Here is a 144,179-nt window from a genome sequence, read left to right as displayed (position 1 = left end):
AGGATCTATTCAAAGACAAAGTAAATGATCCCTGAAGTGTATTGTATAGGCCAAGCTAGCCTTGAACTTGAAGTTGCCTTCTGCCTTCACCATGAGACTTGGCATTTATAAAAGATTGTTTTTTTAATTTATATACTGATGTATTTATATTTTATCTATATGAGTATTTGTCTCTATGTATGCATACATCATGTATGTATCTGGTGTCCTCAGCGGCAAGGGTATCAGATGCCTTAGAACTGGAATTACAGATGGTTGTGAACCTCCATATGGAGCTAGGAACTGAACCTGGGTCCTCTGCAAGAACACCAAGTGCTCTTAACAGCATCTCTCTGCCCCCACAGGAATATGTGCCTCCTGCACACATGGTACTGAAGATCACTGGAAACCCATAGTTTAACACTGAAATTTTTACTAAAGGGAACATCAACGATTCATGACACAATGCTATACAATAAAGCCTAGGACAAAATTTCTTACCCGGGCATTTCTAGAAACTTCTGTGTACATTGGAAATGTTTGAAGAGTTTGCTGAAGCACATACTGTCACCCTAGTAAGTTTGCACTGGTGACTGAAGATTCGTGTTTCTTACAAGTTTCTCTGGTGATGCTGATGTTGTAGGGACCATACTTTGATGTTGTAGGGCCCATCCCAGTAGGTACCAAAGGGATTCGTGAAGGCTAATTAAATAAAATCAAATAATATAAGTAAAGTAACTTCCAGTAACTTGAGGCTTAGTTCCAGCAAGAGTGGTAAGTTTACTGCATGAAGGAGTCTATTGAATGTCGACATTGTAGTCAGTGTTCTAAGTTACCCTAAAGTCTATCGATGTATCCTTACTAATGATCAAGGGTTTGTTGTTCAAAGGAACTTGACGAATGGCCCACCAGGAGATCAATCCAGTGTCACATGCATGTTCTCTAACATTGGCTCATCTTGACCTGGCCTCGCGGCTTCACCATCTTATACAAAACAATGCAAGCCATGGCCAAGTCAAGTGCACTATGAGAAAGAAGCCATCAAAGCAGGCCGAAAAGACAGAGAATTTCAACTATGTTTTCATCTCCAAAACAACATGTTCTTTTGCTTTGGTTCATTCAGTGTTTCAAACGGAAGTGAAATTCTTCTCTGGCGTCCAAGAAAGATTTATGACTGAAACAGAACAAATTTTTGCCTGGCAGTGGGTGCACACAGTGCCTGCTCTCTCTTACTAGGCCCAATTGCTCTTTATTTTGCAGATACTAATATTAGACCCAGTTAATCATCGTACATTCCTTTTATTAGGTGAGGAGCTACATTCTTGAAACCACTCTCAGGAAAACAATCCTTCCCTTCCAGACCACCCTGAGCTGTAGACTTGGGGTTTCGGCAACGGTAACATTACTAAGCCATGTGGCAGACATTTGGGCAGCCTGAAGACATCTGCTCTTCAGCCTCAACTCCTTGGAAGTGGTTGGGGAACTTCCTATTTTCTTGTTCACTTGGCCCAAGGTCTTCTACAAACACCATGAAGGTGTTAGTACCACCAGAGTACTAGACTTTATTGCATCTCTCCCTATGGGCAGAGCCAGCCACCTGGGAGGAGGGCAGAGCAGCAAGAATAGGATGTATTCAATAGATTTTATTTGAAAGCACTAATTCAGATAAGTTAGAGCCATCTGACTTTTGTACAAAGTACTTAACTGTTAGAATACCACTCAATTTCATTCTTAATGTATCTCAGGTTCATTCGTAATGTATCTCGTGCTAATTGCTCTTTTATAGGGTAGTCGCTAGCAAATTAATAACCAATTTGCCATGGAAATATTGTGGTCATATTGTAAGCCAATCTCCAGAAGCTTCTCGACTCCTGTTGTGCATGAAGGATGATACTAGTACCACAAGAATACCATGAAACCTCTCAGTGTCACCTTTGCTTTTGGATTAAAGCCATACAAGTTGCAGATGAGAGCTTCAGAGTATGGTGACTTGGGCCCCTCTTTATTCCTAACTGGACCATGGCAGTCAGCAGGGTTCCCAACAAGGAGAAGGGGAAATGACAAGGAATGGAACAGCAGAAAGCCAGGTCGTCCATGAACGTGGGAAGCAGTGTCCGGTATCGACATATTACACAGTCTTTCCCATCCCTGACGGGTGAGTGAGGGGACAGGAGCAAATAAAGATGGTGTGTCTCTCAGAAATAGCGATGCTGGTGGCAGTGAGAAAAGACTCTCTGACTTGCCACTGTTCTACCAAACTATAAAAATAAAATAAAATGCTCGAGAGCCTTGAAATCACAAGTGGGCACAGGGCAGTTAGGGTTCTAACCTTCTTCCAAGCTCAGGGCCATGTATTCCCTTGGAAGTGAATTCTTTGTTAATAAATTCTCTCTGCTTCTGTTATGGAGTTGGGAAGGAAAGAGACAGAGCAGGGGATGAAGGGAGAGAGAGAAAAGAAAGGAAAGAAAGGAGAAGGGGAGAGGGACAGGCAGGAAGAGAAGACAGGAGAGGAGAGAAGAGGAAAAGAAGGGGAGGATGGGGAAGGAAGGAGAGGGAGAGGAGGGGGAGGGATAGGAGAAGAGAGATAGTTTCCCATATTATGATCACAGTGAAACAAAAAGACAAAGGAATATGTTGCCAGCAAAGCATTATGGGTTGAGCTTCACCAAACTAAAAGTTATAATTTGTACATTAATCTGAAACCTAAAGGATGCCAACGCACCTGAAAACCACCTGAGTCCCTAACACTCTGCCAACTAGACTCTTTAACTAGACCACAATCAACAGCTGTTTGTTGAGCTACTACTTTACACCGTGAGCAAACTTAGGTTTGGAATATTACCCCTGCCTACAGATCACATGCGGTGCTGTTCCCACACGGTGACTCTGGGAACCTGTTTTCTTCTCATTCCTCGAACCTTGATAGCTAAGATGTGCTTCGACTGCTCAGTCCTTCAGAAGAACCCCTGGGCACTGATACCTAGAATCCCACTCTTCACCCTCACCCCGGAGACCAGGCAGAGATCTAGAACAAGAAGGCTGATGCCAGTCCCAGCCCCAGACTGATAATGGGACGATCGACGGCCTTCCCTGTCTAGTTTCTAGACCCTCATTTGAATTGTTTCCCTCCTCCCATCAGACTGACCCCCCTCCCATCTTCCCTTCCTTCCTTTTCTTTCTTCCCCCTTCCTCCTTCTCACTCTTACCTTTACATCCTTTGATTTTTCTTTCTCCTTGGTTTTCCTTCCTTTGAAGTTGTAACTTAAAATTGTGTGCATTCTCTAGAGCAGGTGAGAGACATTATACATAAACAACCCCAGCACACAGGAAGAGATGCACACTTTAGGCTCTGCAGATTCTGAACACTATACTCTGATTGGCATTCCCAGCATACTCTTGGGGAAGAAATCCTTACAGACATTTGTGGAAGGCTCCAGACTCTTAAGCTTCGTGTACATTTCATAGCTTGGACTAAACTTTCCTCAACTGTGTCTTCAAACACACTTCTCTGGTCCATAAACTGTTTCAGTGAAAACTTGGATCACCTCGGATTTGATTCCTGTAACTGCGAGAATCTGAGACAACCATTCATTTCGAAGCAAAGCTCTCTATTTGAAAAACTTCCTGTGCCAAGTCTCTGTCAGGGTCCTCAATCACAGCACCCTCGGTGCCCTCTGATAATCATGGTGGCCTGCGTCCTCCAAGAATAGCAGCTACTGAGACCCGGCTTGTGGCTTCTTCATAAACCCTTATTTGTTTACTGAACTATAGACAAGCCAATATGAGGTTCCCTCAGCCGAATCTGAGATGAATGCTAGTAACATTTGAGATTTCCAGCCTTTCCTGACTATTCTTTTTCTTTAATAAATGTTATTCATTTGTTAATATTATTTCTATTTGTGGGGATTATAATTATACCATTTCTACCGTCCCTTTTCTCTTTCTAACCCCCCCCATGTACCTCCCCCCCCACACGCCTTGATCTTTCAAATTCGTGGTCTTTTTGTTATATTTGAATGTGTATGTGTATGTGTGTTTATATGCTTGTGTGTGTGTGTGTTTATGTGCATGTGTGTGTGTGTGTGTGTGTGTGTGTGTGTGTATACACACATATACAGGGTCATAAGCAGTACATGTGAAGATCAAAGTACAGTGTCAAATGTTGGTCCTTGTTTCTGCTGGTGTCTCCTTCTGCCTTCCCATTGCTAGGATTATATGTGCAGGCCACTGCATCCAGCCTTCTGTGGGGAGGTAAGGATCCAAATTTAGATCCTTATGTAAGGTGACCTGCAGCCTAGACTTCAACTTGGTGCCAAATGATTGTTGAATTCCATGACAGGAGCATCAAGGATGTGTTTCAATGTTCGTGCATCATAGTCTTGAGACATCCACAAGTGGTTGTGACCCTGGCCACTCTCAGAATCCTCTGGATTGCTCACTGACCCCACTGCTTCATGGAGTTTCACTTTTGAAATGAGCAGGGTGTGACTGTAACTATGAGGCAGCCGGGCCTGTAAGAACACCTAAAGCAGGGAGCTTCGCTGGTAGGAGAGGAAATGGCTAGCTCTCATCTCTTTTGAAATGAGGAAATACACAAAGGCTCTGGAAGCGACCTATGAGAAGCAGTCTTTCTCTTAGGCCTTGAGCCAATGCAAAGAACACTCAGTTGAGCATTACTCAAATGTGAGTTTTGCCGAAGAACAGTATTGAGCTGGAGGATGTTTTCTGTTTTGTTTGGTTTGCATCTGGGTGGGCACAGGCTCCAGGCAAGTTTCATGACAGCAGCAGCCAGTTCACAATCCTGGGTGGTTTCTCTGGGGCAGAAACTCTCCAACCTGTCCTTAAAAACTTCCATGAGAGTCTGTTTCACTCCAGACTTAATCAGTTTGGCCTCAATTAGTCAGCACCTTGATTGGTTGAATTGAATGAAAAACATCTCTTCATGAGATGGTTGTGGCAAACCGTTTATTCGTATGCACCTTGTGCCTGACTGTAATTGCTGGTGAGCACATTCGTGTGTGTGTGTGTGTGTGTGTGTGTGTGTGTGTGTGTGTGTGCGCGCGCGCGCAGTTCTCTGAGACATCACCTCCTGCCCTGGACCCAGGCCTCCCACTTCTCTTCCGGGAGATAAGATCTTCAAACAGAAACCTTGTTTAACTTAAACAAGCCTTCTGCCCTCCGCAAAGGGAAAAGTCCAGTAGGAAATCCGCATTTGCTGTTGGTGATGGCAGATAGGCCCCGCTAATGACTGTAATTCTCAAAGCTGCTTACAGAGCCAAAGCCAAGTTTTTGTCTCCGGGTAAACTCACAATGGGGAGGGGAAAGGGGCGTTTCTAGCAAAAGTCATTCACTTGGGTCAGTAACAAGTGTTAGTGTTTCATTTCCTGAGATGACTTGGAAAATATGAGCAGCTTTTGATCCTCCCATACAAATATGGAACATCTCAAAGTGTTCTTCTGAGATCCCACCGTCCACCAGCCTGGACTAGTGAAGACTATCATGATTCCAAACAAAAAAAAAAAATTATTCCATTCTATCATTCTTTCCTAGAATTTGAATTTAAGATAACACTTTTCAGATACTTGACTAACCCATGTTAAAAAAGGTGCTCATATATCAAGTAAGATAAGTGTATATAGTATAAACTATATACGTCTGATATACATTACCTAAATACATCCAAGTATTACTCAAAGTCTATTCCATGAAATATAATTCATCCATACTACATGCCACTGACTTTGATGTTTTATTTATCACTCCATTCTATTAAGTTGAGGTGTGTAGCTCAGTGCTGGAGAGCCTGTCTGGCATAAGGAGATTCAAACCCCAGTACCACCACCACCAACACCCCTAGCTGTGACTCATAAAATGAACTTCTTAATCCACGACCCAAGTATGAAGAACATTCTGGAAGGAGAAAGGGGTATGTATATATATCACTAATCCTACAAACCTACCGCTTCTGGAAAACCAAAAGCTTGCCCCGAAATATTCTCTCATTAAAATGTAAGTAAACTTTATGAAATAAGAGTATCCTGCATCATGTATTGTGTCACATCTAATATGTCATATATGCCATCCCAGTGGAGAAGGGACATGAACGCCGATGGGGGTGGGTGAGGATGCTGATCCCGGGGAAGCTCTAAAGAAGGGGTCTAGAAAGACATTGGGTGCTTTGAGTGCCTCAGTGTCTTGGGCTCTGGTGCCCTTCCCATATGTCAGGGTAGCTAGCTCATCCAGACTGAAGTCTTCCTCGGGCCACCCAGGGATCCCTAGTTGTCCCCTTCCATTCCTCATGTCCAGGGCAAGAATGAAAACTGCTCCAGGTAAGTGAAAAGGCTAAGCCCCATACAGATGCAGCTCCTTCCTCAGTGACCCCACCCCACAGTCAGGCGACCCCACCCCATGGTCAGGCACACTGTTCACATTTTTCTTAGCTTTAGCCATGGTTTCCAATAGGAAAACCCCATTGCTGCCAGGGTTTTCCTGTCCCCAAGCTCTGGCAGCACTGTCAGACAGCCCCTCTCTGGGTCCCTTTAGAGCACAGGCATAGATGTCCACCAGACAGCTGTGAGAGGGCAGAAGCATCTGATCATGCTGTACCCCATACTCCTCACATCCTCCCCTGCAGCCACCTACCACCTCTAAAACGCAGTCACTGACTCAACCATAACCCTGAGCATGTGCTGATGGACGGCTGTGCTTGCTGGGTTATTTCTTCAGAAACCCCAGTGATGTCCTTAAATTTTGAAGTATTCCTTCTGCTTCCCCTCTGCTTAGACATTTACATTTAAAATGATGTTAAGAACTCCCGTTGTTTTTGTTTGCTTTGACAGCTCACTAGCTGCTCTCTCTCTCTCTGTGTGTGTGTGTGTGTGTGTGTGTGTGTGTGTGGCCTTGACTACAGGAGATTCCTATAGAACTTTGACTATATTTATCTGAAATAGCCCATCTCTCTCCAGCCAGAAGCAAGTATTAGAAGGGGTAAGGCTCAAGCAGTTGAAGAACAGAGTCTTACCCTGTGCAGACAGTCCACAGGGACAGAGATTAAAACCCTGGAGAGAGAAGGACCACCCAAAGAGAGGCCAGAGAGACTGGAAATGGAGCAGAGAAACCCCAGGGCTGGTGTGTCCTTTGTCCCATTTATCTCTACACTTCAGTGGCTTCCCTTCCCTTCCCTCAGTCCAGTTGTTCTTGCATCCTGAAAGCCGATAAATTCTCCCTTTGCCCTTTTGCCTAATCCCAGCTGGGTTTCTGTAACTCTCAACCACAAAGACTCCTGACTAATACAACCCTTAATTGTTTCTTGCTGGGTGCTGACTGTGTTGTTACTAAACAAAATATTCATGTCTTGTATTTACATGTTTTTATTTCTTAACTCAAAGGCAGGCTCTTACATTTACTTCTGTGGAACAGGCCTTGTTCAACCTGACTCCTAGTTCTGATGTGCCTGGTCACAAATTTGCACACACTGTTCTCAGTTATAGTGAGAAAACATGGTGTTTGTCCATTTTCAAAAACAGCTAGTTTCTCCATAGCAAGGAAAAGAATTGCAATGACAGGATCTCATTCAGAAAAAATAAAATAAAAAAAATTAAACTATAAAAGACTGACTCATGTTCTTTTGAATACATTGTCAATCAATTCTCCAGAATATTAACAGGCTACAAGAGAGGCTGATGGAGACCTCAGGAACACGATGGGGGGACTCCAAATCCAAGTGACATTGTCTGATTAATACTGGCCCATTCTATGGGGCTACATCTCTAAATGTCACCCTTGAATGTAGATACCTCTTCCTAACATGCAGGCTTCACACTGTCAGCCACAGCTGGAGTCAGGAACCCAGGCATTTGCTTCAGTCAGAAACTTACTATATGCTGTCATGAAACAAAAACAAATGCAGGCTTAGTAAAATATTCTAAATATCCTTGTAAAAGAAGGAAAGACATATGTCAATGACTAGAGTGCTGGCAACAGACCTCCTCCAATGTTCAAGACTGAAGCCAATGGTTTTCTTTTGTAGAAAGAAATAAACACAGCCTAAAAGATGTGTGGCTATGTAAAAGTGGGATGGAAGAGTTGGGTGTTAGACCGGGTGATCAAAGCATGCTTATCCTGAAACCAGATGATTGTTTTGCATGATGGGGGTGAGCTTTTAATGCTACCTCTGACTCAAAGAGGTCAAGGTTCTAGGATTAGAAAAGAATCCTAAGAACAATATGATTAGTAAGTGTCTTGTTCTGATTTATCAGTGAACACACAACTGTTTGGCTAATTGTGGCCAAAGAAAAGGATATTGGAAGGTACATTTTTGGCCTTTCCTAGTGAACAGGCAGCCTCCATGACTCTTAGCCATTAAGGTCTGGATGATTCTTACCCAAGAATGTCTTCACAACACATAGGAGGAGCAGACTTCTAAAACAACCTTGTTTTCCCAAACCACAGGGCTTAGGTGAGGCTCTCCAAAGCACACTTGTGACTCCAAGAGCTGTCTCCATCTGTGTGCCCTTCCCTGGGTCATATAAGAATTCCTAGGTCTGGGGATAAGTGAGATCACAGAATGGTAGGAGTATTATCTTAAAGTGGTCTCTTGATCTGCCTCCCTATGAGTGAGGCACCACACTGAAAATTATGTTGGTGCAAGCAACTTGGGGACTCATCCATGAAGTTTGCTAGTTACTACACCCAAGGAAACAAGTCCATCAGTCCAAGTGTATCCTCTCCCACTGAAGCCAGACAAGGTGGCCCAGTTAGGAGAATGGGATCCCCATGCAGACAGGAAACAGTTTCAGGGATAGCCTGTGCTCCAGTTGTTGGGGGAACATGAAGACCAGGCTGCACATCTGTTACATATATGCAGAGAGCTTAGATCAAGCCCGCGCTCACTCTTTGGTTGTTAGTCTGTCTCTGCCGGCCCCCAAGGGTCCAGGTTATTTGACTCTGTTGGTCTTCCTGCGGAGTCCCTATAAACATGTCTTTATATCATCACCTATAAGGTTTGGGGAACATTATGGAAAAGGGAACAGGAAGAATGAAAAGCTGGATGACAGGGAGGAAGACTATAAAACACAATCTTCTGCATGACACAGCCTCCTCATTTATAAACCCAAAGTTGCCTACATTAGGCCTGCAGAAGACTTTTCTGTCAATATAAGGAGCCATGAATGGGGGAGGGGCTCACAGGGCCTTACCCTTCCCTAGGGAACTATTGGCCGAGGATGCTATCTGGGGAAAGGAAACCATCTTTCATGGATGAGCCTACCAGGCTCCAGTGGGTAATTCCATGGTCATATAGACTGTGATGCTTAAACTCAATGAAACATACACACAAAGGTGTGAGCATGAGAAAGGGACTTGCAGGAAGGAAGGGAGGTTACCAGGGGAGATACATGGAGTGGTGGTTGAGATTAATTGGAATGCATTATATAACTATATGGAACCTTTGAAAAAATTAGCTTACATTTTAATGTTTTATTTTTTGAAACCATGATAGAATTACATCATTTCCTCATTTACTCTCTCCCCTCCAAATCCTCCCATGTACCCCTCACCCTTGCTGTCTTTGAAATTTATGGCCTCTTTTTATTTAATTGTTTCATATATGGTTATGTGTTCATATACTCCCAAATACACAAATATACAAATGGCTCAGTCCATATAATGTTACTTGTGTATATATGTTTTCAGCGCTGACCATCTGGTTTTGAATAACAAATTGGTTGGTTCTTTCCTGGGGAAGACTATTTCTCCAGCATTCCTTCTTGCCTGTAATTTTTTGTCTAGGGTTTAATGCATTAGAATTAACTTGATGAATTCAGCTATCGCATGATGGTTTATATACACAATCATGAAGGGGGGCCCAGCTAGTAGGGGGGGGTGGAGGGAGCCTCCCAGAAGTAACAAAGTGAGATGCAAAGGTAGAGACAAATAAACAAAAAACAAAACAAAGAAAGGAATTGTGGGGTGGGGAGGATGCTTGGTCAGTAGAGCAATTGTTGAGCACGCAGGCAACCAAGGATTCTCACCTAAGTACCACACAGGTCAGGTACAGAGGCTCATGCCTGTAATCCCAATGAACCAGGTGTGATCTCTCGTGCCTGTAATCCCAGCACATGGGAAGTAGAGGCAGAAATACTAGGCATTTGAGATTATCCTGTGCTGCAAAAAAGTCAAAGGTCATCTTGAACTCAAGAAGGGAGACAGGTGAAGGTCAAGAGCAAGACAGACAGACAGACAGTCAGACAGACAGACAAAGAGACAGAGAGGAGAGAATTGAGAGCTGAAGAAATTTAGAAAATCAATTCCTTCACCAAACTCTACCTTTTGTAAGTCTATGAAAGCAACAAAAAATGACATTTGAAATATAAAAGTCACTTACTACTTTTATATTTGCATACTCCAGCAATCCTAATTTCCTCTAAAATAAATGTATTCTTCCTTCTGGCACAACCAAAAATACTTACATACAGAGAAGTTCAAATGCAAAGTCTAAGACATCAAAAATTCTATCCCCTCCACATTACTAGCAAAATAAAACTGGATCCTAATGGTGCCACCCAAATGACTTGCCTACTATGATTGCATTTACTCAAAAATTGGAGAATCTGTTCATAGAATGGTCATGGAATTGCTGGTATAGTCTCATCAAGTATAGGAGACAAGGCTCTGAGAGGCAACACTAAAAATAAACTTTCAATTAACAGTGATCCATGGTACAAACGTTACCTGCCTAGAACTTACTCCTGTTAGAGAATCAGTCTTTTGACTTGGGCCTTACAGATAGATCCTAAAGAACTGCCAATGAGCCTTGCCAAGCAACACCTGGGTATTTACATCACCTTTCCTTGAGTTTGGGTGTCACCTACATCTCCCTTCTATAGAGTGTTGCCATGTCTCTCCCATAATTATGTTAAGTCAGGAAAAACTCCATCTCACCAAAGACTTGCTGCCTCTCTGTATTTACAGGAGGAAGTAGGCATGTTGTGAAATGCAGCCGGCAAAGAGGGAAGGTGAGCTCCAGTCAACAGCCAGAAAGAAGCCAAAGGCGCTCCGAGCTACAGCCACAGGGAAACTCACTCTGCCAACAGCATGAGTAAGCCTGGAAGAGAATCCTCTTCCATGAAGCCACTGAAGAAAATATAACCCAGCTGCTACTTTGATTGTTGCATCCTGAATCCAGAGTCTCTAGACAAGTTTTGGTCAGACTTCTAATCCTCAGAAATTATTAGATGCAAACATATGTTGTTTTAAGATACCGTACTTGTGACAGTTTTGGCATAGCAATGAGTGAAAACTCAGGGGCATATAGTAAAAGAACAAACTGTGCAGACATATGTGTTTATTCTGACCCCTGTGAAATATTATATTGGCTCACTTCTCAGCTGAGTCAGATCTCAGCAGAGTGAGATGCAGGCAAATCCCAGAGAGCAGTTTGATGTCCAGTGATGCCCTTCCCTTCTCTGCACCTAAGTTCCCTCACCTGTAAAATGAGAGTTGTATAATTGGGAAACGCCAATGAACTTGTCAGGTCAAGAACACTTTTGCTCTTGTTTCAAAAAGCAAATAATGCCCTTTGAATCCTATTTGATCCAGGAATTAGCATGGAAAGAATGGAAAAGAAATAAGCAGGTGTTGACAATTCACACAAATTTCTGTACTGAGGAGACATTCAGAGGACCCACTCAGTGACAGCCCCTTAGAAATCAGTGAAATGTCTTGACCCAGATCAACCATAGACTGGACATTTCCTATGTGGACTATCTTAGTCAGGGTTTGGATTCCTCCATAAAACATCATGACCAAGAAGCAAGTTGGGGAGGAAAGGGTTTATTCAGCTTACACTTCCACATTGTTGTTCATCACCAAAGGAAGTCAGGACTGGAACTCAAGCAGGTCAGGAAGTAGGAACTGATGCAGAGGCCATGGAAGGATGTTACTTACTGGCTTGCTTCCCCTGGCTTGCTCAGCTTGTTTTCTTATAGAACCCAGGACTACCAGCCCAGGGATGGCACCACCCACACTGGTCTCCCCCACCCCCACCTTGATCACTAATTGAGAAAATACCTTACAGCTGGATCTCATGGAGACATTTCCTCAACGGAGGCTTCTTTGTATGTGATAACTCCAGCTGTGTTGACACACAAAACCGGTCAGTACAACTGACCCCTTGTCAACTTGACTCATAAACACATCTCTATTAAGCCTCAACTCTTACTTTTTTATTCATCCCCAAGATCTAAATAACTTTAAAAGTCCCACAGTCTTTACAAATTCTTACATATTAAAATTTCAATCCCTTTAAAATATCCAATATCTTTTGAAATTCAAAGTCTTTTTACAATTTGATGTCTCTTAATTGTGGGCTCCACTAAAATATTTTCTTACTTCAAGAGGGAAAAATACCAGGGCACAGTCACAATCAAAAGCAAAATCAAACTCTTACCGTTCAAGGTCTGGGATCGACTCACAATCTTCTGGGCTCCTTCGAAGTCTTGGGTCATTTCTCCAGTTCTGCCTCTTATAGCATACGGCTTGTCTTCTAGGTTCCAGTTGCCTGTACTTCACTGCTGCGGCTGTTCTGCGTGGTAATATCATGGTACTGGCATCTCCAAAACACTACTGTCTTCTGCTGAATTGGACTACACTTTCACAATTAGCCTCTCATGTGTTCTTTTCATGGTGCTAAGCCTCAACTCTGCATGACTCCTTCAGTCCTGGCTGGGCCTTCAACTGCCACTGAGGCTGCACCTTTACCAATGGCCTCTCCTGGCCTATCACAGTGGCAAACATCAGCTGCTACCACTTCCTGTTTCAAAACCAGTATCACCTGGGTTACTCTTATGCATTACTAAGTCTGGCTGCCAACACGAGGTACTACTGTGGCTGCTTCTGGAGCACAGCTTCTCTGTTCTCTGTTCTCTCAGGAAACACTTCCCAGATTTCACCTTAGTGATGCTGGTCTCTTCTTAATCATTGATAATATCTTAGTTCCAGCTAACCAGCATCAATAGTCCCAGTAATGCAAAGGTTTTACTTTAGTAGTTCTGGTATCTTATTAATCACAGCTGATTTTTTGGCCCCAGCTAACCAAAACCACAGAATCTTCACAATCAAAACAGCAACAATCTTGATAAGAGTCTTTAATCTTCCCTCTGAAATTTCACAGCCAGGGCTCCATTGTCTGCACTGTTCTCAACATTATCTTCCAAGCTCCTACAGAACATCCCACGGAGCTCCTAACATCCCAATGCCTCTTCTAGCGCAAAGTTCCAAAGTCCTTCCACAGTCTCCCCAAAACATGGTCAGGTTGTCACAAGAATACCTGACTCCCTGCACCAGTTTGTCTTAGTCAGGGTTTGTATTCCTGCATAAAACATCATGACCAAGAAGCGAGTGGGGAGGAAAAAGGTTTATTCAGCTTATACTTCTACATTGCTGTTCGTCACCAAAAGATGTCAGAACAGGAACTTACACAGGACAGGAACTGGTAGGCAGGAACTAATGCAGAGGCCATGGAGGGGTGCTGCTTATTGGATTGCTTTCCCTGGCTTTCTCAGCTTGCTTTCTTATAGAACCCGGGACTACCAGCCCAGGGATGGCATCACCCACAGTATGCCCTCCTCCCTTGATTACTAATTGAGAAAATGCCTTACAGCTGGATCTCATGGAGGTATTTCCTCAAGGGATGCTCCCTTCTCTGTGATAACTCCAGCTGTGTCAAGTTGACACACAAAACCAGCCAGTACATGGGCAAATGGGCTACTGGTACTTCCAAGCTTCTTTTATGGATAATATTCTGCAGAGACTTTTTGTTGGAGCAGCAATAAAAACTCAAGTTCTTGGTTTTGTTTTGCTTTGCTTTCCTAATGAAAAATTATATTTAAAAAATACGCCCTCAGCCCAATTCTGAGAAAATGAGCAGGGAATGCCACCTCTCACGCACACCCCATCCCTAATAGCAGACATGGCTTCGTTATGAGACCGCTGTCTTGACTTCTGGTTAGGTTGGATGAGCAGAGCCAATGTTCTTAGAAGTAAGCCAGAGCAGCACACTCATGTGAAATAGTTTTGTGGGTCTCCTTTTTCTGATGCTACATAAAGAAAGGCTTTCAATGGAGCCATGGTAAGTAACTTTTAAGATTTCAAAGTCAATGGGGGATATAACTGAAAGCATAAATTCAAAAACCATAGTGTGCTGAATGTTGGAAATAGAGAAGTGTTCTTTACAGTGTGAAAAAAAATAAACCCTGCTCATTAGGGCCTTAGAATGAATCCACTCTTACAAGCCTAATCCATGAATAAACTAAGAAATAGAACTTTGCTAAAAAATTCCTCATGGATTTACAAGTTGCTATAAGTCCCTGAGGAGCAGGGCTTGACCTATAAAGCTGCCCAGGGTACACAGGTCTGTGCAGTGCAGAGAGAATTTGGGAACTGACATCTCTCCACAACAAAGACACTACTGATACTAAAAACCCAGACCTATCTGGCTCTCTGTCCCCCGTGTTAAATAGCACTTAGTGTGGGTTTAAGAGTGACTTGATGGCTGCTGGCTTAAGAAAAGGGAATTTTAAGAGACTTTTGGAAATGCAAAAACAGAAAAGTCAATCTTGGTTTGTAAAAGCCTAGGACTTAAAAAAAATCATTGAATTGAATTTCTCTTAATCTTAAATTTATAACTGTAACTATTTTAATAATATTCAAATTTTCAATTACTTAGAAATATAAATATAAAACAAAATGCATGTGTATAAGCCCTTTTTCCTCTTGCCAAATGAAAGAACAATGTCAAAGAGCCCAGTCAAGAGAAAGCTTTAATAGATGTACACTAAATTTCATCTACCATTCTCTTCTTTAGTCAAGTGACTCATAAGGAGTCTAGGTCAACTCTTGGCCAACTCTTGGATTTTGTAATTAACTCAGTTAAATGGTAAATATGTTGTTTGTGCTGAAAATACTTAAAACCCAATAGCAAAATTGAACTACAATAACCAAGCTGATAATTAGCTACCTTGTATGATAAATCTGTTGTTGAACTTTGCTTTAGGCAATGCACAATTCCTTCCTTATTAGGATAAGAATCTAATCTGGGAGCACTATTTGAGAAAGAAAAGTGGTAAGCTTTGGAAGGGGAGGGCGTAAGAATGCCTGGTCAAGATACAAACTGTTCGACGTTATGTAGAACATGCACAGTATAGAACATGCACAGTATAGAACATGCACAGTATAGAACATGCACTGTGATCATTTGATCCATTGAAAGCTGAGGAGCCTGAGGTTGGTATTGATCTTACAATATTAGCAAGATATCAACTCTTACTTGGTAGAGACCTTCAGAGGCCTGTGAATCATACATACCCCCAGAGTGGTTTTTTTCATTTATCCTTGGGTCATCATACTTTCTAGGTCATATTTAAGAATTCAACAAGACAGTCTTCTGGATGTGACAGCACTCAAATCAACTGTGACTGCCTGCACAGGACTTGCATAAGATCAAGCCAGTCAGGGAAATCAGGTCCGATTCTCCATCCTGTGGGTTCTAAGATGGAAGTCCATGGGTTGGCCCCACGGTGTTGAGGTCTCTACATTACCTTTCACTCTCAGTCTTGTGGACTCAGCCTCTAATCTCTGCCATAAAATGCTGACACTCTACAGCCTTGATTCTGGGTCCATGCAGGCACATCCACTCATGTCTTTCATTATGTAATGAAGTCATGACATTTGGTGGTAAACATTAACAGAGTGACAACTCTGGTGAAAACCAAGAATGAATACTCTGGAGGGTTTTTGTCATTGATCAAAAGGCTTCCTTTGTCAAAACCTTACTGCAACGTGAGAACTATTTAAATTCTCATCTTGCCTTTAAGGTTGAACTCAGCTACACAAAGGTGACTGCCATACTTTCAAAATACCTGTATTGATGGTCAGTTTAACTGTTGAGGTCAGGTGTGTGTGTGTGAGTGTGTGTGTGTCTGTGTGAGTGTGTGTGTGTGTCTGTGTGTGTCTGTGTGTGTGGGTGTGTGTGTGTGTGTGTGTGTGTGTGTGTGAGAGAGAGAGAGAGAGAGAGAGAGAGAGAGAGAGAGAGAGATTTTCTTCACTGTAAAACCTGAGAAAACAACTCAAAAGGAAGATACTTTTTCATGTATTCCGGGCTGGCCTCAAACTGCACCGTCAGAAGTGACCTTGAACTCTGAATTGTCCTGCCTGTCTACTGCTTCTGTGCCAAGATTACAAGTATGTGCTACCACACTTGGTTTATGCAGCGGAACTGACCCCAGGACCTTAGGCATACCAGAGCATTTGGGCACAGGGTTTCGGAAGTATGTTCCATAGTCATCTGGTTCTGTTATTTCTGTGCATGGTGAGGTAAGGCATAGGAGAAGAGTGTAGTGGTCAGGGAGCAAAGAAATATGATGTGATGTGAGACAACTTTTTACTTCCCCTGTTTGTTCCTTCCAATATTCCCATCTCTGGGTGGTTCCACCCACCCAGGAGCCTTTACCTCTGGACATGTTCTCTCAAGACATAGCCAGAGGTGTGCTTTCTAAATTCTAGACACTTGAGTCCAAGGAAGTTGACATTCAAGATTGAATTTCACATTGACAAGTAACATAGGGTTAATGACACATACTGTTGTCTTTCCAACCTAATCCTCATTCTGACTCCAGACCCAGGTACTTCCCTGACAATTTGGCATCGCCACTAGAAAATCCGAAAGTGACTTACAACAATCATGTCTTAGATGTACCTCATACTTTCTCCCATCGAACTTGTTCCACATTCGGTCTTCCTCCTGAATCTGTCCTTAAACTCGGATGATTCTTTCTTCCCACACTTAAGCATCTTTAAATTCACATCTTTCCAGGTCTCATTTTTTACTAAAAATCTCTTGGTGACTTCCCATTGTTCATAGGTAAAAGTCTAAATCCTACACGTGACTGCACAATTATAGATGCTTTGGGCTGAAAACCACAGGATGTCCACAGCCTTCTAGTAGGTTCAATAATTATGATACCACTTAACAAGAAACGCTTGAAAATGGCGGAGGGAGTAGATCATCAACATTCAAGAGTCTACCTTCTTCTCTATAGTTATATGTGAAGAAATATGGATTAGCTTCATTGTTTTGGTCATAATGAAAAATATTTTTCCTCATTGAACTGTTATTTTGGCAAGGAATTTTCAAATGTGAATACATCATGGTCATGGATTCAACTTCCTCAGTAGGATACACAACTTTGAGAATATCTCCCCTCCTCACATGACCAAAATATATCACAGCCCCATACTAATTTTTTTTTCAGAAGACCACAAGCTTCAAGATCATAAGCATTTAGTTGTATTTGACTGAAATGTTTACTTGTTTTGGTCAAGCATACATGGCACATTGTGATTTATTGGCTATGGCCAAATAAAGTACAATATGAACCAACCTTGAGTCGTGTGTTCTACACTCATCTGTATGTTCTGTGTTGATTAGCAATTAATGGGGAAATAAAGGGGGATATTAAATGTCCAATTTTCTTGTTATAAAGCCACACAGAGAAGAGTCACACTGAGCAGAATGGAAACATGAAACAACCAAAGGTATGTTCCTCTCTCCTTCCTTAGGAATTTCGTGATGCTGACAGGAACTTAGAGTTGCCAAACTAAACATACCAATTCTGATTTGATGCCAATTGCAAATAAAATCAGATAAATATGAAAATTATTAGAGATGAAAATGTCTGTGGCCATTTCTTAAAGATGCTCAGAACGGCTTTTGTGAGCTCCAGTGAAGCTAGACACTTCGGCTTGGGAAGAGATGAAGATGTAGGATTGGGAGAGAGAAGATGACTGTAGTTATAGTCTAGCCTGAGATGGAAAAAGTGACATAATACTCTACAACAGACTTGAAGATGAAGTGGGGACACTAATAAAAGGCATGTAAGGACATCTCAGCAGTTTACATAATGAAACCAGGTGGAATTTAGTGATGAATGCTAGCTGAGTGACAATTTTGGAAGGAAACCAAGCGTGAATATTCTGCATGCTTTTTGCTCTTGATCAGAAATTTCTTAATTTGTCAAAATGCCTTTGGAACCTGAGTATTATTTGAACCTCCTACCACCTTTAAAAGTAGAACAGTAGTAATTGGATTACCTGTGCACAACCTTAATTCCAGGGATTAGATGAAGACATGTAAGAAAGATATTACTAACTCAGACTTATTAAGATGCCCACATTCAAAATAACAACCAATGGTAGTAAGAACCTGGGGAAACTGAAGCTCTTGTGTGCTGTTTGAGAGCCCGGGGGAAGGTGCAGCCTCAGTAGAACACAGAGTGGAGTTTCCTAAAACTGTCTAAAGTAGAACTACTACATGACCCAACAACCCTTTTTTAAAAAATATATTCCAAAAACTTGAAGTGATAGAGTCTGGGAGCTATAAGCACATTGGTATTCACTTCAGCAAAATCCACAACAATCTAGAGATAGAACAACTCAAATACCAAGCAACAGATAAAGAATAAACAAAATTTAACATTTATATGTATGTGTGTATGTATGTATATATATGGATATTAATCAGCTTTACAAAGAAGACAATTTATCAATTACTGTAACATGGATGAATTTTAAGGATAGCACAGCAAATTAAGTCATGCATTAAAGACTTAAAAATCACAATGCTATGTGATTCCACCTACAGGAATACTTAAAATGGAAAAAGTAGGCTAGAATGAGGGATCTCTTGTGGGCAACCCAAGGTGACACCTTGCTTCCTGGTAGGAACTAGCCACAGATTTATTGTTAGGTTCTTCCTATTGTTAGGTTCTAATGAAAATGAATGACACATGGAATGAACTTGGTGTTTCTCCTAGTTACCCTTTTCTCTTTGGGAAGGCATGGGTCCTTTAAGCAACAGTGACACATACTAGAGAACACTGGTGCCCTTCAGCCTTGGCAGCCTCTGGTGGCCTAAGAATCCTCAGATTTCCTCAACTGATTCCAACTCACGAAACTTAAGAGTGCATCTTCTGCTATCCTTGCCTGCTCAAAATGATCTTAGATTCTAGAAACAGTAGCCTAGAATCTACTTTGCAATAAAAGAAACTTCCTATCAAACCTTAGCTGTTCCTTCTGAAATATCATTCATGTCTTCTTTTTAGAAGGAAGAAGTTGGTCTTTGTCTTTTGTTGATGCAAAACTATGATATCTTTCCTTCAAGAAAATCTCGACAGTGGTAGATTGGGTCATGCTTATGTCAAGGCTGGGGTCTATAAACTGGAAAAATTAGAAGTCTCAGAAAATGACACCAAACCCTGAAGACAGGGAATTACTACACATGTGCAGGGGGAAAGAGCCCATGCTACAGTGCAAGAAGAGAGTTCCTTCTCGGTGCCATTCATTCTCCTCAAACAAGGAATTCCATGTTTCCCTGAGAGGGTAAATCTGAGAAGGTCAGTTAGCTCTAGATGACTCACCAAAATGTACCCAGAGTAGCTGCATGCTCACCGGGAGACCCCTGTTGGCATTAGTGGCTGTAAATTATGGTCATTCCTAAGAGGTAACAAGAGAGGTTCTGTCAGCTGTGCAATTACTTTGTTTTGGCAGGACACTTTGGAGTCAAGAAAACATTGGCTGGAGTTCAAGGCCAAGATTTTGGATCAGCTGCCACCATAATTTTTCAGAAATATGATGACCGTTCCTCAAGAAATAGTTTCCAAAGTAGGCTGCAAGAAGGCCCCCTGTACATGCTCGCAAGGGATTTAAAGAATGAAGCCCTTAGGGACCTCTGAGCAGAAGGTGAGAGAAGTCCAGGTCATACAAGGAATCCTCCTCACCAAATATAGTGATGATTTAGAGAGGGATTTCAGTAAGGCAGAATGGGCATATGCTCTCTATCTTCTAAATGACAAAAGACACTGCAATATAACAACCTACACAGGTTATCTGTAGAGGTCTTCTCTTAAAAGCAAGTTCTGTGCTAACTGTAACAAGGGAATCTTCCTACACTACCCAGTATAGGTTTGTGTATGAGGCTAGAAGAATTGTGGGTACACATGAAAAACATGCCAGTGTGCATGTGAGTCAGTGAGATCTGGGGTGGGGTCTCTTCACTTTCTTATTAGTCCTGTTATTACATCATATACAACAGAACATTTTTCATACTTCATAATTCGAGGGAATTATTGAAATTTGAATGTGTAAGTCTACGGCTTATCACAAAGAGCATTCTCAGTTTTTTTTGTTTTGTTTTGGTTTGGTTTGGTTTAGTTTTTTAGTGTAACATGGCATCTATACAAACACTCAAGCCATATTATGGTTGTTGAAAGAAAGATTTACAATGCGCCCAAGTTCCTTAAGCAGGATAAGTGAGTGATAAGAAGTTGGGTTTTAAATATGGTGTCCTGAGTCAGAAAAACCCGCTATGGAAATGTATATGATGCCTATAGAGGCAGCGTATGTGACTATGAGGAGGTGGGAATGACCATCTAAAGAAGACAATGAAGCAATTATGAGTTAAATACAATACTTCATGTGTTTGAAAGTGTCATGAGAGTACTATTTTGTTCACTGAAAAAGTATGGAAGGCCCATTAGCCGACATCTCTGTAACAATACTAATAAAAGCACCAATGTTTTTGAAGACAGTAGCTAGATTATAACATCCCTAAAATACAAGGTAAGTCACTAATTTGTTATCAAGTATATTCACTTTGTGTTAATCTTATAGAAATAAAAGTAAGCATATTAAAAACTTTCTGCCCTTTAAGAAACGCTGATCGTGGCCACTTAATACTTAAAGTTCCCAAATGGAGGCTAAGGCTAAAGTGCTTTGTTGTTTTAAGGAAATCATCACCCTGATCTCATGGAAGCCTATAAAAAAATGTCTCTTCTGAACAGTGAGCTTATATCAGTAATACATACGAAACATTATATTTAATATATCCAACAGCAATGTCCAAGTTGTATGGACTGAGTCTTTACTTGGAAAGCCTACTGTGTCACACTGATTTTGAATTTTCATTTTCTATATGTTTATCACACTTACAACCATACTATATATGTATGAGGCATTGGCTATGGAGATCATAGGATTAGATCTTCCTTAGATTTAGGAAGAGGTAGGAGACCTGGAAGATTAAACAGTAAAGCTCCACTCGTCATATTCTGGGTAAGTTTGGTCCTTTTGTGTTGTCCTTCACGTCCCAATCCTCAAGGGATTCTGCAAAGACAAAAGTTTGGGATGCTTAACTGACGCCATGAAAGCATTTTGATGTTTAAGGATGTCTGTTTAGAGGATGCAAATAGTTGATGTCTGGGCAAATCTCTACAGCAGGACTTTCTTTAAGCATGTTGTAGAACTGAGACATTCTTTCCAGTTGAAGGTTCTTTTCTGGGTGGGAAGAATCTCTCATTCCCCAGCTCAGTGTGCACTAGGTGGGCTTTGGAGCTCTGGTCAAGGAAAGCTCATGAATAGATCACTCAACATCAAAGAACCAAGGCTTCCTCTTCTTTAAAAGAATGGTGTCTCTGGCAGATGGGTCATCCAGTAAGAAGAGGAGGATGGACAGCAGTTATGCTAATCACCTGCAATGACCAGGTATGAGGGGAAGTGGCCCGATCCTCAATATGGATTCCTGTGGTGCAAATACTGACATCATGACCACTTTAAAGATAATGAAATGCTATTGCTGGCATGAAGGTGGGCAATCACTTAGCATGCATACCATAGTTATGGGTGATGGGAATCATTCCAACAACGAATGCAGTAGAAAAACAGATAATTAGCAAGCAATGTGTTGGGAGTTTTTTTTTATTATTTTTGATTTCTATAAAATGTATTTAATTATAATTTTGATTTTAAAGAATGCTGGATTAACAGCCAGTTCACAAAATTCCTGAAATTATAATCATTTGTACTCATAAGGTAATATGATCCAAACCAAGTGATTCTCAAATAAACTCTGAAGGTAGCTGGAAATCACAGCTTCCTTGGATGTGATGGGACTGGATGTTGCATGGGTAGAAATGAGGGGGGAAAAAAGCAAAAAAGCATCCACCCTGATATACAAGTAATTAGAATCAGGGACTTTTCTTTTTGGCTCTTAAGCCAACAGAGCGTATAGTTTATAACCCATCCACTCTTGTAGAAGTTTAGGAAGTCTAAGCAGAGATCTGTCTTAATGCCATCATTCAAATAATCTCTGTTGTGATCTGTTCTAGGATCTGCTTGAAAGTTGTAATTAAAAGGTCAATGTTAGGGTCTGGTGACATGGTTCAGTTAATAATGTACTTGCTTTGAAAGCTTGGGGGACCTGAGTACACATCTCTAGGACTCACACCAAAAGCAGAGCAAGGTGACACAGACTTGTAGTCCTAGCCCAGGGAAGACAAAGACAGAAGGATTCCCTAGGGCTCACTGACCAACTATTATTGCCAAACTGCTGAGCTCTGGGTTCAATAAGAGACTCTGTCTCAAAAGATAAGGTGAAGACTCCTGTTGCCAAGCCTGGTGACCTGAGTTCAATACCCAGGACCCAGATGATGAGAGCAGAGAACAAATGTCTTCAAGTTTCCTCTGCCCTCTACACATGGGCCACCGCTCATGCGTCCTGGTGCAATGACACACCCCCAAAATAAATCAGTGTTTTTAACAGGTGGGGAGAGGTTGAGGAAGATACATCACATTGATCTTTGGCCTCCACACTCAAGTAATACACATGCATACACACCTCTGTAAGTGTACACGTGAGGAAACACACCGCATGCACAAACACAGGAGTTCAAGATACTGAAAACCAACTAAGAAACTTTCCATGGAAGATACAGTTGTCTGAGATAGTTTTATCTATCCATGGTTTGGGTCTAAGGGTGACTCATTGATCACTTGACTTTAGAATGTGAGAGATTTCTCAAAAGAGGAAAACGACAAAGCATGGAGAAGGATGTTTGGTCCTTGAAAGAGCCAGCTCTGAGGTAAGCTCTGACACACAGGCTTCACTGCTGGGTCCTGGATCTCATTTCCCAGTTGTGTGGCCCATGAGTTGCCCAGTCACTCTGTGTCTCAGAGGTAACCACACTTCCTACCTCCTTAAGACAGAAGTGAGCACTGTGTGGTATTCAGAGCTTAGAGCAGCACAGGGCAGAAAAGCTAAACCCAGTCTGTGTGTGCCTAGTGTTCCCAGCTGAAGAACAAAATTACACATTGGAAAGGAGACCTCCTGCTCCAAGGATGTACACTAACAAGGCTCCAGTTCCCCGCTTATGAGCCAGTCTTGACCCTAGGAGCCTAAGAACGTGAGGAACAGTTGGTAAAATTTACCTTGTGAAAATATGAGCTTGGGGCACAGTGCTTCAAAACCAATGTCTTCATTGCCTTCTTGTTTGTACAAAAAGGGAAACTGAGGCTCTGAACGATGCTATGGTTTGGGAGAGCACAATATATCAAACAGAAGCATGGGAGTTAGAATTACAAGCCCTTCTTGAGGGACTGGCTTTAGAAATAAGGAAAAGGAATATTACTGTGTGTGTGTGTGTGTGTGTGTGTGTTTTGCAGGCATGTGTGTATGCATGCATGTGTATATGCATACATGTGCTGGCACCCATGTACACAGAGGTAAAGACCAGAGAAAGAATACAGAATGTCTTTCTTGGTTTTTTTAGTCATTCCCTATCTTGGTGTCATGGGTCTCTTATTGAATTCGAAGTTGTAGTTTCAGCTAAGCTGGCTTTCTAGAGAGCTCCCAAGAGCTACCTGTCTCTGTGCCCCAACATTACAGTTAATGGCATCCACACCATTTTTTCTGTTTGTTTTGGTTTTACAAAAGGGCTGAGGATTCTAATTCACCCCTGTCCTCATGCTTGAATAGGAAGCACTATTACCACCTGAGCGATCCTCCCGGCTCCGCGGGGTGAATATTAGCATTTCAAAAATCATATTGGGCTTTGGTCATAATTCCCCCAGATATAAGAAATGTTTTGTTTTGGAGCCAGTGCTTGACAGAGACACTGAAGGAAAAGAAGCAGCGTCGGGAAATTCTATAACAACCAGAAGCCTGACTGCGCGCATGCATGGCACTGAGAGGAAATTTAGACCAAAGAGAAGCCACACGGCCTGCACACTTGCCTAAATATCTGTGCACTCAGAGTTTACAAGACCCAAAGCCCTAATAGAAATAAGTGAGGAAAAGTATCAGAGCATTTGGGGTGTGGGGTGTGGGGTGGGTCAGCAAATTGGAGATCTGGCTTCACCCATAGACATCCCTTTCTTTTCTAAGCAAACAAACAAATCAAATGACCATTGATTCATAGCCCCTCACTAGAGATTATGATGGACAGGAAAGCTTACGGAAGAAACTGGTTTTCACTTCAGATAAAGGTTTGACTAGTATAAAGTAAAGAGTTGCTAGGCAGGAAGAACAATGGGAAATAAAATCTAAATAAGCAGTCAGGCATGGTGGTACAGGTCTGGATAGCAGTACTGGGGAGAGTAGGTATGAGGGATCTGGAATTCAAGGCCATCCTTGGCTCTGTAGCAAGGGTAAAGCTAGCCAAACTGCGTGAGACCATTTCAAAAATAAAAAGTCTGACAAGAAAGGAAAAAGGGTGCTTTCTGGGCCAGAAAGGAATCAGTTGACGTAATCAAGTTCAGCACCATTTGTCTGAACCAGACAAATAGTGACTAAGCCAGTGCCACAAGACTCAAAGAATCAGAGTGACAGATCGTGGAATCTGACCTGTGGGGAGTGTGAGTCAAGAGGCTCACGGTATCAAATGTACCAAGTATTTCAGGAATGCCAATACAGCAGTCCGTGTGAGGAATGAGAAGGGGTAAAGAATGCTCAGGAAGAGAGTGAACAAATAGGTCTCTTTCCTGCTTATTTGGAATCAGGAGACAAAAGTCTCATGTGGTGATGGTGAAACGAAGGGCTGGAATCTGACTGGACATGGAGGGTAACGAAAAGAGAGGTCCCTCACAGAGAACAGAAAATGACGATGGCTTATTACTAAACAGACGGGTGACGTCATCCTCGAGAGCCTGGTTCCTGACTTGAGTCTGCAGCTCTGGACTCTTGATCACTTGAGACCTGAAGCAGGTGACTTCAAAGCCTCAGTTTATGTATCTCTGAGGCCAGAAGGAAAACCAAAGTGCAACCTTGTCACAGAGCTGAAGAAATTGAACACAGATGTTGAGCCCAACCCTGGCCTGCGGGCGGCCCGCAGCAGCAGACACTTAGCATCCTCCAACAGAGAAGGCAAGCACTCCGAGAGCTCTTCACTTTCCTTCTGAGTGAAATGTTGAGAACGGTCTACACTGTGCAGCTTTTAGACGTGAGGCGGCACGCTCTGTTTCGATATGCTCTCTCTTGCTAGACATTTGCCTGGAAACACGAGATGCTTCCTTTCAAACGACCCAGGACACCTCTGCTTTGAGGGATGTCTTTCCTGAGCATCTGCTTTCTCTCAAGCCTCCCCCAGGCCTACCTCTGCCCCACCAGAGAGGGCCTGGCACTGACCACTCTGCTTCATGGCAGAAGAGTTGCTATGGCCTGGAAGGCAGCCCTGTTCTAGGTATCTTCTAGAAGACTGTCATCACCACCCTGGCCTTGAGGCTGCTGGATCTGGGAAGAGGAAGGCTCTCTGGAGACCTGGAATCCCGCGGCCTCTGAGGTAGAGTGCTCACTCACAGCCTGCATGGGCTTCATACCTCTGGGTCCCTTGGAATGTAATATGTTAAAAAAATGTTAAATATATTAAAAAAAAACAACTTTGGTCTATGGTCTATACTGACATATCTACCACTTGGTAACACTCTCCTTTTTTTCTTCATTAAATTTTTTAATGCTTTAATTGAAACAGAAATATATCATTTCCCCCTCCCCTTCCTCCCTCTAGCCACCCCAGCAACTCCCCATCAGACCCCTTCCATGCCCCCCAATTCAAGCTGATAGCTTATTTTATTTGATTATTTATTATTTATTTATTATTGTCACATGTATATATGTGTATATGTACATATGTGTGTATATGTGTGTATGTATGTATGTATGTACATATGCATGTGTGTATATATATATATATATATATATATATATATATATATATATATATATATATATGGATTGTTGGGTGCACTTTCACTGTTTGTGTGCGTGCAGTTTCCAGACTGACCACTCTGCAGAGGACAGCCAGCTAGAGTTCTCATCCTCTTAGTGAGGCATGGTGGGAGAGCTCAACAGCATTCCCATTGCCATTGTCTGAATGAGAAGTGTCACCAACAGGATCAGGTCTGGGAGCTTGATTGCCAGATGGTGGGCTTTTGGAGATAGATTGGTCCCTGGGTGGAATCCCGAATCTGGTGATGCTATTGGGAGTTGGTTAAACGTAGATGGGTTCTAGGCAGATTAAGTAAATGACTGAGTGTGTGTTTGGGAGACTGTGGCTCACCCCAGTCCCTTTCTGCATCCCTTCCCTCTGGTTCCTGAGAATAGCCATTCTATTTGTCTACATGTGCCCTCTGACATGATGTTCTGCCTTGGCCAAGTCCAGAAATCCAGGTCTACGCAACCATGGGCGAGCCCTCTGAATCCAAGAGCCAAAATAAATCTTTCTCTCTCCTGTTTCTGTCAGATAATTTGGTCACAACTGCACAAAAGCATTACACCCACAGAATTCATGGGGCTGAGGGCAACTAACAATCGGAAAGCTATTCCTTATGACAACTTCGAGCCTTCTCCAGCAAACCACAGCTTCCTGGGAGTGAATCCTGAGGAGCAGTCAAAGGACTGCCTCAGCAACAGAGGAGGCAGAAGTCAGGCATGACATGGCCGGGGGTTCGACACCGGCTCCTCCACTCTGGTGAGAGAACCCGTACTTGGATGTAAGTGGTCAGTGCTCTGAAATCATTCAGCTATCACAGCCTCCCTTTGAGTTCTTTTCCATGCCTTCATCAGAGGTTCACTTTCCATCAAACCAGACTGAGAAGAAAGAAAACAGACTGTGGTTTCTCTCAGGACTCTCCTACCTTGAGAGCCCTCCAAATTACAGTAGGTTTGTCTTATTTTGCAGAAACAAATGAATATAACAAATGTGTTTAACGTTTTACGGCATGCAGGTAGGAGTGTAAGTCTGAAGTCATGGCAATCTGGTGAGGTTGTAACTGGTATTGTTTTCATTTTTCACACAAGATCGCATAGCTCAAGGGTCAGAACCAAGCTATGAAACAGAAAGGATGCAAGGGACCCAGAAGCAAACCATGTATCTACTCCCACAAAGCATGTAGTCCACAGGTCTCTGCTCACACCCACTTCTGGTCTTCCTCTTCTCTGCTCCTTGGGAACTTCTGCCTCTGGTGATTGTGAGGGTTACACTAAACCTGCGAAAGGCACTTTTTCCTTGACTCTATTTTGATGCTAGTACATGGTTTGGGAAGAAGCTCCTTCTTAAAGGTGTGAACCCATTGGTACCTTTGACATTAATAGTTGTACCTTAAGGCAATACTAGATATTCCTGGCTTATGGTTGGGTCACACCCCTAAATTGGTGGTATTTAGGCCTCCCCGGGGATCCTTGATAAGATGTAGATTCATTATCCCAATAAGGCATCAAAAGTTGCTGTCTGAATATCAGGTTTTGAGGAGGCTGAGCTATAGGGATAGAGGGAAAGAATCAAAGAATCCATAGTCCCAGAAATGGATGGGAAAGTAGCAAAAATGAATACCTTTTCCTAGAGATCATCTCCAGGCTTGCCCCTCACCCCTATCACACCTTCCCATGATGTCTCACTCCAATCAACAACCTGCTACATCATCACCTCAAACATGTCCCCAGTGCATGTGGCACTTCTGACCTCATCCAGGGACCTCCAAGGGGACACTGTTCCAGCCATGCCAACCACTGTGTGTTTCTCAGGCATGAGTATGAGTGACTTTCCAGAGACTAAGATGGCCTCTTTCAGCCCAGATGAAGCTAGAAATGCTGAAGGCTAACCACTCTGCCTGGTACCCAGCAGCCTGAGAGCTCGTTGGAAAATAGTTCTCAAGCTCTCTTTACGGTGGGAGATGAATACAATAACAAGAACCAATGACGTCAGCTGGAGCGTGTAATGTCTCAAAATGCCCAGGTTCGTTCTCCTAATGTGGCTGCCTTGTCTGGCCTGAGTGGGAGAGAATGTGTTTAGTCCCCTGCAGGGACTTGATGTGCCAGGGTAGGGTTATACCCAGGGGGTGCTCTACCCTCTCAGAGGAGAAAGGGAGGGAGAGGTAATGGGAGGAACTGTGTGAGGGGGAGACGGGTGGGGGGACAGTGATGGGGATATAAAGTGAATAAATAAATAGATTAATGGGGGAAAAGATTTCCCAGGTTCGAAAAAGGGGGATTACTCTCCATGCCCCCTTTACCTGCTAAGTCACTATTTTCAGGGTTTGGCACTCATTCTGATGACATGTTTAAATCTCTGTAAATTTCCTTTTGTGGGGCAGAAATTCTTGAATCCTTTCATGGACTCAACATTTCATTCAAACGTTGTAATAAATCATCCCCAATAATTGACCTTTTTACTTTGGCTTATCCAAGAGAATAAAAAAACAAAATCCTCAGAAAACTTAGATATATGCAGTGTATGTTAGTTGAATTATAGACAGGAAACTGTTTCTGTAGAGTATACGTTTAATGAGAACATATTGTTATAGTTGGGCTATGTGGTATTCTTGCTGAATAGAAACCTTTACAAGAACACGTACACATTTTGTATCCAAACACCAAATGAAGTCGATTGCTTCAATGACCAATTTTGCACCAGAAATAAAATATAGTATACAAAACAGGGCTATATCCACAGTCATTAGTCCTCACTTTCTACACCGAACAACAATAAATTAAATCACATTATATGCAGATAGTTCTACTTACATTAGAATAGTGAGCTATATGGAGCTGGTGCAAATTTGACTTTTCTACCAGGTTCTGGGTAAGTTTTTATTGTTTGGTGGTCCTATATGTAAATTATCCATGAACAAAATGGCTCAAAAGACCCAGGCTGAGGGACTGACCTTCTGCAATGCACAGCTCGTGACCCTCTGGTTTCAGCTCTGCACAGGGAACAAAGCTCTGATTCTGGTCAGTTGAGGGCACTTCATTGCTGACTTATAGGCTACACCACATTGAACACGTTCAAGACACAGGCACTGAGTAATGAATAAGATAGTCCACGTCAAAACCCATGTTTTCCTCTTTCTTTGCAGAAATAACTCTTTCTCTAGCCAAAAATAAGTATATACTATGACAGCTTTGTTCTAGAAAACAAAAACAAACTGAATGGATCTCTTGTTCCTGTGCATATAAATTTATGTCTTTAAATATGAATCAAAGAAATGGAACGTGTTTTATTAACTCTCAGGTCTACTTGTTCAAATCTCTCCTAGGAATCGGATGATACCTGATATACCAAAGAGTTTTGTAACATATTTATTTTTACCTCCAAGAGTCAGCTCTCACTGAAATCCTTTTGATTATGTTTGAAGTGACTTAAACCAGAAACACCAGCATCAGCTGGCTCAGAATGTTCTGAGTTTGGGATAAATTAACATTAGTGGTTAATGAGAAATTTGAACAACCTCCAACTCAGTGCCTTTTGAGGATTATTTTCATCCCATAGGCCTGCAGGAGACATCTGAAAAATCCGTATACTTCGAACAAAGCCAGGCTCCTTAGTGTACATGAAAATCACAGATGTGAACTGTCCAATGGCATGCATGGTCAAGTTAGTGTCAGGCTTCTGAGTAGAAGCCAACCACCTCCTCACAGCAGTGCTATTTTGTCTTTGTCTCTGAATAAATGTGGAGGCCTCCACAAGTTCCCACCTGAATGAGAAAGGTGCTAACACATCCAAAGAGATGTGACTAATGGCAGATGGAGCTCTGGGAAGAACAGTAGAGTTCCTGTCAGCTACAAACATCTTCTGTCACCTTGGGAGACAAGCTCCTGGTTCTTCTCTCTGGGCATGTCCAGCACTTCTTGAGGAGACTGGCTATTGAAGAAGGTCTAAACTGGTCATTATTTCGTTCTAAAGACCAACTGAAAGAGAGATGGGTCCCTCCAATGCTGCTGACTCATTCTTTCTACTTCTATGCTGCCCCTAAAGCATCCTGTGTTTCTAGACAATTTCCATTTTTTCCCACTGAATGAGAAATTCAACTCATTACCAGCTTTCTTCTGAAGTCCTGAATCACAGGGTGTACACAAATAGGTAGAGGGCCAAATTTCAATTGGCCTTTGTAGTTGTACCCATTAGGGATCTGAGCTCTTTGTGTCCTAACAAACATAGGCCCTAGTATTTTCCAATTTATAGATACTGGTGTGTTTGTGTGTGTGTGTGTGTGTGTGTGTGTGTGTGTGTGTGTGTGTGCATGTGTGTGTGTGTGTGTGTGTCTCACATCTAAAAAACCTGCACAAGGTAGCTCTGTTTCAAGAAAGCAATGGCACCACTAGAAACAACTTCTGAAACCACTCTCTGAGATATAAGAGGCCCTCCCTGTTCACTTTGCACTGCCTGTCTTAGACCCCTACAATCAGTCCCAACCAGAAGAAAAGAGGTAAGTTAGGGACACAGAAGGTGGAAGTGCCTTCAGCAAAGGCACAGGATGCTGGTGAGCAGCTGGGGAGGGGGGAGGGATTTGGCATTCTAAAGCTTTCCATTCAAGAGGAAGCGGGGGTGGGACATGTGCTCTCATTCCATAGGATTCTCCCTCTCCTGCATGAATTCTGAAATGTAAACAACTATTTCAAGACATGTGGAATTCTGTCTGTGGTTCAGGAAAAGATACGCTGATGCTTCTTCAAAACCATTCATGTTGATGGATTTCATGTGAAACCTCTATTTGTGTTGGGAATAGATACTACTCTCTACCCAGAAAGTTTTGTTTCTGAGTTCAGCTTCTCTCCCAAATCTAAGACAATAATATCGGCTATAAAACTTGTGTTTATTTCCATCACTATAAGTATACACTTAATTTAGCTTGCATATGAGCATATATTTGACCAGATATGAAAAATACTAATAAAATACCCCACCCTTGGGCACCTTGATCTTTATATTTAAGAGTAAAAACTTATAGAATGGCTTAAGAACTAAAGTTCCTTTTTGTTTATTACATAATAGTTGACTACTGGCAGATTATGAATGGCTAATTGTCAGACTTGTTGTTTAGCAGTTAGGAATTTAAGTTCTACGATACAATATCAAGAGTTCTCAAGCCAGGGCCGCCATGGAATAGAAGACATCTGTACTCTCAGTGAAGGTTTCCCAACTTAGTGGTGTTTTCAAAACTTAATGATGTTTTGGCAATTCACATGGAGACTTATTCTTTCTGAGACAAGAACTAAGTGTATAACTACAGCTGACCTAAAACTCCCTATGGAGACCATCCTGGCCCTAAACTCACAGATATCCCCCTGCTTCTGCCTCCCAAGTGCTGGGATTGAAGACATGGGTCACCTTGCCTGGCTGTGTAAAGATATTCAAGAAAAACAAACTATACAGCAGACATGTAAATGAGAAATCAACCTTAATATTAGAATGGCTTTAAAATTGTAAGAAGTAACTCCAGGGACCTCATGACTCGCCCTGCCTATGTTTTAAAGGCCAGCTCCCTTCTCATCGTTACCATCTAATCTCGGAATATGCTATTACCCTTGGAACAATTCCTCTAGATGGAGCAGAAATAAAAACAATACTGTTGCAACTATGCTGCCATTTATGGGCAACTATATAAATTCAAGAAAGGATTAGACATAATATTTATGCCCAAAGGATATAGCCAGGTAGAGAACTTTCCCCACCACCACCCTCCTGTAATTAACACACAGGTTCAAAAAATAAACATTAGAACATGAGTATCTCTGAAACACGGGGGAAAAAACATCATTGAAAATATAAGAGAGAACCAAACAGCCCTCTGGCTCTGAGAACTGGGGTGGTTGCCATCCGCCCAGCTGTCTTCATTATGTGAGTCCTTGACCATCAGCCGCTGCAGTCCTGAGTTGTGCTCTACACGTTCACCTCCTGGAGTAGCATTTTGAAGTTTACCTTTCTGGCCTACTTTTTCTGCTCTTTTTTGAAGTCAGCACTTTCCCCTCAACATCCCCCCCCCCAACACAGGCAGAAGAACCACAATGTACCTCCTTCCGTTGTTCAACAGTTAATTCATTTTATCATGTGCATTCTGTTTCCTGAGCAGTAAAGAAGTTTGCCCCACAGAGAAGTTTGCCCATTCACTTTGGCGCAGCTGAGAGAATGAGACGACACTCCTTCCTGGGAAAGCCTCAATGGAACAGTTTCCAGAGCTTGCAGCACCTGCCCGGTTTCCTCTACAGTTAGCCTGAATGGAAATGACCTTCAAGGAATTATTTAATTTCTCCCCTTTAGACTGGGTTTCGGATGCTCAAAATGTCACCAAGAAAGGCATAATTACAAGGTGGCTTGTCCTCTCCTCCAATGATAAAACAGGAACCCGAATTTAAACCTCGGCGTGCAGAACTGAGTTCAAAACAGATACCCAGCAAAGGCTGGCTCAGTCTTGGCCACGCTGCCCTTTTTTGTCCTAGCCCAATGTCCAAGAGAAGCATCATTTGTGGTGGCTGCAAAACTCTATGAGGTTAAAGGGACACAGTAGATATCAACATTCCCTTTTTTAAAGTCACCACCTCAAATTTTGATAAACTGCGTGCAGTTTTTTAAAATGTATCATCACTGTGTCTTGCTGTTAAATTCGCACTGTCTGCTTGTTCTTGAGGGAAAGGGGTTGCATTTCTTTATAGACTCTACTTAAGTCTACCGGTTTTGAAGGGCATAATTTGACCATAGTTAGAAAGGATGGAGTCCTCCAATAACATACATTTAAAACAGTCGATAATGGACGACGGCTTAACATCAACATATTCCTTCAGAGCTCGTAGGCTGAACAGACTTGAGCAATCGTCAGTCAGAGCAGCAGTTAGTATTAGCCACAGCCAAGGAACAGAGGACAGCAGAGAAAAAGAGAACCATGCCTCCCTCACCACAGATTTGTCACACACCTCCTCCATGCTCTTAAAATATAAGTGAAATTTAATCTTCAAAATGAAAAAATAGACACATTTCTAATACCAAAATATAAGATTAAAATACTTAAAAATAAAATGTTAGTGTGAAGTAGGGCTTTTTTTTTTACATCATAAAAGAAACATCTTAGACTCATCTTTCTTATATAAATCCTCCTTGTTCCCTAATATTTACAGTTTTCCAGAGTAGCTCTGATGAGACGCTGAAAGAGACGGCGAGGATCCTTTCTTGAGATGTGAAGTCGGACCTAAATGTGTGTGTTGGATCCAGCCCTCGTCAACCACAAACCTGTCCCCCAGTTCCAGAGAGAGGGACACTGCATCCCCAGCCTGGAGATTTCTTTCATTCCATTGTCCTCTTATTGGGTGTTAAATTCTTTCCAAGAATATTCTAGTTGTAAAAATTGTTTTATTCTAGCTACAAAACATTTCATTTCAGAAAAACCACATTTTTTTTATAACCTCGTGTGATGTGCCCCCAAAGCAATCAAGAAATGGAGGCAGCAGCCTTTCAAGACATAAATCTACTCCAATGCTCCTCCAGCAGCCAGGACACTTAACAGGATTATGTTACATCATTATATCTGTTTGCCATGAGATGAGAGGCCAGAAGGCAGATAGTGATTAATAATCATTCCTGAGCTTCTAAAGAAAATTTTAAATGAAATGACTACTGTTTAAAAGAATGAATTTTCCAAGAACGCCCTTTCTGTTCCATTGATGTCTGTCCTTCCATCCATCTCTTTAAGGGATCTCAAGCAGACAAAGCAAGAGGGGCATTTCCTTTAAGCCACCGAAAAATGCGATCTGATGGAATCTTCCCGTAACTCTCGATGTTTCCCGATGTTGCTTTCCTCTTGCTGATTTCGCCTCTCAATAGTTATTCTGTATTTCTTCCTGGGTAAAAGCAAAACAAATGTAATAATAAAACCTCATTTGACTATAAAATACTATGGTTCCTCTTACAAAGAGTGCCCTCCAGGGACATCTGGGTTAGGGTTGATAAATGACAAGTGACACAATATGAAACCCTGGTCAGAGATTAAAGTCATGTGCCCTAAGGCATCATGTCCTTATTCAGGGAGGAAAATTGGCAAGCTTTCTGAAATGCCACAGAACAAGCCTTCCCCTTCTTCCCTGGGAGCCTTATCTATTCTGCCCTCGAAGCTCTGCTCGACTCCCAGGATATGCCCCCTGATAAAGATCAGACTAAACGTCCTGTGACCAAAGGAACAGGAACGCGATTGTTCCCACAAAGAGCCACATACACCCAGACTTACATCTCCATGCAAAAATGAAGAAACATTACAAATAAACCATGATGATTTACAATGACCCATGAATTCAGCCACTGAAGATTACAAAAAGATGGGCCACCGTCACTGCGGCAAATGACTGAAATCTTGAACCCATGTGCAGATTATAAGTTTATGAGTCTTGATGTTGAGCCACAATAACGGCTAAACACAAGACTTCTCCAAACACAGAACACACTGCAGCCTGGGACCACGGAGCACTGGAAGCTCCTTCTAGCCTTTCAAGTGAACACGGGCACTTGTTTCTAGATCAAAGAAAGACTGAGGATCTGAGGTTCATTCTTTGTCCAGATTTCCTCTTCATGTTTGTGCTTGATAGGTAGAAGGAATGCTCATAAATGGATCAATGATCCAGAGATCCCAGTTGCTTTCTAGCAAGGACCATAGGAATCAAGGACTCACTACCTGGCAAACCCAAGATGGAGCCAAAGAACGGCTTTGATAATTTAACCACCAACCTTCTAGTTTAAAAGAAGGGTGTGGGCAAATCACAGGGAGCATTATGCAAAGACAGGAGACAAAGGCAAAAGAGGCAGAGTGAATATTCACTCCATCGATGGTCCCTACCTGAAAAAGTAGAAGGCCATTAGCAAACCGGCACCTAGAAGGGCCCCCACAACGATTCCTGTCACCGCCGATTCTTCTAGGCCACCTGCTTGAAAGGAAACATCAATAATAAGAGTTCATTTTGAGAAATAAGTAAAAATTCTTTGATTTTTGTCCATCTCCAAGTTGAAACTAATTTTCCTTTCTTTGTAATATATGTATATATAATATATTATAACATATTATATATTATTTACATATTGTATATAATATGATATATAACATGTAATATAAAATATATATGTATAATGTTCTGAAAACCTTTTCTCAGATAAATGCACTGTGACATGAAAGTGAACAGAACAAGGTCAAAACAAGTTTAAAGATGGACCTGAGACAAACACTGGTCATCCTAGCACTTGGGAAGATGAGGCAGAAGGCTCTCAATTTTGAGGCCGGCCTGAACCGCATAGCATGATCTGTGACAGGGAAGAAGGATGGAGAGAACAAAGGGGAGGGAAGAAAAAGAGAGTTAGAGAAAATAATAGATGGAGAAAGATAGATTCAAGATGGATTTGATGAAAGCTGCAAACTGAAGATCTCGCACACACCATCCTGGTTTTGAGTTTAAAGTTGAGGATGTGTGCATGGACAAAGGAACTTGCCCAGCACTTCTGTGTTTCACAGGTGGGTGGTGACACTTCAAAGTGCTAGAAAGTTCGGGGGAGATTGCATTGGGTCAGAATTCTGTTTTTAGATGTTCTCTCACCAAAGCCATAGTTCCATCCCAAAATGTCCTATATAGCTTTGTGAAAATGTAAACCATTTGAATTAAATCTTTCTCAGTAGGATCTCAAGTTCTCAAAAAAAAAAAAAAAAAATCAACAGCTACTTTCCTTGCAGGGTTTAGAATCAGCCTGTAGTACATGGACTTCTTGGTTCCTCAGATCAAAGCTGGGTACAATTCCTTTACATTTGGAAAATATGAGACTTGGTGGGTTGAAGGGAGACTCCTAGAGTCCCCAAACTGACAAGAAGGAAAGTGAGATTTGGAATCGCCTGGCGACTATGCAGTCAACACACTCACTTTCTCCTTAATTCTTTCCTATAATTATTTTCACACGGATATAAATTCCTCATCATTCAAAGATGGTCCTGAGTCATAATTACCATTCATATATTCACTTAAAATCACTAACTGGCCTGAAAGATGGACATCACTTGTTCTTACTCATAATTACAAAGACCCCCAAGACAATCCATCTCCCAAATAGTCTCTATTGCTGTGCTATTCATAAGAAGACACACTCGCTTCTCTATGCGCACCCAGAAACTGACCGTAAATAATACATTCAGGACTTATTTACCGCTTTGGAAGTTGTCAAGCATTTAAGAGCATTATCTGCCCCATCCTGAGGATGTGGAGGTCAACTCTGAACTTTGAAACCAATAATAAAATTTCTTACGAAAAATGAACAAAGAACAGCTAATGACATTTTTAGTTTTCCTAAAAGTGGAAACCTCTAACAACTAAGAGACTGGAGTGAGAGATATAAATCCAGGCAGGGTACCCTACCATTTGGAAGAAAAGAATAAAGGAAAGAAATATGGAAGCTTCTCGTCAAGGAGGAGGATCAGCCATTTGTGAGTTGTTTCCATGGCTTTGAAGACATCAGAAAAATGCATGGCAGCTTTTGGAACACGAGTTCTTGACAGAAGCATGTTCCAGACTCACATGACCCTGGGACTGAAGAGGAAGGACAGTAAATTAAGTCTCTGAACTTACATGATTTGCAAGGAGAACTGTTGGCGTGCTCCACAAGTCTGGTTTCATCTATTCTCAGTTTCAAAGGGCCCCAAGGGTATTTGACATTCGATCGCATTTTGAACCGGCCTTCCTTTCCAAAGTAATCACCAATGACCTACAGAAAGACAAAAGTCAGACGGGCGAAAGGCGAGGCCAAAGGCACCTGTTCCCAAAGGAGGCACAAAGCTCAGAGCCTTGCGGGCACTCTCCAAAACACATGGCCTGATTTACACAGGCTGCCTCTGCACATCACCACCTTCAGGAATTGACAGCAAGAACTTCAGAAAAGCATGAGAAATGGGAAGAGTGCTCCCCTGCACTGGCTGGCTTTGCGTGCACTTGATCTGCACTGGCTGGCTTTGCGTGCACTTGATCTGCACTGGCTGGCTATGTATATGTATATGTATATGTATATGTATATGTATATGTATATATATATATATATATATATATATATATATATATAGAGAGAGAGAGAGAGAGAGAGAGAGAGAGAGAGAGAGAGAGAGTGACAGCAAGATAACTTAGAAGATAAAGGCCTTTGCCTTAAGACCTAAGTTTGATCCCCAGGACCCACACGTTGGAAAGAGATAACTGACTCCTACAAATTGGTGCCTAACCTACACCTGCACACACACAAATAGATGCATACATATAGATACATAAATAAATGCAATTTTTAAAAAATTAGAATACCACTGAGGAACTCTCTGACCCTCCTTGGTTAGTGCCGTTCGTTTCTTTAGAGGACACATTCATCTCTGATAAATTTACTTCTTGTGCTCTGCCATTTTCCCGCTGAACTCTGTTTCACCTGTCACCTTAGACCCCTGGGAAATCATCACTCAGTCATGATGGAATTGCAGGGTCCCGCTCCAGTTACATACTAGTAGATGAGTCACATGAGCTGATCTGGCAGTACTTTCTCCCCCACAGGTTTTAAGGATTCTCCTCTTTTGTCTGGGCATGAGCTTGGGGCTCCTGGGTGACCTGTGACATTTCTCCTCCCTTCCAACTGAGCCAAAGCAGGCCCTCACACTCTTTATCTTGTCGTGGTCAAAACAATCCTAGGTCCTCCTGAAATCCGCTGTGTGCTGAGCAAATCCCAAGTGCACTGTGACCTCACAATGAGATGAGATGGATTGTCACTTCCCATCTTCTCCAGAGAAGGAAGATGGACTACAGACGAGACCCAGGACTCGGGGGAGGGGGAAGATATGAAATCATTCAGTGAACATGGCAAGAGAACCCCTATTCTGTCACCCAAGGCTAGGGGTACACCTACAGAGAGGAAAACAGCAAGTCCGTCCCAGGAAACAGGGCAATCATTGTTATCTGTCGAATAATACATTTTTCAGTAAAAAACACTGAATATGTATTTAATTCGTATTTCTTTCTCTCTGTTTGTCAATTAGAGGTCATGTATTACTTTTCTCGATGTCTTTGTGTATGGTTCTAATGATGTCATGAGACCAGTGAGGAAAATATTGCAATTCCCAGGTCATAGCTGAAGAAATTGAAGCAGGGGCTGGAGCGATGGCTCAGTGGGTAAGAGCACTGACTGCTCTTCCAGAGGTCCTGAGTTCAATTCCCAGCAACCACATGGTGGCCCACAACCATCTGTAATGGGGATCTGATGCCTTCTTCTGGTGTGTCTGAAGACAGCTATAATTGTACTCATATACATCAAATAAATAAATGAATAAATAAATCTTTTAAAAAAGAAAGAAAAGATAAGAAATTGAAGCAGAAAGCCCATGCCCCCAGTGACTGTTACAGGCTCATCTTCCATACATGACAGACTTCTCTGTCCTGAGACTCCACCATATTTTGAAATAGTAACACACCTGAAAATCTGTAACAACTAGAAAAAGAAATTCAGAAATGCAAGAGGCAAGTAAGTTGCACTTCCTCTGTCCATGGATGCCCTTATTAAACAGGACTGAGGAGAGACTCCTGACCACCTGAAAGGTAGGATTTCTCTACCAAAAACACACATGGTTCTATGACCCTTCAACCAACCGTGAGCTTTCACTACAAGGAAAGGCTCGTTTTTTATTTGAAACATGCTTTGGGCACCACGACAAATATACCCTCAGAGTCCCCACTTGCAAGAGTCACCAAAGCAAAGCCTTCTCTCACCTCTTGGGTGCCTGCCTCTATGTCAGTCATGGCGACCACAGAGAAGTCCCCATACCGATCCCCATTGGCATCTATGGACACCTGCCCGGCGATACCTACAGGAGAGGTAAAGAATTCTGAGTTAGAGACTTACAGGGCCTCTGCCTGCCAAGAAAACGAATTAATGGGATTTTTTAAAAAAGCAAATTCATGCCACAGGGAATCACATCAGACTGGGAGCATTTTTGTTGGCATTTGGAAAGACATTGTAATTTCATCTGTTTCTGCATTCCTAAATTCTTAACATTTCTCCATTTAAAAAAGAAAAGAAAAAGAAATAAATGATCTTTGGGGAATACTTTTTTTAAAAAAAAAAAATACAAATTAAGGCCAATGCCGAAGCAATGTGTTCATTCTAGAGTTTTGATTTTCCCCCCTAAGAAGTAGCAGAGAAGTAAAGATGTCTTATCACACGTAGGTTAATGTGATCATTGGACAGCTCTCATAAAGAAAATCAGTCTGTCTTTTTGGGTCTGAGTTACCTCACTCAGGATGATATTTTCTAGTTCCATCCATTTGCCTGCAAAACTCAGGTTGTCCTCATTCTTAATAGCTTAGTATTCCATTTTTGAAAATGAATCACATTTTCTGTATCCACTCTTCTGTCGTGGGACATCTGGGTTGTTTCCAACTTCTGGCTATCACAAACAAGGCTGCTATGAACATAATAGAACGTGTGCCCCTGTGGCATGGTGGGGCATCTTTGGGGTATATTCCCAAGGCTGGATCTTCAGGTAGATCTATTTCCAATTGTCTGAAGAACCTCCAGATTGATTTCCAGAGTGGTTGTACCAGTTTGCAATCCCACCAGCAATGGTATGTATTCACTAATAAGTAGATATTAGCCAAAAAAAGTGCCAAATACCCAGGATACATCCCATAGAACTCAAAAAGTTCAACAAGCTGAAGATCCCAAGTGAGGATGCCTCAGTCCCGCTTGGGAGGGAGAAGAAAGCAACTGCAAGGGGGGAGGGACCTTGGAGGGAAAGGGGATGAAGGAGGGTGGAGAGGGGAACATGACTGGCTTTTGGGTAGGGGAAAGGGACCCCTGAGGGTCAGCAGAAAGAATGGAAACATGCAACCTCAGGAGGTAGGAGGTTGGGGGAACCCTCCAGAATGTACCAGAGACCTGGGAGGTGAGAGACTCTCAGGGCTCAAAGAGAGGGACCTTAGATGAAATGCCCTACACTGGGGAAAGGGAACTTATAGAGCCAACCTCCAGCAGAAAGACAGGGCACCAATTGAGGGATGGAGTTGTCATGCCACAGTCAAAACTCTGACCCATAATTGTTCCTGTCTGAAAGAACTGAAGGAATGGAAATGGAGAGGATCCTGAGAAAGTCCAGCGACAGGCCCAAAGTGGGATCCAGCTCAAGGGGAGATCCCAAGGCCTGACACTGTTACTGAGCCTATGGAGCGCCCACACAAAGGGACCTATTGTGACTGCCCTCCGAAAGACCCAACAAGCAGCTGAAAGAGTCAGAGGCAGATATTTGCACCCAATCAATGGACAGAAGCTGCTGACCCCTGTGGCTGAATTAGGTGAAAGCTAGAAGAAGCTGAGGAGGAGGGCGACCCTGTAGGAGGACCAGCAATCTCAATTAACCTGGACCCCCGAGATCTCTCAAACACTGGACCACCAACCAGGCAGGATACAGCAGCTGTTACGAGGCCCCCAACACATATACAGCAGAGGAGTGCCAGGACTGGGTTTAGTCAGAGAAGATGAACCTAACCCTCAAAAGACTGGAGGCCCCAGAGAGTTTAGAAGTCTGGTGGGGTGGGAGTTGGGGATGGGAACAGCCTCATGGAGACAGGGGGTAGGAGGAGGAGGTATGGGATGTGGTATGGGAGTATACTGGGAGGGGAATAAAATCTGGAGTTATAAATAAATAAATAAATAAATAAATAAATAAATAAATAAATAAATAAATAAAAATAAGGAAATCAGTCTGGCCCAGGAGTCAGTGAGTGATCATCACACAGACTGCATCAGCACACGGGGAAGCTGGAGGCCTGGTTGTTGAGTGTCTGGAGCATTGCCTAATGTGTATTCAATCATTGGTTTTCCAAACATTATCCAAAAGATTCCTGAGAGCTGAGTTAGCATTGCAGCAGAGGTTAAGGTAGAGCAAGTAGATTCTTTGCTCAATGAGAGGTCTAGACTGAGCATTCAGTCCCGTGAAGGAGAGGCCAGTGAAGTGAGTTAAGGTGCTTGCCACCAAACTGGGCAGAGGTTTGATCTCTGGGACCCACATGGTAGGAGGAACAAACTGAGTCCCATGAGTTGCTCTCTGGCAACCACAGTGTGGCACACACACAAACACACACACACACACACATTAAGGTATTAGTCCCCTGAGCCTCTCTACAACAGGCATAAACAGGATCATGTTCCTTCCAAGAGGATGCAGAGATACTTGCATGAGATATAACACTCGAGGCATCTGCACCTGATACTTAAGCAAAGCCAGCTGTTTTCTTCGCCCAGTGCCCCTCTGCTATTATTGTTCCTACAGGTTGGGTATCCTTTAGCCGAAGTACTTGGGGCCAGAAGTGTTTCAGATTTCAGATGTTTTCAATTGTTTGAATGTTTGCACACACATAACGAGACATCTTGGGGGTAGGATCCAAGTCTACACACTACAAAGTTTTGTTTTGTATAACACTTGCACACATAGCCAGAAGGTAATCTTAATACAATATTTTAAAGAATTGTTTTGCTTGAAACAAACACTCATTATGAGAAAGTTTCCATGGGACACTTAAGGGATTTTGAACTTGGGGTTTGGGAGAATGGAATTTTAAAGTTACCATTATCATTACTGTGCTTTCACTGTCCCAGAAGGCACTTGCTCATGCCCACCCACTCCAGACCGCTCAGCACATCAAGGTGGAGTTCAGTAAAAGAGCAAGAACTATAAAATCCCTATGAAAGTACACAGGAGGAAACCTATGATTCAAACCACTATCAAAAAGTGTTAGTAACTGACCTGGTTTACTTTACAAAGACCCTGAGGCAAGAAAAGTACCCGAGAACTGGGAAGTTTCTTTTTTTTTTTTTAATTCGATATATTTTTTATTTACATTTCAAATGATTTCCCCTTTTCTAGCCTCCCACTCCCCGAAAGTCCCGCAAGCCCCCTTCTCTCTCCCTGTCCTCCCACCCACCCCTTCCCACTTCCCCGTTCTGGTTTTGCCGAATACTGCTTCACTGAGTCTTTCCAGAACAAGGGGCCACTCCTCCTTTCTTCTTGTACCTCATTTGATGTGTGGATTATGTTTTGGGAAGTTTCTAACGAAGGGTGTCTGCGTTTATAACCTGAGCCAGTGAGACATGAAACTGGAGCAAATCAGCACAGAGGAGCACAGAAGACCCACCCACCTTGTCCAGCAATGATGGACGCTCACAGCAGCCAATCGCCAAAAGGCCACCAGAGAGCAATGGTTGATAATAAATAGTCTGTTGTTTCGTCTTTGTTCACTAAGCAGCAGGATGCGTGCACCAGCCCCATTCTCATTAACAACGGCCGTTTATTTTCTTTGTGGGAGAATTCTGTGTTGTTCTTCATTGGTGCTTCCATTGATTTGGTTCTCTCCAGAAGTAATGACTGCCCCAGTAAAAAATGTCCACTGAGCAGCATCCCAGGGGAAAGTTCCATCTTCTTGTGTGGTTTGGAGAGGCAGTCTTCTGGGTTTACTGTCCTTTGGGCTGTGGTTTGAAGGTCCACTGATTTTTCCAGACTTTGGGTTGCTTTTCTGGAAACAGAATGGAGGATACCACTCGTCTACATTTTTTGTCTTCTTAATACAGGCAGGTTGCAAAGGATGCACCTATTACCATATTGTATAAAACTTCAAATTATATACATATAGTTTGTACATACATATGTGAATATACACGTATAGATATAGATACAGATATAGATATAGAATTTCTTCTCCAAATATCGTGGCTATCCAAGATCCCTTGTCATTCTCTTCAGAGGTTTTGGGAAGGTGTGTCCTGATGAGTGTGTTGTGGAGTATTTTATAAGGATGAAGTGACCCTAGTATTCCAAGACCTCATTACACCTCTAAGTTACTGCAATCCTGCCAGGAAATAGGGTGAGAACTCTTGGGGTGACTGCTTTGCAAAGTGAGACTTCACCTGAGAGGATCAGGCAGAAAGTGTGGTTGTCAAGCTGAGAGCAGAATTTTCCTGTATATCAGCAATGATTCTTTCTACCCCAGTTTGTTTGCCTAGAGTGGAGCTTGTGTCCTGTGCCACAGTCCTGTTTACTTTATTCCCCTGACCTCTCACACAGAGGAAACATGGCTTCTTCTTGGACCATTTATTGAAGGTCTTCGGAGTTGATCATAGGTTTCATGGCAATAAAATCCAATTTCGTCAAATAACATCCAGGGTATTTTTTTTCTCCTGACAACTTAATGGTCACTTACAGCAACCACTAAAATTAAAATTGTATTTAATGTTAGGAAGGTTTGAGTTTTTCTTCACACATCTACCTTAGAATTTGTTGAGGGGCTACCTTCAAATGCATTATTGTTTAGCAAATCAAACAGACTCCAAACCATTCAAATCCAAACTTACCTTGGCATCAATCTTTACATTTTGGACACATAAGGTAATAGTTTTAAACTCAACTATAAAATTATTTATACCCTTGGTGCATACTGACTATGTAGACCTGGCCCAAAAATGGAAATATCAAGATGGCGTAAGAGAAAATTTAGTGCAAGTCTTGGCTCTAAACGAAACTGTATCCCAGCCATTGTGGGCACCTGCCCTTCTCTCAACAAGCTCCTTCACTGGTGCCTTTCAGCATCCCCAACTCTGGCTCCTGTCCCGCTGTCAGAAGACCAAGAACAAATGACCACACCATGCAGTGAGTAATAGCTAAGAATGGGATGTGCCTGACCAAGGTTGTGTCCCCACACACCAGTTTCTCGGTGTATTGTGCACAACTTCTGGGAAACTTGACTTTGTCCTAATATGCCCCCTGAATTACCCTATTTGCTTCCTGCCCCTCAGCTGAAGCAGGAAGAGGCAAAACAAGTTCATCCAGGACGTTTACTCGCCCTCCCCCCCCCCAAGCAACTACTTGTCTAAAATGAAAGCTGTCACTCTTGTCCAGAGTAAAACATGGTGTTCACTGAGAATACCATAGAACGTTAGCAGTGGCTACCATAGCTACTGCCCTTCCCTTGAATCTCTGTGGAAGAGCTGAGGCCATAGATCATAGAGGGGACCATCCTGCACGCCTCTCTCAAATGCACACCTGGCTTTGTTCTTGTCATTGAATTTTTCACTTCTCAACAGAAAGTTTCACAAATAAGTTTAAGCATACCCCAGCCCTCTAAAGGGCTCACAGGATGAGTTGACACAGCGCAGAACTGAAAAGATGCTTTTCAGTTAACTTCCTTTTCAGTCTCTTACAGAGCAACCAGGGTACTAAAGGATGCACGTCCCTGCCTCCTGTTTCCCCAGTCTGCACTCTGTGTTAAGGGTTCCCAGAAGATGCTTGCCAGCAAACTACAGGTTATGTGCCACAGAGCAGCCATAAGGCATACCATCTCTGGAGACTAAAGAGGCTTTCTATTTCAGCAGGATTTCCAAGTCCATGAGTCTGGTCCCATTGCATCTCGAACCCTGGATCCTATGACACTGTCCCATAGACACATAGTCACATAAACCTCCCAGCTCCACAGTTGACAACCTCCTGCCACATGCACTCAGACTACAATGAAATTGCTGCCCCCTCTGCAGCATGGTGTCCTAAACAAAATGGCATCTGTCACCTTCGGGTCTCACTCTGCTGCCATGTTTAGAGACCTTTCCTTGACCACTCTAAGCCAGCAACCCTGTCCCATCCCCTTCTATATATCTCTACTCCACTTTTATTTTGTCATCCCTGGAACGGGCTGTGTGTTTATTGCCTTTTCCCCACACACACATGTGCATGAGAGAAATTGATTGTGGGCAACATCTTTACCTCCGTGCTTCATCCCCTGTTCCTTGAACAGTGCCTGCTACATCATAGACGCATGTTGAATGGATTGGGTGAATGAACATAAAGTTGATGCCTGCTCTAGGAACCAGCTCAGGCCAGTTTGGAGTGTTGGTGAGGTAAATCTTATATACATTATTAACAAAAATATAGATTAGCAGAGTTTTCTGTAAGGTGTTCAGCAAATAGTCAACCCTGAAAACATACTTACAAGTAACATTTGATTGACTGCAGGCTATATTTAGGAATATATAAATATATGTACATATATGTATATAGATTCATACATATATGCATGCAATAACTAGTGAAAAGGAGGCATGAATATAAAGAAGAACAGGAAGGGTATATATGAGGGTTTGGAGGGAGGAATAAAAAAGAAGAGATGTAATTATAACCTCAAATATTTCTAAATTTAAAAAAGAAGCCATCTTGGTGATAAATGAGTCAACAAAGTCAATCAAAAAAATAAGAAGTTTGGCAATATTCACTGTACTTTATAAAGCACCAACATATATTGAGACCCAAAATCTTTCACATTAGGAATGTTCTCTGTGAGAAATATTCACAAAACTTTGACAAGGCGTGCACTGGCCCATGTCACCATATTGCAGAATGACTGTAACCAAATGAAGTATCTTCCAGCCAATGATAGATTAGAAGCTGGAGCTGGGGGGACCTGTAATCCACGTGCTCTGGAGGCAGAGGCAGGAGGAATAGTTCATGCTTAAGGCCAGCCCGGTCTATATAAGCAAGTTCCAGGTCAGCTAGGGCTATATAGTAAGACCCTGTCTCAAAACAAATAAACACAAAGAATCACGGAAATTATTACATAACCATATTAGATCTATGAGTATCTGTATGAATGTTTTTGACAAACAAAAAAAAAAGTGCAGAATAATTAAACGTCAATGGAGAGAGATGTTGACCATGAGACCCACTTTATAAAATTTTATGGGATGTATAAGGGTGCTGCCTCTGGAGTCATCTAGGAAGAGGTTGTTATTAGAGATTGCACTGGGGAAAGGAGACAGGGGAGGGAAGCAAAGCTTTCACTTTTGATTTTGGACATTTGTATTCTGGTTAAATTTCCTAGCCAAGTGTAGTCTCATTTCTAAACGTCAACCTAGGTTGTTGGAATGATGACATGGTGTGCTTTTTGTTTCTGTTATACTTACAGTTTTCTATTTTTTTTTTTAAGCAGCAAGTAATAGTCACTGTCTTGAAAGTAAAATAAAAGCTGAGGATAGGGACCTGCTAGGCAGCTCTCAGCTAAGTAAGCTCTTCTGCATCCCACTAAAGCCAACATGGGCTGATCATGGCAATGTACACCTAGGTTAACACGCCTCTAAGCCCCGATCATGGCAATGTACACCTAGGTTAACACGCCTCTAAGTCCAACTGCAGATCTTTCACACTGATGGTTCTGAAGTGAATGACACTTAAATTAAATGTGATTTTTATGTACACAGGGTTAGGTAGATGGCTCTATGGGTAAAGTGCTTACTGTGTAGGCATGAGGACCTGAGTTTGGACTCTCAGCCCCATGTAAAAAGTTGGGCACAGCAGTTCAAAGCTGTAATCCTTGTGTTGGCAGAGGCAGAACCAAGTGAGTCTCGGGGGCTTGCTGTCCTGTCAGTCTAGCCAAGGAGTGAGCTCTTGATTCCTTGAGAATCTCTGCCCCAAAAACTAAGTTGTAGAACAATAAAACCTGATATGAATCTCCAGCTTACATACACACCACACCACACACACACACACACACACACACACACACACACACACTAGTAGACTTGTTTAAGCAGGAACAGGACAATTTTTATTACAATAGAATTTGCTCAAACCATGTCCACATGTATTGCATTATTTGGCCTTATTTCCATAAGACTGTGACTTGAATTGACTTATTGTCTCCCCTTTTAAAATGGAGAAAACTACACAACCGTAGCAGACAGAGAGGGCCTAGGGCAAACTCACACAGGGTCCCTAAGTGTTAGTTCAGTCTCTTTCGGTCCCTGTGAACCCAGGTTATTTGATTCTGTGGGTTTTCTTGTGGTGTCATTGACCTCTCTGGCTCCTTCGATCCTTCCTCCTCCTGTTCCACAGGATTTGCTGAGCTCCTCCTAGTGTTTGACTGTGGTTCTCTGCATCAGTTGCTGGATGAAGCCTCTCTGCTGTAGCGTGGTCTTCTTTAGGACTTCCAGCAGTGGGAGTGTGGGCTGTTGATGACTCCTTTTGCCTGATTTTGGTGTCCTTTTCATTCTACCAGGTGGCCTTGTACAGCCTTAAATATGACGGCAGGTGCCTAGTCTTATTGTAACTTAATATGCCATGTTGAGAGGCATCCCTGAGGGGCCTGCCCTTTTTGGAAGGGAAATGGAGGAGTAGTGGATTGGAGGGAGAAGGGAAGTTGGGAGAAGAACTGAGAAGAAAGGAAGAGGGAACTGTGGTTGGGGTATAATACATATGACACAAATATTTAGATGGAGAAAGAAAAGACTCTAGAAAGGGTCTTAGTTCCAGCGGATAGCAATCACAGAAGCAACCACTTATTTGGCCACTGTGCTGCTACCATGGAAACCGAATCCCTACCTTCAAATGTCCTGTTCCAAGTCTGCTGGATGATTTTGCCCCCATCCTTCTTGCTGTAGCCAGCTCTGAGCACTTCGTGTAAGGCCAGAACGTAGAGGAGGATGGCATCATGGAATCCTTCCACGAACATGTTCACCTGCAAAGGAAACCCGTGGGGTGAGTCTGAGACCCTGACGATTCCTGTACAGACTGAGTCCGGAAGTCTGCAAGATCCACTCGGAAGTGGGCAGAGCTATCAAAAGTCATTACCAAGAGTCTTATGTTTTCCTGGCACTGACTGAGTAGGAAAAGCCCTGACTTGGGGAATTTACAGAGTAAACAAAGCATTGCAGAAGGCAAAGAAACAGTTCTGATGTCCAGGTTAATCATTCCAGGGACTTCAGCCCTTACAGATAGTTTTTTCCATGCAATTAGCCTTCTACCCACATTTTCTGTCAGCCTCAACATGACTCTGACTCCCCCGTGAAGTCTGTTCCAACTTCCACAGCCCATAGGATGATCTCCACATGCTTGAATGTAGAACACACCAACAGAACAGTAGTAACGGGGCAAGCTAAGCAAGAGAAGTCAGGCGTTTGAGGCCAGCCCGTACCATGTGGCAAGATCTTGACTCACAAACATTAAAACAACAAAAAATTTAGGCATCCATTTGTTCATATTTGTCAAAATTGTTGTCAATTGCCTATACATACCAACAATACAAAAAAAATGAACAAGGTGCTTTCTGCCTGCCTAGGGAGTGGGGCCATGCTGTCTTCTGAATTGGTAATAAAACCTCAGACTCTCTTTCCACCCTCTGCCAGACTCCAAGGACAAAAATGGATGCAGTCTTGACTGCTGGTACGTTCTGTCTGAACTCTGGTTCCAGAAAGGTATCTCTGATTTCTATAAACTTGGTTTAATAAATGGAATCTATGCACGTATCTATGCACATGGTGTAGGACCATCTTCAAGGGTGATTGCAAGAATCAAGGCATAACAGCATAAAGCGTTTGGCGCATATCAAGTATTAAACCACTAGTTTTGTGAGCTGCATGATGTTCTCGGTAGTGTACTGAGTCTTATTCAGGATATGGTAGAAAGACATAAAATAGAGCAGTTAGTATTATAGATCAGGGAGCTGATGGTGAGAAACTCAAGGGTGGTAGCCGATGCTAAACTGCGTTTTGAAAATAAAAGGTGTGTGGAAGGGAGGAAGGTTTGTAAAAACACTATGAATAGAATAATGTGGCGAAAGCATATCCAGACCATCGATCCATTAAAGCAACAACTGCTCTGCTCAGCTGAGGCCAGAGGGAGGAGACCATGTGGAGACATCCAATGGAAACTCAGACAGACAGCCAGGATCAAGAGTCCTCCCCTAGGCCTGCCCTTGGTAGGCACTTGATAACTTGACTTGCATTGTTTCCTCCTTAGAAAGACTGTAAGTCCCCTTTAGTCGGTCCTGCTTCCACATTTATACCATCACAGCATAAATTGGAGCAAAGTTATCAAATACCATTTTGAAACGCTGAATAATTTGCAAAGTGTACAAAAGGCACAAAAATATTCATATCTTGTTTCAAGAGTCGGAGTTAATGACAGAAAGCCAAGGTTACAGGAAGAATCAGACATTCCTCAGAGGACCTGGGAGATGCTTGTGTGAGAAATGGCCTGCCCAGCTCTTCTAAAGAGAAACCCACAGGAAGAATGTCTCCACTGACCTTCTGTATGGTCCAACTCAAGGGCATAGTCACCGATGGTGTCTCCCGGTTTGAAGACACACTCACGAGTGACATCACCTCTTTCGTGGGCACACCCACAGAGGGCAGCTCAACGCCCAGTTCCATTTGTCCTCACCCCACCCCTCCTTGAGTCCTGCTTTGCATTATACGAACAAATATTTCAGATTTGCTGAAGCCTAGAACCTGCCCTGCCTTTTGTAGCTGTGTGCCTGCATTGTTCCGCATCTTAAAAGTTAAAGAAATAACAGTGCCTTCCTCCTGGGGTTGCTATACAGGGTAATAAATGTAAAAGTCTTCAAACAGCTTCCGCCACCATCACCCTGTTTGCTCCTATTGCTGCGATTGTCTAGAGATGAGAAGCTGTAAAGCCAAGAATTCTGCTTAGCGTCTAATTCTGAGTAGCAATATCCAATAAGCAGCTGCTTTTATTGGCCCATTTTATTCTTGATGGAGAGTAGGGCTCCTCATTCACAGCCTGGTGCCCCCAGACAGATCTCTTATAGTGCCATGATCCTAACACCACCTAGCAGAAAGCATAGCACTGTCCAAGTTTGTCTATCCCGCTGTCCCTCAGGGCATACTGGACAGGTTCAAGGTCACGGAGACCTTGTAGTTGTCAACTAGCTGGATCTATAGTCCACTCCTAACTGGGACTCCTCACTCAACCCCTCAATTCCTCATCTGTGAAGTACAAGGCTTAATTTAGCACTGGATCACCTCACGGAGATTTTCTGGGGATTAAAATGAAACACCCACGGAAGTTCCTGAGACCATGAATGCCTTGGGTTCTTACTCTTAGCTGCCAAACTGAAGTCTCAGAGACACTGTTTTCTTAGGCAGGGAATGCTATAGAAATAACATCTACCAGTCGAAGATAATGTTCGGCTGCCTTGAATATGCTAATTTAATTTTTCCAAAGGAATAGAAGTTTTTCCCTTAGACTGTGAAGTCATCATGATTTGAGAAAGCATGCGTGTTGATGAATTTTAATAAGTAGAGCCTGGCTGTTAAATTTAATTCTCAGGACATGGTCATGCTTCCCCTATAGGTCCATATTCTCTTTTATAACTTTAAAGGAACCACCTTGCTACAGGGGAAAGGCATGAAATCCTAGTCGGAACATGTGAGAGAGGTAGGGACTCTAAGTGAGCACTGGACTTCCCGCATCTTCCCGAAGAGCTATCAGCTGCTAACTATTGGCTTCCGGAGGAGTCGTGTTCTTCACTGTCATAGCCACTACCAAGTTTCCCATGCCCCAGGAAATAACGCCCCACTCATGTTCATGCAAGCAACACTCGTATGAGGCGTACCAATATTTTGCTCAGTCTTCCCGAGTTTTGTACTTGCGTGTAATGCTCTGTAAATTCCTCCTCGTGGGCCACCTATAGCCTCCCTGCTTAAAATATGACATGAGTTTCAGGGCCTCACCCTGTTTACTGTGTCTGCCTCCTCCTTTTCTTCCTCTTCCTCATCTTCTTCTTCTCCCTCCTCCTTTTCTTCTCTTCTTCCTCCTCTTTTTCTTCCTCCTCCTCTTTCTATCCTCCTCTCTAAATCCTCATCCAAAGATGCTATACTGATGTTGGCCATTGATGGGCCTGGTCATACGCCCTAGCACCATACTCTAACTGCCCCTTTCCAACCCTTCCTTCTTGAGTCATTCTGTCCCCTCCACTATAGGAAGAACACTCATCAGCTAAGAAAGATGAACTTGAATTGGTTTTGTCCTAACAAGTTTGATGTCAAACAGGACAGATAGGCTCTGGACATAAACTCTGGTCTGAAATCTCCTGCTGTCTTGATTTCCAAGTGGATTACAACAGTTACCTCCTTAAAGTGGCGGAGTGTCTCCCTCTCTTGCCACAATTAGCAGAAGAGATGCTGACCCCCTCCTGAAGCTGGCACCCTGGCCTTCTGCAGAGGAAGTTTCATCACACCTACCTCATAAGCCCTCAAGTCAGAAGCAAACCCCCAGATGCTGTCTTTTCTCGAGGAGAACATTCTCACTCTCACACGTGGTTTTTAGTGGGAGGGAAGCCCGTTAGCACATTACAGCCACTGAAAATTGCAAGTGCAAATTAAGGAGAAAAACAAAGAGGGGGGTTGGTGAAGACAGTATCAAGTTGTATTAGGAACACTTTCCTTTGGACTTCCCAGGTAGAAGGAGTCAGATTACTCGGTGTGCCTCCCTGTCTCTGGACAAAAGAATACTTGAACCTCAAGGTCCTGGCTATGACAGATCACACCATTGCTACCATTCACAGGAAATGAGATGCCCTTGACTAGGCAACTTGTTTGAGTGTCCATGATCAGTTTTAGTTACCTAAGTACCCCGACAAGAGGAGCAAAGGGACAGAAAGGCTTGTTTTGCCTCACAGGTCAAGGGAACAGTAGTCATGGAGGCTGACTCCTGGCAGCAGCAGCTTGCCCGGCTACTCCCACTGCATTTGCAGTCGTCAGGAAGCAGAGAGCAGTGAATGCTTGTGCACGCTAGCTTCTTCCTTTTGAGGCAACCCAGGATCCTAGATCAGGGAAGCCGCCTTTCATGTGGCCTCTCCTGCTTCAATTGGACACTCCCTCACAGGCATATCCAGAGACTTATGTAATCTAAATCATCTCTTGGGTGTGCCCAGAAGCGTGTCTCCTCTGAGATTCCAGATCCTTGAAAGCTGACAATCAAAACCCATCATCATAACATCCCTTTAGCCGGAAAAATCCTCCCTTAGCATCATTTGCTGAGCTCTTAAATTCCTAAGTACAGCCGCTCCCTGGACCAGCTAATGAAGAAGTTGGATTAAGAAAACATGGCCATTTGCAGTCTCCACCAGACAGCATCACGCACCCATGAAGTACATGACTGTACATGAAGTCATGATATGGCCTCTTGTCTGCAGGCGCTGCTAGTCACATTCTCCCTCATGGAGAAAGCTGAATGAAAGTCGTCATGTTTTTCCTTTTTCAAATGAGCACAGATAACAGTTGGCATTCTTACACGGCCCCCTTGGCTACACAGTATCCTCCCCCATTTCTCCGCAGGGAGGCAAATTCATGTTTAGATAAATTGCTCAATGCTTATGAGTAAGTAAACCGTGCTACCTACTTCAAATACCACGTATCATGAGAGACCTATGAAAAAGGGGGTGCCTGGGTACCAGAAAGGTCTGCAAAGCTCCCAGGTGGGGGCTGGAAGAATGCTTCCGAAGGGGAGGGCCATGCTGAACTGTCCTGGGGTTTTGCTTGTGGCTTTCACATGAAACCAAGCATGTCACAGAGTGGTTCTATCTTCCTGACCACAAACCATTGGTTCCCGATGCAAATGAGGAAAGCTGTGGGTGTTAATTTCTCAAGATCCTCCAAAAAAAGACATGCCTTCTAAACCTCCCATTCAGTTGATGATCACATAAGAAAAAAGTGGAGGTTTGGAGGAGGGCAAGTAAGATGGGCTGTAGATTGTTCTCTCCCTTTCGTAGCTAATCCGCCTTGTCAAGTGGACATAATAAGGCCTTGGAATCGAATCTTGTCTGATTCTCATGTACTGCTGAAGAAGACAGCAGGCATCAGGAGTGGCTGGAATGCTATGGGAGTAGTTCAAAGGCCCAAGATAATTCTACATTTGGTAAACACTTAATGCATCACTTCTGTTAATACATATTTAAATGTATTAACACTTTCTGTTTTAAATATGTATTGGCTGGGGTTGAAAGAACAATTCAGTGGATACAGTGCTTGCTATGAAGCATGAGGACCAGAGTTTGGATCTGTAGAAGCCACAGGAATGCCAAGCGAGCATGGTGGCTCACCTGTAGTCCTGGAGCTCAGAGGATGCAAACAGCTGTGCTCAGTGCTTTGGAAAGTTCCGGGTTTAACTGAGAAACTCTACCTCAATGGATAAGATGCAGAGCTACTAAGAAGACTACTGTCATCAACCTCAGGCCTCTACACACATGTATATACACATATGCAAACACACATGTCTACCTCCATGCATACACACACCACACAACCAGTGTGTACTCTATTATCAGTTTTCATTCCATTTCCCTATAAGTCATAACATTAAAAGTCTATAGCCAGGCAACAGTAGAAAGCACCATGTTCCTATGGCTACCACACTCTTTCCAATGTCTCATAAAGAGAGATCTCACTTTTATACAACAAGGCTCTTGATCACTTGCTAACATATTTTAGCCTTGGGGGAAGTTAATCTAAACACACTGAACATTCCCTGAACTTTGGGAAAACGAAGTGGGTAGCTTTTGGAAAGTCAGACACCTTATCAACAATGGAGCTAAAGTAGCTAAAATATTGCTGTTGCTTCGAGCATGGGAGATCTCTTCCCTCCTAAACTGACTTCAGGGTAGGATTTTCCCCTAAGTTGTCCAGACAACTGTCTCCATCCTGAGCTTAGCTACACCCTTGTATCAATGCTTTGGGCTTGTAGCCCAGAGAATAGCCATTGGCTGACAGAGGGAGGATTTCTTCTCTTTCATCACCTAGAGCAGAAGGATTTAGAAAAAAATTCATCCTTGCAAGATCATGGAGTTATGTCCACATTCATCATGACAATATAGAATGGGGACCTCAGAACTGACACGTGGAACTCACTGACATGAGGAAACACCAGCAAGGAAGTCAACCCAGGAAATCTCCTGAAGAAGAACAATCAATGAATGGGACTCTAGGCCTGACATGGAGCACAAGTGTCAATGACCTTTTTACGAACTTGGGGAATTGCATCTTTTGATATATTTACCCTTTGAATGTATCTCTCACACACAGACAGACACACACACACACACACACACACACACACACACACATTTGATGTGTGTATCATCAACCATAGCACTGGAAAGCTTATTTGAAAAGGAATATCCATAGTGGTGTAATTGTTGCTAGCTTTCAGATGAACACGTGAGTGACATCTGTCCTCAGCCTTGATAGCTCACTTATACACATCTAGATGTCTCTGGAAAGCCTGTGATCCAACCCCATACAGCTGTGCAAAGGCCAATGTGATCTGTGTCCTTTTTGAGGGAGAACGTTCACATGGCAAAGACAAGAATCGAAACTCAACAGAAGGGCAGGTTCAGGCAACAGGTGACAAAGACACAAGAAAAGAAAGAGAGGAGACACCAGGGCAGAGAGAGACAGGAAAGTCAGAGAGAAATGAAGGTTGAGTGTCAGAACCTGCCGTCTTCCACAAATACCACAGAGGGGTCTTTCCAATTGCTATAGGCCTTACAGTTTGGTATCTCCCCTTCCCTCTCTCCTTCAGCCTAGGTCTATAATAGCTTGGCCTCTTATACTGTCTTTCCACAACTCCTGTCTTCCTCCTCCATCAAATCTGCCCCTTTGCAAATAGTACCTTTATTAGGTTCTGTTATTTCCCTTGGGCAGGTCTTCTCTTTCCTCCCAGAACAGTCAAAGATACACCCACTTTCACAGATCCACTCACACTTGTCCTTACTGAAACCTCCTCTGGTCACCCAAACCCTCCTTTCCACTTAGCACAAATTTGAATCATTTCACTCATTAATCTTTGTATATTTGTATGTCTTTGTACCTAGGCATTGTACTGCTCCTGAGTATTCAGGCCATATTACAGATACATCTCTTTTGGTAGAGCCAAGACCCAGCATCTAATACAGAAATGTCATTCGATTGAGTTGACCTGTCACCTGCTACTTCCCACTACTCTCACTTGTGCCTGCCTCTAGCATGCTGCAATCTTGGCTATTTGCTAATACTGGTCTTCCATAAATGAGGGGAAGAAATCCCAATGTTTGTTACAGTCATATATAAAATGAGGGTAAAAAAAGGGTATTGTGTAACTATAGTCCCAGTGACTCAGGAGGCTGAGATCCAGATCACTAAAGCCTACATGCCTAAGGCCAGTCTGGGCAACACTGTGAGATTCCCATCTAAAAAATCAGAACAGAAACAGAATAAATGGATTCAAAGAAAGGATTTGAGGGCCTCTCCCATGATAAAACCAGTAAATCACACTGTGTTTTAATTGTTCAAAGGCCTTCTTTTTTGGTATTGTTGACTGAGATTGCTGTAACGTGGGTTCCGCACCTACTGCTCAAAGACAAGACTTCCAGACCAGCCCCGGGAGGGAGGCTCGTATTCAGCTGGTGATCTCAATCAGTGAATTAGAACTAAATAGTTGTTTATGAGATCTTTTCAGTCAAAGTTGCCACCAAACTAATAAAACTGAATTAACTATCATCCTTCATAAGAAGCTCAGTGTTCTACATTTTGGAAATTATGTATAGATAAAGTTAAAGAATTGTTGGCGACTTCAGAGCATAGCATATTATAATTATGTGCCACAGAGTAAGATTTGTGAAAAGATAATCAGAAAAATAGAACAAAATAAATAATCTAAAATACACACAAACACACACATGCGCGCGCACACACACACACAGTCTTCTGAGTTTGACTGAAACACATCAACAGGGGAACACAATCTTTTCAGTGAGAAAAGATTAAAGTTTGACTCTCAAACCACAGCACATAAAAAACCCACTTGAGATGACTCATAGACATAAGCATCCTGTCTAAAACTTTTATAAACTCTGAAAGAAAATGGAATATCATTGTGATTTTGGCACTGACAAATTTTTGTTAATGAGAAAATACAAAAAGCACTGAACATTACAAAAATAGGCTAATGTATTCCACTCCTATGAAAAAATTCACTTCCTTTCATTTGACTTTGTAAGCACATAGCAGACAGCCCTACCGCTTTCTGCACATCAGGAAAGCAGGGGCAGTAAGGATGGCTTCTCTGATAAATGCTACGTTTTAGCTGCCAATGAAATAGAAAATGTAATAATAGATAATAAATAGTTACAAAAACTTGTAAATTGCCACGAATCTAGAAAAACAAGGCTTAATCACATTAAAGTATCTGCTCCTTAAGTCAGCTCTTGTTATTTAAGAAGCTGTCATGAGGCATTGAGTCAAGACCCAGAATTTAAAGAGCATCTTATCCAGACACCATCCTCAAGAAACAAAGACATTAGGAATCTGTGTCAAATACCACAATCATGGGACACAAAGGTCACCACACACAAACAGAGCATCATAACATCATAACATTGGGGAGGTTGGCACTGACTTACATTCTTCCTCTGAACCCTGTCTCTGCACTCACAGTGGCCATGTCAGTGTCCCCACGTGTGATCCACTCACTCAGCACCATACCCCACTGTTCTCAGCTGTCATCATTGTAGTGGGTCCCCTCAACTCACACACAGCTACCTACTCCAGAGTGATGTTTCTCTGATGTTTGAATGCAAATAGTTTACCTGGGAACCTTGTTCAAAAACACATTTTGATTGATCAAGTCTGTGGAACTGAGAACCTAACTGTCTTTATTCCCACAGTCTCTGAAATGATGCTACTGACACCAATGCTTGCAAGGCTGTCCAATTTATCATCGTCTGGAACTCTCAAGTCCTAGAGCTTAAACAATCCCCTGTCCTCCCATACGCTTTGGAGTACAGAACAAGCTCTTTAGACTTGGACTTCCCTCCTCCTCTGCATTTGGCTTCAGAGCTCTGGATGGAGCCATCTCTAGGGAACAACCAAGTAGGTAGATGAATGTCATTCAGGTCCAGGTGCCAATGGGAAACTACAAGTAGAAGCCTTCCTGCCACTCCAGGGACATGTTGCAGTTGGACACACAAATTACATATCATCTACAGAGAAACAGTCATCCCTGCCTATAGATGAAGGCACATGCTATGCCCATATGTGCACGTGTGCGCACACGCACAAACATACACATACAATGTATTTAGAGATAAAGGGGCCAGAGGAAGAAACTTGTGAAGCAGCAATATTTGTGGAACAAGTGGCAAAGAGAAATCATGAAAGAACACGTAATCTGGTTAGAGAAACTCACGCACGGTGGGATTTGGGCAGCCAGAGCAGGAGCAAGTTTCCAAATGAGAAAGACATCTTTCCAAATAACTCTTCTAGGGAGGCCCTCCACTTGAGCTATTGTTTCATTGCCCCCCACCCAGCCGTGCCTAATGCATCCCTGCTCCTAAGTTTGTGGTCCTTTTATTTGAAGCTTCATTGTTTCTTACCCATCAAAAGCCACCTGAGCAGGAACTAGGCTCTCAGAGGACCAAGGACAAGACTTCACCCCAAAAAGGAGAAGCTTAGTAAGTGCTTGATAGTCTTCACCAAGGCTCGGTCAACAAGCATCTTCCAGCTCAACTATATATTCCAGATGTCACATAGGTCAATTGAGTGGTCACTCCTAGGGAACCACGGACTTAGAGGACACCGAATAAGACAGCCCTCAATCTGGTCAATCCATGATGTGGGCAGATGGTTGCCATAAATGTGCATCACCACTGAGGGCAGAAAAGAAGTGTCTGAAGATTAAGGTGATCAGAGTCTATACTACCGCAGACGTTCAGTTACTGTGTTAATATGATCCACAGGACTTCTCAGTGAAAAACTGCAATCTCGTTAAGATCTTTAGGATAGGATGGAAGTACATATAACTGACTTTGGTAATTTAGTAATCACTCCATGGAGCCAGCATGTTTAGATTGCTATCAAATGACACAAACTAGCTCTAGTGGAGGACTAGAACAGACAGACTCATTCATAATATTATCCTAAAGCTCAACCCACTTTCAAATTTCAAGCTGGATACAATGGTTGAATCCTCAGAAACATATTATTCTGTTCTTCTTATTTACAACGTGCTGAACCCCAGAAAAGATGTCACTTAAAACTACTCCTACATGGTGCCTGCAGGCCCTGAGGGTGTTCTACTTACAGCTGCTGAGCTGTTTCCTTTGATCACCCTAACCCAGTGCACTTAAAGTTATGAAATCCGTTTTTTCAATCATTTTTTCATAACTTCCAAGAGTAATCTAATGTGATTTTTTAACCATTTAACAGATTGGAATCTCTGGCACCCCAGTACCCTTGTGTCACTGGTTGTATTGATGGCCATTGTCTTAGTTTCACTTCTGTTCCTGTGATAAAATACCCTGACAAAAGCCAAGTAAGGGAGAAAGGATCACTTAACTCCCGAGTCTAGATTGCGCTCCATCAGTATTGGGGACGACATGGTGAGCAGAGCTTGAGGAAACTGACCACATCGTGTTCACGGTCAAAAGAGAGCAATAGACCCCTGCAGATCAGTGCTCAGTGCAGCTTCTCCTCCTAGTCATAGTCATACAGCCCGGGGACAGGGACAGGTGATCCCCACTTTCCTTGCTGGCTCCTCCCACATCAATTAACATGATGGAGAAAATTCCATCATGCCCATAAGCCAACCCAATCTAGATAATTCTGCCCCTGAATCTCCCTTCTCAAGGAGTTCTACATTGTGTCAAAATAACAATTAAAAATGACCACCCCACCCATCAACTGACTTTTAAAAATAATTTCTTGCTGGGCGGTGGTGGCGCACGCCTGTAATCCCAGCACTCTGGGAGGCAGAGGCAGGCAGATTTCTGAGTTCGAGGCCAGCCTGGTCTACAGAGTGAGTTCCAGGACAGCCAGGGCTATACAGAGAAACCCTGTCTCGAAAAAACCAAATAATAATAATAATAATAATAATAATAATTTCTTTTGCTTTTTGAGATTGTCATTTTCCTGTTCCCTTTCCTCCCTCCAAACCTTTCCCTATATTCTTTGCTCTTTTTCAAATTCATGGCTTCTATTGTCATTAATTGTTGTTACATACTTGTACATATGTGTATATGTATTCCTAAATTCATAAGTAGCACCTAGTTGGTCTATATAGTGTCATTTGTATGTGTGTTTTCAGGGATGACCATTTGGTGTGCTTTACCCTAGGGAAGACTAACTCTCCCACACTCCACATTTCTTAGTTGTCTATAGTTCTTTGTCTCGGGCTGAGATCTCTGGACTTCTCCCAACCTCTTTCACATTAACATGGCTCAGCGATCATTGTGGAAGAAGACACAGAAAGATTCTAAGAGCCAGAGAAACAAGGAGTTTGCTGAAAGATTATATCTCCTAGAAGATACACCCACAAAAATCTCCGGAACACAGCTGCCTAAACAAGAACTGAACAAGGTCAACCAACATTATCGCACCACTGCCTTGGGCTCTCCTCCCTCAGGGACCCAAGAAGACAGCGGCATCAATGAACAATGGCCTCCTGAACCAGATCTCTGGCCTATCGTTACAAACCCCTGGGGATACACTCAGCATCCAACATGAGAATCCCTTGTTAGCAAAGTGGCTGGGGAAGCTGAAATTGGCCCGTCAGCCTCCTTGCTTCCAAGCTGGAAGTCTGAACATAAGTCATTTCCTTCTAGCTCCCTCCAAGAGACTTGAGGTCCAGAGTTATTCTGTTGTGACACTCAGTTAAAATCAAACTCTCGTGTAAGGAATGTTTAAATTATGAAAGGACCATATTTATTGGCTTCATGAATGGGTCCACCACCACTCCCCTGCAGCAGAGGAGGAACGCCTGACATCCAAAGAACATTCTCTGGCAACACAATCCCAATACCACCATCCATTCACCTCAGGCCTTCCTTTTCCAGGTTCTCCCTTGAAACTCAGTCTCCTGGGGAAGCTAATCTACAGCCCCAACATCGCTGTGTAAAGCGTCCTCAGTGAGTGAAGAAGGGATAGCAAGACCCCAGGTAGACAAAAAGCCTTTAGAAAGGATGAGAAATGCAGGGGGAGGGGGAAGCAAGCTGAGTTTCGTCCTCAGATATTTCTCTCCAAAGCCTTAACACACAAGTGCAATTCTTCAGCCTTAGGCATGTTCTTCCTACAGGTCACACTAGTTGTTTCTACAGTATGGATCTGAGGTGACCAGACTTCTCTGAAAATAATTACATTGTATTTCAGATGTGAGGACGTTGCCCAAATGAGCTGGCATGCCCTTCTCCTCCAAACAGTGAAAGAAAACTCCTTAGTCTTTCACTTGTGGACGGCTTTGCATGCACGATGCGATTTCGCTCATGCATACTTGAAAGTGTTATCACCATTACTGCAAAGGTCTTTGGATCTCAAGTTAGTTGTAATGTCACAAACACTAACAACAGCCTCAAACACAGGTTGCCCCTGAAAGGACTGAGACAGGAAGCTTGGCTTGGAAGCCCTTTTGCATAAGCCCTGGGCCTCTTTGCATTTTTCTGGTATGCTAGGTCAAAGCTTTTTACAGTTAGAAAGCCACACCTATCTATGTGTAGCAATCACAAGTGAATGAGCGCTTATTTATGATCAAAAAACACATTAACCCAGAATATTCCAACTTCTTCAAATAGTCTATCAGTGTTACTGAATGCTATTTAAAAGTTAACAGAACAATTTAAAACAATTTCCCCCTTTAAGAAAATGAAAGTGATTTTTTAAGTCCAATATCTTCATTTAGAAGGCCAACCCATATTTGTTAGCTAGCGAAATCCCATTGTGATGCCTCCACTCCCCCTTCTTTTCTCCTAATAAAATCCCGATCCATTTTCCTAATAAGACTAATCTTATTAATATGTTTGCATGCAGACTCATCATTCTTATATTGTTAAAACCAGCCTGTGGTTTGATTTTATTCTCACAAATAAAATTAGCAAGGACCTCCTGCGTCTGAAAAGGCCTTTTTATTTGGACAAACCATCCCTGGCTGGCTTCTAGGAGACAGGGTGCGGGCTGAGGAAACCGAGCTGCAGAGGAGGAGGCAGCCCCCCTCTACTCTGATGCACCCCTCACAGAAAGGCTTGACTTCACAGTGTTGCCAGAGGAGGACAAATACATTTTGCATCAACTGCATTCTTTCCTCTTTCACTGGCTTGCCTGAAGACCTAGCTTTTCCATTTTTTCAACTAAGAAATTTTGGATCTAGTTAAATGACATAGACAAGAGGGGAGTGAGATGCCTCACTGAGATTTTATTGATGATCGATAATTTTTTCAACTAATATCACTTCCTACACAGCCTCTGTGCAAAATTTGTATCAAGACACAGATTGAATACCATGGTGGCTAGGCCTTCCCCCTCCGAGAAATTACAGCAGTATTTTTCAATATTTTTAAATGTCTCAATATGTCACACCTAGCCTCTTTAAATCTTGTCTCTCTCAAATACTGTGCCGAGACAAGCCGCCCATCCCCCCACCCCACATTCTTTTGTAAGCATCAGAGGGAGGCCTAGAACAGGAGACATCCTCCCGAGACACCCCACCCCATCTCCTCTGCAACACCGCATCAGAATCTCCCCCAGTATTTGTTTAAATAATCAAATTTTCAACTTTTAAAGAAAAAGAAAAAGCAAGCCATGGGTGGCCCGCTAACCACAAATGAGCAAATACCCTCAAGTCATAAAACCCCCAGAATACCTGGTTAGAAATACGAAACGGTATTTACCAAATTCTACCCCAAGTTAAAAACAGATCGCATTAAAACTGTAAAACTGAACTTGAAAACACACAGTACCAAGATGCAGAATTGTCTTTTTTTTTTTTAATGGACACTACGTATTGTTTCAGGGTTTTCTTTTTGTTTGTTTTTGTTTTGCTTTGTTTTTTCTTTTAGTGTTCAGTGGTTTATTTGTGAGAGACCCATGCAAGCTATGCTGCCCATATGGGGATCGGGGCAATTTGCAAGAGGCAAGAGTCAAGTGTCTCTTTCCCCTATGTGGTTCTGGGGATCAGACTCTAGTCCTCAGGAAGATGCCATGGGTGTAATTCATCAGAGGAATGTTGGTCCATTCTTTAGAATTAGGCTGCAATTCTACATCTGCAAGTCTTGCAGCTGTGTCTTTGTAAAACAAGCTAGGCACAGAATGTTGCAATTCCTTAACTCTTGAGTCCAACAATGGGACTTGCCTTTGCAGTTAAAGAATATAGGCTGGTGGCCAGCTTAAAGCTAGAGAAAAACTGGTTCTGGCTATTTTAAATCTAGAATAATATTTCCAAGAAGCATTTCTGATTTTACAAACAACAGAATACTCTTATGTAAGAAAATTCTCCTACAGTGTGTGTCCTTGTGTGTACAAACCTACGGTGGGTGGTAACACATGTGGTAACTAGAAAGTAATGTTACAATAAAGAATGAACACACTCCATACCCAGATAATAACAGTGACACTTAGCTTTTAAACTAAGACTTGTTAGAAATAACTTTGAGCTTTAAATATCAGAAACCTAAAACTGAGAAGACCTGGTTAGAATCTACAGTTGTTAGACAGAATAATCAAGGAACCTGATTGAGAGTTTTCTCAACCTGAACCCACTGCACTACTCCGAGACTGGGATTCTTCCTCTCAGTCTTTGGCACTAGGATAACGCCCTCTGCAACTCAAGATTAGTCAGGAGGTGGCCTCTGCTAGCTCAGGTGCTGTTAGAAGGACAGAGCTCCAGATGTGTTTATGTTCCCATATGTCTCAGTTTTTGTTCCCGAGGGTTTTTTTTTTTTTTTGGTTTTTTGGTTTTTGTTTTTGTTTTGTTTTGTTTTGTTTTGTTTTGTTTACTTCACAATACAGCATCTAGAAAGGAATTGCAACCTCTGCATCACAGCATAATGAAGATTATATCCTCCCAGGACACAAACACCCCTAATTACTTTTATATAGGAATGCCATAATTATCATTGGTTAACTAATTAATCTTAAAATTGAGTCATCTTAGCTTTTAAAAAAATGTATTTGAAACCCTGATTGAGGTTTTTCTCAGCCAGAACCCACTGCACTAGTCCAAAACTGGGATTCTAGTCCAACTAGTCCAAAACAGGATTCCTACTATGTGGTGTTCCTACACATGTACCATATATATATATATATATATATATATATATACTTTTTGCATGAGCTGTGGTTATGTCTGTTAATTATTGCTTGTGTACACTTGCTTCTGAAGCATCTTAGAAGTGGGCCTGGGGAGATAGTACAATGGGTAAAGGCACTTTGCCATACAAGCCTGAAAGCCTAAGTTCACATCTCTTGAACTCATGTAGAAAGCTGGATGCAGACTTTAACGCCAGTATTCCTACCACAAAAGGGAGGCAGAGACCCATCAGCTAACCACCTCAAGTTAATGAGGAATCTAGCCTAGAGTTCACAACCAAGAGCTAAACCAAGAGAGACCCAGTCTGAAAACAAGATGAAACTCAAGAACCAGCTCCCCAAACGTATTCTTTGACTTCCACCTCTATTATATGGCATGGACAAATACACATTCATATACACACAAACACATACAATGTGGCTCATTTGTTGCTTTAAAGAGGACAGTCATGGAAGGAATGGCTTGATGGCACAAGGCTACAATGTGCACTGCTCAGGAGACTGAGGTGAGAGGATTAGAAGTCCAAAGCCTGCCTGGGCTAACAGGGTTAGTTTAATGCTAGTTCCAGTAGCTTAGAAGGATCTTGCTGCAAAATAAAAGTCAAAAGGATGAGGATGGAGGTATGTGGTAGCACACTTGCCTAACACACACAGAGTTCTGGGTTTAAAACAGCATCATATACAAACACACACACATACACATGTACATATACACACACAAACACACATGCACACATACACACATGCACAAATAGACACATACACACACACACACACACACACACACAAATAATCACAGAAGGCAGAGTTATGCCTTTGAGGACAAGAAAAAGATGTTAATCTAGTAAATCAAGAAAAAGTAGTCACTAAAAGGTCAATAACCAAATGAGTCAAAAATATTTCTAGGCCAAAAGAAAAGAATTATGCTCACATGCTCACTTCCTCTCTTAGACTTTCTCCCTCCCCATCCCCCCCACCCCCCTCCCCCTCTCCCTCTCTCTATCTCTGCCATAAGATGCCAACACTGTTGTATACTTGTATTGAGAGTCAACAATCAAGGCAACACTTCTTGTAAACCACACACTCCCTTTGGAATTTCCATAAAAAAATAAGTGGATTTGTAAGTTATAAGCTTGCAAGTCCAGCAAGCACAGGAAGAAAATTGTAGATGGAAACAAAGTTATGGATGTGGGAAAAGGGAAAGTGGTCAATAGACCTAAGAAACCAAAACTGAGGAGTGTAGGAGAGTACAGGACTGAAGTTAAAGTCTGTACACCTAAAGACATGGGTAGCTTCTAAAGGTGGGGCACAATGGGGGGTAAAAACAGTAGATACTGAAAAATAGATCTGGGCTTAGAAGATGTCTCAGTCAGCACAGTGTTTGCCTTGAAAGCATATGCACCTGAGTTTAATCCCCAGAATCCAGTTTTGTTTTTTTTTCTTTCTTTTTTTTTAAAGCCATGACCAAGAAGGCAGAGAAATCTCTAGGGTTTTCTGTCTGGCCAGTCCAGTCTACTAGGCCAGTTCCAGGCCAGTGAGAAACTCAATCTCCAAAACACAAGATGATATCACAGGTTTTCCTCTAGCTTTACATGCATGTGTGTATATATGTGTACATATATATACACGTGCATACACACATACCCATACATATAGGCACTCTTACCACACATACACATACACATACACATGCAAAAAAAGTCAGAATCCCTCCACCAAGCTTACACAGAGAGGAAAGAAATTGTTCCTCCCCATCCTGGCAGAAGACAAGTATGTCACTGAGTACTGAGTAAAGATGTAGGAGCAGAAGAGTGTGCCTGGAACACATGAAGATAGGCAAAATATGAAATTGAGAATGTTGTAAAAAAGTTGTAAGTCGTGGGGGGGGGGGGAGGGGAGTGTCTTAGAAGAGCCTCCTTTCCTGGTTCCCAAAAGTTAATACAGCCTAATGACATCCAGAGGGTTCAGAAGAGAATTTTCTAATGAGATTGACCATCCTATGAGAAAATGTTCTCAAAATAATATTATTTGGGATAATTCTTCAAAAGAGCTGAGTTGATACTCATAGAACTCCAATATAGTCCACCATTAGACAGATTCATTATATTCACAAAGCCCCGGAGAGTGCTTAAGAATACACTCAGAAATAGAAAGAGAAAAGCACTTATGAAATGCTTCTGATATGAAAGACAAAAAGATAAATGTTAACAAAACAGCAACAAATAAGAACCTGAAAGAAATTGGCAATGTAGGATGAGTAAGACAGTAAAAAGGATGACAAGAATCCTATCTCAACAAATGTAAACAGCATCAATTATGAGAAAGAACTCATTTGATGTGCCTTTTGACAGAGTAATATTTACCTGAATTGTTTATTAAATTATGACAAAGCATCTAATTTTGGATAAATTAAATAACATATACTCTAGAACTGGTAAAAGGGATACCAGGGAGATGAGCCTCTGTGTCCAAAACCAAAGTCAAGGTGCTATTTTGAAATGTGGATTCACTCAGACAAGAGAAAAGTGTGGAGGTTTTTCTTTGTCTTTCCTATTTCTAATGTCTTTTTCATTTTTTCTTGAAGACAGCACCTTCTACAGTCTTAGCTGATCTATAACTTATTATGTTACCTGGGCTGACCTGGAACTTGTAGTGATCCTGCTGCCCTGGTTTCTCAATTGCCAGGATCATATACATGTACCACCAAACCCAGCTTTTGAAAATTAAAACTATAAGAGACATTTTCAAATTCAGTAGTTTGGAAGATAAAGTTAAAACAATCTCTCAGAAAGGAAAATAAAAAGGCAGAATTAGAAATAACACTTGTTTTATCAGCATATGTACTAGAAGATAAGACAGGAAATATCAGAACCAGCTAAAGATGACTACCACTCAGCTCTAAAAATTTATGGAAGGAGGAAACTAAAAGCATGACATCAGGATTTTGAAATACACACACCAAGCTCAGCACGGTGACTCACATCTATAATCTCACTTAGCACTTGGAAGGCTAAAACAATAAGCTTGCCACAGTTCCAAGGTCTGTGCTACATAAAGAGTTCCAGTCCAGCCAGAGCTACAGTGCAAGGCCCTGTCCCCAAAATATAAAATAATAAATGGATAAGCAAACACACTCACACCAGTACTCATCACTGTGAATTCTCAGATCACCAATCAGTCCAGTTTTCTGTTTTTGTTTGTTTTCTAATTCATTCCCCTTCCTTCTGTTTCACTTTGCTTTACATCACTTAAAGATAACTTGTTTTGATTGTATTTCACTGTCATATGACCCCTGATTAGCTCAGTCTGCAGGGAGCACAGGAAGGAGATCAGAACCAGGAGGAAGAGGAAAACCAGGACACACCCTCTCCCAACTCTCTTTTTACCTTGAGTAATCTCTCTAGTAAAAATTATATTTTTCCATCCTTCTAGCTTTTGTAGGAAGCCCTAAATTTGGGGACCTATTAAAGTCTCTCTTCCTTGGTCCTTCTAGATCTAGGAATGTTGGTGACATTTTGAAATTTCTCATTTCTGGCTTGCTTTACAATTCCATTTGGAATCTCAGCTCTTCTAATGCCTTGAACTCTGTTCATTCTCTTAAACTCCTGCTGAACTGGCTCTATTTTCCTCACTAGATCCTTACTGATGCAATCAAACAATTTTTAAAGGAAACACTAAACATCTTGAAAGATAGACAGGAAAAGAAAATAGAATTTTAAACAAAGAATTAAAATGATAACAATAAGAGCTACAAAACAAGAGTAATGACATCAAAGTCTTATGGAAAATAATCTTTAAACTACAATTTTATACCCAGCTAAACTGTCAACTTAATATTGAAATTATTATTAATATAATATAAAATGTTGTATAATATACAAAGTATGGAAAACTTTTTCTCATTGATACCCTCTTTCTTTAAAAAAAAAAAATTTTAAGAATAAAAAAACAGATGTGATATCCAAGAAAAGGATCATGCAATACAAAAGAGAACTAAATGACAGTTTCCTGATGTTAAAATAAGAAATTACTCCAAACTTGAGCAGAAAGATAAGGTTCAAAACATTAATGTCATTACATAAAAGCCTTTACTGAGGCACTAAAATGAAATGGTAAGAACTGTATGAAAGCAAATAAGAAAACAGTCATTAAACCCCAGAGAAGGTACAGGAGGAACAACATGTGCTCATAAAACAATGTATGATTATGCTGTAAATCTTCTACACAAAAGCATAATAATAAAAAATGTCCTAATATTATCTTTTAGCTTTTCTTCAAGCTTTATTTTGTGAAAACATTTTTAACAAGAAAAGAAAATATCAGCAGAGAAAGGAATATGTCAAATAATTTTTTCTATTTCAGGAATCAAGATATAGTATCAAAATGTTACTATCGAGAATAACAACATTAAGTAATCAATTTTAAAACCATATAGACAGTATCGGGAAAAACATTAACAATAATCAACTCTATGTAGTCAGAAGCACAGAAGGAGGAGACAGGGAGGAATTTATGTATGTCTGTAATCCTTATAGTACTATAAAATATCTTTAATTGAAAATACTACCTTTTTTTCATTCATCATATCATGCCATTTCAATCTGGAAATCTATGATATTTTTATTTAAACAACATCAGGAAAAGAAGGTGAAGTTCGCCCAAGGGAAAAGCCGACTGTTAAAGTTCCAGTTGGTGAATATGTCTCAAAAGTGCCAAATACAATAGGAAGAATGGATCAAGGCCAGGAGTGGGATTTACAGGAAGGAGAACCCAGGGATGCTGCCAGGGCCAAAAAAAGTGTCTTCAACTTTGGCTCACCCGGTCCTAAGAAATAGTAGTGAGGACAGCAGGTCTTGGAAAGTCAGCTGATTCACTAATGCAGAATGAATGAATGTGTGAGAAGAGAGCAGGTCTGCGAGTATCTCTCTCATCTCAGAAATAAAACTAATGGTTTCTCTAAGACTAGATAGTACTTTAGCATTTTCTTCATCTTTCTTCTGGGAGAATATTTTTTTCAGTGTAATCTTACATAAATATTGTTCTTATTCATATAAATTAACATGGCTCAGGACAATAACCAAATGGTCTACTGCCCAGCTGTAGCCATGATCTGGCCCAGCGGTACTCATCTCCTTTCTACATGGATCACATAGGTGAAACACTGACTCCTGTCTCCAAATATAAATACTGTGCACCTACAAAGTCTGGTATGTAATTATAAGAAGTTAGTGCATAGTGAGTGAGGAAACCTCCATCCCCTTAAACCTCCCATGGAAACCTGAGACCTGTGACAGAGCCCTCCGTCTCCGTCATTCCACTGGAGATGAGTACCATCCACACATCATGGTGCTAAGGCACATGACATTTTCTGTGAACTGACACAGGAACACATCTCTTATGGGACCTCAGCGCTCAAGGTTGTGGGCATTTTCTTCTTAGTCACATGAGTTTTTAAGAGGATCAGGATTCCATCTGAGAGCACACATTTTCCAGGATCAGATTCACAGTTACACTCCCCAGAGAACTCAATAAACAGTATCTGATGATCAAGAAAATGATGGTTTACACACGGGCAAAGGGTGACTGCAGCTGAAGAAGACAGTGACTCTGCACATTCTGTCAAGTATGTGAGAGAGTAAGGGGAAACTGATATGTTAAAACTGTATACTTTGGACTGGTAAGTGCAGAGAAAAAAGAAAGAAATAACTTCAGCCTGTCAGGCTCACGCAGAGGGCCTAATACACTTAATCTTTGGGTCATAAGTCTGCCTCCTTATTGGGCACATTGTTGTTAAGAGGATCAGACTGATGTAGTGGAAAAAGAAATTCACTGGCCCAGGAGTCAGGGGATGCAACTAATCTCAGCTTGGCCACTGTACAGCGCATTCTAAAACCAAATACCAGCACTCTGGTCTTGGAACCACTCCTAGGGCAGAGTGCTAGGCAGCTCCATTAAAATGCCCTTGAGTGAGAGCCACTGCACAAGTAGGTGACCCAGTACAAACCAGTGGTGGGGGCCAGGCAGGCACTTGGTGAAACCTTTTCTGAGCCGGGCCTCAAGCCCCAGGGACCTCTCCAGTGCAACGATACTTCTCAGTTTGCATTTACCGGTGACCCCGAGTGGTCTTCAGAACCCCTGCTCTGGACACGTTTGCTACCCTGACACCACCTCCCTTTGTGAAGCTGAACTTCTTGTGTTCCTAAGGAGGTCCATACACAGAACCCATCGCTGATGAGCCCTGCTGACAAAGACATAGACTGGAAAAGGTTTTGGCTATTTGAATGAGAAAAGGTCAGGGTTGATGTTTCCCCAATACAGCAATTTAAAAAAAAAAATGTGTAAGAACAATACAGATTGAGTATCCCTGAAACTTTAAGTGCTGTCATGACATCACAAATGGAAACCTCCTCATATCTTGTGGTGGCTTGCAGTCAAAAGGCAGGGGCAGTTAAGATAGCTACAAAATTATCTTCAATCCACATGTCTAAGGTGTCTAGGAATCACTGTGTTTTGCAATCAGACTTGGATTCTACATTCCAAATAATGTATATATTTGATAAATGTATATACATTTATCAAAACTGAAAACAAATCTGAAACCCCAAATACTTATGGTCCTAAGCATTTCAGGCAAGGGATACTCTTAAAAAGAAAGCATTTAACTGGGGGCTTGCTTACAGTTTCAGAGATTTAGGCCATTATTACCATGACAGGGAGCATTGCAGCATGCATGACCCTGAGCCAGTAACTAAGAGCTACATTCTGAGAGAGAGAGAGAGAGAGAGAGAGAGAGAGAGAGAGAGAGAGAATATGCCTGGCCTGACATGGGCTTTTGAAACCTCAAGTCCCACCCCCAGTGACACACTTCCTCCCAAAAGGCTCCACCTACTCTGATAAGGCCACAGCTCCTAATCTTTCTAATCCTTTTAAATAGTGCCACTCTCCAGTAACCAAGCATTCAAACGCATAGGGGGCCATTCTTATCAAACCACCACACACACAGCAATGAGGAAACAAACTAATCGTTGACCTTGTAACAGAATAAAGAATCTGATTGTCACAATAAGCCTAGAGCCAAGTATGGTGGACAACACCTGTAATCCTGCACTTGAGAGTTTGAGGCAAGAACATTGGGGGCGCAAAGACATTTTTTCCTATATAGAGAGTTCAAGGCTAGCCTGATTTACGTGAGATCCTGTCTTAAAAAGTGAAAAGAGATAAAAACCACATCAAAGCATTGGATGGAATTCCAACATGCAAATCTACACAGGTGATAATGCACAGAGGGAGCTTACTACAAACACAAGCATAAGGAAGGGAGAACCTTGAGTTGCTGAGTGAACTATATCAGTGCCGATAACCCGCTGCCATCTTACACATATTCTTCCCAAGTGCTACCTTGAGGGGAACTGTACATTCTCTGTGTAGCATCTTACACGCTATTTCCCACCTTTTCCCCTTTATTTTTGTGAATTTCATGCATATATACAATGAAAAAATATCCTACTTCCCACCCACCTCCAGTCTTCTTATATCCTCTGAGCATGCCTATTCCCAACTTCATGTCTTCTATTTTGTTTTGTTTTTTTCTTATAAGCCACTAATCCCAGTTATTGTTGTCCACATGTGTACTGGCTGGTTTTGTGTGTCAACTTGACACAGGCTGGAGTTATCACAGAGAAAGCTTCAGGTGAGGAAATGCCTCCATGAGATCCAACTGTAAGGCATTTTCTCAATTAGTGATCAAGGGGGACGGCCCCTTGTGGGTGGTGCCATCCCTGGGCTGGTAGTCCTGGGTTCTATAAGAGAGCAAGCTGAGCAAGCCAGGGGAAGCAAGCCAGTAAGGAACATCCCTCCATGGCCTCTGCATCAGCTCCTGCTTCCTGACCTGCTTGAGTTCCAGTCCTGACTTCCTTTAGTGATGAATAGCAGCATGGAAGTGTAAGCTGAATAAACCCTTTCCTCCCCAACTTGCTTCTTGGTCATGATGTTTGTGCAGGAATAGAAACCCTGACTAAGAAAATATGTACATGGGAAGTGCCACACACTATAGCCTGGAAAACCTGCCTGTGACCACATCCTCAATAAGGAATGATTCTTTCCCCTGCTTTGCTCAACTAAATTTTTAATTTTTTTAAAAAGGGAGCAAGCAAGTTATGGAAATGAAGATCAGTTTTACAAAAGCAAAACTGTGTTAACTGGGGATAGGTAAGTGGCTCACTCAGTTCATAGAGTCCTTAATGCAAAAACTTTGAGGGCCTGATTTCAACCTCTAGCAACCATGCAAAAATCCAGGTATAGCAGCATGCACCTGTAATCCTAGATTATAGAGGGCAAAGGCATAAAGATCCCTGCGGGTCGCTGACCAGCTAGAAACTGCCTTAATAAGTAAGATGGAGAGGGAGGGAGACACCCTACATTGACCACTGGCCTCAACATACATGTACACACATGTACACATGCTTGTGAGCACATATGCTCACACATACACTTAAAAAATTAAACTTATCCATCCAAGTTTAAACAAAAATATAAAATCATTGTGCTATTAAAATAGTCAAATAATTTTACTATTTAAAAATTATTGTTTCTCTGTCTTTCTAGTGTTGCAGTGTAGCATGTAAAAAATTTTAATTTCATATATTTTTCATTTTTTGAAAAGCTCACAACCTTTCCAGGATGCTAGTAACATGCTAATATGAATGTGACTCTAATGAATATAAAATTGGATCAGGGATATCACTCAATTTGCAATGCTAAAGCAAAACTACAAAGGCGCAAGGCCTTTCCTCACCTCGGTCTAGGCAATCCTTAATGCTTGCGACATTTTTAGTTCAGTTATACTGAGAAAAGCATTTTTAAAAAGCAGAAAACCTTCACCAAAGAAAACTAAAAAGGAATTTCTCAATCCGAGATACTGTCTCAACCAGCGACATTAAGCACCATGCTTTGTGCATTAGTCAGACAGAATGATGTCCTCTGTAGTGACACCAATAGATAAGAAATTTGTGACATTTTAAACCTCAGACTGTTCAATACCTTATTGGGATCCTCACTGATGTCGTAAAGGTTATAATTCATTATCTTATTTTCATTCAATATGCTTAATTTAATAATTTAATTCAGCTAAATACAACTTTAATTCAGCAGTAGACCCATTAACGTAAGTATTAAGAAACAGTGTTAAAAGGAAACCAATCAGAGCCTACCCAGAAGTCACGTGATTATCTCCCCCCCCCCCCCCATAGTGCATATGAGGACTAAAGAGTCCACCACACTTGCTGGGTTTGAAGATGAAGACAGGCGCAGAGCCCACACGAGGCTGTAGGAAGTTACGTTCTATGCAAACAGATAGGCCCATGAATGCAAACCTGCGATGCTAAAGGACCTGGAGCAAGACTGGTGAAGCACCGCCCACTGCACTGATCTACTGCCGGCCCTCAGGACCCAGCGTCTGGACTCTAGTTCCTTTGTTCTCTCCCACAACACAGCACAGCCACCTGTGTGGACTAACCTTATAAGCAACTACATGGAAAGGAAAGGTGGCAGGCTGGGTGGTAGAACACACACACACACAAAGCCCTGGGTTTACGGTACTGAAAAAAAAAAAAAGGAAAAGGAATGTATCTTCAGAATTAATGTAAATTATTATAATAACCTCAATCCTACTTAAAATTGTAAATTTTATTTATTTTAAAAGTCAGCCTGGAGAGGTAGTATTAGTAATTCACAGATGCAGATACTCTTGAAAATACTAGAATTAGGAAAATACTGTGAATTGTTGTCAGAACAATGTCTTCTTAATGAGATTTTGCTTGCACTACAATTAAAGTGACATTTAGCTTTCTGAATGAGAGTATCCGCTAACTCAGAATGTCTAGAGTCTATTGATAAGCCACTGCCCAGTGTATCTCATTGTGTCAGACAACATATGAAGAGGCAATTGAACTTTTTAACTGTTTCAGAAAGGAAGCCAGACAAAATGACACTGTCGCTCAGCTTTCAAACCATAGTTAATATGGACCATTAGGTAAAAATAATAAAGAGGTGTTCATGAAATACCTTTATATTCTCATTATTGGCAAGGAAGCGAAGACAGACCGGCACACCCACCTCAGCCCACTAACTCAAAAGTCCTCTGCTCAGCCTACCCTGAGAATGAATTTGCCATTAGGACACTGGGAACATCTCAGAAACACAGCTGACTATGCCAAAGGTGGCCTGAACAATAGCAACCAGGGAGGTGCTTGACCCTTAGCGTCTTTAAAATGTGTTAGTAACAAAAACATTGCAGGAGTGGGAAGCCCTAGGACACCCAGGGAGGAAGCAGCTTGCCACTGAGGAGAAAACTTCACTGCCTGTCTGCAAGAGACAAGGACAAACCAACCAAGAAGAGGACATGGATTGTGCAAAGAGCCTCCAAAACCTAAAACCAAGGCCTGGACAAATTAGCCGTGCAAAGCTTTCGGGCATTCCTTCAACTGCCTCCTCCCCCTCCCACAACACCCTCCTAGCTTAGCAAATGCTGGGAGGCTACAGATGCCCTGTTCTGCATCACAGATCCCTGGGGGAAGGCAGTTTTCCACCCTTCAGCAGTTGCAAAGGAGACCTGTAAGGGACTCGCAGGGAAGATGATGGGGTGGGGGCTGGGGAGAGGAAAAGTGGCCAGGAAAAGAAACACACAGGAGGCGACAGTGACATTCAGACCTGAACTCGGAATTTTTGAATGGCCCTCAGAATGGGACACTTTGTCACCTCTGGTTTAATTAGAAGCCTGTTTTCAGGATGCTGGAGGGCGAGGTTCATAGTCGAGCACTTACGTAATCCTCCTCATTGAGCCCTTGTTTCTCAACAGAACTTTTCACCTCCATGGAAAACTTCTCAAACTCAGGTTTCACGGTCCTCAGTAGGGTGACTGTCTGGAGGGATGCGTAGGCTTGCTTAGCTTCAAAGTCCTGTTTGTCTCCTCTCTTCCACGAGCCATCTCCTACAGGAGAAACGAAAATATTTATAATTCCAAGCCAGTCACCATAAAGAGGCCATTCTGTCTTTTCGACCGCAATGTGTCCCTACATGGTACCTTTGGCAGCAGAGGCAAGAGGTATTGTCATAGTTTTGTGCTTAGGTATAATATGACAATGTCAAAATCATTAAAGGAGAAGCTGTCCCTTCGAACACATGTTCCTTTGAAATGTGAGAGAGACAGACAAGCTCTGTTGATGTAATTGCCTTATAATAACCATGGAACTGCAATTGTCAGCCCCCCGGAACTGCGGCGACTGCGGAGGCAAAGGGAAGTTTTTGTTCCTTTCCATTCACACTGACTTTCCATTATGAGTATGTTTGTGTGTATGTACGAATCCATCTATCTATCCATCATCTATCTATCTATCATCTATTTATCAATATCTATCTATCAAATATCTACAATCCATTTTGGAAATGAACCAAGTCAACTAGTGTGGCCAAATAAGCATGATGATATTTGACCCTGGAAAGGCAGGTTGCAGTAAAGCACGCGGATAGATTACATGCAAAGTGAGGACTGTTAAAAGTTGGAGGTTAGTGATACTTCTTCCATCTTTCCAGGATGAAAAGGGTAGACTTGAGGGCTTATATCTGTACAGCATAGGCAAGGGCATCGAAATTACTAAACAATGCTAAATCTGTGTGTAAAAATAATGACTATTTTGAGTGCACATATAGCAGTAATAAAAGATACATGACAGATAAATAGAACATACTTAGATTCATTCATACATACCTACATACACATAAACACACAGGTGAAGAATGGATGATCAATATCTTGAACACATTACATGCATAAACTCATTCCTCTAAGTATCCTTTCTACTTGACAGCTGAGGGAATAGAAGCACAGAGACGCTGAGCAGCCTGTTGCTTCACAGCTCCTGCCTCACAGGAGCGAAGGCTAATCATCTGGGGAAGTCTCATTCTCTTCTCTTGATTTCATTTTGGATGCTCAAAGAGCCCCAAAGGTCAAGATGATTTCTAGCTTACAATAATAATCTCCTTTCCAAATGAATCATCATTGTAAATGCTCTCTGAATACAAGATAGCAGCCCCATAGAGTACCACATAAGTGAACCATGCACCTCAAACCCCAGTCTGCATCGGTAGCTTGAACCTAACGGCTCAGAAGCAAGGGGACCTCTGGCACCTCATGGGATCTCTGAGCATATGGACAGGTCTATGTTATGCACTGTACAAGTCCAGAAGTCCACTAAAGAATGACAGACTCTGGCGGTTCCTCAGAAAACTGGACATGATACTTCCGGAGGACCCTGCTATACCTCTCCTGGGCATATACCCAAAGGATTCCCTGGCATGCAATAAAGACACATGCTCCATTATGTTCATAGCAGCCTTATTTATAATAGCCAGAAGCTGGAAAGAATCCAGATGTCCCTCAAAGGAGGAATGGATACAGAAAATATGGTATATTTACACAATGGAATACTACTCAGCAATTAGAAACAATGAATTCACAAAATTTTTAGGCAAATGCTTTGATCTGGAAAATATCATCCTAAGTGAGGTAACCCAGTCACAAAAGAATACACATGGAATGCAATCTCTGATAAGTGGATATTAATTAGCCCAGAAGCTCTGAATACCCAAGGCACAAATCGCATTACAAATGACTCCCATGAAGAAGTATGGAGAGGGTCCTGATCCTAGAAAGGATTGATCTAGCATTGGAGGGGAATATAAGGACAGAGAAAAAGAAGGGAGGTGATTGGAGAATGGATGGAGAGAAGAAGGTTTATGGGACATATGGGGAGGGGGGATCTGGGAAAGGGGAAATCATTTGGAATGTAAACAAAGAATACAGAAAATAAAAATATTAAAAAAAAAAAAGAATGACAGACTCTGGGATCTCTAGCACAGCCTGAGCCAGATGGATCTGACTGAACTGTATGCATATGTGCACGACTCTATGATAGCTATAGAGGGCATCATAGCCGTCTTCAAGAGTCCCTGCCAATTTTGAAAATGAGATTTACACCATGTAAACAACCAAACAGCCTCCTATAGGAGTCAGAAAAGGGGACAGAAAAACAAAGCGAAGAGAAGAGGCATGGAGCTCCAAGCAGGAGCCATCTCATGTGAAGATGACAAATTAGTCTGGTCCTAAATGTGTAAACAGGACTTGAATAGGTAGAGAAGATGGTGGAAAGGCTTGTCTGGCAGAACCCATACCACCAGGAAAAGGTACAAGTCTGTATAGCATCCAGCAGGCAGTGAGTGGAGGACGGATCTCAGTCTGGAAGATGAGAAAAGACAGAAGTGGAGAGTGTGTTTGCGGAAACATCTGTTTCATCACCATCCTAATAATAGTAACCATTTATTCATTGCTTACTATGCCCAGGATCTACTAAGAGATAAATAAGACCAAGCGGATATCATAGTTCATTAAAGACTGCATCTGTGTTCAATGACCACAAAATTCAATTCAAGCCACCAAACAAAATTTGACAAGATTCATCCTCCTTCTTCTTCCTGTTCTTCTTCCTCTACTATGACTTTTCCCAAATCCTTAGAAGACTACAGCCTAAGAGAAGCCATGACTGGATCTGGAACCAGTGAGGGAGCCCAGAAAGGTACTCAATACCCAAGACCCAGACAGTGTTGCAGTCATTAGCCATGGATGACCCCAAGCCCAAGAGTTCCCATGGAGGAACCTACTTCCTATAGATATGCAGTAAGTACTGACTGAATAATTTTCTTGTTTTCCATTGCATTTGTTTTTAATCTTGTGTATGTGTATACACTTATCTGTATATGCACCACATGCATATCCAGGACACAGAGACCAGAAGAGAGCAGTGTATCTCCTCAAACTACAGTTACAGGGGATTGTGAACTGCCAAATATAGATTCTGAGGACCTAACCAGTTCGACTGTAAGAGAAATACACACTCTCTTAACAGCTGAGCCATCGCTCTAGGCCCTACCGACTCAGTTTCTGGTTGAATCCAAGTGTCAAGATCTGCTGAAGCAGGGCCGGGCAGTGGTGGTGCACGCCTGTAATCCCAGCACTCTGGGAGGCAGAGGCAGGCAGATTTCTGAGTTTGAGGCCAGCCTGGTCTACAGAGTGAGTTCCAGGACAGCCATGGCTATACAGAGAAACCCTGTCTCAAAAAAAAAAAATCTGCTGAAGCTAGGATATAACACATGATGCTCTCCTACCATACATGAATGCCTAAAATGGTCCCTAGACTAAATTTAAGAAGGCATAAGTAGAGATGCATAAAAATTCTGATGTTTCTAGATAAAGGTAATTATAGTCTTTCATCAATGGAGAAGAGTTCTGTGTTCTTCAAGGACTTAAGAAAGATTCTTAACTTTGTGGGCTTTCATGCTATCTTAGAAACTAGAACAGCAATAATCTCAATAAATAAAAGAGGAAAAACATATTTTTCAAAGATGAGTGAAATCCAGTCTAAAAATGCCAGCAAGCATGACCTAAAATATAATAATTTTAGAGGTTTGTTTTCTAAAAAAAAAATGTCAAAATGATAATGCTTAATAAATTCAAACCAACCTAAGTAGGTATCTGTTCGCAACCATAATTTCTTCGGTGAACTTTTCTCCCATACTGGGGCTGTTGGGCACAAGGAAAGCAAAGGTCGATTTGGCACGGTGTCCCATCAGTGGGGACAAATTTAATTCAGCAGACAACTAGGTGCCTCTGGAGATTTATGAGCAGAACGGAAGAATGACAGGAGAGGAGCATGCCTTGGGAAATAGCAGTGGATTAGAGTGGGGAGACACTGAACATTCGCAGCCACAGTCATCCAGGCAAGAGGTTAAGAGAGGTTGTATGCGGGAAGTCACTTGCCAAAAGCACAAAGCAGACCCTCTAGGAGGTCAAGCTCACTAAGAACTTTTCTATTTTCTTTGTCTTTTTCTCCTTCCTTTTCTTTTCTTCTTTTTTTTGGCATTTTGATATGATAGTACTTTTTTTTCAAAACAATAAATATGTTTCTACTTTCATAATCATAAAAAGACATAGCACCCATGAGAATGGAAACAAATAACTGTACAAGAGGGATTCCCAAACTCTGCAATGGTTAGGGAGGGACGGTCAACAGAGAGGGAGACGCATCACAGATGGCATCAAGGAGAAGAACAGTGATCCTTGAAAGAAGCAGCAAAGTGGAGGAGAGAAGAAGGGGGAGAAATGATAGTGTGGGTTAGTGTCACTGCAGATCCAAAGTGACCTCAGAAGGCCCAAAGGACACCACCAGGGTAAGGTTGGAAACAGGTCTGAAGCCAGAGAGAGTATGGCTCAAAACAACAGTGGATGTTAATCGTGCATAAATCAGGGTTGGGGCCCAGGGGCACCTGCCCTAAAGAAGAACGCACAGGCTGAGAAGGAGTGGGCTGCACACAGACGGTTGCTAGTGAGCAGGAATAGTTACAGGAGATACAGAGGCACTAACAGAACCAGAAATTTAACAGAGGCCTGGAAACCAGAAGCATAAGATTCCCAGAAAGGAATAGTTAGAAACATCCCTTGGCTGCCCTGAAGCTAGGGCATCCCACGTGGCAGCCACCAGCTGCGTGTGTTATTATTTAAATGCAAATTAACTTAAAATCCAGCTCCTTCACCACCTTTGCCACATTTAAAGTGTTCAATAGTCACTCACATGTGACATGTGACCAGTGGTCACCCAAGCAACACAAAATAGAATGTGGCTAGCCCAGTGTGGTAGTGTACACCTATAATGCTTGGACTCAGAGGGCCGGGCTACAGAATGACAAGTTTGAAGCCAGTCTGGGCAATTAAGCAAAGCCATGTGCAAAAAAAAAAAAAGGTGAGAGATGTGGAACAAGATGGGGAAGGAAAGAGAGAAAGAGAAGAACAGAGGGGAGAGGAGGAGAGAGAGAGGGAGGAAAGTAGAAAGGGAGGGAGTGGAGGGAGGGAGCAAAGGAGGAAGGGAATGATGGAGGGAAGGGAGGGGGAAAAAGGAAAGGAGGGAAGGAAGGAAAGAAGGAAGGGGAATACATAGGAAGGAAGTAGGGAGTACTATAACAGGAAGTGCCATTAGTCTGTGTTATTTGGAGACATGGCCCTCACCAAGACTAAAAACATTTGTCAAGAAAGCTACTTGTGACCTTGAGGAAATGACTTTCAGGAGAGGGGTGGGTATTAATGTAATTTTTAATTCTCTGCATTTTGATGGTTATTTAATTACCAACTTGGCATAACTTATAATCATCTGGGAATGAAGTCTCAATCAGAGCCACTGCAGGTGGCATTGATTCCGGGACCAGGGCCCTGCATTGTGTGTGAGTGAGAACTGCACACCGCATGCAGACATCAGTTCACTGTTCTGTGCTCTTGACTGTGAATGGACGGTGACAAGCTACTCTAAATTCTTTGACTTCCCAACAATGTCAGGTTATCTTACCACAGCAAGAGGAAGCAAAATTGCGTGAGTCTGTGTGAGTGCCTGTCTGTCTATGTGAGTTGAGGTGTACATGTGTGTAGCTATGAATGTCTATGCACACCTGCACATGCATGAATGCCAGAAGATGACATCAAAACCCTGAGAACTGGAATCACAGGCACATTAGGGATGCCTGGCTTGTTATGTGAGTACCGGGTTCTAAGCCCCAATCCCCATGATTGGCTGGAAGAGCTTTTAAGCACTGAGCCACCTCTCAGGCACAGTGTGGTATTTTCACAACTGTCTTGATGAAGGGAAGGAGGAGGAGCAGGAGGAGGTGGAAGAGGAGGAGGAAGAAGAAGGAGGAGGAGGAGGAAGTAGAAGAAGAAGGAGGAGGAAGAGGAAGAAAAGGAGGAAGAAGGGGAGGAGGAGAAGGAGGAGGAGAAGTCTGCTCCTGAAAAGTAGGGTAGAAAAGAAAATGGTTCTCCATAATGACAGAGTAAAGGAAGCATATGCTTTGCCTTGCTTTGTTTGGCTTTAATATTAAATTAGATTAATTAATATTAAATAATAAATCAGGAACTCGAGCTTGCACTGAGTGAAGAAAATCAAGAAAGTGTACGAAAGGAAAGACAGCCCATGCTTAACAATTCTGTAGCCAGGACAACAGCTCCAATGACTGCTGCCTTTGCTCCAATAACTGGGACATCCTGCAACTCCCAGCACCTACCAGCACTGAGCACACAGTAGGCCTTCAAAGGGATATCACAGAATCTGCCCAAGAACTGAGTGCCTGTCATTCACCTAGGCTGCCTCGTGGCTCTTCTGCTCTGGTGGCTGTCTGTAAAGGAAAAGCACTCATCTTGCCCCTCTTACCCACTCCCCACAACCCCAGCGCCTCACAAGGCCAGGGGCTAGGCTGCCAGACATGCCCATCAATACTCCACTCAGCTCCGTGTAGCTGCTTTGCCTGCAGCCTGGTATCCTTCAATCCTCACAGCAATTGCAAAGATTGAAAGCCAACACTTACAAATGAGGAGACCACAGATCCAGTAGATTAATCATAGAAACGGGAGCAAATGCATAAGCCTTGTCCAACTTGTGTGCAGCTCCTCAAAGCTGAAGCACCCCAAGATTTAAGCCTGCATCTGCAGCGCACAACGCATAGATTTAAAAGAAAAGAATAACCACTCTTCTGTTGAGGGATACCTGGGTTCTTTCCAACTTCTGGCAATTATAAATAGGGCTGCTATGAACATAGTGGAACATGTATCCTTATTACATGCTGGGGAATCTTTGGGTATATGCCCAGGAGTGGTATAGCAGGATCTTCTGGAAGTGAGGTGCCCAGTTTTCGGAGGAACCGCCAGACTGATTTCCAGAGTGGTTGTACCAATTTGCAACCCCACCAGCAGTGGAGGAGTGTTCCTCTTTCTCCACATCCTCGCCAACACCTGCTGTCTCCTGAATTTTTAATCTTAGCCATTCTGACTGGTGTAAGGTGAAATCTCAGGGTTGTTTTGATTTGCATTTCCCTAATGACTAATGAAGTTGAGCATTTTTTAAAATGTTTCTCCAACAGAAGAGTGGATGCAAAAAATGTGGTATATATACACAATGGAGTACTATTCAGCCATTAGAAACAATGAATTCATGAAATTCTTAGGCAAATGGATGGAGCTGGAGAACATCATACTAAGTGAGGTAACCCAGACTCAAAAGATGAATCATGGTATGCACTCACTAATAAGTGGATATTAATCTAGAAAACTGGAATACCCAAAACATAATCCACACATCAAATGAGGTACAAGAAGAACGGAGGAGTGGCCCCTTGTTCTGGAAAGACTCAGTGAAGCAGTATAGAGCAAAATCAGAACAGGGAAGTGGGAAGGGTTGGGTGGGAAAACAGGGGGAGGGAAGGGGACTGATGGGACTTTCGGGAAGTGGGGGTCCAGAAAAGGGGAAATCATTTGAAATGTAAATAAATATATCAATAAATTTAAAAAAAAAAAAAGAAAAGAATAACACAGCACACCCAGAAGTCCTAACACACTGCCAGGCAACCACTACAGCCAAAGGAATATATGAGAATTCCTTTCTTTTTCCTCTTTGTTCCAAATTGACTTTAATGTGCCTATATTGTCTTTATGGCAAAGCATTATAAATGCAGTGCTTCCTATGGTATCTGTGTTTGATTTGACTTTAAGCCCCACCCGAGTTTCTGCTGTCTGCGTTCTCAGGAAGGCAAGGTGAGCACAGCCACAATCTTCGTGCTGCAGTTGGGATTGTGTAAGCACCTTCCCACTATTTACCTTCAGAGAAGGTAATAAGGAGGCTAATACGACCAGAGAGAACTACCAGTATATGCTACGAAGGCACCTGTAAAACAATACTATCATCTATTCTCTAGATGTTTTTTTTAAAGTACAGTCTTAAAAATCTCTTCAAACACTTTAATTCCCCCATGTTATACAGTGAACTCTGATCGCCATAAAATTCAGGCAGGTCTGGAGATGATTCTGAGGACTCACAAAGATCGAGGCATTCAGTAATCAGAGAAAGTAGAGACACGCTGTCAACTGTGTTTTCTAAAAGTACAGACAACAGATGACCCTCCTCTAGAACAGCCATTCTGAACCCGTGGGTCATGATCTCTTTGTGGTCTCATTATCAGATATCCTACATATCAGATAGTTACATCACGATTCACAACTGTAACTGTAATTACAGTTACAAAGTAGTGATGAAACAAACGGTTTTATGGTTGGTGGTTATTACCACAACATGAGGAGCTGTGTTAAAGGGGTACAGCCTTAGAAAGGTTGAGAACCGCTGATGTAGAACAAATGTACAGTTTGTATGAAGAACCATAGGGAAAACTGGGTGTTGAGGAATTTTTGGAATCACAGCTCTGATCATGGGGGCTTAGATTATCAAAGAAGCCCCTTATAACGATAACTCCAGAATGAAAGATGTCATTGCTCATGTCTGCTCTGAGGAAAAAGATGCTTCAGGGTCTAGGGAAGACACAGAAAGGCACCACACTGCAGCCGACTTCCCTCCTTCCTTTCTCCCAGAATCCCACACTAGTTTTGATATTGAGGAGTCCAACTGAGAATACAATTCCAAATTTTATCCAGGGATAGGCAACCCCATACAAGCTGGAGTAGAGCTTCTGTGGTAGCCAACAAAAAGAACAGTCAGCAGGAAGGATCTCCCCTTGCCCTGGGTATTCTTGACTTGGTTTGAGCAGAATTAAAGAATGACCTGTGGAGTCGTGGTTGCATCTTTGATAATTGAAAATGGAGACAGGAAACCTAAGACATTTGTAACCCCAATGGTCTTGGGGAATCAGATCCCTATCCTGCACTTCCCGCAGACAGAGTGATTTCAGATATAAGAAACCTTTATGTGTGTGTCACTGTAGTTGAATGTACGATTATTCATTTACAGGTATGATTCATAATGCGAGCACCCATGGGGTGGATTACCTGTGAGTCCGTGAATGCAGCAGCAGAATGGATCGCCTGAAATGTGCGTGTAAAACACACATCAGAGAAAAGCTTGACAACTTATCTACAGTTTTTAACATTCTGTGTGCAGGAGTCAGAGCAAATTAAGACTAATAATGAATGTGACAAATATTTGTTAGATGCTTACTGTGCTTCATGACATCAGCTGGGTAGTTAACCCAAATCCACTCTTGTGTTTATCTGTTACTCAGCCTGATGAATGAGTCACTAGAACAGACTAAGGCCGCAGAGGAGGACAGATTAACTCACTTTTCAAAGATTAAGGTCGAAGCTGTTAACTCTGAGGACTTAGCAGTTAAGAGTTAGTAGATAGGAAAGTCGCTCGGGCTAGTTGAGAACAGAGCCCAAAGCCTGAACAAGTATACAGTGGGGGAAAAAAGAATTAAATTTAATCAGAAGCATCAAGTATTCATTGTGATTTGTGTAAAACCATTTTGCAATTAAATTTTCAAGAAGATAAAAACTGGCGCTAGAGAGGTGGATTGGCAGTTAAGAGCACTGGCTGCTCTCGCAGAGGTCCTGAATTGGGTGCTCAGCCCCACACAGTGGTTCACAACAAAGAAAGATGCACTCTTCTGCCCTCTGTGGGCACTAAGCACACATGTGGTACTTGTGCCTACATGCCAGGCCACACTCATGTTAAAAAAAAAAAGAAAGAAAGAAATTTCAAACAATTAAAAAAAGAAACCAAAACTTGAGCCCATGGAACAAGGTTTCTAACATATGAATACTTTAATTATTTAAAGTAGTTAATTTTGCTCTGGCATGGTGTCATACACCTTTAATGCCAGCACTTGGAAGACAGTCCAGTGGACCCCTGTGAGTTCAAAGCCAGCCTGGTCTAGCTGTTCCAGGAAAGCCAGGGCTACATAGAGAGAAAAAAAAAGGAAGAAAAAAGAAAGAAAAAAAAGTGGTTAACTTTATGTTTCTAACATTTTAAATTCTAATTTTTTAATTTAAATTTTTTTTTTAATTTAATTTTTAAATGTGTGTATTAAAAATAAAACTGAGGGGTTGCTGAAGAGACGGCACAGAGTGAGGAGCACTGGCTGCTCCTTCAGTGAACTCAGACTTGGTTCCCAGCACCCACATGACAGACCACAACTGTCTGCAACTCCAGCTCCAGGGAGCCAGTGTCTTCATCTGGCCTCCTCAGGCACCCACCAGGCACACAGTGGTACGTGGGCACACATGCAGACAAAAAGCCTGCACACATAAGATATAATACAAATTGAAAAATTAATAAATAACAATGGGCTTCCACAATGGTGCAGGCCTGGCTACCCAATCCTGATGACCTGCATTTGACCTACAGAACTCACATAAAAGCAGGAGAAACAGCTCCATAAAATTGTCACCTGATCTCCACATGCATGCCACAACAGGTGCACACACATACTCACACACAAATATCACTCTCACACATACACACCACACACACACATATACACACACACATACATACACATCATTCGCACACATAAACATACACACACACACACACACACAGAAACAGATTATTAAAAAATTAAGACTACAGAAACTTTGCTTATGGACATAAAAATAAATTTTGATAAAGTTATATTTTGCAAAACTGATAAAGGATATATAAATCATCATCATTAGTATATAAAAATATAAATCGGTAAAACTCTGTATGAGAAACAGTGCCAATTCCTAACAATGCTTGCATATAACCATTAAGGCAGCTTTATGCCTCTAGAAATTTATGCTATATAATATATATGTCTAAGTATATGACTATAAGTATATATATATATATGTCTAAGTATATGACTAAAAGTGTATATATACGTCTAAGCATATGACTATAAGTATATATATATATAAGTATATGACTATAAGTGTATATATATGTCTAAGCATATGACTATAAGTATATATATATATATATAAGTATATGACTGTAAGTGTATATATATAAGTATATGACTATAAGTGTATATATCTAAGCATATGACTATATATATATATGACTATAAGTGTATATCTACATCAGACTATTCAGCATATTCTGTTCTTAACAAAAGGCTGGAAGCAGTGTTAAGAAATAGAGATTGATCGAAGGTATACTATGCATCTGTACCATAATATTATCACTTTACTGAAAATTATTCTTGGGAAATATACATACATAGAATAGACAATATATATTTCTAAGAAATGCCAATATAACTTTCTGTCTGAGCTGCAGAATTTTTACTTCCTTCCAGTTTTTTGTATACATTTTCCACATTTTCTGCAATGCTCATGTATTTTTATAACAGGGTAAAGCCACACAAGTGTTCTCTATGGATGAAAGCAATCCTAGTAGTAGTGCCTGCATCCGTTACTACATGTGTAATGCGTGCAAACGTGCCTGTGTATAGCATGCCTTCTTACACATCACTTCTTTTAAACATGCAATTGCTTATTCAGCATTTTTATTAGATATTTGCTGTATTTACATTTCAAATGTTATTCCCTTTTCTCCTTACCCCTCCAAAAACCCCTATCCCATCCCCCCTGCCCCTACTTATCACCCCCTCCCGCTTTCCTGACCTGGCATTCTCCTACACTGGGGCATCAAGCCTTCACAGAACCAAGGGCCTCTTCTCTCACTGATGTCTGACAAGGCCACCCTCTGCTGCATATGCAGCTGCAGCCATGGGCCCTCCATGTGTACTCTTTGGTTGGTGGTTTACTCCCTGGGAGCTCAGGGGGTGCTGGGTAGTACATGTTATTGTTCCTCCTATGGGTCTGCAAACCTCTTCAGCTCCTTGAGTCCTTTCTCTAGCTCTTCCATTGGGACCCTATGCTCAGTCTCAGTCCATTGGTTGGCTGTGAGCCATGGGTATTTTGATCCCCCTTCTAAGAAGAACTAATCACTTTAAACTCTGTATTTCACCTTGTAAGACAGAATTGGTAGTTTTCCTTTAACCTGCTTTTATCCCTGTGTTAAAGAACTCAGTGCTACAGCTACTGGCATTACAATATTCTGGCCTTAAGTCAATAAGCAAGAACACCACTCCACTTAACAGATCAGAGGGAAGGAGGGAAATCCCAGAATGCTACTGCGTAGGATGAAATCCTGTATTCATTCTGCAAGCACCACACCCCCCTTGCTGTCCACCACAGGAAACAGGGGCTGCTTTTGTCTCATCAACTTTTCTTTATCCCTGGGAGAAGTGTGTTATATTATCTGTATATACACAACGATCACTGCTTAAGTAAACCAGGAAATCGGGGCAGGAAACCACAGTGAATGTTTAAAGGCTTGGGTCCCATCTAAATAACTGTACATCCTCAGCAAGCGCTCGGAAGTGGAGCACGCCAATAAACACGCCATCTGTAATCTGCATGTTTACAGCTCTAAAGCTTTGGCGCTTTGAGCAGACATTGTGTGTGTTTGAGAAACTGTCCTATAGTCCTGAAATGACTACGTTCATGAGAGTCCTAACTACCGTGGAAGGAAAAGGCTTTGGATTTGGGATCAAGATGAGTCCTTTAAGCATCCTCCATTCCACAGGTACTGAAGAGACAGCTCAGCAGTTAAGAGTCCTGGATCCTCCCAGAGAACCCAGATTCAAGTCCCAGTATCCACATGGACACTCACAACAGTTTGTAACACTAGCTCCCAGGCTATGCAACGCCCTCTTCTGGCCTCCTTGGACACTGCACACAGGTGATGCACAGACATATATGCAGACAAAACACCCAAATAGGGCAAAAATAAATACTTATTTTAATTTTAAAAACCAACCCTTTGTTATACAGAGCCTGGGAGTTTCCCTAAATCCATTATAAGGAATCACAGATGTCTTTGACCTATATATCTGTGGCTCATGAAATTCTACTTAAGAGAAGATTGAGGTATAGTAAGCTGTGAGGAAATGGGGTTAGGGACAAAAACTTCCATGTGCTTTTATCTCAACTTGCAATGATCGTCATTTTCTTTTGTATTGCTGCCTATAAGAAACACATGTGTAATATGAATACATATTATATATAGTCACATATTATTATATTACTTAAAATTTTATGAAATGATGGCAATACCTTGCCATAACCTCTCCTATAACATTTTGTTCTAATCTGTTCCTGCTACCTAAAATTCTACCCCAAATCACACCTAAATTATTCCAGAAGTCCACCATGACCTTGACATCTGGTGCCTGCATGTACATTTCTGTGGAGTTAGGAATGGGTTACATTGATGCACACAGAACTTCCTTGACACCGCAGGTATGTGGTGTCTGTTTCTCCCAGTGGAGTCTCAGAAAAGATGAAAAGCTTGAGAAGCCATGAGGTATCATATATGGGAGTGCTCAGAATCACACGTTTCCAGAATCAAATACGGCTCCCGCAGTAACCGAAAGCGCGTCTGTGGGCCTCACTAAAGTGTGCGACTCTTCCTCACTCCTCTTTCTGACACACTGACAGTGCTGGAGAAGCTGGAAACAGTTACCGTAGGAAGAGCTGTTGAAGAGTTCAATGTTGAAGAAAGCGTAGTCTCCACTGGTCATGCCGTGTCTGTGCACTGCCAACATGATCCTCCGAACGGTGTCTCCACTGGCGCACATGATCACCACTGGGGAGAGAAACAATGTGTGAGCCACCCAAACGCAGAAGGCAGAAAGCAGGCCAAAGCAACCAGAGGGCAACAGGTGCAGAATGGGTCTATACAGTCCTGAGTAGCTCCTCATAAACTACCTACTACATGGTCACCACTTACCACAGGAGGGACATTCACACATCCCGTGGGGTTCCCAAAAGTTGGATAGAAAAACATACTATGTTTTTTTCCTAAACATACATCCCTATGACAAAACTTAACTTCTAAGTCAGACACTCTGACAGATCAACAGTGGTAACTAATAATAAAATAGAACAATTATAGCAACATACTAAAACAAAAGTAACTTAAAACTCACGAATTGTTGGCTTGTAGAAATTTTTGTTTACATTTTTCAAACTACAGTTAGCTATGAGCAGCTAAAATCCTAAGACGAAGCCATACCTAAAAGGAACAAAGGGAAATACATAATTTTTAAACTTTAAATAAGATGTACCAAATAGTACCAAAACCAAGAGACAGGAGCCAGAAACACAGACACAACAGCCTCTGGGTAGAACACAGAAAAGACCAGAAATTATACAACTAGGTAGAGTGCCTCTGGTCAGGAGGAAACAGCTACAAACCCAACCTAGAGGACCCCATCCGTCATACCCCTTAAAATACTCAAATTGATGAGGCACAAAGGCAGGCTCATAAAACTTACTAAACTGCAAGAGACTTAAAATAAGAGAAAGCTAAAAGTAATGCATGCTACTTAAAAGGATTCTAGACCTTAAAATGCAAGCAAAAGATCTTCTATAAAAACATCAGGAGACAGCTGATGAAATTTGACTAAAGGTCTGTAACTAGTTCACAGAATAGGTTCACATTAAAGCTCTTGTTTTATGACTATTACTGTAGTTTGTATTTATGAAAACATCCTTGTTCTTCCATATTTTGAGAAATCTTGGGATATGAATCAGTCCGTAGAATCCTTCCCTAGAACGCCCACAGCCCCTCAGCACCACATAAAACTGGGAACAGGAACACCTGTAATCTCAGGGCTGTGTGGGTCATCCTCAAAATATGAGGCCAGTCTGTGTTAAATGAAACTTTGCCTCAAAAAAAACCAAGTGTTTAGAAGTATAGAAGCATGATCCTGTAAATCACCCTTGAAGGTTTCATAAGTTAATATTTATATTAACTTTATTTGTATGTTTATGCAGTCACATACCAGTAGTGTTCACACAAACACACACACACACACACACACACACACACACAGAGTCCGTGTTGTATCAGTTTGTAGTCACACTGTCAAATATAAGAGACGTTAAGCATTTTTAAGAGATTGCTGCCTGTGGCCTAAGCGAGACACGGGCTACAGTGAAGTGAGGAGACTTGGCCACTGTCCAGCCAATCTGATGGTTCTTGGTTCACAGACCCCATGACTGGGAGAACTGTATTTTCTTCTTACACAGAATGAGAGGAGACTCACAGAGTCTTGGGTGCTGTAAGTTGGCTTACCATGCTTCGTGCCAGCCCCCTGAGATGTGTGTGCTCTTTGTAAAAGTATAGGTGCTGAAAGACATAAAGCAAATTGCAGTCTGAGCTGGAACAGCCTTGGCATAAAGGCCTGGGCTCCTATTGATGTGTCTCTCATTCACTGTACACATTAGCTCAGAGCGCCAGGATATGACTGACACTTTTAGCTACGGAAAAGCCTCATGAACGTGGTAACAGCACTGGAAAACACGGTTTTGAGATGATACAAAACACCTGAAGCCCATAACTGTGAGAGTTGGTATTGTTTCTTTTGGAATTATAATTATACATTTGGGTTTTGTTTTGTTTTGTGTTTTTAATTCCCAAGATGTCTCAATAAAGACGGTCTCAAAGAAACTCCTAATTACCAATTTGGGCCCTCATTTTAGATCAAACTCCTTCAATGGAAAAATCACAGGTAGGGGAAAATAGCTAATAAATAGCTCATAAAATAGCTAATAAGAGGATGGAGCCGGGCAGGCGCAAGGAGTACAGATTCCAAGGATCGGCATCTCCAGAGGGACCTGTGAGGCTCCGATCGGCTGTCTACTAATGAGCTCTCCTCACTGTAGCAACTCTTTAGAGTTCAGTGTCTCAATGTCTACCTGTAGAAACTGATTCTGTTGGCATTGGGCAAATAGTCTACATGATATTCATAAACAGATTATCTGCACACTGCTTAACTTCCATGGGGGCCAGAATGGTCATGGACACAGGCCATTCAATATGGCCTCTATCTAGACATGTTAACTGGGGAACCAAATTATAAGCAGTAGGATGCTACAAAGACAGGAATCAGGGAAGCCGGTGGGGTGATTCAAGTATCCAAAGGCACCTAAGCATCCTTTTGAGAGCTATACCCGCTCAAGATAAACCAGACTGTACCAAGGCCAGAGAACAGAACTGGCATCCCTAAGTCCCGGGCAGACTCCGGGCCTTCCGTTTTATTTTACTTTCCTGCTTTGCCTCTTTACTTCCCCCCTATTTCCACACGGCTTCCGATGATTTTTTTTCTTGAAGTGTTACTACCAATTTGTGACTGAGAAAGGGTGCTAGACAGTGACGTTTGTCTCCTTGCTTAGACTTTCATTCTTCTCAATCTTGTCCATTTAGTGTCAAGTATATGGTTTGCTTAAAAAAAAAAAAAAAAAGCAAAAACAAACACTGAAAAACCTTGTTCCCAGGTGCAGGACATTGTTTCTCTTAAATAATCCAAATCCATAACACATCATCATCAAGTAGAAGCAATACCACTTCATCTCATTTATTATCACGACAAAGCCATCAGAACAAAGAGCCCTGGTTTTTTATGGTGTATCTCAGCCTTTCGGGGTTGTCTCATTCACACCTAGTTGACCTGTGAGGGCTTTTAGCAAACTTTCCTTTATCTAATTTATCGAAAGGCTTGAAATATTTTTTTGAAATATTTTTCTGAGATAGGTTTCTGTTCCTATTCATATGTCATTGTTTTTATACAGTAACCGACTTACATTAACCAGCACAAGTGATTTAAGAGAAGCAGGTACAACTTAGGAAGTGTGCAGAACCATTCAGAAGTGTGTCACATAAGGAAAACTCACTAGCTCCCCAGACCACACACCTCCAACAATAGGTGAGACCAACAGAGAAACCTGGTCTGCCAATCCCCTGCACAGGTGGGAGTCATTGCAGACTGCTTCTGTTGTATCAATATGTATTTTATTATATAAATATCACTTTTTTTTTAGACAGCACCTCTCTGTGTAACCCTGTTCTGTCCTAGAGCTTGCTATTTAGAACAGGCTGCAAATGTCTGCAAATCACAGAAATCCACGTGCCTTTGCCTTACACAGGCTGGGATTGAGGGCATGTGCCACCAGCCCAGTTTTAATACATAACTATTTCTTTGAGAGTAAAATATTACACTTCAGAAAGAACGGATAATGGCTGATGCTGTGTGCTTCTTAGTAGCCTTTTTTTAAGCCGGTTCCACTTTAACTTGTGACATGAGGTGTCATCTTTCCCCATCTGGGTGCCACACTGTCCCCCATAAATGGCTTCTCATTATCACAGCATGTTCTTGAAATCAAGGGAGTGAAGCACACAGGAATGGATTTAAATGTTAATTAAGAGAGCTAATCACATTCCAGGTGGTGTCTGTACATACATATTACAGTAAATCTCCTTTCCCGCCCTTGGACTTCCATTAAGAAAGCTTCCAGTGGGTTAGCATCCCTCCTCATCTCTCAAGGAGCTCAACAGCCAGAAGCTGGAAAGACCCCAGATGTCCCTCAATGGAGGAATGGATACAGAAAATGTGGTATATTTACACAATGGAATACTACTCAGCTATTAAAAACAATGAATTCATGAAATTCTTAGGCAAATGGTTGGAACTGGAAAATATCATCCTAAGTGAGGTAACCCAATCACAAAAGAACACACACGGAATGCAGTCACTGATAAGTAGATATTAGCCCAGAAGCTCTGAAGACCCAAGACATAATTCACATATCTAATGATTCCTAAGAAGAAGGAAGGAGAGGGCCCTGGTCCTGGAAAGGCTTGATGCAGCATTGTAGGGGAGCACCAGGACAGAGGAGTGGGAGGGGGGTGATCGGGGAACGAGCAGAAGGAAGAGGGTTTATGGGACTTATGGGAAGGTGGGACAAAGAATATAGAAAATAAAAAAAAAAGGAGCTCTTAGTTGTCCCAGCAAGAAGGAAAGTAACAAATTATCTCACTGATGAAGCTAGAACAGGAGAGGGGTATGCTAGGTTCTTTCTTCAGAGCAAAGTGAGCCTCGGGCACGCTGAAAGTGTGGTCATAGAAATGAAAACTGTAACACAAGCGCTGGGGGTTGGCTCAGTGGTTAAGAGCGCTTCTTGTTATTGCAAAGGACCCAGGTTCAGGTCCCAGCACCCATGTGGAGGCTCAGCATCTCCTCTGGCACGAGAGCACCAGGCAGACACGTGACACACAGACATACACTCAGGCCAAAAGCTCATATGCGTAAAATAATAAAAATGCATCTAGAAAGAAAATTAAGTCAGTAGTTATTTTGGAGAGCAAGCAAAGGCCATTTTTCTTAAAGAGGACAAGAAGTAGGGGACGAGAAATGTAAAGGCCTGTCAGATGGTCTGACGTCAAGTTTAAAATATACACTGAATATTAAGACAATAAAATAATCAGAGAAATGATTTAAGAAACTTTCTTAGAGTTAAAAGACATGAGATTCTGATACACCCCACAGACGTAAAGAAATTAAACAAGAAGAAAGGCCCAGGGGAATTATGGGAGGGGGAGACTGAGAAAGGGAATAACATTTGAAATATCAATGAAGAATATATTCATCAAAGAAGAAGAAGAAGAAGAAGAAGAAGAAGAAGAAGAAGAAGAAGAAGAAGAAGAAGAAGAAGAAGAAGAAGAAGAAGAAGAAGAAAAGGCCCGAGTGAGGATGCTTGAATTACCACTTAGAAGGGAGAACAAAATAGTCATGGGTTGCAAAGGCAGGGAGGGAGGGAGGGAGGGAGGGAGGGAGGGAGGGAGGGAGGGAGGGAGGGAGGGAGGGAGGGAGGGAAGGATGTGGGTGGGAGAGGGGAAGGGGAGGGGAGTAGGGTTACAGGATCAGGTATGGGGAGAGACAGGAGAGGAGACCAAAGGGCCAAGAAAATGAATAAAACTATGCAGCTGCTGGGGGTGGGGGTGAAGGGAGGCTCTAGGAAGTCCCAGAGACCTGGGATGGGGGCAGCACCCAGGACTCAATGTGGGAGACATTAGCTGAAATGTTCAACAGCAGGGATATGGAACCTGAAGTGACCACCTCTAGGAGGCATATAGGACCCCCAGTGGAGGGATGAGGACACCAGCTCACCTACTAAATGTTTGACCCAAAATTGCTCCTATCTAAGAGAAATGCAGGGACAAAACTGGATCAGAGCCTGAAGGAATGGCTGACCAGGGACTGACCCAGCTTGGGCGCTATCCCGTGAGTAGGCACCAATCCCTGATTCTATTACTGATGCTATGTTGTGCCTGCAGACAGGAGACTACCAGCAGCAGACTGACACAGATACAGACACTCACAGCCAACCATTGGACTGGGGTCCAGGACCCCTATGGAAGAGTTAAGAGAAGGATTGGAGGGACTGAAAGGAATGGCAAACCTATAGGAAGATGAACAGTGTCAACTAACATGGACCCCAGGGAGCTCCCAGAAACTGAGCCACCAACCCAAGATCATACTCAGACTGGTCCAAGGCCCCGGCACATATGTAGCAGAGGGCTGCCTTGTCTGGCCTCAATGGGAGAGGATGCACCTATACCTGAAGAGACATGATACCCTACTGGGGGGAAGGGCATCCCCAGAGGAGAAGGGGAAACAATTCTACAAGGGAAACCCCAGGACAGGGGCAATATTTGAGATGTAAATAAATAAATAACAAATATATAAATAAATAAATGATGTGAGTTTCTGAGGAAAGGGTCACACCAAAGTATAAGGCAAAACCCTGACAGCAATGTGTACTGTGATAAAGTGTTGGACTACTGATAGCAGGAAGAAGATTCTAAAAATTCTTGTCGGGGAAGGGTGGTAATAATAAACACTAAGTCTAAATAAACACTAAGAATAAATTACTTCAAACTAACAGCAACTTCAGAATCTAGAAGCCAGTGGAGTGACGCCATCAGACTTTGAGGAGGGAAAATTATTTACACTGCATGGAGTTCTGTGCAGAACTGTAAATTAGGTATAAGGGCGAGATGAAGAAGTTTTCAGTCTCGAAAAGTTTCAAAATGTATGGCTCACTCACGCATCCTTAGAAAGCCCCTGGAGGATGCAGGATGTAGTCCACCAACAAGGAAAGGCGGCACACAGGGGGCGGGCTCGACATGTGCGCTGATGGAAGCCTTGGGAAACACTAAACAAAGAGCTCAGGATGATGACAGAATAGAAGGCCAAGAAAGTAACTAAGCTCAAACAGCTCAGGAGCCTGGAATAGAGAATTTATATTTGATTTTAGCAGTCACTCCACAGCAGACTAAACAAACAAAAAGGATATATATATATATATATATATCCTCAACTGGATTTACTGTGAACAGCATTTAGAAGGTAGCATGAATATCAACACCAAGCTAAGCAAAAATGTTGGCATGCTCATACTGGAGGACAGAACAGAACACACTTGCATGTGTAGCTAGCAGATAGTAGACGAAAACTCAACCGTTTTCCACAAGGATTCCAAGAGATAAAACCTAAAACTGAAAAGATTAAGTCAAAAGCAGCTTCCAATTTGGAGTTCTAAAGGAAAATTGCTATAGAGCACCCGCAAGAGTCAAAAGCAATGCTCTGGTAAGTCCAAAACAAGCAGCAGGGGATGAGAAGCACTCTTCCAGACACACAGGGGGATTGGGGGAGATTGGGGGGGGGGGCGAGGGTTAACCTCTCATAGATGTATACCTAACTTGGATTAAAATAAATCTTAATTTCTTTCAAAAGCAGATTTCTCCGTTCCTATACTACAAAATAACAAATATCGTTTACAAAGCACAGACCATGCCCTTCTTTCTGCTGCTATTCAAAAGCTCTAACCACTCCAAAGACCCTGGTTATTTCTACAGTGTGGCCTGTAGCACTTTTCTTCCCAGTACTGTATGCTAGGGAGATTTATGAGCATTCTTTGCTTTAAAATTCTATTGATGAATTATTTGGTCATTTAGACCAGAGTATTAAAAGTAAGTTGTTCTTGTAGTCATTAAGTATTTCTGTCTCTGTGGTCACTCTCCAGGCCCAATTACATAACAGGGCAATGGCTAAAAGAATAAAACTGGTTTTTATACAAAACAATTTGTTTAAGTTACTTCTATTTTTGCACCTTAGAAAGCACCTAAACACGACCCTGACTTTTCTCTACTTAAAAAATGTATTTCTGTCTTTTTTATAGTAAATGTATCATTTCCTGTGATATATCAAGATCAGTAGCCAACTATGTAAATAAATCCAGCGCTAAATACAAAGTATTTGTCTATTGCTTGCTTGTTTATACTTTGGGAAAAGGCACATTCTATAGCCCAGTGTGGCCTTAAACTCACAAGCTTCCTGGATACTGGGATTACAAGCATGTGCCAACATGCCCATCTAAGATTGCATGTGTATATATATATATACACATATATATGTACATGCATGTATGTATGCATGTATGTTGCAAGATTTTCCCTGTCCAATCACACTAGGGCAGCAAGAGGCCTGTAATTGGACAGGGAAAGGGGAGGTGGAGCTGAAAGTGAGCAACAGTGTCCCAGGGGAGAAGAAGGAAGGAGAATGGAGGCAGATGTGAACCAGCCTGGCTTGAACCAGCCAGTTATGACACCATAAGGTTAGAATAATTGGGATAAAGCTTTTATCATTGTCAGTTAGCTCTGAAACTATTGTATTGGCATCTTATAAATTCTGATTTTATTGATATATAAATCTGATTGGTTCACTATAAGCTTTAAGAGTTTAATTCTAGCCAGGGGGTGGTGGCGCATGCCTGTAATCTCAGCACTCTGGGAGGCAAAGGCAGGCGGATTTCTGAGTGCTAGGCCAGCCTGGTCTACAGAGTAAGTTCCAGGACAGAGAGCTACACAGAGAAACCCTGTATCAAAAAAACCAAATCCAAAAAAAAAAGAAAAAAGAAAGAAAAAAAGAGTTTAATTCTACTGGGAAATTGGGTGTTGTGATGGCTGACCATGGGGTACATGAGGTATTGCATGAGTGAGAGGAATTGGGGTGGGGGAGGGGTGGGAGGGAGGTGCCGGAGAGTAGATAGTGAGCTGAGAGACAGCCAAGTTGAGAACACCAGGCAGGAGCCCTGTGGCCTGGTGGAGACGAAGAGTTGGTGGGTTGAGAGAAGCAGGAGCATGGAGAATTGGCAGGCTCATTTTTAATATTTCCCAAAACATGCATGTATGTATATATATATATATATATATATATATATATATATATATATATATATATATATATATATTTCTGCCAGTGACATCTATTCCCTAAAGTATTTGTAGAATACCTTTAGTACATGAAATAGACCAATCCTGGATGTAAAAGATTAGCATAGCTTAGCTATCTCCCTAAGGAGTCGTCTTGTCTAGTTTTCCATGGAATTTCTGGGGAAAAAAATAATATTTCTCTTACAACTCAAAGTTTTATCTGGAATTAAACACAAAACCTTTTTTTTAAAGACTAGGATATTCAAAACTCACTTTCCAGTATTCTCTGCCCACGTCTTGTGAAATCTCATCTGCTGCTCCCTAGTTCTCAAGGCTGCCTGAGGCTGGCTCTTGAGCATCCTTTGCCCTCACGCCTGGGAGCTGAAATCGACCATGTTCTCATCTTAGCTGCTAATATAAATGCATGTTGTGAGATTGATGTTATTTCATTAAATCACACATACTCAGGTGTGTCTTTTCATTATATTAAACTTTTCTAAGTTTTTCAATTGACTTAGATGACAAACCCCCTAGGAGTCAAGAATAATTTACTGGGGGGGGGGGGGATTGTTTGTTTGTTTGTTTACTTTTTTTTCTAAAGGGCATTATGTAGCCAAAAGAAAATTTAGTCACATTATTGAGATGGCCACAGGTCACTTTTTACCAGTGAAGATATTCAAATATCCATAATTTGATTTTAAAGTTGAAATGTTCTTTCCAAAAGAGGGGTGGGAGGGACTCTTTACGGCATGCCCTGGCTCGTAAAGGTAGAAGTTTCTCTATGGCAGAAATGCCATCGGTTATGTTTTTACATTCAGGAGAAAAGGACTCCAGATCAGAAGAGCAGTTGAAAGAGGCCTGATTCTCATCTAACTCCTTGTTTCAAGTTCAGTGCCTTGCAATGCAGAGGTATGGTCTTCCCTGCCTAGAGTTCTTCCGAGGACATGGCTTCCTCTTCTCAGTGAAGGTGACTATTATCAAATATAGCACAACGCCCACTACAAGGAAGCCACGCATTTACTGCATGGGTCTGACACTGTTTCCGGGAACTCTGGTAACTTTGTTTCATTAAACCCTTCCAGAATCCCCAGGACATGGCTGTACCGGAAGCCCACTTTGCCTGAAGAGGCTGGGATTCCGTTTAACAGCCCCGGATCCTGCCAGCCAGCGGGTGACTGAGACACAAACTCCACCGAAACCATGCACTAAACCCCCACTATTTAACACCTTGAGCGGCCACGCCCTGAGAGCCCCCAACCTTCTCTACAAAGAGTAAGAAATTGAGAGGAGGATGGCCCGGAAACTTTTATTTATATTTCAGAAAACCTGCCTTATTGCTGCTGACACAGACTTTAGAGAAAGAATCACAAGATCATAATAATTTCACCTATAAAATACACACACCAGAGTAACAAACTTGCACTGCTAAATTGAACAAAAAAATAAACGCTAGGAGATCTAAAATAAGTTTGATATATTTAAAAATAATAATAGGGAAAGAACGCAGGCTGGAGTCCTTTTAAACCAAAACACACCAGTCCCCTAACCCCCCCCCCCCCGCCCCCAGAGCCCACTGTCACACAGTGGCTCTCCTAACATCAAGGTTCCAAGAGCACTGTGCGGCTCAAGCCCCCCCCCCCCCCGCCCCGCGCCCCGGCCCCCGCAGCAGAACAGACAGATCCACCAGGCCTCTAGTCCCAGGCCACTCACAGTACCAAGGCCTTTCTGGGTTCAGCAAGGCAATGACAGGATTCGCAAAGCTCGGATCTTGCCTGGCGTGAGGACACGCCCCCATTCCCAGCCTGCCCTGGGAAGTCTCCAGCTTTTAGCTAAGGCTCTGGAAGTCCAGAACTGAAAGAGTACCAGCACCCAGTACCTCAAGAGGGTACAGTAGCCCGAAGCCTGGAAGTGGGGGGAGGGGGGCGGAGAGAGAGATGTGGGTTTCTCGCCCATAAGATTCGCCCAGCTGGGGCAAATCTGCTACCATAGCATAGGACTTTCCTTTTACATAACCAACGCCCTGCCTGCGCACCTAACAATGATTCTGCGCAGACTACCTGGAGTTCTTAGATCGAAACTTGTCCTGTCCACACTGTCTACACCACCTTGAGGTTAGAGTAGCCAAACTGCAGAGACGGGAGAGGCGGTTGTGACCCCTCTCTTGAAGCTTTCTCTGCCCACCTCACCTGTTCTGAGCCTGCAAGCTTAGTGTTATGCTGCCCCGCAACAGCCAGGCCCGGGGCTCCAGCATGCGAATTGCGCCCAAGGCTGGGGCACACGGCTTGTCTCGGCTCCCTATAGGTTTCACCAGGATAGTACCCCGGACATCGGAAGTTTTGTGGCCTGGGGGGATGGGGGAAGGGTAATACCACGGACATTCTGGGCGCCTGCGCACCAAGGGGAAACAAAGGCGGGATTTCTCGAATGTTGGGAACCCCAACCAGGACGTCCAGACTCACTAGGCTGAGATTCGGCTCCTTCCTCTCTATCTACACGACCGAAACTTGGGCAGCAGCGGGGGATTCCCACGCTCCCTTAGCCGTGATCACAATCCCCAGTCCTGAGCTCTCTGTCTAGTTTGACTATTGTTCCAAGCCCTCAGCAACTTGCGGAGAAAGGGCCGGAAAGGGGACCCGTGGGAAGGAGGCTCCGCGCACGATCCTCCGGCGCGCGCTCCGGCCAAGTCCAGCACTGCGCGCTTTCAGAGGCTACGAAGCCCAAGGCGCCCGCGGGAAATGAGTGTCGCCTGAATTCGGACACAGCGACGCACTTTAGTGCTTCTACAGAAGCTTGTTTATAAGACACTAGAAGGGGCATGGAAGGAATTTAAAAGAAGGCGTTTAAAAGAGATCTGGGTGTGTGGAAAGAGCAGTCAGGGAAGCCAGGACAACCCCCCAGCTAGTCAAGAAGCGGCGCGCGGCTGCAGGGCGTCCCCAGACGCTGTGGCTCTCCCAGGGGGCGCGCGACAGCAATGGACAGGGTAATGAATTCCTGGAACGCATGGGACCCTGGAGCTGTCGAAGAGGGAAAATCCTTGGTGTTTGGCCACACCTGTCATACCTGGGACAGCGCTAGCAATCGGCTCAGACGTCCCCTCCACTGGCCAGGTCCACCTCCCCGGGACTGTCTAGGCACACCCCTTCCACCGCGTTGGGCTATCCTGGGTCAGGCAGCTCACACTTGAACAAGCCCCCGCGCGCAACCTCTACGGTCCTCGGGTTACGGGGAAGGGTGGGGTCTGCAGAAGACTGACTTGGTGGGGTTTGGGGGGAAGCCACGAGAACCGCTGGGTCGGAGCCGAGGACCCCTTGTCCCGCTCCTGCTCACCTCGCTCATTGCCCTGGATGTAGCGCACTATGTCGTCCAGGTCCAAGTCCTTAGTCTCGTCGAAACTGTAGGCAGACGTGTGCAAACCCTCCTCCTGGAAAACCTCGTGGACGCCCTCGAGGGTGAAATAGCAGTTCCTCTCGAGTTTATCGTCGCTGTAGACCAGGGCAGCGCGGCTCCAGTGGTGGTGACGGAACAGAGCAAGCATCATCTCTCCCATCTTGGCGTAGGCAGGCGCCACGCGCGTGAGGTGCGAGTACTCCGTGTCCTTGTGCTGGAAACCGGCGGCCAGCGCTCCTGCGGACAGCATCGGCAGGTCCCAGTGAGACGCCAGCCGGGCCACCGGCGCCGCCGCGTACTCGCACACGGGCCCCAGGATGAGGTCCGGCTTGGCGCCGCGCGCCGCCGCCACGCGGTCCACCAGACTGAAGAGCGCACGGTTGCCGCAGTCCGAGTCTTCGTAGGCCACCTGGAAGCGAGTGCCCGGCGGCAGCAGCTTCCTCCCGGTGCCATTGCCCTCCACGCTCCGCAGCGCGTACTCGATGGCCGGCCTCACCCGGGCCAGCGAGAACAAGTAGGAATCGTCCCGGGGCAATAGCACAAGCACCTCGATCTTTTGAGCCGCCAGCGCCTCTCTCGCCCGGCGCCTGCTGCCTGGCCGGGTGTCCCCGCCGCCACTACTCGCGCCGCCAGCCAGCAGCGCCCGGGCCAGCAGCACGCACGCCGAGAAAGTGAACAGCAGCAGGGACCGCATCGTGTTGCCAGCAAGCGCTCGCCCTGGCCGCCGGCTCGCCCTCTGCCCCCCACCCACCCTGCCCCTTTCCTCCCAGCTCTTTTCTTTCCTCTGTCTCTGCGCCCCCTTGGGCGCTCCAAGAAAACAGAATGCCCCCTTCAGTAACGTGCCAAAAGATAGAGAAGACTGCTCTGCAATGTCCCTACGTTTAAAAAAAAAAAAAAAAGCAAAGAAAGAAAAAAGAAAAAAAAAGTTCACAGAATGTAAACCTGTGCGTCTGTAATATACATATAGACTTATTATAAATATATATATTCTCCCTCCCTTTGCACATAGGCTATTGGCTTAGAGGTGGCTTCTTATTTGGGCGTTGCTAAGGTTGCCTTTGAAGGCCTTATTTGTAAAAGGAAAAAAAAAGTTAAACTTGTCCAAGTGCTTGTAATTGACGGTGCACCTCCTTCGCGTTTGATCCCATTGATTCGCGCGGGTTTCTGGATCCATAGCCGGTGTTTAAATAGCGTGGCTGCGGCGCAGCGCGTTACCACACATGGCGCGCCGAGGCCGGGCTTGTCTCTGCAACGGGTGGGGTGGGTGGGGGTGGGGAGGGGTGGGGGCTGGGCTGGGGGAGCCTCTCATTAACATTCTTACATCAGGGCTCCTCCCCGCACCCCTGGCCTGCTCGCGGTTGCCGGGTCCCTAAGCCCCACTCCTTGCCGGTGCTCAGCTCTGGCCCAAAGCCGCAGCCGCCCACGTCTACACCCGCGGGAGCCCTCAAGACGCAGCGTTACTCTAAGGTCCCCGCCTCTCCCTGGCTCCGCTCTCTCCAGCCCCAGGATTTAAAAAAAAAAAAAATGTATATATGTTTGAAAGGAAAGAAATGAGCGCGCGCACATGCACAAAACACACGCACACACACACGCTGCAAAAACAGAGGGGCGATGTTTCTCCAAAGTGGTGGCTGCGTTGCAAAACTCCAAAGGCTCTCTCACCTCTTTTCTTGATCTGACCACGTTCTGTCTGGATGCGCCCAGTCCTGTCCGGCACCTGACCTTTCTGATCCCTGGAGCAACGTCAGGGAACAAGGAACAAGGTCCTGGTGCAGGAAGATTCATTTGCAGAGCTGGTATGCCCATCTGGCCTGCGCGGTGCCCGCACCGCTCCTTCCCCCACCCGGCGTGGGTGCCCTTCCTCTGGGCTGCTGGGACGCGCTAGAGTCACCGTGGGCGCAGCGTCATCGAGTACCAGTGCGCAGCCCCTCCTCGGGATCACCCAGACCAGAAAAACGAAACTTGTTGCTTCTGATATTGGGAAAATGACTCCGATCCGGGAAGCGTCGCTGATCTTGAAAAGCATCGGTCAAAGGTACTATTTGCTAAACAAGGCAACTAAAAGGGACTCACACACACACACACACACACACACACACACACGCCCCAAATCTTCCCCAGAGAATCCCTAAGTACCGAAAAGCAGTCTGCCAACCCCAGCGCTTCTGTTCCAGGATGCCCGATATTCTGGGATGCCCAGAAAGATCCTGCCCGGGAGACCCAATCGTCCCACTGGTCACAGCTACCACGGCGATGCTGACGGAGTGGAAAGGATTGTGAAGACCAGAGAAGCTGCGCAGGTCCAGAGGGCCCTGCACCCTCTTTTCGTGGTCACACAGCAAATACATTTACAGCGAGGACAGGCTGTATTGCACAAGGTAGTTCTGACACCAAAGCCCTGCAAATTGAAGTTAATTTAAAATGCTTCTAAATGTTCTTTCATTTGGCTGGGCGTCAGTGTGTGCTCGAATTCTATTAGTCTTAAACTTACGCCCTCTTTCGACAGGAACTTGAACGCGATTCTTCACCCGCTACCCCAGGCTTTTTTTTTTTAATAGTTGTGAGCCCCCTAAAATATCCTTGCTCTCATTTGTGACTATAAATTGATAAACTGAGGTGTCCGAGGACATGACAAATCCAGGCATCAGCCCTCCTCGTGACTAACAACCCTCTCACCGTCGCCCTCCCTAGTGAAAACGCAATCAGGGGTAACTTTTCATACCCGGAGCCGGTTAGATTTCAGTTGTACAGTGATCCCTAAGCCATCGCTGTAAGTAGGGGCTTCTAAATCCTAGGTGAGCTTTTGTTTATTTAATTAGAGCTGCTAACCAGTACTAAGAGCGGTAGATATATAAAATTTAACTCCGAAGTTAACCACGCACGTTGGAAACTGACATTTAGCGCTACTCAGCAATAAAATCCTTCCTGGACTCTTGGGAGAGCAAACATTTGTTTATAGAGTCATAGTTATTTTAAAAAAAAAAAAAGACAACAGCTAAATCCTGGATTCCGAGGGTCTTAGTGGATTTCAACTGGTTGCCAGGAGACGGAGGTTTCCTATTACTACCCGGTATGCCCTGTGTCTAGGGAACACCAGCCAACAGCGGTATGATTCTGCAGGGTATGGTGTGGGCTCGCTGGAAGAGTCTGGGATTTCAGTGACACCGGGTATGGAGTGCCTCGCATCTCTGGCACTGCCCAACCTTGCCCTTGGGTCAACAGCAGGGCAATGAGTTTACCTTAGCCTCCCTGTGGCCTTTGGGTAGAAGCACTCAGCTTCCAGCCTTTTGTTAAAGAGCATGGACAACAGGAAATCATGGATCAGTCCAGAAACAGAGGGGAGGGGGACCCCAAAGTTGCTGTCCCGTGTGCTCATTCCTTGCAGATTCCAAATGAGCAGAAGCTGAGATTTTAAAAGAAAAGTCTTCCAGTGCCAACAAGGGCAAGATTATTAACAGCAATACAAGCCTATTGGAGTGGTGTCCAGAGGGTTTTGCTTACTTTCTGTGGGTGTTAGGAGGGTTTGTTTGCTTTCCGTCAGACTTCTTTGGGCAACCAGCTGAAACTACCATGTGTGACTGACTATCACATAGTTCTGGCGCTTAGGCCAGAAAAAGTGAAGAGCTGTGGCCCAAAGAACGTACAAATTACATTTAAATACCTCTTTGTCTCCTGGAGATATTTTCTATTGGGAAAGGTCGTCTAAATACTATGTAAGACAGTGTTGGTAACCAAGTTGGCTCCCACTGGAATATTCTTTGCATCACACTTATAGCTGGGCCTGGCGGCACAGGCTACTCTGGGAAAAGTCAAAGGCTGCCTGGGCTACAGAAAGATTCCAGGCCAGCCTGGGTGATTTAATTTTACAAGGTCCTGTCACCAATAAAAGGTAAAAAAGAAAGCTGGAGTTGCTTGCCTAAGATAAATTCAATGAAATGTAACACACATAGTCACACTTACACTAATATACACTCACACACACATACACACACAAACACACACAAACATGCACACAAATGCACACACAAACATACATACACACAAACACACACACAAACACATACACACACACAAACATACACACACACAAACACACACACACAAACACATACACACCACCTTATGATATCTTATCAATATATTTTCAGGCTTTCCAGAACAGTCAAACTGAACACCATTTGATAAATATAAATTTTGTAACAACTTTATCATAAATGTTAGCAAAACAAGACAGAAAAGGGATAAATCGAAACAGTCTTGCATTCAGTATTAAAATACTGTCCTTTCAACTCCAAAAAAAAAATAAAATAAAATAAAAAAATAAACCAATGAAGTTGGAGAGGGGCCAAGTTTTTCACATTCAGAATTCAGTTATCAACTTCAATTGTCAAAGAAAACAAAGGAATAAAATCAGCTAGTTGGAAGTCTGAACACGGTACTGTTAGGTTAAATGTGATGTTACAGAAAATCATAGAAGTTTTATGGGATTTCCATCAATATCCAAGAGCTACTTTGTTTCTAGTTCTGTCAAGTGAATTTTGTGTCCAGGTGGCTTTGGCTATAGCTACACAGTATGGAGAAGCTATGGTGTCATTTCAAAGAATGAGTCTTTGAAATGTACTTAAAATGCCTGGGGCATTTTTTCCACAATTCCCCTGCCTCAGAACCCTGGCCTGAAACTGGTGAAGTGAGGGTCCTTGCAGATTCTCTAAGGTCCTTCCATCTCGTTCAGCCAATCCCAAGGTCACACTAAAGAATACCATGGTGAAGCCTTTTTTTTTCTTTAATTATTTTTATTTATTTAATTTTTTATTATATATTTTTATTTTCTATATTCTTTGTTTACATTCCAAATGATTTCCCCTTTCCCAGTTCCCCCCTCCCCATATGTCCCATAAACTTTCTTCTCTCCACCCATTCTCCAATCACCTCTCTCCTTTTTCTCTGTCCTGGTACTCCCCTCCAAGGCTAGATCAAGCCTTTCCAGGATCTAAGGCACAAGAAGATCCCTTCTGCCAGACAGAATTGTTGAAAACACACTGCCCCCTAGAGGCAGAAGAGATGAAAGCCATGGCACATAGTCCAGAAGCCCTTTCTGAAGTTCAGAGAGAGCTGAGACCTTCATTTCTAAACATACAGTTCATGTTTTAGAGAACACTATTGAAGAAATAAGAGAAAAATCAGTGGACACCAAAAAATTAAATTATAATTTTGCCTCTAGGTCTATGCTCTCCTGGGGAGGACTCTATTAATTGGCCCCATTTCTTCTGTTACACGAATCTGTGATTTTTTTTTTTAGCCAATATTACAAATAATAGTAAGTATGCACTTTTATTTAAATGTATGACTCAATTTAATTAGAAGCTATAGTTACATGTAGCCTTCAAGGGCTTCTCTTGAAAGCACAGAGCTGTCCGCCTATTACAATAGTGTTTTCGTTTCTCTGAAGATGTTCTGAGAAACATGTGACAGTAGAAAGATTTCTAAAACCCATATTGCCCATCTAAGACTTGGCCTGAGTACAGACATAAGAAACGCAAATAATATAGTGTTGTGAATTTATAGACAGCATGTCTGATGTAGTTAAAACAAGTGTAAGGTCCAGGGAGATGGCTGAGCATATACAGGAACCTGCAACCTAGCTTGATGCCCTGAGTTCAGTCCCTTTGGACGTGCATGGTGGAAGGAAAGAATGAACTCTCAAAAGTCTCCCCATGTGTGATATCCACACATATTACACACATACACACACACACACACTGTAAACTTTTCAAAATTGAAAGCTATATGTGCTTTAAATTCATATATAGCAATACTGGCTATATTTGGTTGCTTTTTTTCCTTTTCTTTTTCTTTTAGCTGTATACTTTCATTGGAAAAGAATCTGAGAAAGTGCATAAATATATACAATGGTACTTTAGGTGTATGAATAACCTCCTCTGTTGGGTTTTGCTATCTGAGGATCTCCTTCTCCTTATGCCTTTAGACTCGGAGATGTTCGCTCGTCTGTCTGACTACCAAAACACTCCTCAAGTCTGCGATCACACTAAGTTGTGTTGCTATTTACTTGTCTTTTTTACTTTGGGTGTAAGTTGGGATTCAGTCTCCAGAGTAGTTAGCATGCACTTAGAAATCTCACAAGCAGACCTGTAAGCTGTCATCCAGTAGACTAAACCCTCATTTTCCTTGTTTGTTTGTTTGTTTGTTTGTTTCTTGAGACGGAATCTCAGGCTAGGCTTGAATTCCTGATTCTCCTGCTTCTGCTTACCAAGATCTGGGATCATATATGTGATCACTACACACAGCGATTTTCTAGCTTTTTAATCTAGATATTAATCTAATATTGTATAAATAAGATTGGGGGAAAGTAGAAGCTAATGTCTTGATGTAGACTTGAAAATTATTTAATGGTCATTATTGTCATGGGTTGGTTTTAATGCCTGGTTTTTAAAGTATTACAGACCATAGATTTTGAGTTAGTGATTTGCAAGGGATGAAGAAATCAGTTCAAAACTCTAAAATAGTTAGCCCTTGTGCGATTGTTTAAAATAACCTACTGCTACAGATAACCTAATTTATAATGGATGGAACTCTTTGGCAATATCACTTTGATATTGGTCCCAGATTCCCAGACAGATGTTTCCTGTTAAGCTTGACAAGAGCTTTGATCAATATTCCTTCTGTAGGAGTTCATTTGCCCATCCACCATGCAGCTGCCTAGAACTGATACAGCACTACTCAGAAATCCAGACAGAGAAGTAGAGCAAGCAGGAGCTGATCGAGAAGCAATAAACACAGGAGAGAGAAAAAAAAGTACAAGACTGTGATGTTGAGGGTGGGAAGGAGTGTAGGTTGTATTGGAAGGAACGGGTTTCCTTCATACGTCAGAGGCACTGCCATAAATAACTAGAGAAGGCTCAGTGGAGAAAGACACTTGCTACTAAGCCTGTCAACCTGGTTCTAATCCCCAGTACACAGATGGTGGAGGAAGAGAAACCACACCCACTAGCTCACTGACCTACACACATGCCTTGACATTCCTGTGCACGTATGCAAATGCATCCACACACACAAAATAAATGAACGTAATTTTAAAATAACAATAAAAGAAGATTAGAATGTATTGCAATGTATTATATGTCCAAGCTATAAAATTTTAAGGCACAAAGTTTGATGCTCTTGTTCAAGAAAGCAGACATCTTTTAAACATCTAAAGGATTTTTTAAAAATAAAAATTACCAATGGTCATGGGGGAAATCTCACATAAACCCACTCCTAGATAAAAATCTATAGGCAGTTAATGGCTTCTGAGAGAAGACGACTTAGTCTTCTCCGGGGGTGAGAGCCCTGATAGGTAACCCAATCCCAAGTGGTCAGCCCTAAGCAGATAGAACACAAGCAACACTAAATAAACCTAATAAACACTAATGAACCTAAATAAACTAAGTGAAGTGTGTGTGTGTGTGTGTGTGTGTGTGACAATAATAATCAAAGAAGATAAGGTCAATGATTTGAAGAGTAAGAGTGGATATGGGGGAAATGGGTGGGTGGAAATGATGTAAATACAATACTCATGTGTGAAAATTCTCAAAAAAAAATAGATTAAAAAGTATGCCTATGAACCACAATAATTACCAGCATAGTATAATAACACCAAGGCCGTAATAGTGGTACTCACATCTTGGCAGTAACCAACAGCTTTCTAGCGATACTGATAGCCCACTCGACGACAAGAGGGAAATCATGTCTGATTCTGCAAACCTAGCTGACTACCCAGGCTAGAAAACTCATGAATCCTGAAAGAGATCCTACAACTACCACTTTACAAAGCCAGCATGATCTTTTTTTTTAATTGGATGTTTTCTTTATTTACATTTCAAATGTTTTCCCCTTTCCAGGACTCCCCTTCAGCTCTATCCCATCCCCCTTCTCCCTGCCTCTCTGAGGGTGCTCCTCCACCCACCCACTCCCTCCCTTCTTCCTGCCCTGGCATTCCTCTACCCTGGGGCATCAAGCACCCTCAGGCCCAAGGGCCTCTTCTCCCACAGATGTTCAACAAGGCCATCCTCTGCCACATATGGGGCTGGAGCCTTGAGTCCCTCCATGTAAGCACAGATAAGACCACCAGCGTAATCTTTAACTTTATCTTAAATATCTATCCTTATGCCCACAGGTAATTGTAACTCTCACCTGTCATCACAGAAACTTCTATATGCAACAGATGGAGATCATCACAGAAAACCACAGCCCATCAAAGTGCAAAGAACCCTAGACTAAGAACTCCAGGCAACTAAAGAATGTTGAGAGTGGGAGAAACAGTCTTCCCCAGGAAAGAGTCCTGCAACTTGCTGTCCCATGCCAAGTGATCGGCCCTAGAACCTAAAATGTACGCATGCATATAAGTAACATTATACAGACTGAGCAGGTTATATTGGAGTGTGTGTGTGTGTGTGTGTGTGTGTGTGTGTGTATGTGTCTGAAGAAAAGGGCCATGAATTTGAGAGAGAGCAAGAAAGATAGATGGGAGAGGTTGAAAAAAGAAAGGGAAGAGTAGGAGGAATGTAATTATTATAATGTCAAAAATAAAAAAGCTATTGTTAAAAAATAAAGAATGTCAATTTTTAAATATTCTCTAGCTCTACTCTATTATTTCAGATATTTTTTCTTTTGTTTGGAGATATTATTTGGCCCAAGTTATATTTAAATCTGTGTGGCAGACAGTCATGATATAGCAGTCAAATACCTTAAGGTCCAGATGAAGAATATCAAGACAAAAATTTACCAAATTTCAGAAGTACATTATAAAATCATTTTATGATATAACTGTATCATAATATTAAATATTTTATACTCAAAAATAACTAAGAATAAGCCAATAGAATGTAAACTCTACAGGGATGGGAATTTTATTTCTTCAGTCTTCCACCTTGTCTCACTCAAGAACAACTTGGAGGCACTTTAATTTTTATTTTAACAATGATAAATCTGAAGAATGCAAAGACATTATACAGCAGATTTTCAGAGAGAAACGATGAATCAATTAAAGAAAAAACGGTAATTTTGAGAGAATTTAGCTCATACAACACAAACTCATAGACTTCTAAAATCATATTTTCCAAAAAATTCTGGTTGGATTTCAGATATAAGAGGTCAAGACCCTAAATAATAGTTTTACATGGTTGTACTGTGTTGATCTACCAGCACATCATTATTCAGAGATAGTGGTGATCTCTGCTAAGAAGGAAACAATTAGTTAGTATATTATTTAATCTGTGCACTATCATTTATCATGCTCTGACCAGGAATTAAAAGTGATATGTAAAATATCTGTCATTATAATGTGTAATGTTGTCAGGTGTTCTGTCTTTCTTTCTCTTTCTTTCTTTCTTTCTTTCTTTCTTTCTTTCTTTCTTCCCAGCAAGTTCATTCCACTTGGCATTATAACATGGATAGCTGATACAGGAGACTAAAATAGAATAGAACACCATGAGTTAAACATCAGGAAAATTCTTGACATTCGCCCCCTCATATTTTTGGTAATCATGTTGTGACATCGAATTTCGCCCTCGAGCTGCTGGAGAGAATTGCTTCATCCAGTTGTCCTGCTTTCACTTCGATGTTAACACGAATCCCGTGACTTTGCACACTCTTCGTTATCTTGAAGTCCAACAAGTTCCTCAAAATCCGGCAAAGGTCGGTGCACACATCTCCTCAAATTGCAAATAGCTCACACACCACCCACATTCTAGAGAACCCTTTGGGCCTCTTCTTGAATTTCACACATGAACTTTTTAATTAACCACACCCTTGATTACCATCAGACTCACCTTCTTTCCTTCATTGCCCTGTGTTCTTTTCGGATGCCCCTCCTTTTAGTAAGCTTAATACGTACCACAAATAAATAAGTATCCTTGAGAGGACGCGCTTCTTCTGCATGTGTCATTCTGATATGAAAATTACATTGTAATAGTTCTCATTTTCACAGGGAACGTGGATACATTTTCACACTGATGTTAGACATAAAAGCTACATCTTAACATGCATAATATATAACATTCCACCATAAATTACTAGTCCATTCTCCAGCAGTTGACACACCCATATTAATGGCATGCGCTGTTAGAAACTTCCCTGATGACCCAAATCATCGCTACTACGGGGCCACTTACCCTCTCTTGTGCCCTCGCACTCCTACAAATTCCCTTTCTCTTTCAAAACAGTCTCCTTTCTGTTTCTATGCCTTCCATGTCATGGCCCTAAAAGTTTCATTGGTGTTCATTACAGAAGTACAGTACAGCTTATTTACCAGAGCATGGGTGTCCAACCAGTGGCTACACCACTAAAAAGAAAGGCCTCTCCTGCCCCTGTGTATTGCTAACTGCTTATAATCCTCAGGGAAGATGGAGTCTCAAAGCCTCTCCCAGCTTTATGATGGGATGTTGAGGGGCCCAGTCTTGAATGGATCTTGTATAGATCATCACGGCCATTGTGAAGTCAAGAGTACGGAGGCCACATAATGCCCAGAAGACACCTGAATTAATGGCATGACATTCCATCCCATCCTTTAGCTTCTTTGCATTATTTATGACTTTTCTCCCATGATACTCCCTGAGCCTTGAAGGGGACTTGAAGGGGATTGTCTGGATGCCTCATATATAGTTGAGTATTCAACAGTCACTTATTCATAGCACTTTGACTAGTTATGGGTCTCTGCAATTACTGTTGCTCACTGGAAAAGGAAACTTCTCTGAGAACCACACCCATCTATAGGGATGAACACAATTGTTCAGACACCAATTTAACGGGCACATCATGTCTATTTAACAAAGCAACAGCCGTGGCTTCCTCACTAGGACCTATGACCTCATCAACTGTAATCCAGGTTCATGGTACTAGATGTGAACTTACTTCCTCCTGCAATGCAATTCCAATCAGAAAGTAGCTGCTTCCTTCAGAGACTTCTGCTTTTCTGTTGCCGAGAATAGACAGATCACTCTACAGACAAGCACCTGAGTTTATACTCCCTCGGTTCTACACCACAACTTCCTGCATGTTGAATTCAGGGGACTTTCTGATTTCCAGAGTGTCACCAATACCAAAGAAAAGGAAGGAGCCATTCTCCCGAGATCCTTCCTCAGGTCAGCGTCTGTATTCTGATGAAGAGACTCTGTGTAAGCATTGCTGCACACTAGCTGACCGTGCCACTGATACTCCAATGAAAAGAGAATTTGAACCTGTGTCCTGGGCCTGACCTTTCATTGTTCCAAATTAGGTCAATTTCCTCTTTCTGTTCAAACACTGCGGCCAAAGGAATTCCATATAGTAATTAAATACTTGATTGTCCTAAGTAAAATTGTAGAGTTGTTACAAAGAAAGAAAAAATAATGAAGGAATGAATAATAAGTGACCAAATTCAAACGGTAGCCTTTGAGCATAGTAGCTCTTCTGTAGTCGTGGTTAACACATTCTGGTACTTAGCAAAATCCACAAACAGTAGTTTAGTGTTGTCACCTAACCCACACACCCATGTGCTTTAAATCATCTCCTGATTACCTGGAATGTATAAAAGAGTAAATGATGTGTAAATGGTTTTACAATGTGAGGTTTAGGAGATAATAACAAGGAAAAAGTTTGTATACATTCAACCGGGATGCAGTATTTTGTACATATATTTATCTGTTGTTGATTAAGGTGCAGAAGCAGCAGCAGTAGAGTGCCTGCTGTCCATATTTCAAACCACAGCTTCCGGTCAGGCATAGGTCTAGCCTAGCGAGCTTAGACCATAAGCTATGGTATTAGCACATAAAATAATCCAAACCATAATTTCTCTGAACAATATCCAAGATGTCTCCATTTTCTATTTATGTATAACAAGCTGCCTCAACACTTAGTGTCCTAAAATAGCAACAATCTATTACATCTACTTCCAAGTCTTGAGCAGCGAGGTTCCGCTGTCTATTTCTTGTGATGTCTACTCTACAATTGCTAAGATGGCTAAAGCCAAAGGTCAGGAAAACCTCATTTAACTGCCTGGAAGCTAGAACTAGGTCTATCAACTAAGGCTTCCGCTCTCAGCCGTGCAGCCTCTCTACCTGGTCATCCTGGGTTTCCTACGCTGTGGTGACACCATTCTAGTAAAGCAACTTAACAGTACACAAGTGCTTCTCAAGGCTCGGGCATGCATGACACTTGCTGAAGTCTCAGTGGAGAGGTGTTAGGAACATTGTCTGATGGAGAACATAACACATCAATATGCCATGCTGCAGACCAGTTCCACTGAATGGTAAGTTCCACTGTGATAGTAAATTTTGATTGTTAATTTGGTAGGATCTAGAATTACCATGGAAATAGGCCTCAAGATGCGTCTATGAAGGGTTATCTACATTAGGTTAATCACTGTAGGAAGATCAACTCTAAATGTAGTTGGCACCATTTCGTGGGCTGGGGGTACCAACTGCACGTAAAAGAGGGAGTTAGCTTAGTACCAGCATCCTTCACTCTCTTCTTCCTGACTGTAGACCACATGACCAGCCACTGCTTCCTCTTACTACCATACTTTTCCTGCTGTGGTCAACTGTCCACCTGTGGAACTGTAAGTCAAAATAAACCCTTCTTTCCTCCCTTGAATTGCTTTTGTCATGATAACAAAACAAGTGATTAACTGACCGACCCACAGAAAGCTGCTGGTGATTTGTATGAGTTTTAAGCCAATAAACAAAACAGCTATAATAGTCCCAGAAAGATATTTGGCTCTCCTCTTTTGAGACAGCAAAGAGTATAAAGAGGAAGCCACCAAGGCAGTGGGTTCTAAAGTGATACAGCCATATATCTACTGTCAAAAAAGCTAAAGCACAAAAAGACAAGGGGTGTTTTAGTTTGAACAAGTGTTTTAGAGCTGAAGCCGTTACTGAACAAATCTTCTGTAGAGATGTCTTCTGTAGAAAGGTCTGTGATGGCAGAAGTGGGTAGGTGCATGTCCAGTCAACATCCTCTCTCCACTCTATACTTGTTAAATAGAATCCCACTTTTTAAAAATTAATTAAAAAGAACTACATCATTTTCCCCTTTCCTTCCTCCCCTCCCATGTATCTTCTTCAGACTCTGCAGGCTCTCCCCTAATCCCTTTCAAACTTAGCTTCTTATCCTTTGAACATTATTGTCCTATGAGCACGTAAGTACATAAACACAGCCTGCTCAGACTGTTTAGTGCTCTTTGTGTCCATATAATTTCAGGGCTCATCGCTTGGTATTGAATAACCAACTAGGGGTCTCATCCTTGGGAAAGACTAATTTTCCTCTCTTGACAGTCATTAATTGCTTATAGTTCTTTGTCTGGGGGTAGGGCACCTTTGTGTTAGCATGTCTGTTGATAATATCATTGTTAAAGTCTTGTTTAGGCAGCCCTGTTGTTGTTATATTGTGTGTATAGCTTCTTTGTCATTTCTAGGAGACAGTCCTATTTTTTCAGGACAGTAATATGATATGCTCTGCTTACAAACTACTGGCATGCCCCCCTTGAACCTAAATATTGTGAATTGAATGAAGTGAATGCAGTTGAAGAAAGGTCTACAGTCATTAAGGTCCTTTAGCTCTTTCCCTTCTTCATTCCTGGAATGTGTGTGTGATAGCTGGAACTCTAGCAACCAGGTTAAATGACCTTGAGGATCTTGCCCTGTGATGGCTAAAGTTACCTTTTAAATTTAAATTATTGTGCTTAAGAGATCTATAAAGCAAAAATGCCTCTGTAATCTCCACTTGCCCAAGGATAGATAGCTTACTGGAATGCTGGATGCTGTTGTTGATGTAAGATAACAAGCCTTGTGTTTTCGCTTCTGTAAACAAGGTTGATTGCCTCAACTGCACAGCATGTGTTTAATCTCACATAAGCAGGAGGTATATTGGCAGGAATTACACTACGTCAGGAGGCTTGCTTGTCTTTGATTGGGCAAAGATGGGAAGTACATAGCCTTGTGTTGTCTTTATACACAGTCCCTGACTGATGTAATTCATTGCCCTACCCTTGGAGATCTCAGTATGGACCTAACCAGTATCCAAGAACCTAGCCATTATGTAATAACGTTTGCTTCAAGCTTAGCTCAAAACTTGTGGTAATAGTCTTATTCTCACCTGGTAGGATTACCAGTCCCTCTGCTAGGGACCATACAGAAGAAAAGATGGTGTCTGGACCCTCTGTTGATTGATCTATAGTCTTCTTTTACAAGCATGAATGAATTCACAGCTTTTATACTAGTCTTTGAATTGGAAACCAACACATCTGAACCTAATCCCAACTAATGTGTGAAGATAGGATGTTACTTGAACTATATAAATTGGGTTGCTTGTGGCTTCTTGAAACTTATTGTTTATTTTCTTTTGTACTTTCTTATTACACAGAAATGTCTTTTGAAATTCTGCAATTGTTTCCTTGTACCCAGGGAGTCCAAGGGGAGCGGACTCTGCCTATACAAAAAGTGTAGCTTGTCAAGGGGTCAGTGTAGTGGCCAGGGTGGTGGTGGTAATAACAAACTGAGAAGATACATGAAGGAACATAATTAAAACCACAAAGGAGGTTCTTCTTTTCATTTGAATGCATTGTGAGACAAACACTGGACGTCTAAATAGCTAGAAGTAAATGCTCTTCTCGGGCCCTAGGGAGTCATCAGATAAGCCTCGAGCCATTCTGCAGATGATGGACAAAGCCTGACCTGAAAAAGCCCAGAAACCAGGGACCAAAACATATTCTAAACACAGTTTTTGAACCTAGCACTGAGCTTTGTATCCGTGTGGTAGGTTAGTTCGACACTGAAGCATGGAACTCATTAGGAGAGAAGGTTCATTTTGGAACATCCCCAGATTTGTAGAGAAGAACAAAAAGAAAACGGAGAAAGCATTCAGCAGAAATTTCAAGCTTGAACATTCCTGGAATTACAGAACAGAGTCCCGCAATCTCTGAGCAAGAGGGCAGAATGATGTAACTAATGCTTTTTAATATCAGTCTGATATTAGTGCATTTGGAGCTGAAGGAGTCTAAACCTGAGGAAAATACTGATTTTTTTATAATGTTCAAAATATTAAATAATATTTTCCTGTATGGACTAAGGTGATGACTGTGGTGAACAAGAGAGGAACACTGAAGAAAGAAGTCACCAGGACAACGTGGCTAATGAAAAGGAGGATGGACGTCAACGGCTTCAAACTACAAACTAATGCTGACTCCCTTGTGACTATTTAAACTTTTATTTAAAAACAAACTAAGAAACTTTGGAAGCTGTTACCAAATCTGAGTGTTTACATCAGGTACTACAACACATATCCGAAAGTTATTCTAAATGAGAGAGATTTAACCCAAAGCATCCCCATGTCACCCATGTCTGATACCATTTTATTTGTGTATAAGCAGTTCTATGGTTTGGCTTTAGACTTTTGGGTTTTTTCTCATTTTCTGAGACAAGGCCTATGAAGACGAAGCCCTATCCATCCTGAACGCATTGTGTAAACTAGGATAGCCTTAAACTCACCACCCGCAAGCTTAAATAGTCATCTTTTTAAAAAGATTTCAGGCTTTGTGAGACTTGGTGGAGGTGAAGTCTATGCAACCACTTGAAGTCTTGGTGATGTCTGGAGCCAAGCTCCCACCAAGGGCCATGGCTGGGTCCTTGGCTTGCCATCTGTAGTCTGTGTTCTCACCAAAGACCATTCGGATGTCCGCAGTCGGGGCTGCCACCTAAGATCATGCTGATGTCCAGGGGCCACACTGACCCCAGGGCCAACCTGATCTGAGTGGCATGAATATGATGACATCCTGGCCCAAGCTGACCCTGAAGGGCCACGTCTGGGTCCATAGTCCTGCTACAGCTAGGATCTGTGTTGATGTCTATGGTTCGTATTACCACCAAATGCCACGTGGTTATTCCTCATCTAAACTGTTTGCCTGAGGCCATATTGATGTCTGAGCACTATGTTGAGCCAGTACCACTGGTGGGTGTAGGTGAGGGAGAGCTGGCCCTGATGGCCTGGGCATGGGAGTGCTGGCCCCTCACCTGGGCAGTGTGGGAGAGCTGACCCTGTTGATGAGGGTACAGAAGAACTGGCAAGATGATCTACTCAGCTACCACATATCCTGGGCTATGAGCTGACCCACCCCCAATATCTATCCCACCTGGGAGCTGCTGGAGCACATGAAGATCCTGCAGATCGAAAGCTGCAGGATTCATGACTCAGGAAAACAGCAGGATATCCGAGAGAAGTCCCAGTGAGGATCCAGTATTGATGGTGTAGTAGAAGCCAGAGACCTCAAACCAGACCAGTGACTCCATTGCAGTGAGCATTTGCAAGCAAGCTGTTTGGACAAAAGGGTTTAACTGTGTGATGTCCCCAAGACACACTGAAGCTTCTACAGTGAGATTTCTTTTTATTATTTTATTTTTGGGAGTAGGGGGAAGGTTACAAGGGCAAAAGGCAGATATAGAAGGATTGGGAAATGAGTGGGGATTGGGGTGCGTGATGAGAAATTTATAAAAAATCAATTTGAAAAAATAAAAAAGTAAAGCAAAAATATAAATATAAAAAGCAATCAAAAAGCAAACAATGAAGAAAGCAAGCAAGAAAAGAAAGAAGGAAGAAAGGAAAGAAAGGAAGGGAGGAAGGAAGGAAGATGGGAAGAAAGGAAGAAAGAAAGAAAGAAAGAAAGAAAGAAAGAAAGAAAGAAAGAAAGAAGAAAGAAAGAAAGAAAGGAGGGAGGGAGGGGGAGGGAGGGAAGGCAGGAAAGAGAGAGAGGAAGGAAAGAAAGAAAGAAGAAGAGAAAGAAAGAAAGAAAGAAAGAAAGAAAGAAAGAAAGAAAGAAAGAAAGAAGAGAGAGAGAGAGAGAGAGGAGAGAGAGAGAGAAAGAAAGAAAGAAAGAAAGAAAGAAAGAAAGAAAGAAAGAAAGAAAGAAGAAAGAGGAAGGAGGGAGGGAGGGGAGGGATGGGAGGGAGGGAAGGCAGGATGGAGAAAGAGGAAGGAAGGAAAGAAAGAAAGAAAGAAAGAAAAGAAAGAAAGAAAGAAAGAAAGAAAGAAAAGAAAGAAAGAAAAGAAAGAAAGAAAGGAGGGAGGGAGGGAGGGAGGGAGGGAGGGAGGGATGGGAGGGGAGGGGAGGGAGGGAGGGAGGGAGGGATGGGAGGGAGGAAAGGCAGGAGGGAGAGAGAGAAAGAGGAAGGAAGGAAGAAGGAAGAAAGGAAGGAAAGCAGATTGAGCAAGTCATGGAGACCAAGCCAACAGGCTAAATTCCAACATGGCCTCTGCTTCAGTTCCTGCCTCCAGATTCCTGCCTTGAGTTTCAGGCCTGATTTCTCTTCATGGTGGACTACCAGCAGTAAACTGAAATAAACTCTTTCCTCTCCGAGCTGCTTTTGGTCACAGTATCTATCACATCAATAGAAAACAAAGCAGAATGCTTTCTGAGTCATGAAAAATACAACCCAGGGAGAAATGGCTCAGTTGACATAGTGTTTGCCCTACACACATGAAGACCTGAACCCCAGAACCCCACAAATGGATATGCAAGTATTTAAGGTGGGTTTCTCACTGGTAAGTTTGCAATATGGTCCATAAATTATGAACTAGAATCTCTAGAGAATAGAGAAATAATGGGCCCTACCAAGGCTGACCACTGTTAACCACTGCTCGCTTTTGGACATCCTTCTTTAGCACGAATGCTTAATGTATTTTTAGTGACTGAGGAGCACATTTTGTTGGGCACGTGACCTTTTTGTTTGATGTATAGTATAAATGCAGGTAAACACTGAGCTGTCAAAGTGACTGTTGCAATGACTGCAGGTCAAGGCTTCACCCAGCTTGTCCGCACTTTTTGTCCAGCTTCAGATGATGCAAGAGGGACTCAGTGCTCCACTTCCCAACATGGACCTCAGATCAAAACAACCATCCTCCTCCTCTGTCGCAGTAGCCTGCACACAAGCTGTGCAGTCTGTTCTTACTGGGAACCAGGATCCTAGAAAGACGGACCCCTAGGTGAATGGAACTATACAGATGTGCAACTATTAGGAGACAGTAATAGTGCTGGTGCCCCGAACCTGGAAGTGGCAGACCTTCCTGTAATACAGCTATGCCATGTCTTACAGTTCTGACTCTTGAAAACCTCAAAGCAGCTCAGGCAATGTGAAAGATGCTGTCCCCACCCACCCACGCCAGCTGGACCCAGCCATCTCTGTTCCCAGCTGACAATCAACTGTCAGAACCTGAATATTTTTGAATGGATGCTTTGCTCAAAACAGGAGGCTGCCTGTGCTAATGGCATCCACAAAGACCAGATAATAGCAAGCCCCTGAGCAACCTGCTAAGCCCAACACAAGCAGGAACCAGCCCATTAATGTCCGGTGCTGTCCAACTCTAGCAAGATGGGTCTCTAAGACATGGGTACCCACAGTTTCCTTCTTCAAGACTTCAAGACTAACTGCAAAGGCCACAGTGAGAGATAAGTTTATGTACTTCCTCAGCCACCTTGCCACCCCCACATCATCTCTCTACCCCCAAAACCACCCAGATAAGCTTCTTATATCCAAACTAGAACTGTACTGAGGTGTTAATCCAACAGTGTGGCTACTCTGGCAGGGACAACAAGCTTAACCTTTAATCCCAAACAATGAAGGTAAAGTTAGTTTGTAAAAGGAAGCAGTCATGTATGAAAGTACTGTCTAATTGAGTGGCAGACAAAGTGATGAATCAGAGAAAGATTTGACAGAATAGCATATGCTTAACTCTCAAGAGAACAGAGAGGAAAGAGGTGCCAAAAGAGAGCAGCTCAGAGCAGAACAGTACTGGGACAGTTGTACAGTTGCAGAAAAATAACAAGCTAGACACAGGTGAAGACCGAATGAGACAGAGAATGAAGAGGAGCCACAAGATTAGAACAGATTGCCAAAGTTAGTATGAGCACAAGCAGAACAATTCAGTCAGAAGCTGAAAGAAGCCAGTTTGAATCAGTCAGCATGGAAAGGAGTTTTGAGTCAGAAAAACTGAGTTGACCAGACAGAGTTCAGAAAGATCTGGAAAAGGTGAGCTTATTCAACAGTAAGTCTCAGAGGCTGAAAACATTCTAGGCCTTTGCCATCGTGAAGAGGGCAATGAAGCCTTCTGGCTGTTTTTTTGCTGACACCAACAAAATGATTCTCACATCCTTTTCTCACATCTTTTATCCTGTGATTAACAAGTTATCAGGGAATTAAGGCTTCAAGGGAATAAAAATGCTGTGCTCTCACGGAACAACCCATGGTTCCAGCCACATATGTAGCAGAGTATGGCCTTGTCGGGCATCAATGGAAGGGAAAAGCCCTTGGTCCCATGAAGGCTCGATGCCCCAGTGTAGTGGAATGCCAGGGCAGGGAAGCAGGAGTGTGTGGGTGGGGGAGCACCCTCATAGAAGCAGAGGGAGGGGGAGGGGAGGGGGGCTTCTGGGGGAGGGAGGGAAAACTGGGAAAGGGGATAACATTTGAAATGTAAATAAAGAAAATATCCAATTTACAGAAAGGAAAATTGCTGTGTTCTTTCTCAGTATGATTCTGATTGATTGATTGATTGATGGATAGATGGATGGATGGATGGATGGATGGATGGATGGATGGATGGATTGATTTCTCTTTTCCTAAGCTGACACTTAAGTCAATTTCTCTGCCTTTGTAAGTTCTACTATGATCTATTTTCTCGAGTTGTAGAATAGCACACCTTTCACTTTTATTTGATCACCTTCTTTTATCTTACTTATCAAACAGACTTCACATTTTCTTGAGTTTCTCTAATCCTTCAAGATAATCAGAAAACAGAGCTGAGATCAAATAAACTAATTTGCATTTTCAGGTGACCTGCTACTTCTTGGTACTGTGTCTTGTACATGCCAGGCACGCACTGTATCTCCAGACCCTGCTGCTTTTCAGGGATTCTCTTAATAAGCAGAAGGTCCTACGAGGTAGTCTTCATCCTTTATCATTTAATTGTTACAGTTGCTTTCTGAACTAGGCATTATTGTCAACTCCAATTCAGAGACACTGTAGACAAACATTCCAAAACTTTAATAATTTATTTGTAGCCCACCCAGGCATTATGTGGGAGGGATGTGACCTGGATCTTGTCCCATTCTGAAAACCAGCTACCTAAGAAAATAGTCCATGGTTGAGGGGTGGGGCTTCAACTCAGCCAAAACTAGGATAGAACCAGCCCACATCACTGGCATCCCCACCCTGGAAAACAACTCAGTCTCCATCTGTCTGACTGTGGGGCTCCCTCAGTCCATTACTGCACAGAGGATTGTTTATCTTCTATGTTTTGGGAAATCACTGTCAAGGAGCTTTTTCTTTCCGTTACAAAATATATGTACTTGGTTCCATATATACTAATACTGTTAGCTACTATTAGTTAACTTAAGAACAGTTCCTGGGGATGTAGCTCAGTGATACAGCGCCCACCCAGCAGGTGCTTAGGCTCAAGACCCTGACACACCAAAACAAGCAACCAAGTTCTCAATTAGTGTGATTGTCTGTTTGAAAGTCAACGGGAAGCCGCTTGAAAGGGTTACATAAGGAATCCCACCTACACTGTTGACAATGTAGAACTGGGAGGATTGAGCCAGTCCAATCTATTCAGAAACAAAGAGAGGGTCTGAGTAGCTAACTGGATGTTAGATGCCACTAAACATGAACAAGCCAAAAGCCAAGTCTTCATGGACCTATCCCACCTCAACATACGAGGCTCAAGAACTCTCACGCATTACGTTATCGAGAACTTCAGAGGTTTCTGTTCTGTGTCTGAAGCGTGAGGGGGTTACAACAGCTGAACAGCAAGCTAAGTCAATCTTCTCAGTTCAGCATCTGATCTAACAAGTCAGCCTTGAAACCCTACTAAAAAATAGTTTCCATAAACATAGCTCTTCACTCTTAGTTCCTCGGACTCTATTGTTTGAGGTACCATTTCCTAGTAAATCACTCACTGTCCCAGAAACCACACTCTGGGACAGACACTTTTCTATTTCTCTTGATGGGAGTTACTTCTGAGCTGTCAAAGCACAGAGATCAAAGAAGCCTTAGTTGAGATGTCTTTTACACATCCAGTTACTGGACTTTGGGGAACAGTCCACATTGTATAAAATTTACATCTGGGTGGCTGCAGACATATTTTCATCATTTAAAATCCATTTCAGGCAGCCATTCAAAGATGATGAAGCAAAATGATACATTGTTTTCTTCCTTTGAACAAGGAAACACCATGCAGATCCAGTTAAAAAGCCAAGCAAAACAAAAATAAATTGCAATACTCAAAGGATGTTCTATATTATGGAAGAAAACATGGTCCACACAGTGTACAGAACCACAGACTGGGGCCATCTACGCCCTCAGACGCACACCAGCCCTGAGTAGGTATTGCTGCGTGCTGGGAGACCATGCAAAGGACTGGCAGAGGTCTGGGAAGACCCCAGAAGTCTTAATGTTTATGCTTAAGAAGAAAAGAACAATATTCAAAAATGTCTCTAAGATTTCCTTTTATCCCATATGGTAAGGAGATGGATTCAAACACAAACATGTCTGAAAGAAGTCTTCAACCTACATTCCCCAAGATAGACGCACTGTACCAGGCAGGCCCCGGCTGTCAAGGGTCAAGTCAATCAGAAGTTGAAGGAACAGTGAAGAAAGCTAGCCTGGAGCTTTGGCAGATAAATAGGTAGACAGACGGACAGAGACAGACAGACAGACAAATGTATCCAAATGTGTTTGTTGGGATGGTTTCCTACTCATCATGATCAAGGATGCCGTTAGCGATGCCTCCTCCTGGAGGTGCATTCTCTACTGGCCTTGCTTTCCCACCTGTCAGCTGGCAGAACACAGTGGTCCAGGCAACACACAGGACCACCTCTTCCAGTGCATGCTAATGACTATGGTGATGCCCTAGCATCCCAGCTGTTCTCAGTCTCGAAGTAAGAACTGGAACTCGGCGCAGAGTGCTTTTTCTTGTCTTTCCTCTTCCCCTCCTCCAGAGAAAGAAAAAGGAGATCATTTGTAATCATGGGGCACATTCTCTGAGGGAGTCTGTTCACCCCCCCCCCTCGCCCCTGCAGCCTTCTGAGTGGGAATTCCAGACCTCAGTGCTAGCCACAACCTCCCCCACCTAGGGTGGAGCACTCAGACCAAGGTGAAGTCCATTGTTCTTCCAGATCTATAATTTCCTGAATTAAGCAGGCTATCCGTCCCAGCAGTGGAGCAGTGGAGACAACACCCCTGAGCAGACTCTAGAACCTTGGTGGAAGGGCCTCACCACCAATCTTAAATTCTCATTACCCATTAAAATTTGAACCTCCATCAGCAACCTGTTGTCCTGGTCTCGCTGCCTTTCCATCCATCCCCAGCTTCCCTTCCAGGTAACCCGTTCAATATAACTGCAGTTACAGGAGTCATCACTGCTGGACCCCATCTCTTTTATTTTGTTGTTGCTGTTGATGTTGCTGTTGCTGTTGGAGGAGCAGAAGAAGCAAGCTTGGAGCAGAATGGAGTAGGTGGGCTGATTTCAGAGCACTCTGGGTTATAGATGTAACAGCTTTCTGCCTGGACCCCTGTCTTGCAGCAGTTTGGGGATGAACACAGTTGAATACATGTTTGGGACTATTTGGTTTGAATGTGAAGGCTATACCAACATGGAAGTCATTTTCAAAGTGCTTCAAAATGCCAAAGTAAAACACCAAAAACGAAATAAACATTATTAATGCAACTACCAAGCAAATGTTGTCAGGCAGAGTTCACGAAAAACAAAATTTCACAGGGAAATTATCATTCAATGTGTCAAGTTTTATGAAAAATGAAAGGGAAGATTTGTGTCATTGACGTATATCATGATGGTTCTGTGTGAGACATTGATAAGAAGTGATGAGACAAGTCAGTAGATGAATCATCTAAATAATAGGAATAACTTTTACATTATTATAAAGATAAATGACAGATGGCATTTCCCATCTTCCTCTACCACTTGTTAAACCAGAGGAGGAAGAGGGTCTAATAGGACTGCTCCTTTGGGACATTCTACCTGGCAGAGTCACTTTTACTTCTACTGCTATTTGTTCCTTAGCAAGGTCTTTGTCCTTCCTTGACTCTTACACACAGTGATCGAGGGCATCTTGTAACTTACTTGTATAAGCATTATCTCCCAAGACTGGGCACTGTACCTGGTACCTAGCTGATACCTGGGCCATCTGAGCTCTTATCACGGGCATAGAGGTAAATAATGGCACCCTCGTCAGGGAACTTGCAAAGACATGGAGGCGGTGAGTGGTTCCGAAAGCGACAGGGCAAGTGCAAGGTGTCCTTATTTAAAAGTCTTCAAAGGGAAGACTGTTCCTCTGCTGACAAGAACATGATTGAACATGTGCAGGGCCAACATTCTCATCCCTGTCCATGTCTGCCAAGGGTCCTGTCCAAGATCCCCTGGAGCCTTTATCCTAGGTAAGAAATCTAGTGCATTGGGTCATTCGCTTGGTACTGTGGCCCTTCCCTTTGTCATCTCAGCTAACTGTACCCCAAGATGATGGAAGAGAGAGTATTCCTACAAAGATATCTGGAGACCTTCTGATTCTTTGCATGCACTGATAATTCTGTAGTCTCAACTTCACCTTCCTCTTGTACCATTTAGAAGTCTGGCATACTTGAAAGAAATTGTCAATATGATACCCAACACTATATGCACGCTTTACAAAATGTTACTATCGCTATAGCGACTAAGTCCCACCCCCAGCCACCTCTCGGTGTCTTTACTTCACTGCTCCATTGCCTACAGAGGTGATTTGAGTAACCATCATGCCACCACATGCCTAATGAGAGGTGGGTCCTAGGGAGAAGGCTCTAAGTCACTGGGGCCATGTCTGTGAAGGGCAGTGGTAAGGCAGGAGTCATTTTCTCCTCTTGGCTCCCCATTCAGGAGCTGCCAACACTCCAGCATTGATGTGATACTCATCACAGATCCGAAACCATGGTTTGATCATGAACGAATGCTTCAAAACTGTATCAAGATAAATATTTTCTCTTTGTAAGTCAGTTGCTTCATGCATTCATTATACTAACAGAAAAATACACCTATACATATCTTCCTGGGTATTTTAAATCATCACTATATCACTCGTAACACCTAATGTATAATTTTATGTGAAGAGTTGTCATCATTTAAAGAACAATGAGAAGAAAATTCTACACATGTTGAGTAACAGTTGTCAGGAACCATCATAAGAGAAGCTAAAAACTAACAGGTGATCTTCCTGAGACATGTCTGCCTTGGATTAAAATCTATGATAAATTTGCTCTGGTAGGCAAGGACCAGAAAAAATATATGTTAGGAAAGATTCCTTATATTAATATTCTTTTCCTGTTAATATGTATACATATGTGTATGTGTATATGCATATGTATAATCACTAGCTTTTTTCTGTTATTATGTATATATTATTATATGTCATGTATATATACACATTATACATATGTATATATATAATATATACATAACATAATATCTATTACTATATGTATATTAATATTGTTATATTATATGTTATATAACGTGTATGTGTGTGTGTGTGTGTGTGTGTGTGTGTGTGTGTGTGTATGTGCCACAGACAACCCCAGTCGGGTATGGGGGCCCTGGGATGAGGATCCTCAAAGGCTAGGTGGGTAAGGATTTGGCGGTGACAAAAAGAAACAAACACAGAGGCAGTTTGAATCTGTGTATTATGCAGCTCTCAATCAAGGGTTTCCATACATAAAAAAGACAATTATTACAACTCTGGGAAGATGTGTTCAATGAAGCAGTCACAGTTAGGACAGATATCATCATAGTCACTTGGCACAGTAAACCACAAAAATCATCCAAGGCTAGTGGCAGAATTCCAAGAGCAGGTTAACACATTTTTGTGGTCAGTTATTATTTAACATCTAGTACCTGCTCTTTTTGTGAACCTTCAAAATGTAAATTTAAACTATTTTAATTATTTTTTTATCTAAAGGTTTCCAAAACAACATACCAAAGCCCAATTTCCAATGACATACGTGTAGCTATATGACATTTTATTGCTGGGAAAGTTTTTATCTATCAGTACTGTCTTATAAATGATTTATAAAGTGAAGCACTGGTTTCCCTGGAGATAAGGTCACAGCTCATGCCCCACCTCAAGGGATGGTCTCGTACCCATTATTCTCCCTCAAGATCTTGGCCTAGGCCATCAGGAACATCTCGTAAGTAAGAAAAAAATAAAAGAGGATAAGACAGATAGATTGCCGTGAGAACTACGGCTCAATCATTTTTCTCATGCCAAGAGTTCCACAACTGGCCCCAGGAGGCCACCTTCTTTTGAAGTTGTCATCTTAGTCTGTGGAACTTGTCACACAGATTCTACTGGGGTTGGTGTGGCTCGTGTGTGTGTGTGTGTGTGTGTGTGTGTGTGTGTGTGTATGTATGTATATATATATATATATATATATATATATATATATATATACACATACATGTATAGTAACATATATAGCAATCACTAGCTATTAGCCCACCCTTTGGAGCAGATCTCTGCATACCTATGAAGATATACTATCCTGTAGTGATGCTATATAGACAAATAGATAATAATTTTATAGAATTTCTGCTTTTATTCAAACAATTTTAGGAGGAAAGTTTTTAGAGATGGTCTTAGCTGCTAGAAAGGTGTAATAGTTAGAATCAAGACTAGAATGTACCCACTCCTCAGAATAGTAAGTAAAGGCTGCATAATAAGAAATACAATAAGGTTTCATAATCACACTAAAAAGAGGAATAGACTTGGGACAATTTTGTGTTCAAGGAAAAACATTTAGGTCCAAGGATAGTCACAGGTGTGCACTATGATAAGGCAAGGCCATGTAAAAACTGTCGCTTTGAACTTTTAGTGAGTATATTATAGTGAAACATTGCTTTGAACTTAATATCCATGTCCTTCTGTAACTCCCATTTTATGTAACATTTTATCTCTGAGGTAATTTTTCTAAAGAACTTTTTGTCTAAGTAGGGATAAACAGACCAGGGAAAAGAAATAAATTTGTTGGTTGAATGATTTGGCTTGGGAAGCTTTGGCCCATCCATCTATTCATCCATCCATCCATCCATCCATCCATCCATCCATCCATGTGCCCATCTGTTCATCCATCCAAGTGTACATGTCTGTTTGCATATATGTTTGTGTGTAGGTATATGTGTATGTGCGTAAGCAAGCATGAATATTTGTAGAGTTGATTGTGACAGATGGTTGAGCCCAGCCAGAGTGTAGGTGTATGAATGTTTGAAGGTATATATGTCTGTGCATATATGCCTATATACCGCATCTTAATTCTTTTCCTCTCCTTCCTCTCTGGTTCACAAAGAGTTAACCAGCTTAAGCAGAGAGGCTTCTAGCTGATTCACCAGAGATAGGAGTACCCACAATAAATCTTTTCACCTAATTTCCTGCTGCTAAACAATATGTGTTAATTGCCAGATAAAGCACAAGTATAAAAAGGTTTTAGGGATTAGTGAAGCACAAACAATAAGAAAGAGTTAAATTTCCCTAGCATTTATTTAAGTATAAAGAGTTAAATAAAACACAGAAGAGTTATAATGTTCAAAAAGCACAGAGTTTAAAGAGAAAGGAAGCCAGCATATCATAACCATAGCATAAGCAAGGAACTTTTTAGACTCTTTGAGATGCTATCAGTGAGCATTCAGTATAGTTAGAGAGGTAGAAGGCCAGAGACCATCAGTCTTTAGAACTAGTCTGGATACCATCTGTCTTTAAGCAACTTCCAAGCTGTGTCCCACTTCAAGCCAATTCCAGGCTGGGCAGGCTCCTGGCTCCCAGTGTCATACTTTTTCCCACTACTTTCACTTTGAGGCTACCTGAATCCAAGAACATGGGGCCTGATAACATAGATGGCCACCTGGACTTCTTATTATCCCCAATATTATAAGGAGCTCAGCAGCAGATGAGTTCACATACCATATTCAAAGTTTTATTCAGTCAATGTCAGAGACAGCTGTCTGATTCGTAAATGGTAGGTTCCAACGCTTCTTTCAATGGCGTTTAAGGAGATAAGAAGGCTCCACCCCTCAAAGGGCTACATATTTTCTTAAGTTCTTATGACCTGTTTCCATATTATTTTGCTGACTCCAGATCATCACTAATCCTTTCTGCAAGATGTCGTCTCTTCAAGAAGCAATCAACAATGGTGCATAACATCAACTCTGGAGAAAATAGGAAATGAAGGATTTGCTAAAAGATGAAAAGCAGCCCATAGAACTAAAGCAACAGTTGGCCAGCAAACCTTGAAAAGAACAGAATCCAGGCAAAACCAGAAAACCCAGTAATAGCCGGGCAGTGGTGGCGCACGCCTTTGATCCCAGCACTTCGGAGGCAGAGGCAGATGGATTTCTGAGTTCAAGGCCAACCTGGTCTACAGAGTGCGTTCCAGGACAGCGAGGGCTATACAGAGAAACCCTGTCTCAAAAATACAAAAAAAAGAAAGAAACAAACAAACAAACAAACAAACAAAGAAACAAACAAACAAAGAAACAAAGAAAGAAACAAAGAAAAGAAAAGAAGAGAAGAGAAGAGAAGAGAAAAGAAAAGAAAAGAAAACTCAGTAATAAGAGACAAGGCTCTGAGCCTTCCCCTCTGGAATGAATCAGCTTCAGCTATTTTCAGTTCTGATGTCACTCTCCTTCAAGCCTTACATCCCAGTGAGAGTCTCTGGATGCCCTATCCAGCCCTTACCTTGGGGCAGGGCCTCGGGTGTGGAAGGGGCGGGGCCTCTGATTGACAGATCACCAAGACTGCTTTCCAGTAAGGAAAACAGGGATAAAAACCAAGAGGTTTTATGGGTGCTGGGTAGGCAGATCGAGATGTCTGCTGTAGTAGCTTCAATGTGTCCATGATCCGAGAAGCCAGATTTATACTACCAAAAGCATTCACAGGAACGCTCTATAGAGACAGTTCTTAAAGAGCAGGCATGTATACAGCCTTGTTGAACAAATGGCCACTTTTAAAGGAAAAACATGGTAGCTGGATCCACAGGCAGCAGAAGGAGAGAATCTCTAGGCTTGGCATGGGCTTCTGAAACCTCAATAACATATGTATGAGCTGGGGTTTTACTGCTGTGAACAGACACCATGACCAAGGCAAGTCTTATATGGACATCTAATTGGGGCTAGCTTACAGGGTCAGAGGTCCAGTCCGTTATCCTCAAGGCAGGAACATGGCAGCATCCAGGCAGGCATGGTGGAAGAGGAGCTGAGGGTTCTACACCTTCATCTGAAGACTGCTGGCAGAAGACTGACTTCTAGGCAGCTAGGATGAAGGTGGTAAAGCCCACACCTACAGTGACACACCTTCTAATAGTGCCATCACCATCATCAGAATATACTGTTTGAAAAAAATTAATAAAAAAATGAATATTCACAGAAAGTTTCTTAATAATTTCCATTGTGGTACTATGGATGGACACCCAGTTAGTTCATAACATGCTAGTAAAAAGTCCTGTGAAGATTCTCTCAGGAACAAAATGAAAATTTACACATTATTACAGAATTCCTGCTTTTATATCACAGGGGAAAGTGTTTATTTTTTTAAAGAAAGTATTTCTTTTCGATTATAAGTTTTCTTTCCTGTTTCCTAGCTGCTATAATTCTTCATCCAACCCATCCTTACAGTTTAGAATAATATTTAGAATTCACTTAGGAAGCCAATGCAAAAAAAAAGTCTTCTTTTGTTGAGTTTATCTTTTTAGAAAAATAAAAAACTTCTCTCAAGTCTTTGGAACTATTTTTAATTAAGAAAGAGTAGTTGACCATATGTGCCTTTACTTAGAAGAATTGCTAGAAAATGATTAGCTGTTGATCTTATTAACATGTATATTAACATGTATTAACATAGCTTACCATCAGAGGGGTTGTCTGAATCCCAGTATGCATCATGAAGTCAATTTACGTGGGTTTCCATAGCATTTGTCAATGAAGTTCAGTCATTTTACAGGCAAGCGTGTTAGTGGAAATAAAACGCAAATGGATATACTCATAGAATTTGGAGATTTAATGCACTTAATTCAGACAGTCAAGAGCCTAGCAGATGTGTTTCCTCTGTACACAACAATATGCAGAACACCAGGGCATAGGAGCAATTAAAATGGATGTAGAACTTTTACCCCAGCGGCTTGTCTAGGAACTAAATGATTCTAACGCCCTTCAAAGGGTTTCCCATTAGAGGCTCACACTGATGAGCCCTCCTTGTCAATGTTTCTAATCAGCACCCATTGTTCTAAGCTTATCCCAGAAATGTAGAATCAGCGTTGTTATAAGCCATCTGGGTGACCGTTTCATAACTGGCTCTTGCCTGGAATTTTTAAGGCCTTCCTTTGCTTCCGTGTATTCTGCTCCACATCAAATAACACATACTCTAATTGTCATAGGCTAATAATAAGGAAAGAGTAGAGATTGGTGAGCAGACAATTTTTTTTTAAATAAAATAATGACCCGGCCTCACAGTTAGCCAGGCTCCAAGTGGTAGGCTGGTGGGTGGACCGAGCCATCACTGTACACAACAGCCCAGAGGAGCCCAGCCACATGGCACCTGCTGGGCTGCTCTCCAGGCACATCGATCGATTGATCGATCGATCAGTCAGTAGCCCTTCAGTTTCAGGATCGCCTGTCACGTTAAGCTTATGCAAGCCATTTGAGGGATATTGTATTTTTTGCCACTTTATTTGAATTGCATCTTAAAATTTATCGTGGCTTTACGTATTATGAACTTTACATATTAAATCCAAGACTCCTTCCTGACTGATTGCATGTTTATACACTCCAAAATGCCAGAGCAGCAAAGAGTAATTTCGAATCTTTGTTATTGAGGTTTCAGAAGCCCGTGCCAAGTCCAGAGACTCTGTCTTTCTGCTGCCCGTGGATCCAGCTGCAGAACTATCAGCTACCATGTCTGCCTAGCCGCTGTCGTGCTCCCTGTCATGAGGAAAATGGATTAAACCTCTGAGACTGTAAGCAACCACCAATTAAGTGTTTTACATGTTTTATAAGAACTGCCTTGGTCACGGTGTCTCTTCACAGCAATAGAACAGTGGCTAAGACAGATGACTTAACAAGACCATCAGTCAATTACTTAGTTTATATAGACTGGCTTCATAGAAACCTTTCAGTAATGTTTAGTTTCATCTGAAATAAAATACAATTATCCTTTGACTTCCACGGTCAGAAATTTAAAGAATTTTACTGTAATAATAGCACACTTAGGGTAAAATGTTCTGGCAACATTTTATATCTCTGTGTGAGAACGCCCATGATGGAGTTGGTCATACTGAAAGAATGTGGAGTTGGGCAAATCTGTTTGCACTGTTTAAAATGAGTTAGTAATTGGGTTTAAAAAAAAAAATACATAGTGCTGCATTATCCCTCACTTTAAATGTCATCTTTTATAGTACCTTGTATGAAAAAGATCAGAAAACTTCAGAAACATAAGAAAATCTGTGGTTTGACCCTCTGTTGGCATTTGGGGTACAGAGTTGTGCAGATTGCCAAGCAGGTCGTGGCCATCTTAATGATCCGAGTAGTAGGAAGCTCATGGGTTACCAAGCAATGGGACTAACGGATGCACTCTGAAGCTGACCAGGTCAAGGGCTGGACAGAGGCCTCGCCGTTTTCTAGCTGTGAGATCATGAATGTCATCTTTGACCACACTGCATGTCAACTTCTCACTTGAATGCGTTTGAGACTCTTGGGGTCTCTACTTCCTGTCCATGGCTCAATGTCAGGGACATCCATGGGGGGAAGATATAAAAACTTCCTCATACCGAAGGACACAAAGGTACTTTTGACCTCAGAAACGGCCACTGCGTATCTAGCTAGACAAAGCACCCAGCACACACCGCTCCTTTCCAGAAGAGGGGACTTTGCTGCACATTTCAATACCAAAGGCCTATGCTGACTGGTTTCCTGGTATAAACGGAGTGTCTTATAAACCAAAAGTCACAAGCCTGAAAACCTCATCTTCTCCTGCTCCAGCTCACCAAGCGTCCAGTCACAGGGAACGCCCGCCACTGGTCAGGATCGCTTGTGAAACATCACAGTCGGTGTTCATTCACAGTCTGTCATGAACCAGAGATGAGGCCAAGTCTAAAAATTGAAAGCACCACCACCAAGAGAAAGCACGCAGCCCTTCGGCCGAGGAGCAAGGGTGTATTTCTTTTCAGTCACAAGCTCCTCAGAAATTCTAGCAGCAAACTCTGACTGCTATGTCTCTTTTTAGAAGGCCTGAGGGTTCTGGCCCCAGCAAACCCAGTCAATCCCAGACTTAGAGTAGCAAGAACATGGTGGGAGTGAGAACACTTGAAACAGAAAATAAAGGGCATGCATTGAGCACGTCTACAATTATTTTTTTAATCTCAGTTTTAGGGTCCAGGGGAAGGAACCAGAGCTTCCAGGAGACACAGAGGATCCAGAGGATGCGCTGGGGAGTATCATGTCAGAAAGCAAGGGATCCTTGAAGAACAGAGGACCTGCCGGAAAGGGAGTCCCAACAGGAAACAGGAACAGCGTAACTCTGGAGCTAAATGACAATGCACATTAGTGATAACCCGAGCATGTGACCTTATAGGAACATTGATAACAGGTGAATTAGAAGTTTAATGAAGTGTAGCATATTTGCATAGCGTCAAAGTTTCACCCCACAGAAAAGCCTGCTAGATACAGACAGAAAAAGGAGCCTCGGGGAGGACTTCTCCTTACAGTGCTGGCGGGATTTCTGCATTTGTACCTGCATTCACAGCTCACCTAAACATGAATTCACTTCTACTGAAAATGTGAATCCATGCTCTGGTGGGGAGAAAGGCAGGATTTTCCATTCCTTTTCTTCTGAATTTGCTAATCCCAGACAACTGTTGAGAGCATACCGAATAATCAAATAAATGATTTCCAACAGCCGTTTATACCATGTTTTGTTAAGTTTCAAATTCCAACTTTCTGAGGCCTTTGACTTTCAGCCTCCTGGAATCGCCTACACATGAGCACTGCAGAAGGGTTTAGGTGGCACAGCTTGCATTAAAGCTATTTGATCTCCACCTACGGGTGTTTGCAGGACCAGCTTGCTTGCACTGATGTATTCCGGTCCTGGAGCAATTCTGTGGCTTGCCTCCCTGAGCAGTGCTTGCTTCCCCAGACTCTGCGAGGACATCTTGTTTGGAGCCATTCATCAGTGGAAAATGCTGAATATGTGCACAATGGAATATTATACAGCCATGAAGTTCGGTCATTTGCACCAACATGGGTAAGCCTTGTGGGGAACCTTATGTTAAGTGAAATCATCCAGAATTTCACTGGATGTGAAATCACAGGATGCTGGAGATTGGCTCAAATGCTTTCATTTGATCAGGAATCTGCATGTCCAAATGCTGAAGGTCCTTGTCTCCAATTGGGTTTTGACTGATTAATAAAGATGCCAACGGCCCATGACTGAGCATGGGGTGGGACACTTGGAGTTGAGTGGGTAGGACGCAGAGAGGAACAGAGCAGAATCACCAGGTTTGGGGTTTGGGGGAGATGCAGAAGGAGAGTTGCAGGAGAGAGAGCCTCGAGCCATGTTCAGGTGGGTGGACAATGACCACTTCCCTGATTGGATGTGGGATAGGGGAAGGTTTAGGAGTGCCCAGTCTTCGAGGTAGCCAAGGCATTTAAAAAATAAGCTAGTGTGTGTGTGTGTGTGTGTGTGTGTGTGTGTTTCATTTGCAAATCCAAAGATAGCTCCTGGGAGGGTGTGCACATGCAATCTGCCAAGAGCCAAAGCAGTGTAGCAAAAACTCACCGCTACAACAGGAAGACAAACACCACGTTTTCACTCATATGTGGGAGCTAAATATGTTGACCTCATAGAAGCTGAGAGCAGAGCCTGGAGAGTAAAGGGGTGAGAGACGTTGGAAGGGATCATCAAATATGGAAATGCATAAGACAGGAGAGATCGCTTCTGATGCTTTAGACTACTATAGGGAATTGTACCTACAAGAACAATTCTGAGTATTCGCAGCACAGTGTGATCATTGAGAAAGACACACTGACTAACCCTATTTGATCCATCGCATATTATATGTATGTATCAAAATATCACCATGCACTCATATGTAGGCACAGTTATTATATAGGAATTTACATTTTTAATGCTATTGAAACCCTCACAGAGCTCCATGTGGCTAGGCACATTGCGTTCTCCATTAAGACACACACCCAGCCAGGCATAGAGGTCCACACCGTTAATCCCAGCACTTTGAAAGGTAGAGGCGGGTGGATCTCCGTGACTTCTAGGCTGGCCTGGTCTACGTAGTAAGTTCCGGGACAGCCAGAGCTACATAGTGAGACCCTGTCTCCAGAGTGGGGAGGGTTGTGGGGTGGTGCAGAAGGAGCGCGTGCCCAGTCAAAGAAAAAGATAACTTCCTATTTTTGCATAGAAGATCTGTATCACCCAGCAAACCTGTTATTAGTACAGCTCTAACCCAATTGGCAAACAAAACTGTGCAAGACTTCAATGTCGAGTCTCCCTCAGCTCCACGAAGTGCCGGTTTTCAACTTCTCCTCTGCGGGGTGAACAGGTGCCACATGCTTGTGGTCTTAGGAAACTAGAAAAATAATAATAGGGGCTGGAGTGATGGCTCAGTGGTTAGGAGCACTGACTGCTCTTCCAGAGGTCCTGAGTTCAATTCCCAGCAACCACATGGTGGCTCACAGCTATCTGCGATGGGATCTGATGCCCTCTTCCGGCGTGTCTGAGGACAGCTACAGTGTACTCATATCAATGAGATAAATAAATCTTTTTTTTTAAAGAAGAAAAAGGAAAAATAATACTACGCCATAATAAAGAATGGTAAGGACATGAGGTAGGCTGGGCAGAAAAGGAAGGTTGCATTTCAAATTTCAAAATTATGATTGCTTTTGTTGTTGTTGTTTACTTTTTGTTGATTTTTTTCGTGGGTTTCAAATCACAGATCCCAGTTCCAATCATTTCCCTATCCCCTCATATTTGCCCTTTGCCCTTTCAACCTTCCCACCAAAATAAAACAGACATGCAAACAAACAAAGCATAGAGAATATCTCATCATGGAAGCCGCTCTGTCCACACATCTTCACTTTGAAAATGTCCATTGCAGTGAAGTGGTCTGGTTCGCTATCTCTGGCTTCTCTGACACCGTCAGTATTGGATCCTCACTGGTTCTCTTCCTGTTGCCCTGTGTCTAGAGATCCTGCAGCTGTGGGACAGCGGCATCTTCCATGCTCCCCAAACATTCACGGATGATACAAATTTTGCAGTAGGTTCACTCAGAGGACTGGGTCTGAGCGTGGGCGCTAGCTGAGCTGGTCACCCTTCTGGCTTTTCTTTATCGGCATCACTAGGGGGAGCTCTGGAGCACTGCTCAATGGTGCCCTCGGGCTAGCCCACCAGCAACCATGCCTCCAGAACTGGCTGCACCATGCTGCCCAGTCAAGGTGAGAGCCCCACCCTGTCAAGTGCTACAGCCTGTGGGGTGCTGGGCCAGCTCTCCCATTCTCACACTCTCAGAGCTAGCTTCTCCGAGCCTTTTCCATCGGATCACTCTACCGTGTTGCCCAAGGGAGGTGCAAGGCCTGCTCTCCAGAGTGCCACAGCTGGTGAGGTGCAGGGCTAGCCATCTAGAATTCATGACCGTGACGGAGGTGGGGGTAATGGGGAGCATCACCTTTGTGCCTGTGCCACCCCATAGCAGATGAACAGCAGGGTCAGCATTCCAATGCTCATGTCCTCGGGGCCGGCTCACACAAGGTGTAGGGCCTGCTCTGCCAATGAGAGATGGGGCAAGCTCTCCAGAGCGCAGCATCCAGGGAGGGGAGGTACCAGTCGTGCACAGCTCCTAGACATCCACATGGTTGCATGGGTGGATCTAAGCAGGAACACCCCCATGTTTTCTAGTGGTAATATAAGTCATAGACATGGACACCTACCACTGCATAGCCACGTACTCGGACATGGCCCTCAGCAGCAGCTCGGGCTGGGGCCTCGCCATGCCACAGGTGGCTAGCCACTCACAACACTTCTCTTTCTCTCCCATCTGACCACTACATACTGGCACGCTGTGATGGCTCCCACTGTAGGTTGGCCACACAGCTGGTGGGTCTCCATGCTGAGGCCAGTGTCCATGGACTGACACTGAAACTGAGGCCAACTGCCTCTAAGTTGTTTTACCTCAGGTTTTTTGGTGGGTCGGGGGAGGGGTATTTTGTTTTTTGATTTTGGGGTTTTTTTTGTTTTTTGTCTTTTTTGTTTTGTTTTGTTTTGTTTTGGGGGTTTTGAGGGGGTTTTTTGTTATTTGTTTTTGGTTTTTTTTTGTCACAATGATAGAATCTTACTAACATAAAAACTTTGGGAATAGCAAATACCTTCTAGCTCCATCTTCCTCCACAAAACAAAACAAATAACAAACAAAAACAGGAAATTCAGCCCTGGTCGTAGGTGTAGCTAGACAGATGCTTATAAAACCTAGGGCAGACCAATGGGATCAGTGAGGAAACAATGTACATGTCAAATTTGTAAAGCTATGGGAGTCAAGCATGACAACTGTGATAGGCTGATTAATACACCCATCCATAGATTACCATACCTGAATCCCTGGAACCTGTGTTTCCCATGACAGAAGTTACTTCACGGGTGACGAAAGACCTTGAGGTGACGTTCTTGTTCTTAATTATCAGGGATGATCAATCCAGTGTTCTCAGAATACAGCCCATGAGTAAGGCTGTGTAAAGAGATTTCTGTATGCTTGTGAGGTGACTCTAAGGAAACGAGACAAAAGCCTTCTAAGCTGTTTCTCCATAACACGGTTTTTCCCCCTGGATTGTGTTTTTGTGTCCTTCCCAGGTGTGGTAAATAGGAGTGGACTTTGCTTCAGATTAATCACCATCTTGCTTTTGGTTTTCAATGTTTCCCAGCCTAAACTCATCAAATTTGCTCATGACTTTGCTAAACTAATCCTCAGGATATAAATTGTCTGATGCCCTGAAGAAAGTAGACTATTGCATGAGACTTTAGGCCACCATATTTTTAGGCAGCCACTCTCCTAAGTTCATGCCACCAACTACAGCAGTAAATGCTATGTAATCACAGGGATCCTTGTAAGGTGTCTTAGCTATCTTCCTGTTCTATCATAAAACACCCTGACTGGAGCAGTTTAGGGAAGGTATGATGTAGTTTGGCTCACATCCAAACTACAGGTACTCATGAGAAGAGAGTCACTGCAGCAGGATCTTCAGACAGCTAGCCTCACATCATCTGCTGCTCAGCCAGATTTCTCAATACTGCAACGTAGGGAATGGTGTCGCCCAATTAGTGTGAGTCTCCCCATCGTAACTTAATAAAGTTAGCCCTTGACAAGCATGCCTAGAGACTTGTGTCTTTGGTGATTGTAGATTCTGTCAGGTTAGCAATCAATATTAACCATAATAGAGGGAATCACTGGATCAGAGTCAAAGATTAGAAAATGCGATGCCACTATCTTTAAAGATGGAGGAAGGGAACTACCAGTCAGGTAGTGCAGATGCATCTAGAAGCTGGAAAGAAAGAAGACAGCCTTCCCAACACCTTGGTGTTAGTTAGCTCAAAGAGACTAACTTTTAGCATCTGCCTTTTACAGCCATGAGATAATGAATTCAGATTGTTTGAGCCACTGGGATCTGCTAGAGCACTCAAGGTGAAGACTCTCCTCAAAGATAATCACAGAAGAAAAGGCTCACTGTTCCTCACAGAGGAAGAACAGGTCACTCCTCCACTGCTGGTGGGAATGCAAGTTGGTACAACCATTCTGGAAATCAGTCTGGTGGTTCCTCACTTCCGGAGGAAGTCCTCACTTCCGGAGGACCCTGTAATACCAGTCCTGGGCATATACCCAGAGGATTAACTGGCATTCAATAAAGACACATGCTCCACTATGTTTATAGCAGCCTTATTTATTATAGCCAGAAGCTGGAAAGAAGCCAGATGTCCCTCAATGGAGGAATGGATACAGAAAATGTGGTATATTTACACAATGGAATACTACTTAGCAATTAAAAACAATGAATTCATGAAATTCTTAGGCAAATGGTTGGATCTGGAAAATATCATCCTAAGTGAGGTAACCCATTTACGAACTATAGAAATGATCCCTGAAAGTATAGTCTTGAGGTAACCCATTTACAAAAGAACACACATGGAATGCAGTTACTGATAAGTGGATATTAGCCCAGAAGCTCTGAGTATGCAAGACACAGCTCACATATCAAATGACTCCCATGAAGAAGGAAGGAGAGGGCCTGGGTCCTGGAAAGGCTTAATGCAGCATTGTAGGGGATTGCCAGGACAGAGGAGTGGGAGGGGGTTGATTGGGGAACGGGCAGAGGGAAGAGGGCTTATGGAACTTATGGGGAGAGGGGAACTGGGAAAGGGAAAATCATTTGGAATGTAAACAAAGAATATACAAAATTAAAAATTAAAAAAACATACTGAGCTGTAGAAGACACCCAGGGAGTTTTTGTGATGCATACTTCATGTCCCTATTTTGTGATTTGAGAGTTTGCTTCTGTGGACCTTGAACGGTAACCTTGTAAACCTCACAGGTGCAGATGGTGGAAGTAAATTAATGTGCATTGGGACAAATATCTTCCCTGTTTAAGAAATGGAGTTAGCTCCCCATCAACTCAATTTGGTATACATACAGCCCCATTGCACAGCATCTGTGGAGTCCTGTGTCACCCTGCTCAACACCTGAGAGCTGCCCCTGAGTTCCAGACCCCTGGAAACCTTCACTCCAGCCCCTGAGCTTCCCTCCAGACTTTGATTTAAATTAGACCTCTGCCTGTGTCCCTGTGCCCTTTCATCTAGATTCGGCCTCCGAATATTGGCCTCTGGCCTGCTCCATGAACTTGTCTCTGCTTTATGACAAATGTGGATCTGGCGGCCACTTTCTATGACTTTGCTTCTTGTATCTTCGAGTTTATGCAAACTTCTCAGATCTAGGTTTCGATTCAGCCTTCAAGGTCTCCTCCTTTCATCTCTCAGTCCTGCATAAAAGTAGCCCTCATTGCTAGTTCTTTCTTTTTTAAGATTTATGTTTTATGTATACAGCATTCTGCCGGCATATATGACTGCCATCGAGAAGAGAGCGCCAGATCTCATTACAGATGGCTATGAACCACCATGTGGTTGCTGGGAATTGAACTCAGGACCTCTGGGAGAGCAGTCAGTGCTCTTAACCTCTGCGCCTTCTTCCCAGCCCTCATTGCTAGTTCTTTTACCTGGCAGAGTTAGCATCCCCACATCGAAAGGAAGGTCTTTATCTTCTGCAACCTGAATAAAACAGTAGACACAAAGAATTGCCTTCCTATTGCTATGCCAGGAATCATGTTAGCTCCACTGCAAACATATACGATATGTGTGTGTGAATGTATGTATGTGTATACATATATATATATATATATATATATATATATATATATATATATATATGATGTTATTATAAAAGACCCCACAAGAGATGCCAGGGAAGGTTAAGAGTTCAAAGTGTCAGTGCCCTAGACCTCCTATCTTGAACACACACCGTCCTTCTTAAATAACTGTTCTCCATAGACCGTGGCCATGCTGATGTAGTGAATGTGGCTAATCACAGGGCCCCTGTGTTCCAGCAACAGTGTGTTGAGCTGACATGCTTACCTCAACCCCAACCTGGCAATTGGCCCAAGATGGACAATTTCCAGAGAAATTGGAAAAGGTGCCCTTTGCTGAAGAAGGTGAGGGAGCAAGATGAAGACAGCCAGGTCTCGGATCTCATGAGAAAATCTTGATGAGGAAAAGAAAGTAGGCCAAAGACCAAACAGTCACAGCAAGGACATGCGCTCTGACGGCATTTCGGTCCCATGGGAAGCACAGTGCTGCAAGTGCCGGCTGACATCTGAATGCCCAGGTGACCATGGAGAACTTGCCTTCTGTGGAGTCGGGTTTCCTGTTTGTACAGAGAAGGTTACAGTGGCATTTAGCTCATGGTGATGTTAAAATTAAAGGAATCCATCCACATCAAGCATCTTGAACAATGCCTGACACATGGTCCTCTCACAGTAGATAACAAATAATAGGACAGACAAAATGGCCCGGCCGGAAGAGGAGCTTGCCACAAAGCCTGAAGACCAGAGTTCAAATCCCAGGCCTCCACATGGTAGAAGATGAGAGCTCATTCCTGTAAGTTGTCCTCTGACCTTCACGAGGGTGCGTAGCATGCAGCCCCTCAACACGCTCTAAATAAATATAATAAGTCACAGTATTTTATAAATATAAACTCTTCTTGTTGCCCACAAGACTATCCCTACCCTTGTCCTGATTTTGATTCGGTTCCCAGAACAAATAGCTTCCATGTTTTGCCTTAGCTGGTAGTTGGCCTCTGTTACTAATGACCTGAAGAGTCCTGAGAGACACAGTTGTTTCCCTCAATCCCTAAACCCCGTGAAATACTTTAATGGAAAATAAAAAAGTTCCCATACTTGGGCAAGCTTGGGCAACATTGAGCTACTTGCTGCATTTTTAATTTATACATTTCTCCCACTTTGAGAGTTACATTAACACTCAAAGGCCCTGAGAAGCCTGCAGGTCAAAAGCCGGGGGGCTTCTATTCCACGGAACAACTCCAAACACATGTAAGCGCAAGCTGCCTTTCCTCGCGTGACTCTCCCTTGAAAGGCCCAGAAAGCATGCTTTGCTGAAACAGATGGAACACCCAGATAAGACGACTGAAGAGTCTTTGGTGCTGTGAGCTGAGTCCAGTGCTACCCGACTCTAAGACAGGTGCTTTCTGCTCTTCTGTTCCCGTGCAAATAGGCACGGCTGTCACTGAGCATTGGAAGGGCGCATGCTGAACGTGCTGGTTTCCATGTCATGTTGTTCCCAAACTGTGTTAATGTCATAGCTTCAAGAGCTTGTCCTTGAAGATTCACCTACACCCTGAAATTTTAAGCGGCAGAATTAAAGTAATTTTTTTTTGGTAACAGTTTGGGGGAAAAAATGATTTGAGACATAGAGTGGCCTCTTGGGGAAGATAACAAGAAGGCTGGCTTTTATATTCTAGCAGGCAGGGCGGCTAGAGAGGGAGCATTATAGTTCAGGAGGATATCGGCTCACTCATAATGCAGGGCCCTTCCTTTTTATGTGTAGAACAGCAAAATCATTGTGCAAGTCACCCCCATGTCCCTCTGGGCTAAATACTAATGCCTAATGATGCAAAGCTGTTTGTACTGACCTTTAGGTCAAATCTGGACAGTGGATATCATTCTTATGGTTACTGATAATTGTAATTGATTGTTGGGCCCAAAGAATTGTTGGGAAGCAGGGAGACTCTTGATCCTGGGGGGAGGGGACTTGGGCCCCTCTGGCAGCCCCACAATCTAAATTAGACCGCGTTGTATAACGGTATTAGGCATCTGATACGGGACTTGCCAAATTTCATGGCTTCAGGCTCACGGAATGTACAGCCCTGTTCCAGGGAGGCTAAATATTTTTCCAAATCAGTAGATAAAACAAACTGCATGACCTCAACTTACTTCCTGGCGCCTGGAGTCCTGAGTAGCTCCTGAGGAGTGTCTGTCTGCTATCAAGTGACAGGACACATTCAGACTGGCTCCTGCACTCGGGACCGTGTGGTACCTGATCCCCGTCTCCATCTTCGGAGCTAAGATTTTGGCCACCACTTAAGTTCTGAGTCCAGAGGGCCACAGGCCAGCGTTAGATACCATTATACGCCATTGAATCAGGCTCGGAGGGCAACTGGGGCTTCTCAGTGTGTGAGGCAACGGACTGCACTGAGAGGCCTCTGCGGGCCCCAGTCATCGCAGACCCTGGCAATGACGTCACGGCTGAAATGGAGAGAAGGCTGTAAGACTGTCTTAAGGGCGTACTCCGCAAGGGCTTTAGGCCTTATAAAGCCAACCAAGAAGGGAGTTAATCCATGAAAGGGAACATGATGCTTCTTACCCAAAGGCCCACTGAGTAAACGCCTTGACTCTCACTGGCATCTACTGACTGCGTTAGATGCTGTCACCTAACAGATGGCACAGAACGCAAGGGAATGTTAGGTGAGAGACGGTGGTTTCCACAGGCGAAAGAAATGAATAGCAAAGGGGAATAGCAGGAATTAGAGAGCCTGTAGAATATGAGAGAGAGTGGAAGTTCATTTCTTTTTTTTTTTTTTAGATTTATTTATTATTATATCTAAATACACTGTAGCTGTCTTCAGACACACCAGAAGAGGGTGTTACGGATCGTTGTGAGCCACCATGTGGTTGCTGGGAATTGAACTCAGGACCTTTGGAAGAGCAGTCAGTGCTCTTAACCGCTGAGCCATCTCTCCAGGACCCAAGTTAATTTCTTAACATGATGAAATCCCATAGTCCTTCAAGAGATCCGGCACCATAGTAGAGCCTCCATTTATTTTAAGTTCCCCAACGCATTCCCTTCAACGCATTCCCTTTTCCAGTCAGTTCCACTTGCTTTTAAGATTCCTCTGCATTTATACTGATATGTACAAACAAGCCACACACATACACACACACACACACAGAGAGAGAGAGAGAGAGAGAGAGAGAGAGAGAGAGAGAGATTTCTGCCTCTTTCCATTTCCCTGAAAGTAGGCAATGTTTAACCAGAAAGCATGGAATTGTTCCCCCATCTTTAACTTTAATCAGTAACTTTTAATCAGTAACTTCCCTCTGTCTGGTTCTTCTCACTGAACATGGGGACTTATGCAGCCATATTTTTCCTATTCATATCCTACCACAAAGGCCTATGACTAGCCCAGGAACTCATATCCTAAAACACAGACAACCAGGGTCAGCTCAAATTGTTTACATCACAACAGCCATCCTTCTCCCATAATGCACTATGCTAAACCACCTACAAAGGTCCCTCAGAGAATGCCTCAACCCACTGACGGCCATGACTGGAAACCTTCAGAAGGGAGAAGAAGACGAGGTCTTCACTTGCCACTTGTCCATGCTTTGGGACCTGTGTGGTCCCCCCGCTGTGCACATGCACACATGTCATCCTTGAGATGGACCTATGGTAGACTGAATGACGGAGGAACTCAAGTCATCATTGGGTTGAAGGAATTTTTTCATAACTGTCATCATGACTAATTACTCCAAGTTGAAATCAGATAAAAATAAAACACTGAAATCAATAAAAATAGAACACTGTTTCAATGAGTTTTACTCCCCTGTTTATTTATGGGTTATTTAAATTTGTATATACCAGTACAAATTTATTTATTTATTGTAACATAATTACATTTCTCCCTTCTCTCTTCTCCCTCCAAACTCTTCCCATATGCCCCTTCCCACTCTTCTTTACTAATAATTACATGCATATATGTTTATACATACATATTTCTAAATATAGCCTGTTTGGTCCATATTAGGCTACTGTATGTGTGTTTCCAGGGCTGTCTATTTGGTTCTGGATAACCAATCAGTGTGCTCTTCCCTGGAAGGCCAGCTTTCCCTATCCCAGCCTTCCACTGGTGCCCATAGTTCCCTGTAGAAGGTGGGTGATGCTCGAGGGTTTCTCCCCCTCAGGTTCGCCATGTTCATTGCTACTGTCCTTGTCTGTCTCCTATTTGGACAGTCACATTGGTGAGACTATGGGTGTGGCTTTTGGTATTACTAGGCGATATAATCTCACAGCAAACTCTCTGATCTTCCAGCTCTTACAATCTTTCTGGCTGGTCTTCTGCAATGTTCCCTGAGCTAGGAGTGTTTTGTAGACATAGTCTGCATTTTGATTGGGGGTGCTTTTATAGAATGATCCCCATCTGTTGCAAAGAGGCGTTTTCTTGATAAGGGACGAGGATTACACTTATCTTCGGGCATAAGGATAGATGTTTGGTTGTTTGAAGAAACACTGGGGAATGGGTCTGTCTCCCTGGATTCTTCTACCATTGTCTGAAAACAAACATAAAATCAGGCTTTCTTTTGAACATTTGTCCATCTCCACACGTTGTGTGATGGCTTGACCAAAGTACAATGTGTGCAGCAGATCTCCAGAGAGAAAGGGACCTTATCTATGATCAAAAGGCGACAGTATTTTTGTGGTTTCATGGCATTTTCTTTTCTGAGAAAGACTCTAGTTCTTGTATCTGCACACACATTGGTGGTACTTTATATTGCTCAATAAACTAATTTGTTTGAAGCCTGAAATGAGGCTCCATCACCTAACATGTTTCCTGGAACATATTAGCCCCTGGTTCATCACTTGTCAACTTGAGCAGCAGGTCAGAAGAAAATGCTAATGGTATTTCTGATGTTCAACCCTGTAACGGTTAGGAATGAGAATGTTGAATTTATCCCTGTATGCCAACTTGGGAGTTCTTAGCTGAGACAGCACAACAGTCCCTCAATAAATGTTGGCTATTGCAATGAAATTTTAAAAACAGAAATCCAGACTGTTGCAATAGCTGGTGAACCCTGCAAGTTCCCTCTGCGTTTGGATGAAATTTGCTGATGTTTGCCTCAGTTTGCCTCAAATTTCTCAATCTGCTCTTTTTCCCCCACACTCTTGGCATCCTGTCAAAAAATTATAAAAACAATGCTCAGCAGAACATCTGAGTCATAACTAAGACATAATTCTGGAATTCAAAACACAAATGCACCATTTTTCTTATGCTTCCCGAACTAACAAATAAACACAATATAATGGTACAAGCTAAACAGGAGTTCATTGAGATGTATAGACTTTGGACCTGATTAATGTTGGTTTGCGATGTTTTTATTTGCAAATTCTTTTTAATAAATTTGAATAACTATAAAAACAATAGTTAATAAACTTAAAGATATAGCAATTTCTCAGTGCTGAATTATTAAGTTCCTTCTTTTCTGTTCATTCATTTGTTTGCTTGCTTGATTTTGAGGCGGGATCTCATATAGCCCAGAGTGGCCTCAGAGTTCTCTGCAGCTGTTCACAGCCTTGAACACGTGATCCTCCTGCCTCTATCTCTCCAGTGCTGGGATTACATCACGATGCCCTGTCTGTGCAAAGCTGAGAATCTAATTTGGACCTTCTGCATGCTAGACAATCTCTTATGAACTGAGTTACAGCCCAGCTCTACAGTGGCTAAGCTGGTATCATTTGAGAGCTGTCTTGAACCCATGTAAGTCAGACTAGGGGATTGAATTGGACCTAATTGATCCAGAGAGCACAGTAACACCATGGCACATTAAGCAGTTGCTATATAGACCTTCATCATCTAATATAGCAACACACTTGACTGAGTGTGATACCTATTCCTGATTTCCAACCTGACTACACCACTAAGATGAAGTCACGAGACACGCCTGTGAGGAGTTTCATTTGAAGTGGGAAGACTCACCTTAAGTCTGGATCATTTTTGGTCAGAAGACCCACCTTAAATCTGGGCCACGCCTTCTTGTAAGAGCCTATAAAAGCCCAAGGAAGAAAGAAACTTCTGTTCTTGGCCTGCTTGCTCTCAGTCTCAATTCGCTGGCATTAGAGCCTACTTCTTCAAGATTATGACATATACTGAAGATCTGCTGAGACATCCAGTGTTGTAGACTGAACAACTACAGGATTCTTGGACTTACTCACTGAGAGATGGCATTATTG

The 144,179-nt window shown here is 42.6% G+C and overlaps 1 protein-coding gene and 1 long non-coding RNA gene across 5 annotated transcripts in view; one reads left to right on the top strand and one right to left on the bottom strand.

Annotated features, from left to right (window-relative positions):
• Positions 1 to 30,373: 30,373 nt before the first annotated feature.
• Positions 30,374 to 101,689, bottom strand: Npr3 (natriuretic peptide receptor 3). 4 transcript variants are annotated; one of them, XM_052160097.1, is made up of 8 exons: positions 101,597 to 101,689; positions 87,479 to 87,601; positions 73,871 to 74,037; positions 47,524 to 47,659; positions 38,882 to 38,976; positions 36,719 to 36,854; positions 34,954 to 35,041; positions 30,374 to 33,967 (listed from the first exon to the last, which is right to left on the bottom strand). In XM_052160097.1, exons 2-8 carry the CDS (start codon positions 87,591 to 87,593, stop codon positions 33,856 to 33,858), a joined length of 849 nt encoding a protein of 282 aa, XP_052016057.1. In that variant the 5' UTR covers positions 87,594 to 87,601; positions 101,597 to 101,689; the 3' UTR covers positions 30,374 to 33,855. The 4 variants fall into 4 exon arrangements, with proteins under 4 accessions (XP_052016057.1, XP_052016056.1, XP_052016055.1 ...); XM_052160096.1 differs by lacking the exon at positions 101,597 to 101,689 and adding an exon at positions 101,123 to 101,220; XM_052160095.1 differs by lacking the exon at positions 101,597 to 101,689 and adding an exon at positions 99,401 to 100,724 and having other exon boundaries at positions 34,954 to 35,038.
• A 42,137-nt stretch (positions 101,690 to 143,826) lies between these two features.
• The window catches only part of LOC127667067 (uncharacterized), a 1,041-nt gene continuing 688 nt past the window's right edge, over positions 143,827 to 144,179 (top strand). The window contains exon 1 of the long non-coding RNA XR_007973782.1: positions 143,827 to 144,179. This exon is cut by the window's right edge and continues 20 nt beyond it. This is a non-coding gene — a long non-coding RNA (uncharacterized LOC127667067).

This window comes from Apodemus sylvaticus, chromosome 16, assembly GCF_947179515.1.
Source record: "Apodemus sylvaticus chromosome 16, mApoSyl1.1, whole genome shotgun sequence".
Classification (NCBI taxonomy): domain Eukaryota; kingdom Metazoa; phylum Chordata; class Mammalia; order Rodentia; family Muridae; genus Apodemus; species Apodemus sylvaticus.
This window is presented reverse-complemented; position numbering and strand designations above follow the sequence as displayed.

Excerpts from the sequence above, each read along its gene's own strand:
- Npr3 (XM_052160094.1), bottom strand. The coding sequence starts at position 100,154 with ATGCGGTCCCTGCTGCTGTTCACTTTCTCGGCGTGCGTGCTGCTGGCC. Across the intron at positions 36,855-38,881 it reads TAGAGGCAGGCACCCAAGAG|GTCATTGGTGATTACTTTGG; the intron begins GTGAGAGAAGGC and ends GTCTTTCTGTAG. Across the intron at positions 35,042-36,718 it reads CAGTTCTCCTTGCAAATCAT|CAGGTGGCCTAGAAGAATCG; the intron begins GTAAGTTCAGAG and ends TTTCCTTTCAAG.